The sequence below is a fragment of the Desmodus rotundus genome, chromosome 4, assembly GCF_022682495.2.
Source record: "Desmodus rotundus isolate HL8 chromosome 4, HLdesRot8A.1, whole genome shotgun sequence".
Taxonomy (NCBI): domain Eukaryota; kingdom Metazoa; phylum Chordata; class Mammalia; order Chiroptera; family Phyllostomidae; genus Desmodus; species Desmodus rotundus.
In genome coordinates this window covers 113,673,542-113,817,720 of record NC_071390.1, presented here as the reverse complement: position 1 = coordinate 113,817,720, position 144,179 = coordinate 113,673,542, and the positions used below count along the sequence as shown (strand labels likewise).

The 144,179-nt window shown below is 41.9% G+C and overlaps 1 protein-coding gene across 4 annotated transcripts; it reads right to left on the bottom strand.

Moving 5' to 3' along the window:
- Positions 1-23,203: 23,203 nt before the first annotated feature.
- On the bottom strand, positions 23,204-143,180 carry PRKCQ (protein kinase C theta). Of its 4 annotated transcripts, none has more exons than XM_045186301.2 (20): positions 142,968-143,180; positions 90,735-91,064; positions 89,758-89,884; positions 87,832-87,960; positions 86,458-86,657; positions 82,838-82,898; positions 75,318-75,480; positions 74,185-74,216; positions 74,006-74,091; positions 69,629-69,758; positions 66,126-66,235; positions 65,308-65,425; positions 63,418-63,578; positions 59,846-60,019; positions 41,620-41,711; positions 39,934-39,996; positions 38,678-38,816; positions 33,746-33,934; positions 25,399-25,527; positions 23,204-24,626 (listed from the first exon to the last, which is right to left on the bottom strand). In XM_045186301.2, exons 2-20 carry the CDS (start codon positions 90,750-90,752, stop codon positions 24,471-24,473), a joined length of 2,277 nt encoding a protein of 758 aa, XP_045042236.1. In that variant the 5' UTR covers positions 90,753-91,064; positions 142,968-143,180; the 3' UTR covers positions 23,204-24,470. The 4 variants fall into 4 exon arrangements, with proteins under 4 accessions (XP_045042236.1, XP_053779184.1, XP_053779183.1 ...); XM_053923209.1 differs by having other exon boundaries at positions 65,350-65,425; XM_053923208.1 differs by having other exon boundaries at positions 90,901-91,064.
- Positions 143,181-144,179: the final 999 nt, after the last annotated feature.

The following is a 144,179-nucleotide window of genomic DNA, read 5'->3' as shown; positions in this document are numbered from 1 at the left end:
TTGGAGTTTGATGCACTTTGATTTTTCTGGCAGTTCTGGTTGTTTTTTGTTTTTAAATTTGGTTGTTATCCTTCTTTTATTTTTGTGAGGAAGCAAAGTGTTCCTACCTATGCCTCCATCTTGACTATAACTTCCCATCTTGTCTAAAATGTTTCTGAAGCTCTCCTCATTTTTTTTTTTTTCTTTTTGCTGCTCTGCCTGGGGGTATTTTCTTACCTTGTCTTCCAAATCACTGATTTTATCCTCTGCTTCATCTAACCTACTGCTTATTCCTTCCAGTATATTATTTATTTCAGATATTGCATTCTTTATTTCTGACTGGTCCTTTTTTATGGTTTCTATGTCTTTGTTTTATCTTTTTGGTTTCTATGTCTTTTTTTCATGCTGTTGAATATCCTTATAATTGGTACTCTAAACTCTATCTGATAAATTGCTTGCTTCCATTTCATCTAGTTCTTTGTCTGGGGAATTCTCTTGTTCTTTCTTTTGGGGTCTGTTTCTTTGTCTTTCCATTTGCCTGTTTCTTTGTATTTGTTTCTGTGTATTAGGTAGATATGCAAAAACTCTGGTGTAGGCCTTGTCAGATGCTGCTTGTGACTGGCCCTGGACATCCTGTTTTGAGCTTATCAATGATCCACAGCTTCTGGCTCCCACTGCTAGGCCTGGGTGTGTGCAGAAAGAACCAAGCTGCACATCAAGGCCTACTTTTATCAGCACCAGCCCCGGGGGAGGGTGAGCTAAAATCTCAGAGCTCTGGGAGAGCTGCCTTAGTTGTTAAACTAATCAATGATATAGTCTCAAGCTCTACTTAGCAGCCTATTTTAAACTCTATAGGGTTGGGCAGAGTAATTCCTGCTGGAAGGGCCATTGCTTTCCCTCAGGCTGATGCCGGTTGAGAAAGATAGATCATGCAGTCTGGGGAATGACTCAGCATGGAGATCCTAGTGGCTCTTCCTTCAGCTGTCTCCCTAGAGCCACCAACTCCAGACTCCCCTCAACTCTCTCTAGTCCACTCTGTCCTCCCTTTGCTGGAGCCCAGGGCTGTAAACAAAATTTTGTGTATTAGCCCGTTCAGAGGTTCTCTGTGTCTCCAGCCTTCTGTCCTTCTCAGGCAGAAACCTGCTGCTTTTTACAGCTGGATATTATCTGGGTTCCTTTCCTGGCTCTGGTGCTGTAGGCTGAGGAGTCCAGCTTGGGATTTAGACCCCACACTTCTCAGGGGGACCCCTGTGGCCACTGAAATATCCCTCCAGAATTTCAGCTGCCACCTGTGGGAGCCCAGCCATCCCTGTTGCATCTCTGTACTCCCTATCAGTTACGTTGTGGTTAAGTGAATTCTTCTGTCTGTTCTTGGTTACAAGCCATTATGACCTTATTTTGATGATTCAGGAAACTTCAGGCTCTCCCAAAGCCTCCAGTTAATCTCTAGGAGTGGAGGAGAGTGGCCCGATTCAGGCCATGGATGCCTCAGGCAGGGGGGGCTCCAGGTTCTGCTGTGGCAGTGTATCAGGGTCTTAACAGTAGTTCTTCATACCACCAAATCTTTAGTGTTCAAATTCCCAATTACATATATCATTTTCGTTTGTACTTTTTACTTTTTTAACAAAACAGGATCCATATAAGGTCTATACACTGTGATTAATTGATGCTTAATAAGCTTCTTAAATCTATAGTTTTACCTCTCCCCTCTTTTTCCTTTCAATTTACTTATTGAAGAAAACCTTTGTCTTATAGAATTGCCCCCTTTGGATCTTACTTATTACATCACTAGAATGTACTTTGACATATTTTCTAAAAAGATTTTATTTATTTACTTTTAGAGAGAGGTAAAAGGGGAGGAAAGAGGGAAAGAAACATCCATGTGTGAGAGAAATTTCAATTGGTTGCACACACCCGACGGGGGATTGGGCCTGCAACCCAGGCATGTGCCTTGACCGTGAATTGAACTGGCAACCTTGTGCTTTGTGGGATGACACTCAACCAACTGTGGCATGCTGGGCAGGGCACTTTGACATATTATTCTGTGTTTTGTATTTTCTATAAATTAGTACTTGTACGTAGAGGCTTCACTAGATTCACATTCAGGTTTGATTTATTTATTTGACAAGACTGCTTTATAGACATTATTTTCGTCTTTCATGAGACAAATAAAATATTGTCTTTCTTTTGGATATGTTAAAAGCTGTTGGCATGTTCTTATACTGCCTTCTGGTTAATAACTTGAACAAGAATTTCTCCAGAAAGGAACTATCTGAACTGTAGGGTATAATTATGTTTAACTGCATTAGTCAATGCCTAACTCTTTTCCAAATCAGTTGTTCTAATGTAAATGGGCACCCGCAGTGGGGGAGAGTGCTTGCAGCTGCACTTCCTTGTTCAGCTTGTCTGTCTGCTGGATGTGAAGTGGTGTTTCACTGTGGTTTTTATTTTCTCAGTAATGAAGAGGGGCAAAAGGAAACTTAGTGTAAAAGTTTTATGTGACGAAGGACATTTCTCATCATCCAATCTGAGTTGGTTTAAAGAGGACATATGGAAGAAAGAATTACATCCAGATGTTTGTTGCTCTTTGTAACTTCATATAAGAGGACTTCATGTGGGTGTTCCCTCCCTACTCCTAAAGTTAGAGTATGTATTTCTTTTTCATTTTATATATGCTTTCTGGAATTTCTAATTGGAATTCTACTTCAACTATTCCTGAAAGGACTTGCAAACACGCAGTTTTGGTAACAGTAATAGATTTTCCTCCATTTAGGTTTAAGTGAGTAAACCTACAGAAGGTAGCATGGTGGAGATATTACGGCAAGAATGTTGATATACTGAAAAACTATCATTTTCATGAAATGGGAAAAACAAGATTAAGGTAGCAAACCAAGATGAACTTCCTTTGTTCATGCAATTACTCCAATGGCAAAATTACAAACCTTGTAATGTAGAAGGGTTAGTTCATTACACCTTTGGTGAAATGTGTTAAAAGGCTGGTTGATACCATGATAAACCAAAACTGAAGAGACCTAGTTTAATTTGGACTGTCCTCCCTTTGAAGAAGTCTGGCAGTAGCTCATTAGCTGGGTAGGAAAGGGTTGTGGGGACAGAAAGCAAGCCAGTCCTTTAACACTCTTGGAGTACTCGCTCCTCAATAAGTGTCTTCATTTATTGACTGGTTGAATTTGAGATGATTTGCAGTTTCTTCTTATGGAGGGGTATTTATGGGATTATTTAATATGTTACCAGCTTGTCAGGATATGCACTTTTAAACTGACATAAATCCTTAAGTAAATGAATAAAGCTCCTAAGTTGAAATTTCAAGCGCCAGAGATCACAGCTGGTTTGCTGTTCGGGACTCTTCACCACACTGGCTGAGGGAGGCTGACCTGAGAACACCTTTCGAAACCTTCCATGCCTGCTACCTCCTTGGGAGGAAATCTAGGGCAGAGGGTGGAGCTTTATTTCTAGGTCAGCAGCTGCCAAAACTGACCCCAAACAGCTTCATGAGCAGGGCTTTAAGTAGCAGTAGTGTTTGGAAATGCACAGGGGCATTTTTGGTTCTTTATAGTGGCCCAGGGATGATGGTAATGGGCTTTATTGGCATTTAGTGCTGGGTAAGAAGATGTAGGAAACTGTAATCGGGCAAAGGAGAGTTTAGTTATCTTGGAATTTACTTTAATATGTAAAAGAAATTCATTATCCTTAAATCTGTTTAAAAATTCAGTGCAATTTCAGTCAATGGGAGTTTTAAAAGTGAAATTTAAATTAAAGTTTATTGTAACAGTAAATGTGTAAAAATGGACAAGAAGTTTTTGAAAAAGAGAAATTGTCTTGCAAGATATCAAATTGCCTTATAAAATGACAGTAATCAAAACAGTTGGTTCTTGGTGGAAGAATAGATACATAGCTTGATAGGTCATAGTAGAGAATGCTCAAAGATAGGTATGGTAAAATATGACAAAGACATAACAAAGAATTTGAAATCAGTGGGGACAGGCCAATTTATTCATTCAGTAAGCAGTATTGAGTCACTTGGTTCCCATTTGAAAAATCAGTAAGGTTAGATCTCTACTGCACACCATACAATAAATAAATTCTAGAGTGGTCAGGTCAGTGCTTCTGACCAGTGTGCTTCTGCACGGGGGGAGTGTGAGTGGGTTGAAGTGGCTTGGGTTATTGATCTCTTCAACAGGCAGGCCGGCTAGGCACAACTGGGTGTTGTCAGAATTCCTAGGTGTATCGCTGTCTTTCAAAATCATTCATGAGCCCAATTGCTCATGTAGCTTGGTTTGCTGTAAAATGATGATAATTTTTTTATGTTTCAACAACTTTAAAAAGGTTAGGCTTACCTTAAAAAACAAAAACAAATGAAGTATAAATATTAAAACTTCTTATCAGTGTCAAGGATAAGGCAACCACCTACCCTGCATTCCTTGGGCCCTTCTGTTACAGTCTGTTCTTAAACCTAAATATTTTTAATCCTCAGGTAGATATGCACATGGGGAGATAAAAATTATGACACATACCACATACATAGTTAGGAAGCCTTGGATTAAATGTCTGAATGAAAATATATTTGAAATGTTTGGTATTCCACTTGGACCAAGATAGAGTCACAGGAGCTAGATTTACCCTCCTGAGTGAAACAACCTAAAACCAACAAAATAAATGAAATAACAGTTCTCAAGACATTGCACATCAGGTATGAATGGGAAGCAAATGAGGTGAACCTCAGGATTGTACCAGCTACGGCCTGGAGAAAGGTTCAAGGTCATGGTGAATGGAGGGGGAAGGCGCCTAAGCCAACTCTGGCAGTTTCCTTGAGTTGAGTAGATGGACCTAAGAGCCCTGAGAATCCAAGGCAGCTGGACTTCACAGGACAGTGTGTCAGAGCACAGAGAGAGGTCTCCTGAGATCGGGAGAGGATCCCACCTAAGTATTCCTTTAACTACTGTGCAGTGTATGCACGTAGGGCAACTGCTCATGGCGGGGCCGGAAACCAGAAAGGACAGGGGAGAACAGTGCCCCGAGCTCACAAAGAGCCTGAGGTAGTGCCTAGTTACAAAAGCCGGGGTGCAAAACCCCAGACTCCCCAAGGCAGTGGCTAAAGTACAAAGAGGGATCTCATCTCAGTAGTGCAGAAAAGCTAGTCTTAGGCTAAACATTTTTCTAGTCTTGTCTATCAGAGCTGAAAACGAGATTTGAAAGGATCAAACAGTTCCCAAGTAACTTGATCACAGCAGAGAACAAAGCTCAGATATTTTTAGGAGTACAAAAATATCTGGCATTCTCCAAAAGAAAAGTTTCAGTGTCTGGCACCCAATAAAAAACCTACCAGGCATACAAAGAAACAGGAAGATAAATCCCATCGTGAGGAGAAACAAAGTCACTTAATTAAAACTGATCCAGAAATGAATTAAAGGAAGTTAATAGGCAAGGACATTAAATGTATTATTATAACTGCATTCTATAAGTTTAACAAGCTAGAAGAAATATTGAACATGTTAAGTATAGACACAGAAGGTATTTTAAAAAATCAAATGAAACCTGTAGAGGTGGAAACTACAAAGTCTGAGATGAACACTACGTTGATCGGGCAGATTACATATTGCAGAAAAAAGACTAATAAACATGAAGAGGTAGCAGTAGAAACTATCCAAGGTAAAACCCTGAGAGAAGAGTGACCAAAGAAAAATAATAACAGGACGTCACGGTGAACTACTGGGTAACTTTAATTAACCAAATATATATGTAATTGGAGCTCCCAAAGCAAGGGAAGAGTGAGAAAAACATATTTAAAGACGCAACAGCCCCCAATTTGCCAGATATGATGAAGACTTCAAACCCAGCGATTCAACAGGCTCAGTGAATCCCATGCACAGAAAACATGAAGAAAACTGTACCAGGACATCTTATAACCAAACTTCTTAAAACCAGCGAGACAGGGAAATCTTAAACCCGAGAAAATACATATAGACCACATACTCAACATTTTCAAGAGAGTTTGGCTCATTTTGTTCGGACCCCTGGTTAAGCATGCCCTAATTTAGATCGAGAAGGTGAAGGTATGGGACAAGCCCACGAGGGAGGGGTAACAAATCATTCTGTAAACTCGAGGTTAAAGTTTGGTTACTGCTATCCACCCATATGCCATCCATAAAAGTCCCTCTACGGTGAGAGTCCCGGGCCCATGTGTTTCTATGAGTGGTTCTGGGATTGTGAGGTCACGGTATTGGTGGGGCTCCTTGGCTGGCCGTTGTCTAGCATTTTTCTTGCCTGAGAAAGGATGGGGTGCTTTCCCTCCCTGGAGCGCACCCACACCTTTCCCATCGTCCCCTCTCCTCCCCCCCACTCCCAGCACAAAAATAGAAAACACTGTATGAGTTCATAAGCTACTTGGCAAATATAACTCCCTGGGGAGTCAAACATTCACCATGATAAACCAATTTGAATTGTAGATATGGTTGACTGGACATACAATGAGCTCAAAAATACAAGATTGCTATTTTTGTTCAGTTACTTTAGTCCCAAACTCTGCTAGTAGAATCAACTTTCCTCTTGATAAATTCACCACCAGGAACACCAATGGTCAATTTATTCTTGGAGGAAATACAATTTTGGGGCACTAGAGGTCTCCACCTTACCATACAACACAGGACATACCCAGAAAAGCTTAAAAGAACCCTTTCCATTGTAACTATCAGTGGGTGTCTAGTGAGGGCGGCTAGGAGGGAGCGGGTGAAGGGGAGGGTGCTCTGTATGACAGAGGGAGCAGTTAGTGCAGCGGGGACTTTCTACTCTCCGATAGATGTCATCTGGTGATGTTTTGAAATACTGAGTAAATTTGAGTAGGCTTTGCTGGACTTAGATTTTCCACTTGTTTTTTAGACTTACATCTTTGGTTGGACACCTCAAGCTTCTTAAAGCCTACAACACTGGGAAAAAACCCAATACATACACGCTCATTACTACAAGTACTTGCAGAGAGATTCTCTTTCCCTTTGCATTTTAAACTGACTTTTCCCAAAGAACAACATTCCTGCTTTTAAGTTAATTACATGCCACCATTTGCATTCAAAGAACCTTTGGGTTTATTAAAAAAGAAAGGATGCACCTCTAAAATCTGTGAGGCAGAAGCTGACTTTGGGTATGAACAATTTTTAGGTCGATAAAATTTCTTGATATGTACTCGTCGCCAGAGGGAGCTGAGGAACTAGTGAGAGAGGACAGGGACACTTGGGCCGCTGTCCCGAGTAAGTCCCTGCACACTCCTTCCTATCAGAGATCAATCAGGCGCTTCTGATTCCTCAAGGAGACGAGAAGCAAAGCTAAGCCTGGTTGTTCCTTCTTGTTGCCATTTCTTCCCTCCCCTCTCTCCCGTGCTGTTGGGCCATTACTGCAAGGGGAAGGCAAGCCTGCCTGCTCCTCCTTACAGGATGCTCCCCAACCCTCACCCCATTCTTGGCACTTGATTCAGAAGCCATCGGTGCCTGTCCCATCCAAACGCTGGTGGCTACTTACAGGACCGCAGAGGTTCGAGGGAGTGTTGGTGACAGATTCCATTGTGATTAGAATTCGGAGCTCTAAATGCCTTTGACAACGTGGTTATATATTCTGTGCTTGATTAGCTCCAGCTCCTGGGGACTTCCTACCTCCAAGGGCTTCTATCTATCTATCTATCTATCTATCTATCTATCTATCTATCTATCATCTATCATCTCTTTCTCTCTTTCTTTACTTATGTATGTGTGTGTATATGAGGGGGACCCCCAAAACCCAGAACTTATTTATTAAAAATTGTGTATTTATTTTTACGTGTTTAAACTTCAGTCACCTTCAAAGCACTCTCCATTCGATGCAATGCACCTATGGAGATATTTTTCCACTGCTCAAAACAGGTTTGAACTGTTGCCTATCAGTGCTTCTGCCGTTTTTTTTTTGTTTCACCTGTTCCACATCAGCAAAACGTTTCCCTTTGAGGGCTTTTTTCAACTGGGGAAACAAAAAAGAGGTTGCTCAGGACGAGATCGGGTGAACAGGGAGGGTGCGGCCCAGGGGTCATGCCGTTTTTGTCAAAACCTGCTGAACCCTCAGCATGGTGTGGACAGGTGTGCTCATAAGTCACCCATCATGAAATGGGCAAACATGTTGGAAGAGTCTCCAAAAAAGAAACTCACTGAAGCTGAACACAGCCTCTCACAACAATGCCGGCTGGTACAGTGATACAGATGGGCTCCTAGAACACTCACCTAGCAGGGGAATCCTGTACCACAACGGGCCTGTCCTGCTGAGGATAATTCCAGGTTTGGGGGGTCCCCCCTTGTATATTAAATGTGTTTAAAGTAACAAATGCACATAGTTTTAAATGTTATTAGCTGTTTCAACTTAATATAACTCAATTAGATTTGTGTACTGTTCTTTCTTGATTTAAATTTTTTGAGGTTATTTTTTGCTTTTCTACTAATACATATGAAAATTTATTTTAACTACTCCCCTATACACTTACCTTCTACTTTCCCCACATTCTCCCAGTTAGGTTACAACTCTCAATTTGATTAATTTTATATTTACATAATTATGGCATTTGATTTTTGCTGATAGTGGATCTATTTACTATATTATGATTCTCTTTGCTTTTTAAAGATTTATTATGAATTTTTAAAAATGACAATGGACAGTCAATATCATCTTGTATTAGTTTCAGGTGTACAGCATGGCGGTTAGACTTTTATGTAATTTCCAAAGTGGTCCCCTGGTAAGTCTAGTACCCACCTGATACCATATGTGGTTATTACAATGTTGTTGACCATTGTCTTTGCCTTTTTGAACAAATTTTCATTTTATCTAGAATTAAACATTACCTCATTTAGTGATCAGCTTGGCGTTCTGTGTATCTATCACCAGTTCGCCCTCAAATCTCAGTCAGAACTGAAATCTCTTGTAATGCGTTTACATACACCAGGTATTCCTGTCTGTTTTATTTTTTTGTTTTTTGTTTTCCCTAAAGAGACCATTCTCTGTCATCCTGCTGTAGTCTGAACTGGTACTGGTAGCTCTCTAGGGCTACAGTACACCATAGCTACTGTTTTGCAACTTCTGTTATAATTATTCTGGGAATTCCTTTTGCTTCATTCACTCTTCAATTGGGCCCTCTGTTTCCAAGTTCCTGTATCGTTGTCTTTCTTGCTTAAGTTCCTGCCCCTCCACCTCCCTTCCCCCCACACTGTTCTTTGTGATCATGTCTTTATAATATCCCAGTTTCGTTTAGTGATGGAATTTTGTGTTCATTTGTTTTCTCTCAGCGCTGTGAGGACATTGTTCGATGTCTTACAGCTTTCATTGTTGCTGTGAATAGTCGTGTATCACTCTGCTCCCTATTCAACTGTATGTGGCCTCTTTTTTCTCTATGGAAGGGTTTTTGGATCAATTTTTCTCCCTCTCATTTCAAGTTATCAGTATTCTAAAATTACTTTATTATATACTTTGATGGAGATTTTTTTCCATTAATATTACTGGGCATCAAAATAATCTACTGAAACTCCTATTAAGTCTTTTTAAAACTCCTATTATGTGGACATTGAATCTTAGGAATGAGCGTTTAATTTGTTTATCTTTTTTTCTAACATTTTCTACCTCTCCTGTATATGTATTTTCTGAGAGATTTCTTTACTATTATTTTCTAAACTATTTTTAAATTTCTCTTATCAATTTTTAAAATTTCCCAAATGATTTTTTCTTATAAATGCATCCAGGCCTTTTTCACAAGCGTAATATGGAAGCAATATTTTCTTTTGTATCTCTGAAGATTATAATAATTGTTATTTTTATTTAGTTTTCTCCTATCCTCATATATTCTCTGATGTCTTTGTTTTCTCTCAGCCCCCCAGCCCCCCATTATTTTGGTTTCTGTCTTTTAGGCTAGATAGAGCTTTTCTTCAAGTGCTTGATGATTCTTAGTTATCTGTGTACATGTTGGAGAAAGACACTGAAATTATGACTGGGAATTTTCAGTGCTTGGATGGACTTACACATGAGTAGAACTCACTTAAGGGTAAAGAGACAGGAACCCAGCCTTTTCCATGAACTTCCCTAAATGGCTGGGTCTACTGGCCTTTTCTCGGGTTGACCAGTTTCCTCAGAAAGAAACCCTACAATCTACAGCTGTGGGAGAAATACTTATTCTGGAAATGAAGTAAGGGAAGGTGAGGGGGGTGCGGGGAGGTCCGCTCATTCAGCATATGGACTTTGATTTAATCTCTCACCTTTTCATACAACGACTTCACTCTACTCTCCATGGAGCGTCCTTGAGTCCAGATCTCAATGGAGCAAATCTCTCATTTGCAGTTGGCTGCTAGATTCAGCAGCATCTTGACTGAATGAGGAAGGTAACTCCGGAAGGTGTGACTGCTGCCTCTAAAAAGTTTCAGCCTTTACCCTCATTGTCGGCTCCACTTTCCACCATTGCCTTCTAGGATATTTCGCACGACTGACGCTTCTGTTTATTTCTGAGATTCTATGGCATAAATAAGCCTCAGGTTAATGATCTCTCTCTTTACTGGGCCAAGTCTCCTTCAGCGGCTTCCTAGCTCCCCAAATGTTGTTAACATCTCTCATTTCTGTTATCTCTTTTCTTGTTCATTTTTCCCTTTTAGGTAACATATCTTTAAAAAATTAAGTGAGGCTGGGAATGAAGTTGTTGAAATGCTGTGTGCAACGTGTTGTGTGTCTTATTCCTTCAGACAACACGATGGCTAGAAAGAATCTTGTTTTAGCTGAGAGACAGTTCACCTGTCTTTCTTATATTAATTATAGCTGCTATCACTTTTACTTGTGCTAGTGTTGTTTTCTCTAACTTCAAGCTAAATGAAAGAAGTGTAACTCCTCTTTCACATAATTCCTATATTTGTCCACAGGGCCAAAGCTTCTCTCTCTGCTCTGTTACGTCTTTTCTTCTCCAGGCCCAACAACTCCAGTTCTTTTGACAGTCCTGATGTGGCATAATTTGCTTTCCCTCCATCTTTTTGATAAACTGCCTCTCAACTAGCTTCAGTTCTTTGAGGTCCCTCTTAAAATGTAGCTCTTAACTGCTTTTCATAGCCTGATAATTTCGGGATATGGTATTATTGCCATTCCTAGGTTCTCTCCTTTACCCTTAGCCCACTACCAGGTCTTCCCTGGGGAAATAGAGGCCTTAGCGTGCAAGTCTGGAACTGAATAAATCTTACCAGTGGAAACAACACAGTATACCATCCTAGAGCATTCTTCAAACTGGGAGATTAGCAGTGTTATGAAGTTCTTGCTACATATTTGAAAGTTTTATGTGTACACACATATGTATGCATGCTATTGACCAAAATAACATGCATGTGTGCATGTATGCCCATATCCATACCCGTGTACATGATAGATAGTCACGCAGATGACTGCCTTCTAATCAAGTACTGCAGTGAGATCTCAGAGCTGCACTATCCAACATGGTAGCTACCAGACACATGCAACTGTTTGAATGTAAAGTACGGTAGTTAAATTTAGTTTCTCAGTCTTGGTCATATTTCCAGTATGCAATCGTCACAAGTGGCTATTGGCTGCCATTTTGTATAGCATAGAAAAATGTTCATTATTGAGGAAAGTTCTATTAGATATTGCTGAAATCCAGAGCTCGAGGGGCAGCTTGTTCACGACTGTGTCAGCACCAAGGGAATTGATTTGTCATGTGCTGTAAGGACGGAGCTGAGGTGCACGTAAGCTTTTATGACAAATGAAGGTCAAATGCAACAAGACACACAACTGGTTCTTCTTTGGTAGTTTCAATAGGGAAAGGCAATGGATGGACTGAGTCCTCCACCACACATGATCCTCTAACTCTGATTACAGTCAGAAGAGTTCGCACTGTGGTCTCCCAATGTTACTGTCACATAAAATCAATACTGTCAACTTTAATTTTATTATTTTTATAGTTTAATTCACACTAACTTTTACAAGTCATACTCTTTGCTTTTATAGCTGTATGAGAATAAGAGCAATAGGTAGAATATATATATATGGCTTGTTCATGTTTAAGTTAGATCCCTTCCTTTGGTGATCACATGGAATTATTTTTCCCATAACACTAACTTATTAGTAACAGTACTGATATAGTGGGCACCTGTTACACTCTAGGTGGTCTTCTAAGTGCTTCACCTGCATTATCTCATTCACTTCTCATAACTCCCCTATGAGGTGGCCACTGTTGTTGTCCTCATTCTAGAAATGAGGAGACTGAGGCACAGAGCGTTTAAGTGACTTCTCCGGGGTTATACATTAGGTAGTGGTGCAGCTGGGATGTGAATTGGCCCGTCTGACTCCAGAACCCATTTGCTCAGACATGATGCTCTTTTGCATACCTGTACAGTGACAAAGAGCACAGGCATTGGAATGAAACACCTCTTTTTTAAGACTCTGGGCAAGATATCTACCCTTCCCATATTATAAGATGGGGCAACTAGGCTGTCCTCACAGGGTTGTTCTGAGGAATAAGTGAAATAATCCACACAAAACATCTTACTTACAGTGTCTGGTTCTTGGCAACATTTTTCCATAAGGAAATCTTTCACTCTGCACTTGCCAGCTAGGGGCTGGCCCAATGACGACTTCAGTTAATGAAGTGAACACATTCTAATGATGTTTTTTTACCCAGTGTCCATAAGTAAAGTTAAATAAAGTTTTATTGGGACGCAGTTACAGTCATTCATTTACATATTGTCTATCATTTCTTCCCTGTTACAGCAGCAGAGTTGAGAAGTTGTGACTGAAACCACCTAGCCCACAAAGCCTAAAATATTTACCCTCTAGCCATTTACAGAAAACGTTTACTCACCCTGGTGTAGATGACTCTCTTTTCATCCCGTGGGGAAAGGTCCACTTTCCCTGGACATAATGCTGCCTGTGTGATTTTGGAACAAAGTCAGGGTTCTGTTAACAGAACCGGGGGGGGTGACAGCTATCAGTAGGCACACAACAGTGTAGGCTTATTGGGAGTGTTATTGTAGCTAACGGTGTCTCTGCTGCCAGATGGCGCACTTCCCTATCAGATCATTCTGTATACAATGATATATTTTATTGACAAAACTTCATCGGCAGTAGAAGTAATATAGAAAGCAGAGAACTGAGAGGCAGGAAATAGGTTTCCTGCTGGGGGCATTTGTTTCCTGTCTCCCTGGTGGGATATCACCCCCCCCTCCCAGGCAAGTCCCCCATGTGGGAGTTATTTCCACCCCTCTGAGGTGCTTTCCTGACTGTGAGTTGAGAGCTCTACAGAAACAGCCTTGGGGGTTGCCTACTCCATCCCCAAATGGGCTTTGGTTGTTTGGGCCTACTCTTAACTACCGTTGTTTTAAAAGACAAAATGAGGAGGGAAGCATTTCTGACCACTGGCAACTGGCATAGTCAGCAAAAGCCTTATGCAGGAGGCTGGAGCACCAGCGGGGCCTTGGAGTTGGGTTGGTTTGGGTTGTTTACCCCAAAAGATGCAGGAGGCGCTGCACCTCAGGCTGGGAGGAGAAAATGAGTCAAAGTTCTGGGATAGGAATATACATCAGGTTTGTAGGGGACAATGAGTCAACCAGTCTGATGCTAATAACTGCATGGTGTGTTTTGTAATAGTTGAGTTAGTTTCTCTCTCTCTCTCTCTTTGTCTCTCTCCACACACAAAGACACACGACACACTCAGGACTCTTGGGTCTCAGGGCTGCTGAGGATACAGGGAGAAACAAGGCAGTCAGCACTTGGCTGCATGGCGAACCCTCATGGAGAGTGGACGTGTGTCACTGAGGAAATAAATGCATCCAGCCACTGCAGTCCCCTGGCCAGCTTTCTGGCTGGGGAGTGCTCCCACCTCTGTCAGAACGGCTCCCTGAGTGAGTCAGAGGACCAAGACAGGACTGACTTGATGGTTGCCCACAGCACGACCTTCCCAGCTGCTCTGCAGTCCCTTTGGTAGTAACTGCAGGTCGTGAGAGCAGTTCTAGGTGTACTCGGAATTGTTAGCTCTTGGTCCCTATTCTAGTCGTTCCCCAGTGTGACTGCACTACCACTGCTTCTGCGGTTGCTGTCTACCTCCTGGCTGCTGCTGTTTTCTCTTCGGCTGCTTGTGGCCTCTGCTTGGATGACTTCTCTCTCTGTCAACCGTTTTGCCTCTTCCTAAAATTCCCCAAGAAAAGAATGTGATACCAAAGTTCAGTTCATCACTGTTGCACCAAGCACTCACTACCAGGCCTTCTCATCACCTAGACTCATATGTTGATAGATGATCATGGTTAGGTGCTTACCCATAGTCGAGTTCATTCATTCAACAGAATTATCGAGCACCTGCCAGGGTGGTAGGATTGGTGATAAAAGGCAGCTGCATCTGAAATCTCTCATGAATACTGTGGCACCAAGAGCAACATAGTCTTGGCTCCAATACATGGGTGTGTGTAAGCAAGCAGAATTCTTAGGGTAAATCAAAATGAAATAAAGGGTCTTTATTTTGCCAGTCTCCATTCAAACCTGTTCTGTGGGGTTAATTCTTCCAACCTTGGGATCTCATAGGTTTCAAGACTTTTTTTTTGTTATTTCCAGGTGATTGAAAATACCCTCAGGTTCTACTTTCCCCTCACATCTCATTTCAGCAACTTAAATGTTCGTTGTGATGGAGTAATTCAAAATCCATTTAGGGTAAGTCTTCTCCCTCCTGTTCAAGTAGGCTGCATTTTGTGGTCAGTTTCTTTGTGATTTCTCACTTCATGTTTTAGTCCTCTTTTCTGGCTTAGGAACCACAGTTTCTGCTCTCCTGCCCTTTCTCCTAAGCTGGGAGAGGAGAAGTAAAGAGTAAGGGATGGTGGGAGAAGTCTTCCTTGATTGCACTGTTGTGGATGGATTTTGGCATTTTCTAGGCCTGGTAGGTGATTAAAGGTGGTGCTTTCTCTTATAGGGGTCTTTGCTGGGTCCATCCCAGGCAGATGTTCTGAATACTGAGATCTCCGTTTGCACTTTTATACATACTCAAAGGCATCTCTCTTCTGGTTGATGGTGTATGACTTCTTCTTCTACACTTAAGCATTTGTGGGAAAAACCCTAGCAGAGCAGCACTGGGTGGTCTTGCTAACAGGCTCTGAGAAAGCCCTGGTAGCCTCTCTCGGGGGCCCACATCTTGTACACGGGAAGTACTCATGCCTCTTCCTTTGTCTGCATGTGCAGTGAGAGGTCCATCACAGCAGCCAAACTCTCCATCCACATCTTCCTGGAAAACACTGATCTTTCTTTCTCCTGTACCTTTGACTGGGCCCCAAGGAAAAGTTCTCATTTCTATGGGCAAGACTGAGTCTAGGTGGACATACAATGTGGGAGAATGTTGGGGGTGGTGGTGAGACAGCCAGGCTTCCATGAGACTGTCTACCTATACTGATTTCTTTAGAAATGGCGCAGTTAAAGCCAGGTGGAAACCTGAACCAGATGGGGCAGTTTAAAACTCTGTAAATTACAGGATAGAACAGTGTGGGGAGATGCAGCAGGAATACTGCAGTCTCGAATGAGGCAGGATCTGGTCAGGTCTCCACTGGGCCACTCTCTAGTGTGACCTTAGATAAGTCACCATCTCCTCGAGCCTCAATCTCCTCATCTATTAAGTAGGTATATTAATAAGCAATTTCAGAGGGTTCCTGTAAGAATAGAGTGATATGTGTAAGTCCTTTGTATACTCTAATATATGAAGGAAACATCAATATTGTTAGTCACCAACATATTTAGACAGGCAACATTTACTGAAAGCCAGCTATGAATTAAACATTATTTTGGGTATTGTTAGGGGGATACAAATTTGCATGTTACTATTTCTAAGAGCCAACTCTTAGAAATGTCTCCTGCTGGGATTCCCGGTGCTGGTGGGGGTTCCCGGGCAACGTGAGAATACTAGATTCCTGGGAACGGGCTGTGTAGGGACCCAGAAAGAGGGATTGGAGTGCGGGAGGGAAAGAGGGGGCTGGTGCAGGTCTGCCAAGGGTGGAATCAGTGAGTGTCTGTGTATGTGGAAAGTATTGCTCATCGACCTTTGCAGCTTCTCAGATTAGAATGAGAAAACATTCATGCTAAGAAGGGACCTTAGATATTATCTTTCCTGACCCCCTTATTTGGAGTCCCCCAAAGACTCAATCACTTGTTCAACGTTTCATGGTGAATGAGAAGCAGAGCCGTTTCAGAACGAAGGACTAGAAGATTTGTGATCCTCTACCCTAGCCTTTCTCTTCCCTCCGCTGTTCCCTGGGCCCTTGTCCATTCTCTTCCTCCTTCAAGTGGGTGCATTTGGTAGACATCCGTGTTCATTTTCATCTGGAGGAAGGGAAGGGGAAGCGTTGCCTTCCATGTAACTGGAGATCCATAGACTTGATATTGTTTTCAGGACAAGGTAACCTAACATCTGAATTGGTGCTTCTAAAGACAGGCACCTATTTCCACTGCATTTGACGAGGTTCTTAGTGATCGTTTCAGCGGCATCTCTTTAAAAAAAAAAAATCACAATAGCCTCAATCTAGTCATTATAAATCACGACACGTCTATCAGACTGTCAACTCGCCTTTATCATTGTCTTCAGGTAGCATGAGTCCTTAGCCCTTTGGCCCACTGCCATATTTTACTTTCCTCGTCAGGCTGCTCATGTCTAGAAGATCTCAGTTCACAAGCGTTTGTAGATTGCTCTTCATATAGGCAATTGTGGTGCCAAAAGTGCACAGAATATAAAGCAACTAGACAGAACAGTCTACCGTAAGTGTAGCTTGGTACTCATGTTTAATTTGAAGTTTGAGGTGGTGACTGTACCTGATTGTTCTTTCATTCTAATCACCTTTTCAGGTTTTGATCCGCCCCCCTGCCCCCGCCCCCGGCCCCACGGCAAAATTAACAGGGCTTTCTCCACCTGGTCTTTTCCTAGTCTGAGCTCAGACAAATTGCACACGGCTTCCCAACTCACTCCACCTTCCTGGCCCAGGCGGGAGCAGCAGGCACTAAACCAGGGATGAACAAATGCTCGCTAATGTCTTTTTTACTGTTCTGACATGAAGCTACAGGTAAATAATCTTTCCCCATACAGACTGGCCTGTTTCCTCCAGGTTGAGGGTCTGTTACTTGGTCTTGGCAAGTTGTTTCACCTTTAATTATTTCCCTCTTTGATTTATCATATTCAAGGCTGTTCTGATTTAGAAGTGCAATATTCTGGACCTTATTTTAAATAAGGTGAGGTTACTCACCAGCAGCAGGGGTGTAAGTGCTGTCATTCCTTCTGTGACACAGTGAGGGGAAGCCATAATATGATGCTACATCACCTGCATTTTATAACTTGCTCTGCTCTGCTCTCGAAGGAATTGCTTGTGCTCTCCTTGTCTGGCTCAGACGGAAGGGGAAGGCAAGGGGGTCTAGATGTTTTCTCATGGCTGCAGCCTCTGTAAGTAGACTGACTTGTGGAGATGACAGGGAAAGAAGCTCTGAGGAGGAGTGGGAGGAGCCCTGCAGCTGGACACATGCCTTCCCATGCTGCCTTGACCACTGAGCAGTGATGAAAAATAAAAGAAGGAGTTGGAAAGAGAGTGCTTATGGAATTTGAAGTCCCATGAGGGCAGTGATGATGGCTCTTTGTGTGGAGTGAAGGTGGGATGGGCTGAGAAGGTGGCATGTAGGTTCAGTAAAGGAATGTGGATATTGTAACATGGAGGCAGAGGGGCAATGGCCCCATGTGGAAAGAATATGTACAGTTTAGTTTCAAAAGAGAGCAAATTGGGAAAAGCATGCTGTTGGGATGACAGTTGAAGCTTTGTAGTTAGAGAGTTCTGGGTTCAGATCTGCCTTGGCTAATTACTAGCTGTGTGACTCTGGTCTGTAAAACAGGGCAGTGAAATGGGGATATCATTATAATTATAATGCTTAACTCATGGGGTTATTGAAAAAAATAACCTATCTATTTTCCTCTGGCACACGAGATGCTTGAAAGTGTTGGTTCTTTCCCAACTTCCTTTTCTAGACCAAAGTTCTGCTGTGGAAAGTTTGGAACCCTTACCTTGCTCTGAACTGTTGAGGAAGTCATAAAATGGGTCATGATAACCTCATATAAGGAGCTCAGAAATGGGCTACTCCCTCACTTACTCTCCAGCTGTGACTGCAGGGTTGTCACTTATCTTCCAGAAGCTTCTATTTCCTCTAAATTCAAACTGATGGACTTGTATAGTTGAGTATCCTCCAATTCTGAAATTTGATGAGGCATTCATTACCTTTATTATTTTAGGAGGCCATGGCCATCTGCCTTCATGGCTCCTTTCTGGGAAGATGTTAAAGATCAAGAGAAGGAAGTGAGGCCCAGCGGTCCAAGCTAGATGAGTTCCACCTGTGGAAATTAGAATCTGTGTAAAATGAACAAAATACCTTCAGCCCATTTAAAAAATAAGACTGTCATACACAGCTATAAGTAGGCTCTATAAGTACATATGAGTGTTTTAAATATGCTTTTGTCACAAAAGCTGTGACATGAATGAACAAAACCAGTATGGACACAAATTTATTCTCAGAGTTCCCACATATGTCTGAAGGGAAGGTATGTAAGATTTACAGTAACGTAAGATGTGGATGTCAGGAAAAAGTAGAGCTTACTATAAAAGAAATGGTGGGACTGTGACCCAGAGACTGAGTTTGTGAGCGTGAGATTAGAGGTTTTAAGGTCTTACCACTTTCCTGCTTCAGGAGAAACCTCAGCTTTCCTGAAAAGGCCAAGAATACCATGTTGACCAAAAATATAACGGACCTCAAGCCCATTCTAAAAATCAGTGTAACAAATGCAGGAAAATGTTGAAAACTAGTGGGAGGTCCTCTTTTGGCTGATTGGTCAGCCCAGGGGGAATTACATGGGGCTCGCCTATCTTTGCTTGCTGGGAGGAGTGGGTACTTTCTTTTACACTTCCCCTAGCGGTGGGAGTGGGGGCCTCTGCTGGGGCAGAGATGTTTCTGGACTCTCCTCATGCAGAGGTCTGGCCACTGCGGTCTTCCCCTCCAGGAATAGCAGGAAGCTCTTTGTGAACAGTTTGTCTGGACCACAGGGCTTCAGTTCAGACATGGGGAGGGGAGGCCAGGGGATGGGGAGCCAAGCGCTTGAACTTTAATTTGGCTCAGCTACTCTGTCACTCCATCTTCTTGGTCAGTGCTTTTCTGTTCTTAGACTCCTCCATCTGTGAAAGCTGAATCAGCCTTTCTGGCACTGACACCTCAGGGAACTCCTGGTGCAAAGGGCTTAGGAGAGGCCTGTGTTCCTTTATTCATTAAACAGAAACACACACAAAAGGAGCAGCCCTATGAAATGTGCATGTGGTAAGTTTAATATGTAAGGATTATTTATCTTATTGTATTCATATTTTCATTTTTTTAAATTAAAAAATTGCCAAGCTTCATTGAGGTATAATTAAAAAATTGTATATATTTAAGGTGTACAACTTGATGTTTTGATCTATGTATATGTTGTGAGATTTCACCACAATGAAACTAATGAATGAATCCATTCCCTCCCATATGTATCTTTTTCTTCTGCGGAGAGAACACTTAAGATATCCTCTCAGTAAATTTCAAGAATAAAATGCAGTATTGTTAATTGTAGTCACCACGCTGTACATAACTTATTTGTCTTGCATAATTTCAGCGTTGCACCCCTTAACCAGTATCTTCCCACGTCCTCTTCTTCTAAGCCCCTGGCAACTACCATTCTACTGTCTGCTTCTAGGGGAGTGGTTGTTTTAGATTCCATGTATGAGTGAGGTCATGCAGTATTCGTCTTTCTTTGGCTTATTTCACTTAGCATAATGTGCTCCAGATTTATCCATGTTGTTGTAAATGGTGGAATTTCCTTTTATTAGGAAGAATAATATTCCATTATATATACATACACACCATTCTTTCTTTAAGTATTTATCCATTTATGGGCAGTTAGGCTGTTTCCATATCTAAACCATTATGAACTATGCTGCAAAGAACATAGGGATGCATATATCATTCCAAATAGTGTTTTGGATTTCTCTGGATAAGTACCCAGAAATGGCATTGTTGGATTATATGGTAGTTCTATTTTTTTTTTTTTGAGGAACCTCCAAACTGTTTTTCATAATACCCGAACCAGTTAGTGTTCCCCCTACAAGTGCCTGGGGTTTCCTTTTTTTTACGTCCTCCTCACCAACGCTTGTTTCCTCACTTTCTGATACTGGCCACTCCAATGAGTACGAGGTGATGTCTCGTTGCTGATGTCCTCCTCAGATGAGTGATCTTATGTGCAGAAAACTGAGTGGATCTTCACTATAGAAAATACACTTTCAGGTTGGCAGAAAACTCTTTTGTTTGTATTAAATTTTTTTTTCATTTATGCCTCTGGTGCTTAAGCTTTGAGGATTTTGTTGTGCTTTGTTGGCATAATTTCAGTGGCTCTACTGTGCCTGTGGAATGACATTCAAACTTAATCCAAATATTTGCAGCGCTGGAAATCTGGCTCTAATGGACTTTTCTGTCTTTAGCCTTCTGTGCGCCCCCAGCCCATTGGTTTGCTCATGGTCTCCTGAAAGCCAAGCCCCGTGTGTGCAGCTTTTGCAGTAGTGTGAGGGGTTGGCCCCCTCCCCAGGGCGGCAGGACAAGAACGGCTGATTCTGACCACAGATGATTCCACATCTTGTCTTGAAGATAGAAGTGCATTTGCCTCAGTCAGAACTCAGAGCAAAGGGTGCTCTCCAGAAGGAGACTGCGAGATTAACCCCAGAGCTAGCTTCAGGGACCTGCTCAAGGAACACTGTCAGCACTTAAGAAAAACGGTTTTAGTCTGTGGGGGAAAAATACGTGGATAGAATCATCATGTTTCTGTCAGTCGCAGTTGGCAAACTTTGGCCGGTGTTTTGAGCAGCACACATCTTAGGTGGACTAGGGAGCAGAGAGGAGCATTTACAGAGTTCTCTGGGGGATCCTGAAGACAAGCCAGGTACTTGTAGTACGTAGTAGGGGCACAGTAAACGTTTGTTGAGTGATTTTCTGATTGGAGAGCAAAGAATTGTCTAATGAGTAATAGGCTGACTGAATGGCTTCCTGACCTCTTATTACAATGTTTTCAAAAAAAGCACAAGAGTGTGCCGTTGCCTAGAGTATTAGAGTTGTTTTTATTCAGGCTATCTTTAGGATCAGCTCTAACCTGATGACGTTTGCACAGGTTCTTTTTCCAAATAAGGTCACATTCGTAGGTACCAGGTGGACATATCTTGTGAGGGGCCACCAGTCAAACACTACCCGGTGCGTTCATTTATTGACTCATTCCCCCCCAAACTCTTTTGAGCACTAATATACAAAGGAATTGTGGGAAGTGTGAAGATGAACTGGGCAGATACCCTGCCCTCAGGGGTTTACAGCCTAGAAAGGAAAGCAGAGCATACCTTTTTATGGTTTGATAGGCAATAGTGGGGGCCACGAGAGAAGTACAGAGAAATACAATATGATGGGAGCTTAGAGCAGTGAGAGACAGATAAACCAGCTTGGGAGGGAGAACAGTAAGGAGAGGGGGTAACTAAGGCAGACCCATCAACTGAACTGGATCTGAGAGACAGGAAGACATTGAATGTGGGGTGATGGGGCATTCGAGGCAGGCAGACTAGCATCAGGGAGGCTGGAGGTGGGAAACGATGGGTGTGTATCAGCGATGCTAAGGAAGTCAGATTGCTAGGGGCACAGGTGAGTGGAAACGAGACACGAGAGGAAAAGGGAGAACGGTTGTCTGGGACAGAATGGGTGATCTTGGCTGGGTTTCAGCCAGAGAAGGTAACACAGGATTTTGAACATGAATGTGATGGGATAAAATCTTTGGTTTGTGAAGATAATGTTTTTATATTAAAGTAATAAAGATTATTTTAAGCTAAAGACATTTAAGATTCAACAGGTGCAAAAGAGGCCTTCTTGGAGCTTTTCTTATCTGACTAAAAACAAAATCATCAGTGAAATGAGGAGCACCATAAATGCCTTCTTTGGGACGGGTCTGTTCCCAGGAGTGAGACCCAGAGTAAATCTACTTCCTGTAAATCCTGTCTCCGGGGGAGTTTAACGGCCCCAAAGAGGACAAGATGAAAGGATCACTCAAACATCATCACAAACTACCTCCTGTTTGTTCTCCTGAAACTCATTTATCTTTCCTTAAGAAACCTATTTGTTCTTCTCATGGAAACCTTTCCTCTCCTTCCCCTTTTCATGCTCAGTTAGGTATTTCAGCCCCAGCTCTAACCAGCCCTTCGAGTGACCGTCACTGCGCACTCCCAGGCGTGTGTCCACCGCAGGTATAAATAAATCACTCTTCTCTCGCTGGTCTGTCTTCTGTCAGTTTAATTTGCAGGGCTGCAAGCACTTGATAAAAGAGGGCAGAGCAAAAGTTATTTTTACCTAAAAGTTTATAATATAGGTTGTACATATTAATTGAAATAGATAGAGAGACTTCAGATGAAAAGATTGATCCAGGCATGATTAGCAGGAAGGAAAGTAGAGATAAGTATGTGTTTTGGAGAGATTGCAGCAGCAGAATTGTAACGATTGTGTTAAAAAAGTGAGAGAGGGGATAGTCCCCCAGTCAGTGATGACTCTGAGGTTCTGAGCCTGGATGACAGGGCCTATGATGGTGTCATTAACAGGAATAGGAAATACACCAGAGGTAAAGATCATAAGAACATAGACTAGTTCATGGAGCCTGTTGGAAGCCTGGCAGAGAGGTTAGAACTAGAGATGTGGATTTGAGATAAACTGGACTGAGTGAGCCTTAAGGCAGGAGGTGGAAGGAGAGAACCCAGGGTAAGTGAAGGCAAGGAGGGGGGGGGTTGGAAGCAATTTGTGGCAGAGGGAGAAAAGGGGGCCTGCCAAGGGGGTAATCAGAGGTGGCAGGGTTGAAGGAGGAAGGTGCTGGGTCAGAGTGTCCTAGGAGGTAAGATCAAAGACAGGGTCTTTCCTGGTATAAAGAGCTGTAGAAAGGTAGATGAGGACCTAGAACATTCCACAAAGGCTGGCAAGAAGGTAATTCTTCAAGGAAGCAGTGGCAGGAGAGAGAGGCTGGAAGGCAGAGCTGAATTTGGGTATAGGAGAAGTAGAGGAGAATCTGTGTTGAACAGTCCTTCAAGAAATCTTGTGGTGAAGGGAGAGAGAAATAGAATACCAATAACTTAAGGGTTATCGGAGTTTTTCACCCACTTTGGGATTTTTATTGATTCCTAAAATTTAAAACATCAACTCAATGCTAGGTACATTTTGATAACCATGACAGAACCAAGTTTTTAGGTGGACAAGTAGGGAATTAAACTACTAAGAGGCATCTTTCTTTCTTTCTTTTATTCCATGTTTACATGTCCACTTCTTTGTCATTAAGTCACAACACTTTATCAAAATATACAAACAGCACAGATACTTAAAAATGTATAGCTAGAATTCTCATTAAATAAGATTGACTGCTACAATTAGCATGCACGGGTCTTTTATCTTGAATGATGCTTAAAGAGAGACTTACAAGTCATAGATTCACCAGTAAGGGTACAAAGGTTTGCTTTTTTTTTTTTTTCTCTTAGAAGAATTACACACTTAATTTATTTTCTTGTTATAATAAATGTGAGGACAGTAATGAGTGGCTGCCACTGTACTGAAATCATCTGAGAATGGATTGATGGGAAGGTTTTATTGGCAGGAGTACCATGATTCTATCTCTGTTGGACTCCAAATTTATTACCTGTGTGAACAAGATCCAGAGCAGGTGGGTATTAAAACCTACTCTACTCTACAGAGTAGAGCATTAAAACCTTCCATATCAGTGGCAGGAGCTCTTCCCACTCTCCAATTCCCTCTTTCCTGTGAATTCCATGGCTAATCAGAATGAATTGATCTGTAAAGCTCAAGTTACAAGCTATGTTTATTTGAAGGATTCCCATAAAAACTTATCCAGGGCTCCCCCCCCCCCACCATTTACACTTCCACAGATATACACAGAATAAAAGGGGTTAGTGGTTACTCGTCCGTAGCTGAATGAAATCCATTACTACACCAGGCAACATGCTGTTTCAGTCTTGAGAAGTTTGTTCTCACTTTGCTCCTCTAGTCAAATATTTCATTGATCAGCAGTTGGAGCACAAGTGTAGAGCCATAACTTAGAGCACAATTAAGTTTTCAAATCTTTCACAGTGCGAAGAACCATCTTTCAAGTAAATAACTATGGTTAGTAATGACCCAACTTCAAGAGTGGCTGTGAAAGATGACGAGAGAAACCCAAGGCGCTGGCTGTAGTGAAGTTGCATTGGTTTCTGCTACAGATACAGTCAGTGAGGAGCTGAAAGGCCTCAGCCTTTATCGTTGAGTGTTTCTTTCTTTTCCAAGTTGAAAAGGAACCCAAGTTGTGTCACCCGAACCAGGTCACAGAGAGAAGGCAAATTCCTTCCTGTGTCTGGACAGGGGATTCAGGACATCAGCTTCTCCATCCCTGGGTTAATGAAGGAAAAGTTTCTGAACATGTTCTGGTCCATGCTGTTGATCAGTGCTCTGTCGGCGAATGACAGCCGGGGCTTCTCGTTTAGGAATTCCTTGTCGAAATTGCTGCAGTCGTATGGTGATTTCTTGATCAGAGTTTAAGGGGGTAAAAAAAGGGAAGAAAATCAGCCACTGAATTAATTAATTATCTTACTTTTGTTACCGAGGCTATAATCTGTGTATGACAGAGTTGGTGTTTGCAGATAAACTAAACCAAATACGTGTGGTTTTTGTTGATCTCTAAGATCCTTACTCATCGATTTATCAATAGAATAATTAAATTCATACAAAGGAGTTTTATTGTAAACATGCAAATAGGATTTAATGTTTCTAGCTAACGTACATGAAGCAGGACTGATAACATTTGGAAAAGTGGTGAGCCCAAATTTGACCTGTGTCTTTTCAGTCTCCAGGGAACGATGGGTAGGTGGCAGGGACAGGGTGGGGGATGTCAGTGCAGGGTGGGAGCAGAAGGGTGGGGTTTTGCAGATTATATATATTCCTGTTCTTTTATCAACATCCTTCACTGCCATTGGCCCCTCCACCCACGTTAATTTTACTATTAAACATCTTGGACTGACTTCCAAGACAACACAGATTGGGACAAACTCTCCTCAAGCCACCTGGTCCACTTGGTGCCCCTGACAAAGAGAGAGAATGTAGAAACAAACACTTATTCATACATTCTGTTCAGTATGGTGTACAATTCAGCTTTCTAAGATTACCAAAAGTCATCCTTATATACAATGAGCACAACTGAGAGTCAGACCCTTCCCCTCCTCAAGGGGACAGGCAGGCAGTGTGGGAATAGAAGGAGAAATGGCTGGAAGCAAATGTCCCCATCCCTTGTCTCCTTACCACTTTAGGCCTGAAGGGTGGGTCAATCTCCTTTCTTTCGAGCTCTTCCCAATTGATCTCCCGAAACAAAGGGTGCTGGCGGATATCTCCTCTCACTCCCAGCCTCTTTTCAGGTTCTCTCACAAAGAGCTGAAAGGGAGCAGAAAGGCAGCAGTCACTTCTCTGGGGATGAGCCAGGTCGCCTCCCATGGAGGCTGCGTTTCTCCCCACAAAGAATTTGACCCCACAAAGAAAGTGGCTTTTTGCCACTTGCCTTTCTAACCCTAGTGTGCTACTTACCATCATCAACTGTTGACTCAAGTCAAACCGGTGGCTACACTCTCCCTCAAACAAGCCTTCTGTATGTTCTAGAGTCTGAGATTTTGCTTCATCACTCCCTAGAAATTCTGTTTTCTGAGTCGCATACACCAGGTTTGAAATCAGCTTGGCCCTGGGTTATTTATAGGACCTCTGGCCAGTGACGGGTAAGTCAGTTTCCTTACCTGCAACGTGGGTGAAGAGTCCTCTTCAGGGGGCCAGTCTGAGGGTTGGGTGAAATAACAGCACATACATACACAGACACTCACACATGTGTGCATAATTCCTGGTCTGTAAACCCCACAGACACAGAGTCAGTGATTTTTTATTGTTTGGCTGGTTGCCCATTAATCGAGTTTGATTTCTTACAAGGCTGTCCTCTTAGGGTTGCGGTCTCACTGTACAGGTATCATGTAAACTAGTTCCTGACAATCAGCTGTGAATAAGGCAAGTGATTATCGAGAATTACCCTTGAATCCTGCAGTTCTGCGGGACGAGTACTCATTCATCCTTCCCATCTCTGACCTGTGACATAGATGTTTTCCTCTCTGTCCCCTCTCCTGTTACTTTCCCCCAGGAGGTCAAAACAAACACTGGCCAGGACAGGAAAGAAACCTGGAAATTCATCAAACTTAAACAAAACATGTCAAAGGCATTAAGGAACAAGAGTCCAAACTTGAAATCTCGAAAAGTCACGGGTCCCTGAGTGTCTGGAATAGTCATCCCTCTCCCTCAGGTCAGCTAGGTGTTTGTTTATAAAGGAACTGCTAGTTGGAGGGTTTCATAAGGAGGCTGTGGGCCTTAGACAGAACCCCTGGTGAAATGCAGTATTTTCCATGAGGTTCTGGCAGAACTCGACCTCCATTCTCACCTAAATTGCAGGGCTGTCTTGCTTTTACCTCTTATAAGAATAGCCAGTCTGTGTGTTTTAAAATATGGCTTTACTTAGGTTGCCTTAGTACTTGAAAATCTTCAAAGGCTCTACTTTACCAAAAGGAAAAAAGATAAACAACATGCTGTAACAAAGTAGAGATTTCTTTCTTTCTTTTTAATCAGGAGAATCTTTTTAGAAGTCTAAGTGAAATGCTTCATGCAACCACCCCAGTATATGCAAGTGGTCAGTTATCAGCATGGTCCTAACTTCCACTCCCCTTGCCGTAGGATGGCCGCTGAGGTCTCTCAGTGGAAACTTGGAGTTCCAAAGCATCTCATTAGAAAACCACTGCACAGTGGAAATAACATGAGTCTGTGATCTAAGAGGCTTACTACCCACATGGCCTCGAGCAATTCTTCTGAATCTTTTTCCTTGTAAAATGCGGGGTGAGGCAGGGTGGTCGGGCTACCCTCCTGTGAGTCTGACGGCCTCTGAGCCCCCTGGGTGGGCGTTCCAGGCTCGCTGCCGTCAAATGCCAGCACTTGTCCTTCAATTCTTATTGTAACCCTCTCTGCTCTTGTCCAGACATGTCTGCTCTTGGAATATGCCACCTGCCTTTTCTACCTCTGTCCTTTGCTAGTGACATTTCTATCTTGCAGGAAGGTGTCTTTCCTCACATTCCGTTCCCACTTCCTTCTCTTCACCGTTAGATCCTGACACACCTTCCAGCGTTCGGCTACCACCTGTCTCCTTTGGGAAGCTTTCTTCGATCGCCTCACCTCCAGGTGAGCTCTCCCTTCTTTTCAAGTCATGTTCATTTTCATCAGGTTGATTAGAGTCAAACATTGGGTAGCTGCCTTAGCTCTATCATCCCGACTTTAAAAACAAGATTCTAAAACCAGATATTATCTCAGTTGTCAGCTGGGGAAACCGAAGCTCACAATAGCTAAGACACTTGCTCATAGGTCCGTCTAGTGATACAGCCAGAGTTATAAACAGCCCTTTCTTACTCCTGGTATGGGATTGTCCTCTGCGCTCCACAGCATGTGGGGTTACCCCTGTGTGTACATACACACATACGTACACATGGCTGTTTTTCCCTCTAGGAGTGAGCTCTGGAGGGCAGACACCATTTAGGTTTCTGTTTCTTACAGAATCTAGCAGCGTGCCACACACAAAGCAGATGGTCAATAAATGCTTATTGCGTAATTGAATGAGCTGTCTTTCCGTTTATATATTTCCAGATTACATGTCTTCAGTCCTCATCCTTTGTTAGCCTCTTGTGTGCAGCATGTAGAACAACATATACAAAAGGCCCAAAGTTCACAAACACATTTTTCTGTAGACTCAAACACCAGTATGAGTCACCAGATGGAAAAGCAGATTGATTTTTTAGAAGCAGAGGGAATAAGTGACTTGCCCCATATCTCTAGCCTTGAAATGATCATAATAAATTACTGAACTCCACTTCTTAAGGACATTTTGATGAAACAAGACGAGAGAGAAGATGTAAGTGCCTCAAGACTAGGCCCCCCCAAACTAGCTCATGTTGTTATAATTAAATGCTTCAGTGAATTAAGTTAGAAGTAACTGCTGGAGGCCAAGTGTGTCCTCACTAGGTTTTCCGTTAGATTTTTCTAGTAGCATGTGGCATTTGTATCAAGAGGATCATGAAAAAGAACCTCCTGAACCTGTTACATGTACCCATGAAATTAAAAAAGAAATTTTTTAAAAGATAAAATGTCTAATGAGAATCTAATATGACATCCAGTTTCGAGACTCCCGCTCCCTCTCCGGTCCTGAAGATGGCTGGTGCCCTCATGGAAGGTCGTTGGGTCTGTGGCAGGGAATTCGCACTGAGGCAATAAACGTTCATGAAGACAGACTTGCTTTTGTTCGTAAAAGTTGTCGGAAGGGTGGTTAACATTTCTAGGAAACAGCACCCTGCTTACATAAGTGGCCAGGATGTAGCTGGAGTTTGTTTAAATTTATTCAGTTGCCTAGGCAAGAAAGCAGTGCTGGGCTTCTGAGGATGGCCCCCCGGGCTTAGCACCTGTCACTGGATCTTCTCTCTCTTCATCCCCCCCCTCAGATATATCTTTCTACAAAAGGGAGAGGCATTTCTGTTTGCGATCATTCGTTTTCCATCATTTTCCAAACAAATGGACAGCGTCCTGGTGAATACTGGGGAAGAAAGGCACTTCTCTGGTAATCATCTGCTGCCCTGCAGCGTCCCAGCTGTAACTCCTGACGGAGGGCAGCCTCTCTGGGTGCGCAAACGGTTCACGCACCACATGCGTCCCTGTACTCTGAGGGCTAAAGGGGAGAGTCTGGTACAGACACTGCTGCTGTGACAGATGCTGCTTCATGCTGCTTTGTTCAGCTTTTCCAGGAGACCCGTTCCCCCTGGGTGTCACAACATTAGGTATAATTCCCTAGAGGAAGTTTCTCAGAAATATTACTTTTGACTTTTACAAAAAAGGAGCTCAAGGATGTGGGGGCTGTTGGATAAAAGTTATAGAGCAGTTGAGGAGCACAGATGAAACTAGGAGCCAGTATTATGGTCAGAAAATTGCATGATAGAGACTAACTTTTGTCAGCCTGCTTGTAAAACATGGGTGAGAGCTACTTTCCCTCCATGGAGCAAAGGCATGGGATTTTTATTGAGTTCTGTGAGACACCAAACTCTTACAGGGGTGTCCAACCTGTCGGTGTCTCTGGGCCACACTGGAAGATGGAGAGTTGTCTTGGGCGACACATTAAATACATTGAGACATGTAATCACAAAATAATTTCATAATGTTTTAAGTAAACTTACGATTTTGTGTTGGGCTGCATTCATAGCCATCCTGGGCTGCATGTCGCCCGTGGGCCGCAGGTTGGACACCCCTGGATTTAAAACCTCTTGTACCAATGAGTCTGTTTTCTCCCCTTCTTCATCCTTAATTGTCTTGGTTCCTGTTCTTTAACCACATTTATTTTCTACTCTAGCAGAAAATCTGTTTTCTGCTATTAAAACTCTGCAGAAGATTTTTTTTGGTATTTGCAGGTATTTAACCTTACATTTTCTTTTGTTTATAAACTTGTATTTTGAAATAATTATAATGTGTTAGTATGCTTGGGCTGCTATAACAAAATGCCACAGATGGGGTGGCTTAACCAACGGACATTTATTTCTCACAGTCCTGGAGGCTGGAAGTTCAAGATCAAGGTGCCAGCATAGTCAGTTTCTGGTAAGGACTCTCTTCTTGGCTTGTAGATGGCCATCTTCTTGCTGTGTGATCACATGGCCTTTCCTCGGTGCATGTCCTTGGAGGGAGAGATCTCTCTTCCTCCTTCTATAAGGGCATCAATACCATCCTGCAGGGCCCACGCCCATTACATCATCTACACCTAAGTACCTACCGGAGGCCTTCTTATCTCTGATAACCACCATATTTTAAATTTATTTTAATTAATTACTTTATTTTTAAATTTACTATCATTACCATTTTTTTAGATTTTAAAATTTTTGTTTATTTTTAGAGAGGGGGAAGGGAGGGAGAGAGGGAGAGAAACATCAGTGTGTATCATTGACTCTCATGTGCCCTCTACTGGGAACCCAGGCATGTGCCCTGACTGGGAATTGAACCTGTGAACCTTTGGTTCACAGGCTGGCACTCAATTCACTGAGCCACACCAGCCAGGGCTGATAACCATCATATTGAAGGATTAGGGCTTCAACCTATACATTCTGTGGGTTTCACATATACATATAGGTTCACAGGATGTTAAAATATACCACAGAGATGTCTGCACACCCTTTACCTAGTTCCCCTAACGCTTACATCTTGCATGATCATAGTACAATATCAGCACCGGGAAACTGGCATTGGCACAATATGGTACAGTGCATCTAGTTCTATGTCATTTTATCACGTGTTGAACTGGGTAACCACCACAACAAACAAGACACAGAACTGTCCTGTCAAAGATTTCCCTTGGGATAGCCCTTAATAGTCAGTCCCCTGCTCTCATTATCCCTAACCCCTGGCAACAGGAACCTGATTCCCATCTCCATAGTGTCATCCCTTCAAGGATGTTACAGGCGTGGACTCATACAGTCAGCACAATGCCCTTGACACCCATGCAAGTTATTCTGTACATCGAATAGTTCGTTCCTTTCTATTGCCAAGGGCCTAACTTCTGCTTAACTCCACCTGGCCGCAGTTACTCCTTCACCCTCACTGCTTGCCGAGAGCTCTCCCAGACCCCAAGGCGGAGCTGGGTTTGGGAAGCACAGCTGTTCAGCTTTGTGCAGCATTGGCAGGTGATGGAGGACCACAGCTATAGCTGCAGGGTCTCGAGACAGCCCAACATACTTTTGCTTAGTTCCCTTTTCTGATGTTGCTATTTGTTTATTTATTTTGGCTCAGGCCTTCTCAGTGCGGTCCTTGTGCTGTGGATTAAATTGTGTCCACTCCAAATTTGTTTGTTGGAGCCCTAACCACCAGTGTGAGTACTTAGAATAAGTAATTGAAGTTAAATGAAGACAAAAGGGTGGGGCCCACCCTCATAGGATTAGTGTTCTTTTAAGAGGAGACAGCAGAGAGTGCTCCGCTATTTCAGGACCCAGCGAGAAGGCAGACTTCAAGCTAGGAAGAAAGTCTTCCTTAGAAACCAACCCTTCTGGACCTTGATGGTGGCCTTGCAGCCCCCAGAACTGTGAGTGAATATGTAATGTTTTGTTGTTTAAGCACCCAGTCTGTAGTGTTTCGTTACATCAGCCAAGCCGACTAACACACTTCATTGTTAAGTGCTTCAAAAAGTCGAGTGAAAAATAAATGTAGCAACTGTAATAATGCTTGAACTTGCCTTTGTGTAAGGAAAATTGCTTACACTGTCATCCTGCTTTTATTTTTACTATTATCTTTTTAAAGTTGGTTAATTTTAAAATTAGCTTTCATTTATATGTGTTTTGTTCAGTCATTAAAAGTGAATTTAATTGACCCTTAATTTGGGGAGCTTTCTAAGTTTACTGCTGTTGGGGTCACAGTCAGAAAAAGTGAAGGCCGAGTTGGACTGGCTCAGACCTCCACACGCCAGCACCCGGACGGGGCTGTTCCTGGGGGCTTTGTCAGCACTTCAGGTCCCACATCTTGTTCCTCAGGGAGAGCCCCAGAGTGGCCCCAACATTTCAAATAACCCAGACAAGCTGTCAGTTGTGTGAGAGAGGTAGAAGTGTTTGCCCTTTAAATTTAATTCCCGGCAGTTCCTCGTGAGAAAAAAGATGGGTCTGGTAATCTTTGTGTAAGTTTGTATTTAAAATTCACTGATAGCTTCTAATGTTGAAAGAGTTTAGCTTATTTCCCTTTTCAATATAGGAAGAGGAAGGCTAAAATTTATTTCCCTAAATGATTTTTTTTTTTTTTTTTTTTAGCTAGCTGAGATCTGAGATGCCAGAAATCAAAACACTGTTTTGTTCAAAACACCTATATTCTTGGTCCAGTTCTTTTTCTTTTTAAGATTTGTATTTTTTCATTTTAGAGAGTGAGGAAGGGAGGGAGAAACAGAAGGACAGAAACATCAATCAGCTGCTTCATGAAGTCCCCAGCTGGGGACCTGGACCACAGCCCAGGCATGTGCCCTAACTGGGAATCGAACCTGAGACCTTTCAGTTCACAGGCCAGAGCCTAATTCACCAAAACATACCAGCCAGAGCTTGGTCCCTTCTTTTAGATTTGTTAGCCTCACACTGGAAGGGTTGTCTGATCCAGACAGTTGCTGGGATGGCTCAGTAAATGTACGTGGTTATTATTATTACATGTAATTAGCATGTCATATTATCATGATTTTTTTTCAGTTTTACAACTTGTTATAGTCAGACACTGTAGATGGTATCTTGTATCCTCAAAAAAGGTAAACTGGGACTCTGTCTACAGTCCAAGTCTTTAATGATGGCTTTCAGTGCCTCCTCTGTCTCCACATTGGTTTGCCCTGGGGGCTCCTGGTTTATGGCCAGTGGTTCTCAGAGCCAAGTTTACATCTGTAGCACTGCACACCAATTCTTCATTGATCCTGGGCTATCACAGACAGGCGTCTGGCCCCTGTGTTGGTGGTACATCTGGAGATTGCTGCTGAGATGGTGACGGCCTGTACTTTTCGAGTTTTAGGGTGAAAAGTGCATGAGTACTCCAGTGGACACAGGCAGCGGAGGTGGCAGGAGCGCTGGTCTGCCGGAGAGACTCTGCCTAGCAGGCAGCGAGCAGTGAGAGACCCCGAGTCCCAGTGGGATGGAGTGTTGCTGGATTAGGGGCTGGTGTGGGAGCGGGGCTGGGGAATGCATCGAGTAGCCTGTATCTCAAGGGCTTCAGCCAAAAATGTCCCCAGTGATAGGGATTTTCAAAAGCCCTGGTAAAATGCGACACCAAAGTCTTGGCTTTAATAACCTACCAAACTGAAAGAGCATGAAGCCACCCAGCCATATAAGAACAGTTCTTTTTCCTCATTAGCCCTCCATCCTCTCCCTGCTTTTAACCTGGTATGGGCTGAAATAGAAACTCCAGAGCTGGAGAGGAAGAGAACAAAGACACACACAGTATGACCATACTCCCTTCTCCAACAGTTAGCACAGTCAGCCATGAACTTGGCCGAGGGGGAGGGAGCAGAAGTCTTCGCTTCAGAGTTAATAGTGATGTGACGACTTATATCTTGGACTGAACAGTTTTAATTTGTCAACCGAGGTGGTGTTTTATGACTTAAGAGTGACAAGTGGTTTGTCTTTTACCTAAGAATGAGCAGAAAAGTCACGCATCCTGTCCGAGTTCTCAGCCGGGAGCAGGGGAGGTGAACTGGACTGAACAGATTTAATAGGGACTATGGGGAAACGAAAAGTTGAGTGTTAAGCCACAAATTGTGCTCGTTCAGTGGATTAATTACATCTCAAAGTGGAGCATCTAAGAGTCATGGAACTGGTTCTTTTGTAAATTATGCATACGAGGGCTTATTGCTACTAATGTTCATCACACTGGTGCCTCAGTTGAGGCAGAGAAAGTGAGCATTCCGTTTCCATTTGGTTCAATACAATTAACGCGTACTTTACCATGTATAAATCCGAGCTTAGACGTGAACGGCAACACTGATCAGAAAACCTAATGCTAACGCGATGAAGTAAGTCTCCTTGACTTCACTTCTTACCTTCACTAAAAGGTCCTTGGCCTCCTTCTCGAGCCATCGTGGGTAAAAGGGGCTGTCCATGCGGATGGAGTGGAAGAGCTCTTCTTCATCTTGCCCGTGAAAAGGCGACTGACCAATTAGCATTTCATAGAGGAGAACGCCGAAGGACCACCAGTCGACAGAATGGTTGTATTTCTGACCCAGCAAGATCTGTGTGACCAAAAGGCAGAGGCGTGATTAATAAAAATGAGGCTGATGGGTGAAAACCTTGCATGGGCTTCTCCAAGGCACTCAGTGAATGACTGACGGCAACGACAGCAGCATGTGGCTTGAACAGACTGCACCGAAAACAGAACCTTTTGAGAAGCTAAAGATTGGATACACACGAGTGGGCAATGCTAAAATTGAGGAACCATTTTTGAGTTTCTATTTCTACTTTTCCTGTGGCCTTAAACCAGGGGTGTCAAACTCACTTTCACCAGGGACCATATCAGTCCCATCATTGCCTTCAAAGGGCTGAATGTAATCTTAGGACTGTATAAATGTAACTACTCCTTCACAGTTAAGTGAGAGCCGGCACTGCTGCCGGGTAGAAACAAGGTGGAGGGCCGGATTAAGCCTGCGGGCCTGTGTTTGCCACCTGTGCCTTAAACGAAACAACACAACTGTGTGTGCGGTTAGCTTTCATTTCCCATCTGTGATGTGAGGGCTTGGGCAGCAGGTTCAGACCCTGAGAAAGCTGGTGTCTCTCCCGGCTCCCCAGTGCCTCCGAGGTGACCAACTAAACCAAACCCGGTGTTGTACTTCAACTGTCCCAAGTCTTTGCAAAGCTCCTGTAGGTAAGCAAGCATCCAGAGAGGTCATCTGAACAAGTGCATTCCCTAAATCCTCATAGTTCACAACTCTCAGACAGTCAAATCTTGTGACTGTGCCAGGAGACAGGCCAACATATCAATGTTTTGAGCAGAACCAGTGTGGTCTACTCTTAAGGAAGGTGGATTTATTTTAAAGTCTGGAATCCCATCTAATTTTTAGAAAGATTTCTACCCTTTTATCAGTCTACTTTCTGGCATAACGGGCTTTGTTCTTGGGCCATTCAGTGACTTCGTTTCTAACGTTGGATCACAGAGAGTGTACACGTTACTAAGCTCAGTGCTTTCATTCCAACAAACCATGCTGTACCTTCCCTGAAACAGTACACGGGCCCCTGACCGGTGTGGCTCAGTGGGTTGGGCATCAGCTCACAAATGAAAAGGTTGCCGGTCAGGGCACGTGCCTGGGTTGTGGGCCAGCTCCCTGGTTGGTGGCATGCGGCAGGCAACCGACTGATGTTTTTCTCCCTCCTCTCTTTTTTCCTCCCTTCCCCTCTCTCTAAAAAGAAATAAGTAAAATCTTAAAAAAAAAAAAAAGAACCATACATAGGATCCATCAGTGCATGAAAGGACAAACAGTGTGGTCTGTATATAAAGTAGAATATTATTCAGCTTTAAAAAGAAAGGAAATCCTGACACGATACAATGTGGGTGAACATTGAGGACACTGTGCTCAGTGAAGTAAGCCTGTAACAAACACAAGTGCCGTATGATTCCATTTATCTGTGGTACCTAGAGGGTGAATTTCACAGAGACAGAAAATGGAATGATGGTTTCTAGGGGCTGGGGACTTCGGGAGCCGTTGCTGAAGGAGTGTAGAGTTTCGGTTGCGCGAGAAGAAAAAGTTCAGGAGATTAGTTGCACAGCAATGTGAATGTAAATACCCCTGCTGATTGTGTACTCTTAGAAACGGTTAAGCTGGTCTATTTTAGAGTATGTATATTTTACCACAATTAAAATCAGTACATAGTAGGAACACAATTTTTTAAACGGAGAAGAGAAAATCCTTGTCTTTCATGACTGCTGCTGCCAGGATGATTTGAGAGCAAGCTGTTTTACTACCCAAAACAAAATGGAGATGGAATAATAATATCGAAGTACTAAATTTAAAAAGCCAGACTTGACCGACCCTCTTGGGGTCCTTTTCACGCTGCCGCTTAGGGCTTAGCTCGCCTGAGTGAGCACACAGAGAAACACACAGAAGTCACATGGCTGTAGTATTCCTCATCTGACATGGAATTTCCCTTTGGAATGGGCCTTTGGAATGAATGGTAGAACTGCCGCATTGAGGGCCTTAGGAGAGAGAAGTGACGCGACAGTTCTAGGCATCTCAGTATTTTCCAGGGAAGCCGTAGTCCTGATGCTGGTGAAGATTCTGATGCAACAGAATAATGAGCACAGTAGCCAGCTCTGGCCCCTGCCTGAGCCTAGGCCTGCCCTCGGGAGAGGAGCCAGGCTTGGAGTGAGGCTAAGGCTTGCTGTGAACGTGTCTCTAACATAAGACTTGCTAAACAAACAACAAAAGAGTTGTGAAGGCCACACAAAACTCTGCCGGTCTGCTTCTGCCTCAGTCCCTTATTGCGCAGTTTATCACTGGGTTGTGAGGATCCAGTAAAAAGTAGGAAAGACGAAGTGCTTTGCTGTATGGAGATGACAATATGTTGTATGATAAATATCTGTCTTGATTAACTGGTGCCCATTTGTGGAAACAAAGATCAAGTTGCAAACAGAATTTTTCAAGCTGCTGCTAACTTCTGGGATAAAAATGCTATCTACTAGCCTAACTCGATATTTGAAGGCTAAAGCTCACCTTAAAGTTTAGAAAAAAAATAAAGTTTGCCTTAAGGAATAATCTGAAAGATCCAGGGAGAATGATAAAGAAAATAAAGACGTACACAAATGCACTCGGTTCAGAAATTTGCCTTGAGTGGGGCCTGGCTCGCACGCAATTCCCAGGATGTGCCACAAGGGGGAGCCCAAAGCAACCAGAAACTGCTGGAGCATCACCTCTTTACGTGTAAACAACTTCATTTGGCAGGAAAATGAAAGGGAATTTGGAGGACAGGAGACAGCTGTGGTGGTAATTAAGTCATCTAAGCCTAGGTGATGTTAATAAAGAATTTTAGTCTTAAGTTAGGAGGAAGAAAAAAAGATTTATACTCAATTACATACTGCTAAAACAGAATGTCTGCAAATGCTTGCTGGTAGGGTTTTCCAGGCAGCATGTGTTTTATCTGTAAGAACCTCTGAGGCAGGTTCTGTTATCCCCAACAAGGGAAATGGTTGGACTTAGGGAGGTTACATGTCTTATTTAAGGTCTTGTGGTTAGTGTGTTAGAAATTATGTTCTGAAGCCTGGTCTTTGGTTATTTAATCTCATTATTTTAATGAATCATAAATATGTACTATTAATAAACATAACAAATTTAGTTATTTAAAACTATTTCATCTTCAGTTCAACCTGATTATACTCCTCTTTATGCATGTTTTATAACACACATACTATACTGGCAAAAACAGATGAGGTTCATATATAAAATAAGCGTATATATACTGGGGATGCTTTTTTAACATATAAGGAAGCAGGTCAAAATGTTTGAAAATATAAGGCGGTCCAAGATGGTGGCAGAGTAGGTAGAAGCTACACCAACCTCCTCCCAGGCCCAAACTGGATTTACAATGAAATTATAGAACAATCATCCCGAATAACCAACTGAAAACTAGGTGGAGAGAAGCCTTTAACCAAGGACCTCCAGAAGAAACCACACCACCACATCAGGACTGTAAGTAGGTCAGAATCACACACACACACACAAATGCTTGAAAACATATAAAGAGGACTGGCAGTCAGATGGCGATGGAGAGAAAAGCGGGTGAGAGGGTGTCACTGGGGTCCAGACAAGAGAGGCTGAGGGCCTGCAGTGAGGTGGCAGCAGTGAGGATGGGAAGGAATCGGAGAAGTCTGGGGGACTGAAGCAAAGGGCTTCCTTTTGAGCAGGACCCATGGCCCCAACCTCTGGGCCATGGACCAGTACCCGTCCATGGCCTGTTAGGAGCCAGGCCTTAGTGTGCCAAGCCCTGCACTCGGTCCTCGGATAGAAAGTGAATGAGATTACACTAATCTACATATGTGACAAAATGGTACAGAACTAACACGCCTTGTACCAATAACAATTTCCTGGTTTTGATTGTGCCACAGATGTAACCATTGGAACAAAGTAGGTGGAGGGTGTATGTGAGTGACATTTCTCTGCTATTTCTGCAACTTCTTGTGCATCTATGATTATTTCAAAATACAAAGTTATTCAAAAGGGAATAAGAAACAGCCCCTGATTTTACAGCGATCACCTAGTAGTGCAGGGAGTTCCAAAGACAAAATAACGATGACAACTGTTATGCCCCGGGAAGGGCGCCTGGTCAGGGTGTCCGATCTGCCTCAGTGGCAGCTGGGGTAACTCTGTAACACGGGGTGGGGGCGTGGATGGACGGATGCCTCCTGAGCAAATGCTGTTCTCCTGGGGGCTCTGAACATGAGAGCAATGTTCCCCCCCACCCCCTTTTTAAACTTTCCTACATTCTCTCATCTCAGGCTTGCAGTAGCATGTGGTGCAAGTATTGTCCTCAGTTCAGGGAAGAGGGACCACATCAGCGCGCTCAGCAGCCCCTCCACACTCGCATGGCGGCAGCTTAGAAACCACAGGACAGGTTTTCCTGGTCCCAAAATGACTGCCGGCCTTACGCAGGTGGTTACTTATGATCCTGTTCAGTGTCTACCTGGTCCTTCCCGGTTGTTTTCCCTGCTGGGTCTGAGCAGAGTGAAGATATCTTAAGGCTGGAGGGAGGGTGGGGGAGGGGAGGGGAGGAGCCATGATGGAAAGGCCACTCACCACTTAGAGAGAGGACCTAATTAGCATGAGTACTGTCCCCCATAAAACAAGAACAGCAGCCCCTATGTGCAGCCCCACTTATGAAATACTCAGAAAAACAGATTCAAATCCTGATCCAAAATACTTAAAATCTTCTGATCTTCAGGGAGAAGGAGCAGTGGGCTTGGGCTGGGAAGGGGCGCTGCGCATCCCTACCTCGGGGGCGATGTAGTCAGGGGTCCCGCAGAAAGTGTTTGTCTTGGCATCTCCTAACATGTTCTCCTTGCACATTCCAAAGTCCGCGATCTTGATATGTCCGTCTTTGTCTAACAGGATATTATCCAGCTTCAGGTCCCTGAAAAACAAAAGCAAAGCAAAATCTCACTTTAATAATTCCAGTTTTGCTAACACAGAATTGCCATCTGAGGGGCAGTCTCATCACTCTAAATAGGGTGGCCCTCACCTGGCTGCACCCCGGGGAACCAGGGATTCGTCCCTAAGTGAGTTGTCAACCTCCTCCGTGAGCACCGCAGCCCAGTAGTAACCAGCCCGATGGGCAGTTCCAGGGCTGGGTTACGCAGAGTTGCTGGCCTCAGCAGTGTGGGACATCACTTCACCTTATTGATGACTCCGGGTCAGGACTGTGAGCTCCGCCCCAGGAGAGTACGTGGTCCCCCTCCCCTGCATCCCCTCAGTTGTCTTGCATCCTCCCTTTAGGTCAGGCTCTCAACTGTCCCTTGTCTCTGCATTGCTGTCCTGGCCCAGCGGGACAGCCAGCCTCCCGTCTAGCTCCTTTCTTTTTTTATGTGTACTTCCCCCCTCATTCTGCAGTGAGTCAGAAACCAGGCAACTGAGCTCTTGAATATTTGTGTGTTAAAAAGTGCCAGTAACCACGTTTTGAGAAAAGAAATAAGGAGATTGAGGTACAATAGCTTTCATCTGAGAAGGAGTGAAACGGTGGCATACAATGGAGAGATTTTGGACAGAGATCCATTCACAACCGAGGATATGCGTGGTGTTTTGTGCACGTCCACAGGGTGTGGGCTCGCAGGTTTCCATCGGTGTGTTTGGGTGTTCGAGGGAGAGATCCCCTCCACGTACTCCCCCCCTCCCAAAGGAGAACATTCAATCAACATTTCTAGGCAGCCCAAAAGAAATACAGGCCCAGATGAGATGTGAGAGACATAACTGAGAAAGCAACAACACATCAAAGAGAAAGGCGAGTGTTGGAAGGGAATGAGAAAGACAGAGGGGAGAGGATGAATAAGAGTAAGGACTGGAATGCAGAAGAGAATAAAATCAGAACCTTATTGCTTTTGAGATTGGAATTTCTTACAAACCATCATCTGTGTTATCACTATGGGCAGGAAGCCTGGGTAAGAAACGAAGACACACCGGCCTTTCCGTGGCGCTGAAGTGCAAGGGTTACGTTAGCCGGACCAGGAGACACCGGTGTGAAAGGGAAACTGTACCTGTAGACAATGCCTTTGGAGTGGAGGAACTGCAGACCAAGAATGATTTCAGCGGCATAAAACCTGAGGGAAGGAAAGTCAGGGTTCACCGTGAGTGCATCAACAGAGCAAAATTAACCCCCCCTTTATCTAGTGAGTGCTCTGCGCAGCCCAGCGCTAAATGTACACACTCAACATTGTGCGTGCACAATCCCTCTGTGTGCACGTGCAGTTTTCTTCCAGCCGAACAGAAGGAAGGTGAGAATGAAGCAGAGCTGGCATCTGGAGTTAGTCCTGCCTGCAGCTAGTGCTTATTTTTATATTTTAAACTACAGTGCTCAAACTGTCACTTTTCCCCTAATAAAACATATGCAAACATTAAATGTAACGGCATAGTATAATAGTGTAGAACAATATATGTAGTATAACAGTATAGTAGTAAATAGTTTTCCCTTTTATTTTAAACTCTGCTTTGCAGCCCTTAGACCTGTGCGCAGGGCCATTCCAAACAGAATCGACTTGTTCGTGTGCAAGAAACGCAGCCTGAAAGCGGAGGGGAAAGGATGTGAGGCGATGGGAGGTGCTGCGGGCGCTCTCCATCTTCCAGGACAGACGCAAAGGAAATGAATGTGCACTAGCGCCGAGGGGAGTAGAGCTAGGGGTGAGGGAGAACTCCCTGAAGTGAGTTTGCTGCATCCCCTGGGAGGCCCTGAGGCTGCTACGCCTGTGTCTGAGGGCCTGCATGCCTTGCGGAGCTGGACAGGGGGTTGGACAGAGCAAAAGCTTTCTAGCAGAAAAATGCCTGACGGTTCCTCAGCTGTGGCTACCCCATAGGATTATCTCTGGGCAGTCTGCTGGTGGTTCCTGGAGGCCGTGAGATCAGCGGCGTGTGACCCACTGGATCTGACAGAACAGCCCCTGCAGCAGGGTTTCTGCTGGAGCTGGGCAACAAGCCGTCTTTGCGGCCCAGCTCAAACGTCACCACTCCAAGTGGTCATTGGGGGCGAGTGAAAGGTTATTGAAGAACTCAAGCCCGTGTGTGCCCAGCCTGCTTAAACGGGCCTGGTGGCCCCATTTTTTGGGTTGTTGCTGACTGTCACAGTGGATTTACCACTCAGGAAAGGGGCCACGGGGGCTGGGGGTGGGGCAAGAGTGGCTGCAGGTCCTCAGCTGCAGTCCCACCGGTGAATGCAGCCTGTTCCATTTCACCTGTGTTTAGAGTTGCCCAAGAAGGTGAAGATTTATTCTCAGACTAAGCGCCCCTCCTGGTGTCCTAATTCTCCTGCTCCAGAGCCACATGCTTTATGGCTTCACATTGACCTTCCCACTCAAGGCCACGGCTGAAGCTTCATCCTGTGACCACCTTTAAGATCTGTGCTCTACTTAACTGGTCTCTTTTGAAAGGGTAAACACTTTCTTCCATGCTCAGGTTGTTTAGAAGCCTGGGGCATGGGCATCTCTTTGAGAAATTAAAGAGTTGATTTCAAAGCACAGAGAAATTAAACAAAAGTGACAAGAATGTAAGATTCACAAACTGGGAACACAGTTGCCCCGTGCGATCATTCTCAGGGTTCCCTGGCCTGGGGAGCGAGGCGTGCTGGGTGCGGAAACAAAACCAGCCCAGGGAAAGCGCACTCTGTGGCCACAGTGGGGGCGCAGTAACTGCTGAGAGCGGCGGAAACCCCCACACCCTCAAAGGGCTCTTACGTTGCCCTGGAAAGGTCGAACTTGTGGCAGCTTTGGATGTGGTACATTAAGTCTCCTCCGTTGAGGTATTCCATCACAAAAAAGAGGTTTTCCTGGGGAAAACAAAAACAGTCCCAACCTTTAGCTTCCTTAAAAAATAAAGAACACAAGCATCACTTTTTATATGGATTTAGATGATTTCACAGGAACCAATTCTGTCTTGAGATCACTTATAAAAAAATTGTTAAAGTCCTTTCACTGATCTGCAGTATTTCTGATCCCTGCTCCCTGCCCCCCGCAACCCCCCCCTCCCCCGCCCCCAGCCTGGGAGCCTGTAGAATGCTCACTAGGATGCCCAGGGGTCAGGATTCAGCAGACGAGGCACTGTATGAGGGAGAGTCCAACTAGACTTGCCCACCCTCCCCCCCCCCCCCGCCCCCCGCCCCCAACTGGGACGGTATTGGGCGATTCGTGGGTGCTGGTTGTATACCTCTGAAATCGACAGTGTGTAGGATGGAAGAATAAACACAAATTGGGGCTCGACTCCAGGGGCAGGGTGAAAGCATCCGTTCACTCAACACTCAGTAAGTAGTTCTGAGCATAGTTTACGGGCATGGCCCTGTGGGAGAAATGAGCATGGAGTTGCTCACTGCCGCCTCATCCTCCACAGATGAGGAGACACAGTCCTGCATTCAGGGAGCTTGCAGTCCAGCGTAGCCTTATTTTTCTCCAGTGCAGGCTCTGCTTGTGGCAAGCCACAGCTTAAAAGTGTGTTGCCCCTAGCAGAGGGCTCCACGCATGCTATCAGAGCTGGGGCCCTGGGCTGGCAGCCGTGGAAGGCAAGGCTGAGGTCTGCAGGGTGTGGTCAGAGTTTCAGAGGTGGCTGCGATTCCAGTAAGCCTGAGCTCCTCCTATTACGTGTGACACTACGTCCTCAATAAGAACACCCGTAGCACTTTGAGTGCGCTGATTGTTCAGGGTCCCCATGAACCACAGAGTTAGTAATCCATAAAGTGTGGCATGTCTGTGCATAAATTTGCACCTGAAAACCTCACCTGGGTGACTTTTTAACAGAATTAACCTTTAAGTCTTGATGTGAAACCAGCTGTGGCCTTGGGCCACACCAGCTGCTGGCAGACCCGGCGCTCTGGTCTGACAGTGACAAACATTGCCTGTTACACATTCCACAAACCTAAGGAAACCCAGCACTGTGAGGATCATCTCAATAATTCAGGTAAAGGGAGGCGTCATTCTGCTTTGTCCAAGGTTGACCTTAGATGGGAGGTCACTGGAGCCCACTCTTCCTCTTGTGGACAGGCTGAGATTCTCTGCTGACCGAAGTCCATTGGTATCTCAAACGTGCTTTGAGAGCGATCTTTTGCTTCATCTGCACACACCTGCTTTCTCATGAGTACATCTTCCTCCAAGCTCTTGCCGTCATAAGTACCATACGAACAGCTTCTAACCTTTACCCCTCTACCCCAAACTGTGATGGCCAGTGTACACACAGTGCTGGGGTCTCCTAAGTACTCAAGAGAATGACAAGTATAAAAGCTCAGAGTGAGACCACTTAAAACAGTGCTCCTATGGAAGATTCCCTGTACCTGTTAGGATGTTTACAAATTCCTATAAAGTCTGAGATTTCAGGATTTATAAATTGTCGGCTTGGGCTTGGAGAAAGTGGGGAAGGCAACTCGAGGCCAAAGGCCAGCCCTCACCTGTGAACATCCCTGCACAGAGGTCCCATCAGTTCCCTTGCCCAGAGTGGACTGTCACCCGTGGTGGGGGATGGGGGGCCGAATTTCTGTAGTGAGAGAGTCTAAGAAATCACGGTGCTCAGTCAGTATTTACCACTGTGGGCTTTTCGAGAAGGCCACACTGATGTAGTGATTATTGATGAAATAGTAATGGAAATTTGTAGCCTGTTGGGTGCCACACTTAATCCTACTAAAAGATATTATGGCTCTACAATAAATCTTTAAAAACAATCTGTTCTAGTTCTTATCTTTACATTACACTGGGGGCACTGAAAAAAACCCCACTGGTTGTCTTTCGTTGTTTATGATGGCATTTTGCTTCAGTTTAAGCCTTTGGTTTGGGTGAATACCAGCTAACATACAGGCTTTTCAAAGGGGGATAAGGAATGTCCCTGCCTGGAAGTCCAGCTTGGGGGAGCAGGGAGGGGGACTTGTTATTCCCCAGAGGGTGCTGTTTTGAGGACCTTTGCCTTCTTCTAGGGGTCCTGATAGCTATTTGGAAGTCTCAAGGACCCACTCATCCAGGAACTGTTGGGTCCACCCAGTGAGATGGCTCTGTGATGAAATTAGCATGAACGAATGTTTAGTATAAACATACAAACCACGCAGTCCTGGGGGTTGGTTTTTGAGAATTGCATTTTGAAGGATGGGTAAACCCTTTCAAAGCTGAGTCCCAAATCCCCGTTATAAAAAGTAACTATGATCACAGTATCCTCAAACTTCCATAAATGGCTGGGAGGGGAGTGCTCAGAGCTGAAGGGGACCTGCCACTGACCTGGAACCCTGCAGGACCACCATCAAAAAGAAAACTCCGCCTACTGGGGAAACTCCCAGTTGGGCAGAGTAGGACCCAGCCCAGAAGAGCTCCATTCAGGATAATTGTGAAGGCCATGGCCTTTGCCCCCTACTTGGACCCAAATTCAGAGCTCCTCTACATGTGGCCTTGGAGAAGTTACTTATCCTCTCCTGAGCCTCAGATTCTTCACTTGTGAAATGGAGGCAATAATATTCCCACCTCTGGGGGTGTCGCTGAGTATTACAGGAGATGGTCTGTGTGCAGCACTGGCTCAGGGTTGGCACTCAGCACGCACATGATATCTGGTAGCTGTTGTAACCATAGGAAACAATGTAAAAGCCAGTCAAAAAAAAATACAAATAAAAACATACAGCAGCTCCTTCCAACAGAAAGGAACTGCACAGTCCAGGGACTTGGATCTCCTCGTCTGTTCTTTCGGTTCTGATCCTGCGCAGAGAGGAAAAGCAAGCAGGCTGGCGAGGGGGAGCATGGCCTCCTGAGCTTGTGACTGTCTCACTGGTGCAGCTGGCTCTTCTTTAGGCCTAGTGATCCTTTAACTGATGCCAATGATTCTTCTCAGGGAGTGAGAATTGACAATGCTGGTGTTGGGGGAAGGGGTGCCCTGGATGTAGAATTTGTCAACAGTGCTGGCGCAGCACTTGTGTTGTGGAGATTGTCATCTGTTGTGTCACTAACTAGCGGGTGACAGTCACACCACCCCTGGGCCTCAGTCCCACCCTCGGCAGAATGAAACATATCAGCAAGGTCCTCAGCTACATTCCTCTTTACTAACCTAAAGATTCCCTGATTTTCAACAATTATGTCTCACCTTTTCTTGGGGGAAGAGATGACATTAAACTATGACTATTGAGCATGTTATACGATTATGTAATGCTTCCCAAATGATAAAATAAGTATTGGAAAGAAGATGTTATGCTTACAAAATTCTTAAGAGAAATCTTTGTCTACAAACAATACATGTTTGAAGTAAAATTAAAGAAATAGTGACGAGTCTTCCCTTTGAGCTTTCCTCACAGGAGGGAAGCATTATGGCTGGGCTCATGGCCCACCGTAACACCCAGGGGTCAGAGGGCCTCCTCCCATTTAGTAGTCCCCTGGGTATGCTCATAGAGCTTGGCTATTGGTTGGGGGCCAATTCCTCTGTGCCCCAAGGGTCCCAGCTGCTTTAACACTTGAGTTAATCCCCATGGGCCAAGAGCTGGAAAGCAGAATGCGCGTTAGAACAAACTGTGGCTCAGCACTCTTTTGAGTAGACAACAGGAGTGACAGGAGAGTGACTTTTTGATTGGTCTGTATTTTGTTTCAGAATCTTGCATCTTGTGTTTTTAGAAAGAACTGCCAGCAGGCCTGCTGAAGAAGAGCATCATCTCTGATTTTGGAAAAGAATTGAAACACAGGAGTAGAGCTCAACCTTTAGGATCCTGGCTCCAGTCCAAGCACTCGGTGAGTTTTTTCACTTTGCCTACCTAGCAGCTCCTTGGGAAAGGGAATTTTAAAATAGGAGGGTTTCCTTACTTAGCCAGTTTCCTGCAGGAGGAAACACACCAGGGTTGTCGCAGCCTCTGCTGTCAACTCAAACGGACTGTCTGTAAAGTGAGCGTTCTGTGAAGCTTCATGCTCATCCCATTTGTGGTCTTCAGAGTGAGTTCTGTGAGTGCTCGTCTTCATCCACTGATCTTATTAATGAAACAGTCAAACACTGAGCATATTTCCATCCTGTCGGTGAAGCGAGTTTCAGTTAGGGTTTGATAGTACAGGTACTTCAGGGCCGCTGGAAGAAGTGATTCATTCAGTAGCATTGAAGAACCTCTGGCTAACGAGAACGCATTTGGTATAGCACTCAATCACATTTATCTGTCTGTCAGCTCTCCAGGTGACAGACACACCTGTGGCATGCAGCGGCTTTGTTTGGAGACTATAAAACGAGTAACAGCTTTGCGGTGATTTTCTGGCAACTGAAGGCAATAATCAATACTGATGTTCTGTAGATAAATGTGTATCTAAAGCTCTGTGGCAATATTTTTGGGAGCTTTTAAAAATGGTATGTATTATAGTCTTGCAAAATCATTTATATATACATACATATACATGCATACATATCTCTGTGTATATATGTGTGTGTGTGTATATGGAGAGAGGGAGAGAGAGGGAGAGAATGAGAGAGAGAACTTTCAAGAATTCGAAATAGTCTAGTGTTCTTGCAAAGAATTCTGTGTACAAAGTACTGAATTTTCCAGTTTCCACAAATATCTTCCATTGCTTAGTTGAAAAAACTGCATAACTGGCTCTTCTATGTTCTTATAAAAATATGAGATCACTTTAAGGAGAGTCTAAATTCCTTTGTATTCATTTTCTTTGGGAAATATTTACATGAAATTTTACTGTAAAAGTGATTTATGCTGGTAAAGTGAAGAAATGAAGGTAATCACTATATATAGTGATATATATAAGAATAGGATAATTTAATAGTTGCTAATCTAAAAACTGAAAAAATCATTTTTCATATAAGAGATGTACTAATTTCAGTGGTTTTCAAGGCCAAATAATTCTGGTCTGAATTGAACCAAGACATTGCCTTGGATTCTTTACCTTCGTGACTCTCAGTCTATTTACTTACGCAGTTGATGCTCTAAGTCTGAACTAGCATCAGAAGTAGAGGTGGGGCCCCCTTCATCAAGGTTTACATCTTTACTTCTACTTACTGTTCCCCCTAAAACAAGGTTTTAGTTGAGAATTACAACGTGTAAGTTGCCTTTTTGACATCCTCAGCACTGTGGTCGTGAGGACATGGAGGGGCTTCCTGTCTTGACATAGACACAGAGCTGGGGGCTGGGCCGCCCAAGCTGTGTGCTTGCAAGGGGCACCCGGGCACAGGGGGAGCGCGATCTGGCCAGCGTGCCTGGTGGACACGCCGGATGCTGGGCTCGGCCGAAGTCTCACTGGACACTTAGACACCTGCGTCAGCTTGGTCACGCCAGCACTCGGTTCCTTAGGTGTGTTTATAATTTAGAAGGCTGGAGCGGTTCTGAATCCGGAGAGCTTTATTTCTTTCTTGTATGTTGAGCTATAAATTACAACATCCTGGACAACAGGGTTATGACCTTTTCCATGAGGAATATACCATCAAATAAAGTTAACAGATAATCATATATGTACTTTTTATACCTAAATCTAGTGTGTGTGAGAGAGAGAGAGAGAGAGAGAGAGAGAGAGAGAGAGAGAGAGGCTCTCTATAGACCAGCAAACTCATTCATTGGGGCCTGTTTACATTTCTACTGTAAACTGTAATTAGTAAAATTCACTGCTTTCAATCAGTTCATTAGTACATCTCAGAAATAACGTGCCCAAGTTTCTAGAGGTTCGCACTTTTTTAGCAGGAATGCAGGCTCAGTTGATCTTTACTGGCTTAATTGTCCCACAGGGTCTTCCTGCATTAACAAACAAATTATTTCCCTTCATCACAGAAACACAAACAGGACTCCATTCTGTGAATTTCAAAGCTGTTTTCCCTGATATGGTTAGGTCTGTAATGAGAGGCAATACAGCAGTGAGGCCTATGGACTTTGCCACCAAGCTGCCTGGGTTTGGATCCTGGATCCCCTACATAACAGACGTTTGATCTTTGATGTGTTGCTTACCCCCTTAAAGGGGCCACCTCCTTTTCCTGATCTATAGAATGGGAATAAAATAGTGTCTACTTCATAAGGTTGCTGTGAAGATTAAATGCCCTAAAACGTGTACTATGCCAAGAGCATGGATTAGCACACAGTGAATGCTCTATAAATGTCAGCTGTTATTTTATGACTGTAGTTATTACATGTGAGATACATGCCATACATGTTGAGAGAGATATATTCATAAGCCCAGAGGAGTCTCAGGAATGGATTAAGTTTTAACATAAAAGACAGGTTTTAAGGAATATGATTTTGAGGTGAAAATGACCTACTCTACTGAAAACTTTAAAGTTACTAAATTGTTACTGCTACAGAGAAAAAAAGATGCAAAAAAAAAGGAGGAAAGAAAATACTAAAAAATCCAACTTCTGCATATCTTTGAATGCTGTAATTAGGAAAAACTTTCTTTTTAAAATAATACTATTGTGTACTTTCCAATTTTTAAAGGATGTTTTGATATGACTACTTTTATAATGAGGGAAAATAAGGAATTTTACTTAAAAATTTTAAGTGATTTTTCTACTACCTTATGTTTATGTGATACATATGCTCAGTATTTGCCAAGGGAATAGATTATTCTTGTTTGGATTTAGGCTACTGAAGAGCACATTCCCCTTTCAAAGCACAAGGAAGAGCTCGGGCCTTGCCGCACTTGGTCAGTACAGCGATTTCAAAGAGGTCTGGAGCAAGTCTGATTCACCGATAGATTCAAGTAAGCGTTGCTACTTGTAGTGCTGGCGTGGGGATTTGCATTAAGTGTTTGACGTCAAGTCAGGTGCTATCTTTTCCGGCTCTCCTAAGTTGAAATTGGCAGGCTTAATCATGAAGAAAGTAGAACCAGGCACGCGGTAGAAGAGTCATCTGGTTATGAATGTTTAAAATCACTTTTAATCAAAGTAATGCAATTGGAATAATTATCTCAAAAAAGAATCAAAACAACACGAAGATCTAAAAAAGGAAGTGTCATTAAAATAAAAATTTTTGTTTACAATATGAAAGAAAGATAATTAAATGCAGGGTTAAAGTGATAGATTTAACAGAACTGGTTGTATAGTTCTCACAGGGCTGTGTCTGCATATACAAATATTTAGAGAAGTTAAAAGTCTTAGGGCTGACAAAAGATATCAACATTTAAAACATAAGCTAGTTCCTTAAAAGAACATTTTGTGAATGAATATTCTAGAATTAGTAAAGGGGAAAATGTAAAGGTGGACTCAGCTTATTATTAATTTTTTAGAAGTTGTATGATTTAACTTCCACATTACTTTCCCCTTAGAATGATCACATTTCTTTTTAATAAGAGAACGAAACGAAAGAGCTTGGGAAATTATGTAGCAACAATGTCTATTCAGCATAGCTAACGATTGCCAAATGTGCGTGGATTATTGGATAAATGAGAACTTCATAGCACTAAAGAAATTAGCTAATGATTTTATCAAAACAATAACAATTATTTTTTTTAGGTTCTAGCTCTGCTAGGCCACTAACAATTAATTTTGAAAACACACAGAGAGCTTGGCAAATTTTATGCAAATGAGGTCAGGAATCATATTCCCTCTCCAGGAAAAGTAAGGTGGGAAAGGAGGGAAAGAATAATTATAGTCATATTTTGCTACAATATTTTTCTTCTAAGACTAGTAAATGAATATGGTAAATTTTATTCAAGAGAAGATTTGCAATGCCTGAAGAAGAAATAAAATTAGAATCAAAGTATTTATTACATCTTACAAAATATCTAAATATACCAGTACCCATTTAAGACTATCACATGTTAAGCATGTGTAAAAAATGCTGTAGCATCCAAGATTTTAGTATAATAATATGGAAATTGGAGCGTAGAATTCTTCTCTACTTTGGGACACACTCTATCACACCCAATGGAAAGTGTATCGTAAAGAACAAGGGGGAGTTGGCCCATATCTAAAAATTCCAAAATTAAATGAAATAATCCACGTACAGTATCTAGCCTAGTGCCTACACAGTAAGAACTCGTACACCCATGTTGACTTTTGTCACATGCGTTGTTATTCTATCACACAGGGAAGGGAAGCATTTAGTTGTATTATAGTCAGACCTCAAGGGTCACCCCAACACGTACAAGGTGTCTGGAGCAAGAATACAAATGCGTGCCCCACACCGTATGTCTAAAATTTTAAGTGTTATAAATTGACCTCATCAACTGTAAATTTAAATGTGTTCTATAGTCTCATATTTTTCTCTATATGTATAGGTGTTATGTGTGTGTTTTGTGTATATAATGAGGACTATACCTTAATAATAGTCAAGAAGGCCAGTGATAAATTTAGAATTCCTCCAAATCTTGCACCAGTTAAGTGGCTACTCTGGGAAAGTCCTTCTCCCCCACCCCCTCCACCCTCGCCTGCTGCACACACACACTAGAACCTAGGAGGGTGTCTGCACATGCTTGGAGCTATTTGGGAATGGAATTCTGGGGTCCCCAGAGGAATGGGGATAGTGGCTGAGGGGGGGCGGTACTCCTTGTTCCATGTGCCTGGAGGAAGGCCAGAGGGAGGGTTCTGAAGTAAGGGACTGGCAGAACCCCTTTTGCTTGGGTCTAAGATTTACGATGTGCAGTAGATAACTTTCCAGTTAAATGAGCTGTGAGTTGGAATTGGTGTTTACGCTCCTTGACATCTGAGCTTTGCTAATAGTTTTGGATGGACAGTACAATCTAGACAAGAGCACTGTGCTGCGGTCGGCCAGGCTGGTCTTTGGATCTCAGCTTCCTTAGGGTCACGATGAGGGGATCAGACTCCTTCTCAGGTTGAAAAAAATTCTACATCTATTGAGTCTGTCATAAGAAAAACAAATGATTGTAACAAATCAAATGAGAAGCTATGAGCAACCAAGACGTCCCCCAACAGGTGACTGGATAAACAAACCGCGGTACACCCAGACAATGGAACATTATTCGGCAATAAAAAGAAGAGAGCTCTGAAGCCCTGATGAGACAGGGAGGAAAGTTACATGCTTATTACTAAGTGACAGAAGCCAACCTGCAAAGGCTACAAATCATGAGTTCAACTATATGACATTCTGCAAAAAGCAAAATTATGGAGGAGTGAAAGGATCTGTGGTTGCCAGGGGTTTGAGGGAGGGAAGGATGAAGAGGCAGAGTGCGGAGAATTTTTAGGGCAATGAGAAACTACTGCGTGTGATGCTGTAACTGTGGCTACATGTAATACATTTGTTAGAACCTATAGAATATTCAATATAAAAAGTGAACAGTAATGTAAACCGTGGACTTTAGTGAATAATAGTGTATCGACATCGACTCATAGTTATAATAAATGTACCACACTTAGGCAAGATGTTAAAAATGGGGAAACTATGGGGCCTGGCAGAGGAAGGATATGTGGGAACTCTGTACTTTTCACTCAATTTTTCTAGTCTAAATCTGCTCTAAAAAATTCTCTATTAATTAAAAAAAAAACTAGTGGCAATAGGCTAGCCAATACAAGGTAATGCTAATGTACTTGACTGGAAAAAAAAATCTTTAGATTCTTTCTCAGGTGGAATTTATACAAATATCAATAAAATAATGACTAAAGAATATGCAGACTAATAAAGTTCTACTAAATTCTTATGTTTATTTGGCCTATAAAGGTAGAAATTTACACAAAGAAAATAGCATTGCAGGTTCTATTTGACATCTTTCTTGAAATGATGACTTCTAGAAACATGTTTTTAATTATCTTGGTTGACAGTGTCCACTTAAAATATTTGTAACTGTTCTTTTAGAAATAGGTTTTTTTTTTTTAAAGTAGTTTCATGGAGAATTACTGCTTATTTTATTTAAAGGATTTAAGAGCACACTCCCATTCTGGACAAATGCAAATGATGAAGTGGTTTAGAAGCCACACGGTAGGTTTTATTTCTTTGTCTTGAAGGCTGGTTTCGCCTTGCCAGTTTCCATCCCTGGGAAATTCCCATCACACACTTTCTCTTCAAACTTTGGCCCTTAGGTGGTACCTTGAAATTTCTGCTTCTGTTCTCTTACTGAATCTTTTTTGGAGTCCCTGTTGCTGACACTTCAAGCCTCTTTGGTGCCCCCAGGTTGTCAGCCCCATTCCTGCCCCCTCTCATTTCCAGCCCGAGGCAGCGTCCTACTTTATTGGGGTGATTGCCATCTCTGTGAGCAGCCTCAGATTGCCTCTCCGTCTAACTTAGTCTCCTCCTTTCTATTCTGTGTCAGAAGTGACAACTGTCCTTACCAGAGTTTGCTGTAGTCTTTATGCTAACCCCTTCCTCTTCCAGAATCTTTGTTCCTGAATTCCTCCCTGTTGTCTGGTTTCTTCCTCTGTCTCAAGCATTCCCCATTACTTTTAACCTGAAGACCCTGTGATCATAGAACACTTCCATCTTCTGAAACACACTTTCTGAAAGACGTCTGCCTAGCACCGAGTCTGCCCACCTGCCACACTCCTTATGCCTCTATCACCTGACATACGCCCTTGACCTCCTACTAAGATACTTCTTTCTGTTCCTCTTAAACGTGAACAATTGGCTTCCTCACTGCTCTCAACACTGTTCCCTCTTTTTTGAAATTCTTTCCTCTCCACTGACCCTATTCTGATGGTCCTCCCCTTATCTACCCAGGGGATCTTTCTGTTGCTTTTTTCCCCCTCTTGCTTCTTCCTCCTGCTTCTGAAGAGGAGGCTTCTCTTGGGTTTGGTGCTTGAGCCCCTTTATTCCAACTCTCCTCTGTTCCCAGAGTCCCACATTTGTCCCTTCCTCAGGGCGTGTGCCATGGCCCCTCAAATGCCGTGTGGTCGTGGTTTAATGTGGAACTTCTTTGAGAGGGCCCTATTTTAGGAGAAGTTACTGCTGGGAACCGTAAGTATTAAGTAGCCATGTGCTGCTTATCTTATTTTTCTCTCAGACTGCTGGCTGAGAAAAGGACATTGATGTGACAGAAGTTTTACTGTAGAGAGATGAGGAGATAAGAATGAGGTGGGGGTCAAGGCAGAGAGTTCAGAAACCGCAGTGGGCGCAGAACCTGGGAACTGGGGGTGACGGGGAACTGATGGGCTGAAGGACACAGAGAAGTTGCAGCGGGTGTGCCGAAGGTGGACATCCTCTCCTCCGCCTTTCTGGCCCCTGAGGGTTCTGGCAGATAGTCAGAGGGTTATAGTCAGCCAGCACAATTCACTACAGGGTGATTTCTTTTTCTTGTATTCCACCCTCCCCCTCAACCATTATCTAGCATTCTGTGAGGAAATGAATAAAAGGAAAAGAACAAAACATGCTTCTCGGTATCAAGGAAAGTATTATTTACATGGAGAAACCAAGTAGGTGCCTCTGAAAGTAGTCACATAAAAGGCCAAGCAGAACTGGAACAGAACCAGCTTTCTGGAACTTGTGAGCTGAGAAGCCTGAGGGGGGAGAGATAATGGTCATTAAATAGGATTTAGTGAATCTGAACAGTTATGAAGGAGACAGTCTCGGAGCAAGCTTTCAAAGGAGCGAGCAGATTCACCGATGACAGCAGGCACTTTCCTACGGTAACACTCTCGAAGGAGATGCAAAATGCTCTTATCATGAGGGGAGCTGGTGACAGTACTTTTGGGACTTTGAGAGAACAGCTGACAGAGAAATGAACTCACAGTGTGGTTCCGTGAGCCCTGCAGAAGCATTATAAAAGTCACATAAAGGTGAGAAAATATCCGGGAGCTTACAAAGCAGGTCTGCAGAAAGGGCGCAGCATTTCAGACTCACTAGGTAGCGCGTATAGTCAAAGGGTACTCGAGTATTTGCTCATTAATCGCCGATTATCTCCAGTATGTTGGGGAGGGGGGGTGCAACGTGAATTTACCATAAATCTGCTAATTTTTCTACGTTTACTGTAAATCGCACATCTGTCAGATCACACTTGAATTGCACAGAGAGGGTGTCTGCAGCGCCCGGAAGAGATGAAACAAGCGTTTCCAAGCGTTCTCACTACAGGAAACGGCAGGAGTGCTTTCAAGAAGGCCGGCCTGCCAGTCACTACCAATGCGGACGACACAGAACATTAACTCTTGTCTTAGTTCGTGGATAAGTGTTTTGGAGGATGTGGTTTGTGCGGTTTTTCTCTTTCTTTCTTTGCTAAAATTGTGATAATTGCCAGCGCTCCTAACTCAGCCATCGGAGGGTTTATGGATTAAAAAATGTTGCTGAGAGCTTCAGATGAGGCCGTGTCTGAATAAAATGCTGGAAAGTAAAAACCTCCTGGCAATCTTAGATGGCTTTTTTTTTTTTTTTTGCTTTCAAGTCATGGAAATATCAGAATGACATACTTTTTAAGACTGCTTTGTTGAGTTTTTCTTTTATTTCAAATAATAATAAAAATCTTGCAGTTAGTATGGCACTTTCTTCATGAAGGATTCAAAGTTCTCTGCAAGTGCTATCTTTTTTTTAACTTAATCTTTTTTGAGGCCCCAAGAGGACAAGGTTACAAAGAAATGTTAGGTAACTTGTTGAAAGTCATACAAAGTGTCAGTCATAAATTCGTAACCTGAAACCATAAACAGAGGGAGCCCATGGGGAGGTCGCCCAGAGTCAAGCTTTCTGTGTTCTATAAATGGAAAGTGAAACTCAATCTTCCTTTGTCATATTAGAGAAATTTCAAAGTAATACTAAGAAGGCTCAACTGCTTCACAATGGGAGTGTGGAAGTCAAGGGCAGTGGTATCAATGTGAATTAACACTGAAGTCCTGACTGCTGATACTGCGCTGGGCAGTCTGCTAATGGGGACCCACAAAACCACCGCGCCTTCCGCGCAGCCCGCGGAGGGACTCGGAGGTGTTCGCATCCCCTAAAACTTCTTTTAGGTGTGAACCTGTAACACTTCTTAACTTGCTTGTAGACAGACTGTAGTACAGAGAGACCTTTCAAAGGACACACAAAGGCAGGCCACAGTTCCCTTTTAATTTCTAAGGAAATTATTTCAAAACGAAATGAGACAACACAGATGGTGTTCTCACAGTGTTGGAGGCTTCTCTCCTTTCCAAACTAATTTTGGAACCAAACTCTTATTTTTCCATAGTGTTATCAGAGATAAATCAGAGAGGCTTTAATTAATTGATACTTGATTTAATTATTCTAATACTTTAATTAATTAATACTTGAATTAATTACTTAAAAACTTGTATTAATTTATTTAGAGAGAGAGGAAGGGAGGGAGAAAGAGTGAGAGAGAAACATTGATGTGAGAGAGAAACAGTGATCAGTTGCCTCTCATATGTGCCCTGATGGGGTGGGTGTGGGGGTGGGGAACTGAACCCACAACCCAGGCAGGTGCCCTGACTGGGAATTGAACCAGTGACCTTTTACTTTGTTGGACGACACCCAACCAAATGAGCCACACTGGACAGGGCTAGATACTTCAATTATTGATCTTTCTTTTACTCTAGCATAATTAGAAAGAGAGGGAAATTCTTTCTCTCAGTGTTTCGTCTTTTCTGTAGGTCAACATTGAGTTACTACAGTGATGACATGTCACTAAGATACTTATAGGCTCTGAATACATAGGAGGCCAAGAGCTGGACACAGAGACACATGGTAAAATTGGAACACTGCCCCCAGTTACCAGGTGAATGGTTTTAGGCAAAGTCCATTATTCTTAGCCTCAGTTTTCTCATGAGTAAGATAGGAATAATCATATCAACTTCATTGGAGCTAACATAGTTAACTTAATATATTAAAGTTCCTAGTAAACTATCTGGCACAAAGTAGGCCCTCAATAAATGTAGGCTTTTAAAGTCATATTTTTCTGTATTTAAAAATATATGTTGGAGCAGAGATAGCTGGTTGGCTACCTTTCCTTCTTAGTAAAAAATTTTATTCTGGATGCAAAGTGCCCAGCTGAAAGACAAAGTTTTCTAGCTTTCCCTGGAGCTATAGAAAAGTCAGAGATATGTGGGCAGAAGTTTTTTGTGGGCCTTACGGAAAAGTGATTTAATAAAGGAAAGAGAGCTGGCATGGTCTTCTTTTATTCTCTCCCTCTGCCTCCTGCTTCCTGACTAGAATGTGGTTGTGAGGGCTGGGCTCCCGCAGCCATTATAGACTGAGGAGTCCCCTTGAGGATGGAAGCCCAGTGATGGGGATGATGGAAGAGGGAGCAGACTGTGCCTGGGTCTCTGATGAGTGAGACCATGGAACTGTCATACCTGCTCTGAACCACACCTCACTCCCTTTATATGAAGAGACAAACGCTTCCATCTCATTTAAGTCATTGTTATGATCTGTCCTCATTACTAGCAGCCAATGCAACTTCTAACTGACACACATTATTTCCCATTTAGACAATTCTGAAACTGGGTGACAGCTTCTAATACAGTTTTTAAAGTAATTTTGTAGAGAAAAGCAATAGTGCATCTAATTATTTGTGGTATCTTAAAAATAAATAAAGCAGAAAATTGTTTTTCTAAGTTAGGTAGGACTTGAAAAATTTATTTACTAATTAGAATTAGGAAAAGGAAATAGTTTTGCAATTTAATCCCTGTACAATTTTCTAGACTTACCTCTTTTGGGAAAAAATACAGAACTTAGAAAGAGTAGGTCCTCAGGAAGAATTTGTTGAATTCATTTAAAAGTGACATTCCAAAATAATTTGTGAAATATATTTTCAAGGTTTTATGAAGAATTTGTTTCTAATGATTTTTACTTTGTGAGTACAGTTCCGAATGTATGACAATTATTCTTTTTGTGGACTTTCTCTATTTCTACTTTTTAAAAAATGTAAATAATGGAAAATAGGTATTGAACATAAGTTTTAAAATCCACTATGCATGTGAGATTTCACTGGCATACATACTGACTTTGGTATTAAGAGGGACTGTGCAATTCAAAACATATGGGCTTTCATGTGCGACAGAAAATAAAATGTGAAAAAACAATAAATGTTGGTACAAAATAAAGAAAAGAATAAAAAGCCACTCCTCCTCCTGCTCGGACAGCAACCTCCGTCGCCCTGATCTGTGCTAGACTCTGACGCCAGCGCGTCATGCCACAGCCTGGATGAAGCACAACGTTACCTCAATCTGGCACTGAGAAAACGAATTAATTTCAAAGATTCTTTCCTTTTGAGCCTTATTCAGGTTCAGATTCAACCGACACTGTCTTGCCCACGTACGCCCCAAGCACTGTGCCTTCACACATGGTTCGTGGCTTCCACCCCTCAGCCCTTCTGGGTGGGGATTCCTAAGCTCTACCCGGTGCTGGGGAGGAAGAGCCCCGGAGTCCTGCCGACAGGTGGTTGAGCTGAGACTAACGTTCTTCGGAAGCCCAGTGCATAGCTAGTTTCACTCTTTGTAGCTTCCTAGATGACTTTACCATATTCTCACACTTCAGTAGGTCAAATGTCCCTCACCTATGAACTTTAAAAGCCTTTAATGATTTAACGCACAGATCCTGACAAATTACAAGGGAATCTTCTTCTCAGAATCTCCTGAATAATCTGACATTCAACAGGTAGGCTCTTTGGAGGTGGAAAACAAATAAATACTTTTTCCCAAACCACAGTTCCCTAGAAAAGTAAATAGTCATTTGTCTTACCTAATGTCTTCACTGGTATGCAAAGCTGACTGTCCCCTCAAAGAGGCCACTTTCAAAATGTTCCTGGAGCCAATCATCATTCATATCAGTTGTTGCTTTATACACTCGCCTGTGGTGTTCAATTGGCTATTTTGTTGGGCATGCAAGATCCGAATAATAAATCAGCACATCTTAACAGCAACTCAAGGTCCTTCAGAAAGTGTGATGCAAGCTTCCCACCCCCATCCTTCTAAAATGACTCAATGCCTTGAAATCTAAGTCACGAGCCAGTCATGTTTGACATTCGTGCACATTCCCTGCCACTTTTTCTCCTGCACTGACTTCCCTGCTCTAGAAAAGCACTCCCACCGTGTGGAACCCACAAGCACCTGTGGTGGTGGGGAAAGAAGTCAGCAAGCTGAGCCCTGTGAGATGAGCAGAGAAGGGAATATTGACAGCTACGTTCTAACTAAGTGAGGCTGATAACAGCCTTCCCCACACGGTATGAAGATAATCATACAAACAAACAAACAAACAAAAAACATCCCGGGGGGGAAGACACCAAGCCCCACGGACTACATAATGCCCTAGAAGTCTGGTCTGAAGTGTATTAGCATTTATACAAGCCTTGAAAGAGGAAAAGTGAGATAGTAAACAGTGCCAGGGTGCCCAGCAAACCCAGAACGGAGACTGGGAGAGCATGGCCGAGTTCCGCACTTTGCCTTTCGGTAACATGTCTACACCATCTCAGACCAATGGATGGATATTTGTGTTCTCCAGGAGGAAATTTCTAGTGGGACATCTCTCTCACTCATTCTCAGAAATTCCAAACTGCTCCCTGCTCCAGAAAATAAGCCAGCTTTCTGTTAAGCAGCTTCTCATGCTCCCTTCCTTCCTTTATGCTTTCCCTCCTGTAGCCCCCCACACCCACTGCCCCAAAGTCTTCCTGCCTATTCAAATTCCAGTTTCCAGGGTTCCAGCTCTGGTGCTTAGAGTCTGCATTCTGCAATGTAACATTAGTCACACCGTCAGAAGTAGCACTCTTGCCTCTTTCTTTCTTTAGGGTGAAATTGTCCAATTTTTCAAGGCCGAAACCATATTATACATTCCCATATCCTCCACAGTGCTTTGAACACAGTATATTTTAGTGAGTGCTCCTTCAGGGTCTAGTTTCTCTTTATTTTAGCTATGTGTATTTATTCACTTATTCTTTCACTAAGCAGGTTGAGTACCTACCTACTGGGGAAGAAAGCCCTAGTTGCCGTCTACATTTCCTGATCGATTCCCAGTTTCCCAGCTAGTACTTTCTGTGCTGGAGGCATCTGAGAGGCCCTTGTCCTCATGGCTACGCTAAGGCAGTACATCATCATCAAGGCTTGAAATAGAAGGAGAGAAAAACTTCATTTTGTTTGGACCTTAACCACATGGTCCCGCACAGGTCTATTATTCTAGGTTATGTATGATGGGGACGGGGGAAGGAGAGTAGAAAAATGAAGAGAAAAATAGAGCTTGTGCATGAGATCAGCAAGGAGAAGGATGTTCACTTTGGTGTTATTTAAATCAGAACAAAAAGCTAGAAATGTTCTAATTAGGTAAATCATGCTCTAGAAGACTATCCACAGATGTGAGGAGATGTATAAATAGAGTGTTAAAAACATGAGTTACAGAACAGTTGATATGTGCAATAGGTTGCTATTTTTATTTTTAAAAATTCACTGGGGGAAAAAATCTAGAATGAGAAGCTTCAAAGTATGAATGGTGAATATGCCCAAGGGGTAGGATTATAAATGATTTTCTTCTTTAAGTGTGTAAGTATTTTCCAAATTTTCTAAAAATGATCCTGGATAACTTTTGAGTCAGGAAAAAAGTAATTAATTTTTTTCAAGGAAAAACGAGACCCAGACGAGAATATTCCCAGAGCAGGAGAGAGTCCTGACCAAATAGCCCCTCCCTCAAGTGCTCAAGCCCGGGCTCCTTGGCACAGCCCCCGGCACAGACGTCCGCTCTGCTGGCCTCAGGGAGGCAGACAGCAGCACATGTGCCTTCCAATCTCTTTTCCAACTTCTGTCTCTTCAAACAGATGTATGTAGGTGAACGGACAAGTGTCACATTTTTTTTCTCTTCACAAGGTACTGCTTTGTCAAACATGTCACAAAACCGCTACAAATCCTAGTTGTTATATAAGTTAAACCAAATTCTAAAAATGCAAGCAAACAGACAAACAAACCCAGAAGCAAAGCCCTTTCCCAACTGACTACAATAAAAAATTCCAAGTAATATCTTAATGATATTTGGAGGAGAAGAAACTTGTGTGGGTGAATGAAAGGTGGACTGGACGGTAAAGATGAAACATACAGAGACCGTGCCCCGCATCTCACAACGAAGTGCCACCGGGCACTGTGCTGGGACAGGCACGTTTACTAGGGGCAGGCAGACCGGGGTTGTCTGTGCAGAAGCCATACCTTGGTCTGGAACGTACAGAACATGTGTGTTAGGAACGGGTGCTCCCAGGCCAAGGAGAGAACCCTCTTCTCCACCATCGTGCACTCAACATCGTCGTCCATCAAAACCACGTCTTTCTTTAGGGCTTTTATTGCAAAAAATTGATTTGTTTTCTTGAACTCTGCTAGGAAGACCTAGAAGGAAGGGGAAGAAGTAATTTTGTTTTAGAATTTTGGATTCACACTCATTAAAGAAGGGACAAGTCCGAGGGAGATGTGAAAGGAAGCTTCCTTCTCAACCCTCTTTGTCCCCTTTATACAGAGAAAATCGAGTGCTTCCTGGCTGAGGATGCCCCCCAACAGTTTCATACTTTCTTTGTGCCTTTCCGGCAGTTTCCCCAAACGAGTGTGCAGTTGCATGGGTTATTCTCAGTCCCTGAGAAACTCTGTTTATAAAAGTCTTCCCTGTCTGCCCAGGGTCCTGAGTGTATCGACAGAAGCAGCCGCAAGAAGCAGAGACGCGGCCCTGACTGTAATTGAAACCTCACTGCCAATGAGCACAGAACCTTCTCCAAGTTTTACCCAGTTTTTCAGGGCAAAAAAAGAACCTTTGAGGAAGAGAGCTCTCCTGACTTGCTTACAGAACACACACCATTGCCCTGGCTGGGGGGCTCAGTTGGTTGGAGAGTCATCCTGTATATCAAAAGGTTGTGGGCTTGATCGCTCCCTGGTCAGGGCATGTGTGGGAGGCAACTGATCCATATTTCGTTCTCATTGGTATTTCTCTCTCTCTCGCTCTCCCTTCCCGTCTCTCTAAAATCAATAAACATATCCCTGGGTAAGGATTTAAAAAAAGGGGGGGAAGAATGCACACCATCTTAACTAATGGCACAGACACTATTCAGTTTCAAGACCTACTATGTGTCGGGCATTCTGCTTTGTGCTTTCCATGTGCTACGTCATTTTATTATCTTTTAATTCTTAGCTGAGAATACTCTTCAAGACAGATAGGAATAATTAAAAAAAAGTGGGTTCAAAGAAAAACTTAAGTTTCTCAAATTCAAAATGCAGCTACTCAGTGGAAAATCTAACTCCAAAGTTTACTTTTTTCTCTTGATTTCATGAATCTCACATGAAAGGACACCAGATGGCACCTAACAGAGAATTTCTACAACTTTCGTCTTTGCAAATGATGCGGCAACAGACGACAGGCAGCTGCGAGGACGTGGCATTTGGAGAAGAAAACTGCAGCTCAGGTCTCAGTTTACAGACCTTTCCTAGCTGTGGGGATGTGGGCAAACCGGTTAGCCTCTCTGGGCTTCGATGTGGTCACAGGTAAGAGAGGACTGCCACCGCGTTCTCTCACTCACAGGGCCACTGGAACGTCCAATGGGAACTACAAAATGCTCTCTAAATGACGGTTACTAAGAATACTTGTCCTTTGTTTCTTTTACTGATTTTCAGGGATTCTTGAAGTCGGTGGTGCTAAACCAGTAGTGAAAGTGCATGTCTATGTGTAAAATAATACAGCGCAGGTCCATGGCTATGAGGCAGGTGGCTTGATAGAGAGTAAAGAGCTTAGATGCAAATGCAGGCAGATGAATAAGGTGTACAGCCTCAGAAAATATGCCATTTGTTCTCTTGGGCCCGAAAGTAGATACAGAACAAGAATATAAGGCCACCATTTTAGTGAGGAGCCATACTCTCTATGGAGAGCAAAAAGCAAGAGGAACAGTTTGGGAGTATTCTGTTTTGTGAGTGAAGGAAGTGGGTTGTCCCGTGGCTTTGGTGCTTCGTCCTCCTGTCCATGGGCCCCACAGTGCCGTCCTCTCAGAGTGTAGGGACCAGTGCCGATGGCCAGGCACACAGCAGAGGACACCCGAAGCTCTCACTTGTCCTGGATATTTACTAAGGCTTATAGGTTTAACTTAATGTCTTTCTTATTAACCATGTTCCAGTGAAGCAATACACATAGGAATAAAGAAAGGTAAACATTTCATTAACAATTAAAATTACTCTTTTGGTAACTGCTTCTTTCAATAAAACATCCCGAAGCCAGCCATAAAGTAAGGAGCTGAAAAGGTAATTTCCATCTCTATAATGTGCTTTCAATTTTTGGTAACAGGTTATGATTGTACATTAATTGATGCTAAATTACAGTGAAGCCTGGCTATAAAATTCCCTATTACACTCAGATTAATGCCAAATGGGCCTTCTGTGGTTCACATTATTGTGGAAATGGACTGAATGAATTAATGGATATCAGCTACAGTTTGCGGGGCAGAGTAAATGTTGTCAAGGGTGAAGCGCTGCTGTTTAAGTCCAAACTCCAATTACAGCATGATGGCATTAAGCTGTGACAGTAATCAGTTGCATTTTAGTTTGTTTATCATTAAATAAACTGGGTAAGCTTTCCAGCCAAAGTCTGGTGAGCAGGTGCTGAGCATAATGCTGGCTTTGAACACACGTATTCATGGAACAGTAGTCTCTGGTTAAAACTTTCACAGGTGTTGCATCCAAGAATACAGAACAACTGAGAGTGCCATTCACACATTAGATATCCTTGACATTGGAGGTAACCTAAAATCCTATGTTCTGTTTTATTCCTCTGTACAGGCGCTGGTTTGCAAATATTCTCCTATCACTGGTAATTGATTGTAATCTCTTAAATTATGCCTTCTTCCTCTCCTTGTCTGCTGTGACTGGCAGAGACAGCCTACAGCTGGGGTGTGCAGCAGGAAGAATTTAGAGGAGGGACTTTCTCCATGAAGCTTTTCTCAGGACTCTCAAGCTACAGCCGTGTTATGGGCTGAATTGTGTCCCTTCCAAAAAACTCATACATTGCTTTCCTAACCCCTATGACCTCAGAATGTCATTGTATTTAGAGACAGGGTCATTACAGAGGTGGTTAACTTAAAAGGAGGTAGCTGAATTGGGCCCTAATCCAGTATGACTGGTGTCCTTATAAGAAGAGGGGATTAGACACACAGAAATGACCACAAGAGGATACAAGGAGAAGAGGCACCTATAGGCCAAGGAGAGAGGCCTTAGGAGAAACTACCCTGCTGACCCCTTGATCTGGGATTTCAGCCCCCAGAACTGTGAGAAACTGTTCAAGCAGCCCCGTGTGTGGTATTTTGTTACATAGTCCTCGCCGACTAATATAAGGCTGGGACATTTGCAAAAGAAAAAGAATCACATAAGGAGTCAAACAACACTCCAGGTTTGACGAAGGGGGCAAAACGACGACCACGGCAAAACACTAACCAAACAAAAACCTGGTGTGGAATAGGAACTGGCTGAAGCACTTCCTTATTTCTGAGGCGTCCAAAGACATCAAACTCACAAGCTTGAGGGATGGACACCTTCGAAGCAAAATGGCTTGGGAACAGTGATTCCCAGGAAGCAGAGGCTGCTATTGCTTAGAGCCCCTGGGTCTCTGCCTATTCAGACATCTGAACCCTGTCAGAAAATGCTCAGACCGCGCACTCTGCGCACCCACCCACAGTTCTGGTCCCAGAGTAGTTCTGCTGACCAGGGGCCCTGCTCTTCCATTTCTGGAATTTGGTGTAGGGTTCCATATGGTATCATACCTTGCCAAAACTTCCTTTCCCCAACATTTTGTGCAAGATAAAATCCTCGATTTTTAGTTTCATGTGTAGAGACGGTCTTTCTACGTTCAGTTCGGGTTCTGGACGATGGCACATTTTCTCCATCTCATCCAAGGGAGACTCCCAGGAGATTCCCTGGGGCTCTGTGAATGGCAACCAGTGGTTAAAAGGAAACAGGTAACAATGGAGGGTCATTCTAGCTACTCCCCACTTCCCAGTTCCAGGTCCATCTGTAATAATGCAGAGAGGGTTTCCTGCTGTGCCTGAGCAGCCCCTCCTGCCTGTGAGCCTCGTCAGTACACAGACTGGGACTCTTTATCCAACAGATTAGGGAATGTTTTAAATTGAGAAACAATCCAATCCGCAAAAGCCCATATATAAGTGCTCACACAGATGAGCACTTTTAGTACATGTCAAATCAAGGACAAATATGGATTTTTAACCAAATTCAAGAACCAATGATTCTCCGTTGCTTATGTGGCTCACAGGCACAGTGGCATCAATCTCTATGACTTCCCAGGGGAGGGAAGAGAAAATGGATAGTAGACCGTTAAAGATCTGAATTTCATCCCTTGTCAAAGTCTTCATGCCAACATGCTGCCTACTTTGGTCATCTCTGAGTCACGGTCTGCTTTTCTGCCTGGACACCCTTCCCAAATCTAATACAAACCTTTCTTGAAAAAGTTTTAAGTCGATTTATTTCTCACCCCATGTCAGAGGAGGTATAGAAAAACATTTTTGGAGTCTTTTCTCCTCCCTTGTATATCATTTTTCTTTTCTTTTCTTTTTTTATTATATCTGACATATCACATTATGTTAATTTCAGATGTACAGTGTGTTGATTTGATACATATTGTGATATGACTACCATTGTAGCGATGGTGCCACTATCACGTCACATAATTATTCTTTTTTTTGTGGTTGGAATACTGATATTTATTTTTCTATCTCTAGGTTTATCTTTCATGTTTCCCCTAAACCCAAGGAAAATAAGTATGTTATAACGTATGCTGAAACTTCAGGTTTCAGAGTCAAGTGGTCATAGCCTCCCATGACCGACCTTCAAACAGAAGGCTGGATAAACTTGCATCGTGTCTTAAGTGCTGAGGACTTTGGACACTGTTCTTCCTGCCCTTTCTCCTCTTGCACTGTCTCAAAGGTGCAGAATACGACGGTTCTGTGGTATTCCCACCACTGAGCTTTATGGTGGATTTATTTCTGTAAAGCCATTTAACTGTAACAGGAAGAAACATTCTAAAATTCTAAGGAAAACTTTACAGTTATTTTTTCCAGACCTATCCCATTTTCTCCCCCACTCGCAAACCTCCCACCCTCTTAAAAAGGTTTCCTAATGGGGCGTGTTTTGGTTTCACTTCTAAGAAGTAGGAGCCTAACAGTTAGTGGTTAGATCTATAATCTTTTTTAATTGAAATTGTTGAGGTGACATGGGTTCACAAACTATACAGGGTTCAAGCATGCAACTCAACATCATTTGTGCACGGCAATGTGCACCTATCACCCCAAACATGTCTCTTTCCATCCCATTTCCCACCCCGCCTTTGCCCATCTCCACCTACCCCCCATTCCACCTTCCCTCTGCTATCACCACACCATTGTCTGTGTGTGTACGTGTCTTGTATACATCCCCTCAGCTTCTTTTATCCAGCCCACCCCCAACAGCTGTTAGTCTGTTCCATATATCCATGCCTCTGTTTCTATTTTGTCCTCAGCTTACTTTAGGTCTGTAATCTTTAAATAGAAAAGAATCATCTATCAGACCAGGAAAACGGAGAAGTTATATACAGAAGACTCAGGTTAAGGTTAATCAGGGTAAACTACTGACATTGACTCTATGGGGATCAGGGTAGCTACCTCGTTTCCCCGATGCCAGTACATATGGCAGCCTTGCTTCACCTTTTATGGAGCATGGGGGACCAATTTCAACTGGACCTTCTCTGAAGATCTGTTCAGTATCTCTTAAGCAGCGAGCCTAGATTACAAACAAAGAGTCAGACCACCCACCACTGATGTGACAGCTCAGCCGGTGATGTCCTGAGGGATGAAAACCATTTAAGATTCCTAAATGTGTACGATAAGCAAAGCTCTTTCCCTCAGCACTCTGGATTTTATACTCTGTGAGAGTCTGTCTATTGGATTTTATGCACCAGCAGAACCTATTCACTTTCCTCATATTTTTCTGGGGGCTAACTGCTTTCTCTCACGCTATGCATAGTATTCTGTTGCAAATAAGAATGAAGGTCAAGTCCTAAAGAGGGTTTGTTCTTGAGTATGCAAATTCGGCATGCTAGTCAACCAAAAGGCACAAGCTGCCCTGCACTCAGTGGTCTGAGGGCATTCTAGGGATGGTTCTAACATATAAGGGTTTGCCCCACGCTATTAAATAGCCCTAGTTTGTGTAAAAAGCTGGCAGTGAATCTTCAAAAATTTTAAGGAATTTATTTGTTTCTGTCCCTGGTCATTCTATGAATTTAAGATCTTATAAAGATCCAAACAATACAAATGCATTAAATAAATATCTCAAAGGGAAGGGCATGGACACGAAGATGAAAGGGGAAGGGCAAGGGCTCAGAAAGAGACTCCATGGTGTCTCACACACTTGCTGCCAGTCAAAGAGCAAAGGGTCGGGAGTAATCCCTGTTGAGTTGAAATGGCAGGAACTTGTCACCTACCTGCTGAGTGCTTTCAATCATCGCCAGTGCTTCAGCCATTAGCTTCTGGTTTATGCCGCATAGGTTGGCCACCTTTGTCTGGCATCGGTGATGTACGTTCATGCCACATGCTGGAAGGAGGACAGTGACACCATGAGCTAGAGCAACAGAACCTACTGCCATGGACGTTGCACATGACCCTCTTTAGGTACGTGCATACTGGAGGAACAACGGGCAAGCCCGTGCCATATTCCCAGCAGAAAGAGACACTGAATACAAATAAATTAGGGCAGTGCTTTCATGATGCCACTGGGCGTCCACCTCCCCTTCCTGAAACAGACAGTCACAGACCAGGTGCTCCTCGTGTGATGCTGGGAAGTGATCCCCACTAAAGATGCAACCAGAGCTGTGTCCATAGGGGAGGACGTCTGCTGTCAGGATGCATTTAGACTGTGCCATTGCTGAGAGAGGAAAATTGATGAGGCTCTCACTGGTGGTAACGTGCAACGCAGGAACTGTGGATTGTTCGTGCTCACCCTAGACCAGAGCCCGCGCATCCCCTTCCCCACACAGGCTGCAAAGAGCTTCTCTGCCCTCTAGGCTGCAGCCCAGGGTTCCACCTCAGTCTGCAGAACTGCAAGTGAGATGGTGGGGGTGGTCTCTGTGTGCTTATGACTTGGGGTGGGGAGAGGGAAAGCGGCTGGGAGGGTTGGGCTGGCTGAGCTAACCCCCCCCCCCCCCCCACATAGGTGTCTAGCTCTGACAGCCATGATCTTGCAGGGGTTTTCTGCTTCATTAGTCCTGAAGATCTGCCCTCCACTTACTGTGGCCATGGGAGCCTCCTTGGTTGGGGGTGTGCATGCCTGTGTGTCTGTGTGAAGACAACTATTGTATCATGTTGTTGGCTTTAGAAAATTAAAATTCTGCTTGTAAAACATCACCATTAAAATGAAAAAAAGGTTCAAAAAGATTTCCAAATCCTAGCTGAAAGAATTCTGATCTCAAGTCCTTCTTGATTTTATAAAGGTATATCAATAGGGGTTGTTAAAATGGAATTAGGCAGGAGAACCTATCAAATCATGCAGTTTTAATCTTATGATTAGCCCACTTGTATGCAAAAAAACTTAGCACAGTGATTGGCATCAAATAGATGTTCACTAATTACAACTTTTCTTTCATCTTCATTATATGTTATAATGAAATGTGTATTGAAATATCTAGATGAAACTTTAGCAGCCTTCACCTCTCATTTTAACTGACCCTCTCTCTTCCTCAGGTAGTTTATAACAAAACACAAGAAAAAGGGTTTTCTGTGTAAACAAGTATACAGCTATTACTTGTCCCAGTATAAATGCACAAATGTCATAAAAACCCACTTGCAGTGCAATGTTTAATAAAGATGCTGTTTGCAAAGGCTGCTGCCCTTCTGAATTCTGCAACCTTAGCACAGGGGGTTGGGGAGTTTTACTTTGTTCCTTAAAATTGTAGCCAGATGTAAGCTTGTCCCTGACACAGGGTTGTGAAGAAAGGCCCCACTCCCACTACGACAATGTCATGAGTCTTTGCTACTAACCTCTTAGGTGATAACTCGATCTCTGTGAGGGCAAACAGTTTCTTTTGGTGACTATTTTCATGGGAAGTATAATGGAGAGAGAACTTAGGCAGGAACGAATGGAGGGAGGCCCTACTTAGGAAGGGGGCTTTTAAGAAAGCAAGATACAGAGACTATGCAGCGAAGACAAGGGAGAAAGAGATGTAGGGTAGGGAGTAGGAGGTGACGGAGGTGAGGGCATGAGGAGTGACAGCAGGGACTTTGGGGTGTTGGCAGCTAGAACAGAGAATGACACACCTGGGGGGAGAAGAGGGAAGGGAGGAAGGGGGAGGGGAGAGGGGGAGAGAAGAGAGGGATGGGGGACTACTTGAAGTGCAGGAGGTGGGGCCGTGGGGTCAGGAATGGAATGGAGGAGAAAGAATGCTGGAAAAGGACAGAACAAAGCAGTCATGTGAGCCGTGAAATAATGCCAAGAATCCTTGTGGAAGTTCTAAGCTCAGAGTGTAATCACACTCTGGGACCGGCTTGGCCTGGGTGGGTGGGGCCACTGGCTCTGGGGAAAGGAAATGGAACTGTGAGGCCTCACAGGAGCAGGAGGCCTCACGGGAGCAGAAGGCCATCAGATGGGGCTTTGAATATTCACGTCTGGTTTGTACAATTAGAATATCTGAAGTTACTTCTTGCCTGTGAACTTGTAAAGCTAATTCTGATCAATGCCAGACCCTCCCATGCATCTCGAACAGGCGTGGAGAAGAAAGTATACAGCAGTACTTGCGGGCTACGGAGGACTGTTCAAGTACATTTTGACTACAGGTGGGTCTCGTCTTCAGGAATGATTAAAAACCTGCACCCCACTGCCTCCGTTAAGAGGTCATTCCAGGCTCACCAGACATGTAAACACAGTTGGGATGAGCAGGGGGGACGATGCTGAAGGTGATCTTCCACCTAAAGTCAGCATCGCTGTCACTTAAAAGACAAGATGTGCATTAGCCAGTGACAGAAAATAAAATAGGGCTGCCGGGAAAAGTGGCTTCTATGTTTAATAATTCAAAATAGAAAGGTGTCTGCCGCAGCAGGAACCCTCCGTTGTGAAGACATCTGGGCCCCATCCCCGCCCTCTCCCCCACTCAAAAGGCAGAAGAGCTTCGTCATTCTTACTAGAATGTTTTCCTTCCTACCCTCTCAACTTGGTGTAATAGCATCTCAGTTTCTAAAGGTTATTATTGCCTTGGCAACTTGGAGTTTTGCAGCAAGAAAGCCCTTTTGGCTTTTTCTCAGGGTCGGTCTGACAAACTTGACCAGTGAAGGCTGCCGGCTCTGGCTCTGGCGGCCTTTGAGGAAACATCAGAGTCAGAGCTGGACTTGGCCTCTCCCCGGGCGTTTTGAGTTCGCAGCTCGCTTTGGTGATAGACTCTGTCCCGCTCACATCATGGAGCTCTTCTGTGTAGGACCTGCCATCAGCCTAGCAGATGCACCGTGTTTGCTCCTTGATGGGGCCACAGCAAGTTTCTCACTTGCTGATACAAAGGAGGGGCTGGGGCACAGCTGATGCTGGCAGAGTCAGGGGCCAGGCCCAGGGAGACGGCAGGTCAGGTCGAAGGAAGTGGTCAGTCAGAGGAAAAGTGCTGCCTTCATTTCTCCCTAGGACCAGGCGCAACAACAGAAGGCAATGGGGCCTGGAGCCTTGACGCGTAACCTGAGTGACTTTGTACTTATCTGGGTTCAGGATTAGGGTGTTTGTGTTTGTGTGTGTGTGTGTGTGTGTGTGTGTGTGTGTGTGTGTGTGTAAGATAGAACAGCAGTGGCTTATTGTTTCGGGCATTTCTCAGTCCCCATCCTGGGGCTCCTCCAGGGTGCTGGGAGAGGTCAGCCCTCCACACCCTGCTGCCCTCCCTCACGCTCTCCGTTAAAGCTGTGCACCCTCCTCCAGGAGGTGTTCTGTCGGGGTTCACACTCACTTCCCACCACTCACCGTCACACTTCAGTCCTTGCCTGGCCAGGCCCCACAGCAGGGTCCCGCAGTGCTCACAGAAGGTGGGGCTTTTGTAATTGTAGACTTTAAATCTATGCGGCATGTCAATCTTGAACCTCTCCTTGTGGAACTGAAAGAAGAGACTGCGTGACGCCCCCAGCTTTATATGTCTTAACAGATACTTCAGCATAACGAGCAGAATAGTAACAACATTGGAACAACGTGCATTTTAAACCACGATTTTCACTTGTCAAACTTTACAGTCACGTCCAAAGAACTCAGACAGCCATTGGCTCTTTCGGGGTAAGGGGCAAGAGCGCGATATACACATATCAAGTAACCCGCTGAAGGCTGAGGCAGTCCCACAGTGGGGCTAACATTTCAGGAAGAGCGGACGAGGATTATTTATTTAAATGGGAGCCAAGAAACCTTGCACTTCCCTTCCTATTTTAATATAAATATTTTCTTGACTCAACCCAGAACTAGCGCTTTAACCTTTGGAAGGTGTTACATAAGGACGCCTCTAGAGGACTCAAGGCCACGGGGAGTGAGTATTAGAGCCTAGCCCGTGAAGCACTTCGCACCTGTTGACATGAACCGGGGAGGCCGGGCGTGGGTGGTGGTTCTGCCAGGTGCTGTGGACACATATGGCACGTGTATTCTCTTTTACACATGGGATATTTCATGTAATCTTCAAAATATCCCACTTGAAGAAGCCTCTATTAGTATTCTCATTTGACAGATGCGGTGATTAAGCACAGAGGGGGCAAGACACTTGTCTAGGTCACACAGCCGGTGGGTTGCGGTAGCTGTAGCCTGGCTGTCAGAATCAGAGCCTGTCCTCTTTCACTCTTACCCTTCTCTCCCTCAACATGAATGTATGATTTAGGGGATGGGGGAGGGAAGACGAGAGAGGGATGCTGGTGGTAGATATTCGTATGGCAGATTTCCTTTTTTTCACAATTTTCCAGAGTTTATTTCCTTTCCTTTAGTCAAACTTATCTCACGAGCAACAACAAGAAAATCAGGCAGTTTGAATCCTGACAAGAATACCAGCATCCTTGTGCAGTATAAAAAGTTTTATGTACTTAAGACTTATAATCTCTGCCTAAATTTTTAATTAAACAATTCATTTGGGAGCATACACAGTAATGAAACCTTATTCATTAAAGTAATGTAGCTAATGTCCCCGCTTCGGCCACTGGTCAGCACTGGGTCTTTCCCGTGGCTGTCTAGACATGCCGCAAAGTCGCCCAGCACTTACGCTAGCCATTTTCAACCAAGAAAAAATAACTTTCAGAACTCATTTTGTATAATCATTTCCATGTAAATAGGAACAATTAATGTCCAAGTCCAGGCTAAGGCTTCCACTTTAAATCACAAACTGCCCGAATGGTGCAAGATACATCTGGGAAAGACTGCAGATCGGTACTGTCCAGCATGACAGTCACTCAGCCGCGAGGGGCAAATGACCATGTGCAAGGTGGTGAGAAGGTGTGCTGTAAGTGTAAGATGCACACCGACTTTGCAGAGTTTCTACGCAAAAAAGTAAGATATCACATTAGTGTTTTATGCTGATTACGTATTAAAATGATAATGGGCCGATTGGGTTAAATGAAATATAATGTTAAGAGAAATCTTGCCTGTTGCTTTTTACTTTATTTAATGCAGCTACTTGGAAATTTAAAATTATACTGTGGCCTTCATTCTATTTCAGTTGGACATTAGCCTTTGGGGTTAACAGTCATGCTAACAGTGTGTGATTCTCCACAGAAGCTGGGGCATCAAGTAAAGCGAGCAGGAGGGTGGGTTGGGAGGTAGCAATTTGATTTAAGCAAACAACAGCATTGGTCTGGGAGAGTGAGGTCTGAATTTTAGCCCCAACTTTGCTACTTAACAGGCAGTTGAGCATAGATATACTACTTTAACCTCTTTGAGCCTTAGCAGAGTCACTTTAATAAAAGATTACCCTTTTCTGGCTCTAAATTTTAAAAGAAATTCTACTCTGGAAAAACTCAGTCAATTTGCTTTCTCTGTACCTGCCCCTTTGCTGCCTGAAATCACATACCCGGGCAGGTTGACACCCTCAAATTCAAAGGGACTTCCAACTGTGCTTGGCAGTCCTACTGCTTCTTCCTACTCCCTTGCTTTCCCATGTCTAAGGACAATCATTTCAAGATCCTCCTGCTCAAAGCCAGTTGTTGTCTTCTCTTCTTCCTTCCTGCAATCCTCAGACTCCACTGAGGATGTAAGTTGTCTGAGAGAAACTCTCTTATCTGTCCACCCCCAAAGCTACAAACCTACTTTAATCTACAGCCATCTTCTCCTCCCTTCCTGATGCAATTGATGAAATGTGCATCTGTCCATCACAGACCCACCTCCACATCCTTAGAACATGTGGACTTTTTCCCCTCTTGCCAAGGCTGACTGCTCTGGTTATTCCTGTCTCCAGCTTCATCCACCCGTCATTGCTCCCTAGCTATGGGACTATTTCCACCCCTTGAGTCTCACCTCCTTCCAGCTAGCGTTTTACTTCAACGATCTCCAGCACAGTTAATCTTCATGATAATATTAATACATGGGTTGTTTCCATGTTACCATCTTCCAGTGCTGGCCAGTGAGAGCAGCACCTTTATAAATCCTCTGAAATTTCTCTGATCAAGGCCTCCAAAGATCTCCACGTGGCCCTCACTTTTTTCAGCATCTCAGCTGCACTGAACTAAGCCCTGCCCTTTCGTACACTCTCAGTATATGAAGAGCCCTCTCTGAACCCTTGTTCTCAGTCTCTTTCATAGCTTCTTCTCTTCTACCTAACATCCAATTTTAGATTATTTTGGGATCAGTATGTTGACCCTGTACTCCTTTCTCTCTATACTCACTAGGTAATCTCTCTGGCAGCTCCAAATTCTACCCCAATGACAGTAACTTTCAAATATATAGATTTGGTCCATTGGCTCTTTGCATTCCAAGCTCATAGAAAATTGCCTATTTGATACTTCCACTTGGATGTCCTTAGGCTCCTCAGACTGGCCTTGTCCAAAACTGAAATATTAATTTCTCCCTTCAGATCTCTCCTTCCAGTCTTACCCACATTCTTAAGATTCTGTTATCTACGCCCCGCTCAAGACAGGAACTCAGCCATCACCGCTCTCTTTTGATTTCCACATCTTGTCCATTGGCAAACAGTCACTTGGAACATCGAAATCACCTAAAAAATCTGCTTGCTTACTTTGCTCCATCTCTACTGTCAGCACACTTCTGCCCTGGTGGGACTCCATCCTCTGATTTTTACTTTTGCATCTCAGCCCACCATTTTCCCTACCGGCAGTCACAAAGTGGGCTTCACATTGCAAGTCAAATAAAATCCAACCTCTTTTCCAGGATCTAAAGACCCCCTCCCAGTCTAGGTCCCACCACGTTCCCCAGCTTCATGTTTCCATTCTTGCCCATGCTGTTCCAGTCACATGGTCTCATTTCAGTTCCTAGAACATGCTGATTCTTTCCTCCCAGGGAGCCTGTCAGTCTGTCTAGGGGCTCCTTCCTCCCGCTGTCCACGCAGCTGGCTCCTGTCACCCTTCAGCTCTTAGCTAAAGTGCCCCCTCCCTCGGGAGAGTCCCTGACCTTCAGTCTAAGTGAGCCACTCTGTTATTCTCCATCATTTCACCTTGTTGGCTATTTTTATAGTATCTAATTAATATAAATGGAAACTATGCATAGTCCCTTGTTAATGTCTGCTTCCCCAGCTTTATGTTAAAGTCCATAAAGGCAGGGCCACATCTGTTTTGTACTCTGCTATGTACAGAGTACATACATGTATTATATACCCAATAAATAATACTTGCTGAATGAGGAAGGGAATGGTGGGAGAAGGCTGCCTGACTTTCTAGCTCAGCTTCCCTTCCGCATGCAGTAAAATCTAACCTGTCCTCAAACTATATACCTCAAGTTCATTCTGAAAGAAATATTTGCCCTTAATATAAGAATTATACATCTATCATCATCTTTTTCTAACCTTGTAAATGATTATATCTGTATTTTACTATCATTTGCCTCTACTCTTTAACTGCCACCTCTAGCTATAGATACCACAGGAGTTGTTCTAATGTAATTGATCAAAACTATGCTTTCTGGCCACTTTCTATTATGTGTCTCTGGAAGAGGCAGAGCCACTAAAATTCTTATTGTGCTTTTTTAAAATTCACCCCCTAGTCATGGGTCTCAGTAACAATTATTGAGGAGGGAGGGGGTTTAGGGAGATTACCAATAAGCTTAAGGGTTCAAGTTCAGGTGTTATTAAAAAGAACTAGTGGGCTGTAAAGTCGAATGTCAGGATACAGTCATCCTATTTCAGACAAAGAGCAGAATCTAAATACTTACCATGGTTTCTCGGCTATTGACAGCTGATCCTGTGCACTTGGCTATGACTTTATCGATACACTTCTTGTGAATTGCTGCATTACATTCTGAAAATAAATGATCGCAGCTTCAGATGTTCAGAAGTTAAGGAACCAGTAAAAAGGAACGATAGTAATACAACAGAAATCTTTCTTACTTACGTCGACACTGGTAGCCCTGTTTGTTCAGACCCCTGCAATAAAGCACAGATTTGATTTATGTGGATATTCAAACCGATACCAGCAGCACCAGCATCTGAAAGATGATGAGATCTCATGGCTTCCTACCATCACAGAACACTTTCTCATTAGCAGCCCTGGTCTATCGTTTGCCAAGAGTGTTAACATGTGTTTTTTTTTTTTTTTACATTGCTTTGTTAAGAGTCTGATGATAAAATAAATGAGCTATCATTAATTGCTCTCTCATTGGTGTATTTTCCAAACAAACACTTAGAGGTTAAAATGCCTGATTGAAAATGCATCACTACTTCCTAGTAGCAAATTTCCATGTCCTACACTTAAAAATTCATTGTCTCACTAAGCTCAATATAGATCAGCAAAGACATCTGAATAACATTTCATTTCCTCTTTCTGAGTATCATTCCTGAGTAACATTCACTATGAGAAAGGGAGGAGGAGCTTCAGGTCATCAGATGAAAACAGGGTGATAGAAATCCACCAAAAGTTTCTTTGCCCTTGGATACCTGGTTAAGCTGGGGTTGTGCATTAATGGATTCTGCAGTCGTTCAGAGGGAAGAACACCCCTTTAGGAGGAAAGCAGCCTGAGACTGGAGATAGGAGTTGTTTCGAGTCTCCACTCTATCATAGCCTTTGCTATGTGGCTACTGAGGATTGAACCAATCTCTGTTCAAGGGCTGTTAAAACACCCAAGAGCATTGTAAACATCTAAACTCATTAGCTCCAATGGGAAAATTGCCTGTTGTAGACATTAGTGCCAGCACAGTTAAGCTGTCGATGTGGTGGGAGTTTCAGTTGTAAAACTGTGCTTACAATAAGGATATCTACCTCCTCTGTCCCTCCCCTCTTGCCCCAGCAGTCTCCCATTTAATCAGAAACCCAAGTCCTGGGAACTAACTACAAGAGCCACGTTACGAAATCTTTCATAGAATCACACACTTTAAGTCTTCTCGATCCAGGTGAGGTCACTGAAAACTCTCATGTAGTATTTATTTTGGCATGTTCCCCTAAGGTGTGGCATGTTGGGCCTGGTGGGTTGATAGGACACAACAAAATGCATAACCTAAAGCTGGGAGTGAAATGCCAAATTACCATACCAGACAAACTCATGGCAGACGGAGCAAAACGTGGGTTGTGGAAAAAAGGTGGCGGTGAACTCATGGCACTTGACATGATGGACTTTGGCCTGTTTGATGGCTCCTCGACGGTGGTGCAAAGCAAAGAAGCCTTCAGTCTCAAATTCACTCATGTCCTTTGCGTCTGCAGAAGATGATAGGGGACAAAGTGAAGTTCTGTGATATGGTTGTCACAGCTGGATGGGGAAGGCGATGAAGTGGGGAAGGGGCAGAGATGAACAAGGAATTAGACAAGTGTTGAGACCAGTAAAATCTCAAGTACTCATTAAGGCTGGTGCAGGCTAGGCCTTTTTTCTTTAATTCTTTAATATGTATTTATCATAGGATATATTATTACAGGATTGAAACAGGTTGAATTATTGGCTCAATCCTTCACTGTTCTTTGTGCTGAGTAACTATCTTTCAATTTTTAAAACCAGAGGTCAGAACTTGCAAGGTATTTATCAACCTTTCCTATTCACTGTCAATGATGAGTCAGCCAGAGAAGTCAGGAAGTGGTAAATACTTTTCTGCCTGTAATTCTAGAGAATAATGTGGCTACTGACAGCAACTTGTAAATGGCATTTTTTTTTTAGGTCCCAAGATGCTTTACATCTGGTGATAGAGTACAGTACACTGGAGGGAGCTGGACAGACTTGTGTGTGAGGGCAAAAGAACCTGGGGAATTATTTATGTTCTGGTTCCTGATGTCCACGGTAATCAAACACACCAGCTACAGACTATACTGGTCAATGTGGAAAGGGTTGGAAATTAAGAGATCACTACAGTTTTTTAAATGTCTAGGTAATCCTGGATGTTACCTAGTCATCTATATTAAATCATCACATTCGTAATTCTTCAGTTTACCCTGGGCTCTGGGTATTGGTGAGGGTACTTTAGGGGGTCACTGTCCGCAGTGCCCTATGCCCTGATGACATCTTCCCAAAAGGCTGGTAGAATTTTGAGAATACCAGTAATTCCCTGGCTACAGCCCAAGCCCAAAGAAAACACATAGCAAGGCAGTTGTGGTTAAACATCTTGATAGAAACTATAACATGCAAGAGAGAACAATACAGTAAACAAGAAAAAATAACAAAAATAATCATCATCACTAAAATGAGGATAATGAATTTAATGATCATAACTTCTAGAATTATAATTTTACATACTTGAAGATTCTTAGATTACATCTTCTATCACTTTTATTTTTATAAATACAAAAAATTGATGTTTATCTAGAGTAAGGGGCTCACATTTCACAAATATGAAGAGTTAACAATATTTAAATGAATTACTTCCATTCTGGCTGAGCAGCAGCAGAGGTTTGACAGCACACTTGAGGCAAAGGTCCCCGCTCAGGCACTTTATTTTCCATATGTCTAGTAGTGGCCCAGCCAGAAGCACGATGATAGGCAGCAGTGGGGCTGTGTAGATGGAGGCTTCTCCCCCAGGAATCCAGCCAAGTCCCAGGACACATTTTAGAACGAAGGACATCTCTACAGTGGTCCATAGGTTTGTTTCATAGCAACTCCAGACTTCCAGATAAAGAGCATCCCCAATAACCATTAAAGAGTTCCACAGATGGGGGTATGATACTGCCTAATACTTTAAGGTTAGGCAATTTAGGTCTTTTCATTTGGAACTGGGCTGGAAACACATTAGGCTTGGTGAATGAGGGGTTAAATTCAGGGTCACTGAGGCAACCGCCTTCTTCCCTGAGTTCTGGTGTAAGTGTGGAGATCTATTTACAACCTATGACTGGTGTAGTAGGACATTTGTCCTTCAGATCTGACTCATTTCTACTTTGGTCTGGATGCATTGATGTGAAATAAAATAAAGTTACTTTTAAGTTCATGAGATGAATTATTTTGGAAACCTACACTGTGTTACTATAAAAATTATATGTATGTAGATATATTCTGTGCATGAGACTATAATACTGTAAATTTTTTTTACAGTCAGAAAGTGCTAGAAATGAATTTATTCCCTTGTTCCTTCTTGTGATATCATTTATTCTCTATTTCAGTCATTACAAGAAAGTAAATTTATAAAAACTCAGAATTTCTTGAATGCTTCTGGTATTTACTATGTTTATTTTTGAAGCAATTTGCTCTTCCATTTATTTACTGGCTTCGAGAAGCTCATTGATTTTTATATCTTTGGTTATTTGTTTTATATTTTTTACTTTAATCTATCACTTGTTTGTAGTCAGTTCAACCACAAACATTTCCCAGGCAGCTCTGAGAAAATTGCTATGCTGAATGTCCTAAAGAAATATAAAATATTATTCATAACCTTTGAAAGTGGCTAGCAGTCAAGTCTGGAAGACAGGCACTCACACAAAGAACAGTATATATTTAGGTGGTAGAAAAAGGAATTACAAAAAAAGACCACAAAGAGACACCTAAAAAATTAAGAGTTAAACTTGAATAATATCACATTGGCTAGCCAAGAAAGAATGGTTTCTTCAGCATTGAGTTATATAGACGTGTCAAGGGAATGAAGGCTAAGAAACAGGAATTTGCTTTGAGGATTCATACTCTTGGAGAAAGCCATTTAGCAGATTGGTTGAAATATAAGCTGGTCTCTTAGGGTTCAAGAATTGACAAAGTAGTGAAGAAACAGGAACTAATAAATATAAACTACTTTTTCAAGAAATGTGTCAGGGAAGGAGAGGAAAGAAAAACTCATGGAGGTAAAAAGGTAAAAAAGAAAAAAGGTCTTTTTGAAAATAGGGGGAGATGGTTTATGTCTTTGCAATGAATTAGAAACCAAAGAGAGAAGGAAAAGTTGAAGATGCTGGAGAGGAAGTATGATTGATGGTACAGAGCTGCTAAGAATTAGATGCAGGAGACCAAGAATGGGAAGGTCTTTCTCTCAGGCAGAAAAGCAGGAAGAGAATGCAGGAAGAAGCAACTGTATTCTAAGTGCAGAGACAGACAGAAGACAAAGTCTCTTCCAATTATATGGCGAGGGGTTGACCAACCTCCAAGAGTGAGAAGAATAAGGTGCCCTCAGAATCCAAGGAGTAGGGGAATGTTTGAATTGCCATTGTATGGGAATCAAGAGAAAATAAAAGGAACTTTTAAATGCCAGGGTGAGTCCAACTGAACAGTTCAACAAACATTCATTAAGTGCCTCCTATGTACCTAGCATGCAACCTGGTATTGGAGTTAAAGAAACAAGTAAGATTAGTTCAAACATTGATTTCCTGCAAGGAATTTAGAGTCCAGAAGGAAAGTAGTAAATGTGAGAACAGAAATATTCACAGGATGCTGTGGACCATGAAGGTGAGGAAACTACATCAGCTAAGGCAGGTAGAGTAGGTGGAGATGAGAAAAACAGGAAAATTGGGATAAGGAAGGTACTAGCAGAGATGACTTCTGAGCTGAGTTCTGAGGGATAAATAACTCCTATTAACATGTGGGAGAGGTATGGTGGGGAAAAGCAAAAAAGTATTCTCTCTAGATGGAAAGGAATGAGCAAGGGTACAGAGATTAGGTATCCTGGGGTGTGCATATCGCCAGGGTGCAGTAGGAAGCAGAAAACATCAGTGGCCACATCCAGAAGATGTAGAAGTATCACATCAGTTTGAACATTTTTCCTGTAGGTAATTTACAACAACAAAAGGCAGTAGGCAGGGACAGGGGCAGAGAGGAACAGAGGCATGGCATGTTCGGAATGGACTTTTACATACTTTATTCTGGGAACCACGTAGAGTGAGTGGGGTTTGGCAAGAAATAACGATGATATAAGCAGGGGATATAATTGAAAAATACTAAATAGACAACATGGGCAGAAACCGTTGATGGATTAATCTGGGAGGTTAAAGGATGAAGAGGCTATACAAATTACTTCCAGGTCTCAGGGTGGATAAAGCAATAATTAACCAAGACAATGAGGACAAAATAAATAGGTAACTGATAAAAATGGTGCAAAGGCACACAGTAGGAGAGGGGGAATGCACAGTTTGGAGATCAGGACAGCTTCGGAAGAAGAGGGTACTCATAAGAGCAGAGTACTTAGTGGCAAGGCCTTATGAGAGACTCCAGGCTAGGCTAGGAGTTAATGTTACAAGTGGCTAACAAATGAGTGTGAAAAAGAAATGAGATTAGGATACATTCTAGTGCATACTGGGTGGGAGAGAGGACAGAATTGACAGGAGAGTAGGATGAGCTCCAAGAGAAAGAGGTCTGACTCTGAGCCCTTACTGGGGTGGAGAATTCCATGTGAAGACCTGCAGGGTGATTGTAGGTAATTGAATGGATAAAGAACAGTGTAGGAAGGTGTAAAAATATGAAGTGGGCATATCAGATGGTGATGGTGAACACTTAAGCTCCCCAGAGTGATGGTAGGAAAGCAGAGGAAGAAGAGAAAAAGTGATTCCAGTGCTTTTTAAAGGAGTAGGGATTTTAAAAGATAAAGAATAGACTGAGCTGTATGTGGGGAGTGATGAGCCATTTAATTGCCTACAGAGTAGAAAAGAATTGAGGCTTCCATTAAAGAGGGCTGCAGGGGACATGATGTCATCTTAATTGTTATCCAAGATTAAATTCTTTACTCCCTTCATTTGTCTACTCTTCCCATATCCCCCACTTCTACCATTCCTATGATCATTTTCCTAGTCTGTTTTAAGAGATGTCACCAACAGTTTTTCCTTAACTCAACTTGCATTTTTAAATGCAAGACTTATAAAAGCACCTTACCTAAGTACTTATAATGGGCATACCCTTCCATCTACACTGCCAAGAACTCTTACTCTTATCTTATTTTCTTTTGGACTCTTTCTTTTATTTTATTCCTATAACCACATGCGTAGACCAGCATCTCACCACCTCTCCATTGCAAAAATGAATTTTATAGCCTCTCTCTATATCCAGTCTATTTCCTTTCCCAAACTCACCACACATTCCATCACAAGCAATTTCCTCGAAACACCGCTTTCATCATATCATGTCCTGCTTGAGAATGCAACTATGACTCTTTGTTGGTGACTTCTCAAAGTGTACATACTCCTCTTGCCTGGCTTCCAAGCCCTCCAAGATCTGTCTTTGATTCTTCATCCTTATTTTAGCAGGGGCCCACTGATCTACCTACACCAATCTTCTCATAGTCCTTTGTCCAATTATATTTTTGCTCAAGCCTACATTTTTTTTTCCTCCCAGAGGCTCTCTTTCTTCTTTGCAAACTCAACTCAGCCTATCCTTCTGAATTTTCTGGAATGAAGGTGACTCTTTGGTTAATCAGCATTTATATGGTTTAGGATTTAATTCTCTAACTGTTTAATCTGTACCACCTCTCCAATTTGGTTTTAAGATCCCTGAGTAAGAACTCATGTTTGGGTTTTCTGAATCCTTCAGAAATGCAGAAACATAAACATTCTTAAAATTGAATGAAATCCTATAGTTCTCATCATCAATAAGGAATTTTATACTTGAGTTATTCCATAATATTGCTTGTTAAAAATTAAGGGTTTTGATATATAAAAAATTAGTGATGGAGTTTCAATTTTCAGCTACTATAAAAATTTTTAAATACTATAAAGTTTTATTCTTAAAAAATACTTCTTAGGTTTGTGTAATTATTGTTTGTGAAATATGATTGCTTTTGATCCACCTGAATTTGCTTTTTCATTCTAAGACAAAATTTAAGTTCCACAGTAATGGGATAAGTATCCATGGAGTTATTTTTCAAAAGCAGTGTTCTTTAAGCCATTTACCAAAAATACTTGCATTCTGATGGATGCCTTTCTTCAATTTACATTGGGCCATGTTTTGAACTAATGGGAGAAGTATACTTCATTTTACTCAAGGAGTTAAACAGTACTGGTAGTATCCTTTAGTCCAGTACTTTCACTTTTTATGCAAGCCCAGTTATTTAGCCTCCCTACCCTCACTCATTTCGCCGATTCAAAAATAGTGCAATGACTTTTGCTATATATCTAGAGCCTCCAGACATAAAAGAAGAAAAGTCCAGATCTCTTTAGGACTTTTTTTTACAGAAAGGTTTACTATGGAAAATTCCAAATATATAAAAGTTGTGCAAACTAATTTCCCAGTACCTATCATCCAGCTTCAACAATTTCCAGTCCATGGCCACTCTTCTAACTCACCCATCCACTGCCCGCCCCCTGCACCAATGGGTTATTTCAAACAAATCCCTAGTATTATTTTATCTATAAACATTTTAGCATGTGTCTTAAAGATAAGGACCCTTTAAAAATATAACCACCAATATCATCACACTTAAAAAATTAACAATGTCTCAATATCATCAAATATATGGTGAGTGTTCAGTTTTACATGATTGTCCTTTTTAGTTTTTTAAACATATGATATTTATCATATATATTTTTCCACTACCATTTAGTCCCTTAATACCCTACTCCCCTCAGCAACCCCACACTATTGTCCATGTCCATGAGTCCTTTTTCCTTTTTGCTCAATCCCTCCACTCCTTAACCTCCCCCCTACCACTAGCTGTCATCTGCTCTCTATCTATGAGTTTGTCTCTGTTTTGCTTGTTAGTTCAGTTTGTTCATTAGATTCCACATATGAGTGAAATCATATGGTATTTGTCTTTCTCTGACTGGCTTATTCACTTAGCATAATGTTCTCCAGGTTTTTATTTTCCAAGGTATTATTTGAATCTGGGCCCAAAGGAATTGTACATGTAAAGCAAAACCCCAGCACCATAAACTAAACTGTAAACTGTAAACTAAAACTTGTTTCTTGGTAGTAAAACTAATTTAGAAAATAATTAAATCAGTTTATTATCAGCCAGCTTACATATCCATTCTGAGGTTTAGGATTTTATGAGTAGTAGCATTTGATTTGTCTGAATAGCACTTTGACCACAGAATATAAATGCAACAGAAGGAACTGAGAGGCCGTCACAGGCCCCACGCAACACTCAGCTGTAAGTTCCGTGACCAATGTCTGTGTTACATGGAACTGAAACTCTTTAGCAATGCATTTTCCTTCCTTGTTCCTAAACAGATTGAGGACTGACTTGAAGCCATTAATATTTTGCCACTAGGGTTATGGAAAATATTTATTGGTTCTTATATTTATTTTGTATTCTACTATAATGTGATAGCTTGTTATATCACATCATTTACACACAGACAATGTGTGTAAACATTGTCTTATTTAAACATAAGACAATGCTTACGTTTAATGCTTATGTCTATTTAAACAAGCTTTTGAATTTACATTACATTGCCAAACTAATATAGAGATTGACTATAAAAGCACTGGGCATGCGAGTCCACACAATTAAAAAAATTACTGCTGTAAATGATTAATATTTTTATGTTTCTCTAACCCAGATAGTGTATTGTCAACTACTGTTTGAGCACCACTGGAAATTTTAAGAACATTCCTTGGGCTTCCTTTTTCTCCTGATTCTTTTCTATGCTTTGTGAAACTCCAATAAATTCAACAAGAGAAGAAGGGACATGCCCTCCTCACCCCCCAAAAGGAAGAAGAAATGTCACTTGCCACTCATTTCCAGGAAGTATCTTGCATTCATTAGCATTCGGCCTTGAGGTTTCAGCTCTAACTGGTTGGGAGAAGGAAAGGAATACCAATCAGAATGTGAAACAAGTGCTGAGGTTAATGACATCATAACTGGTGAATTTCGTGATGGCAGTTTCCCAAAGTAGAATCCAAGCATTGCTCCCTTTCATCTTACAATTCCATATTATCATAATATCTCAGCATCTGTGTGTATAGCTTTTCTTTTATTAAGATGCCTCAGCAACTCATTAATCTTACCCGGAGAGCAAAACTTCCATAAGGAAGAAACAAAATTCCCAAACAGATTCTATTTGACTTTCTTGTCCGCATTGCTGCTTATCTGAAGAACTGTCAAGGGGCGGGGTCAGACCTTATACATGACAGTAGAGTCGCAGACACTGGGACTAGCTCACGTGGGCCACAAGTAGGCCTTTGGAAGGAAAGATGAACCCTTTATCGAATATGCCTCCACACGCGTGACTAGGCTAATCAGGGTACTAAATGGGAATGGCCTTTTTCTTCCACAGGAGAGATTATTTTTTTTCCCTCAGGGAAAGTGCTGGATAATCTAAGGGAAATTTTAATTCAATTGGTCCAAGAAAGGATTAAAATAATATATTTCAGTGCCATTATGTAGAAGGGATCAGAACAAAGTGAGATTTTAAAGGGGTGATGCAGGATATCTCGTGATAGGACATAATGGAAAAATGTGAAATCCAAGATAACCTGACCACTATTGCTAATATACCAAACCATAGCACTGTATTGTCAATGTGCCAAAAAGAATGTGAGAGTGAGGTAAAGGTCATTATTGATAACTACATCCACGAGCTAACCAGAATAACTGAGAAATAATAAGAAGTGTCCAGTTGAACCCGGGATTGAATATGAATCATGGCTAAATAATTCACTGGCTGTGTGACCTTGTGCAAGTCACTAAAACCTTCAAAGATCTCTGAAACACTGACATAGGATACGTAACCTCATAGCATCACTATTGTTAGAATTTTATGATGAACTAAGTCTGGACTGCTTGGTCAACTATAAATTCTCAGGCAAGCTTAAATAGATTAATGAAAAGAAGTGCTTTTGACACGGAGTATACACACTATTGTTCTCTGGTTTGTGGAATACATAACAAAGGCGGACACACAGGTGCAACTGGAAGAGCAGGAGAGGGGCTCACTCCCCGACGAAGTGGAGGGGATTGGTACCAGATGACCGAGTTATCAGTAGTCAGGACATAGTGGTGATGGAGGAAATTAAACCTGTTAGCTGCTGGCAAGACAGTATCCATAGGAAGTCACAAGCCATCGTGTCTGTGAGAGTGACTAGGAAGTGACCGCACGAATGCTAAAAACCTCGGGAAAGCAGGAGGCAGGCCTCCATAGGGTGTTTAAAAATTGGATGATGGTATCTGTGGAGGTGAAAGGCAGCTTTGGGAAAATAAGTTTTTTGAAATGAGAAATATATTTTAAGAAAGCAGATTTAAATAGAAGGATGGGAAAAATATAAGTCCAAAGCAACCTGTTGTCCCTTAAACACTATAAATAAAAGTCAACTAAGAAGTAACCTTTTTTTAAAAAAAGCTGGAAAATGTAAAAGAAGTTGCTAGTTAAATAAGGATCTGAAGGCCACGAAGGGTTATGTCTAAATAATCATAGATTGCAAAAAAAAAAAAAAAGTGAAGAGTCTGATAAAAGTCAGAAAAAAATCTAGGCAAGAAGTTAAATGCAACTTTGATATATATATATTTATATATATATATATATATATAAATATATAAATATATAAACAACCTGTTTATCAGTGAAGCTTAACAAAAGAATTTAAAAATTAGTCATCCTTTCATTATTTGAGAAGGAAATCAAATAACACACTACTTTTAAAAATTAGGGATTGGTGACGTTTTTTTTAATGAGACAGAAAGCAGAAAGTAAATGGAAAGGGTTGAAAACCGGGGAAGGCTTTTTCTAGTTAATTTCTGCCTCATGCCGCACTGCTTTAGGCCCAGCTACAGCTTCACTCCCTCACTTACCTGGTCTGCCTAAATCCTTTAATACCACGTTACACACCTGTGGCATTATTTTCCTTTTTCCAATAAGTTTACCTCTTCCTACTTGCCTAACTAGCTGCCCAGGAGGAGTCTGGTTTCCACGATTCTTCCCCCAAGCTGAACTCAGAGATACTCATTAGATACATTTAAGCATGGGAACCACTTTGTTTTTTAAAATTTTATTATTATTATTATTATTATTTGAAGCTTATGAATAAGTTAAATTCTTTTTTTTAATTTTTAAGTTTATTTTTTATTTTTTTGTTCAGTTACAATTGTCTGCATTTTCTCCCCATCCCTCCACCCCCCCCAGCCAGTCCCACCTGCCTCCCCCACCTCTACCCTCCCCCTTAATTTTGTCCTTGTGTCCTTTATAGTAGCTCCTATAGACCCCTCTCCCCACTATCCCCTCCCCACTTCCCTCTGGTTATTGTTAGATTGTTCTTAATTTCAATGTCTCTGGTTATATTTTGTTTGCTTTTTTCTTGTTGATTATGTTCTAGTTAAAGGTGAGATCATATGGTATTTGTCCCTCACCGCCTTAAAAATCTTGTTATGTGCTTATCTTTAAAGATTACTTTAGTGACACAAACAAGGATATATACCATATATATAAATATACACCTTCCTAAAAAGTACTGAATTATTTTGAGGTCAAAAAAAGAAATAAAACTGACACCAAATCTAACTTTTAGGCTTATATCATTCCCATTTTGAAAACTGTGACTTGAAAATCTTTTGGGTGGAGTTATTAAAAATCTGAATTATAGGAAATAAGAAGCAGAAAGGTAAGATTCTCTCCTTTTGTGTAAATGATGCGAACATTTGAGAACACTGTCTGGGTTTCATATTATTCAAAAACAGTTTTTACTGGTACATAAATACTTTTATTTTGTGGGCTCCAGAAATTTTCAGTAGAATGTTTATGCTTTCATATTTTATTCTTCCCTTTAACATTTCTAAACATTTGCTACCAAAACAGTTATAACCTAAGTTTTCAAAAACTTGATGTAGTAACATGGATTGTGTATGATGTACTTTGTAGTAGAAAGTAAGCTAAGTGAAAACATTAGGTAAAAAAATTTATAGGGATTGGCAAAGTATGGAGAAGACCAAACATTAAATAGATGTTTGCTTAATCCTCTCACTTCTATCATCTTATCTATCTTATAAGATATCAAGATATCTATGTATTACCTTGATAAATAGACAACAGTTATGTTCCCAAGATAGGGGACATTGGTGGTATTTCTGAGCTTACTTTTACTTATAAATCAATAACACTTGTTCATAGCCTGACACCTTCTTCACTTTACACAGGAATAAAAGGGATTTGAATATGTCAATATGTTCTACAGTCCACAATGAATAATCATGGTCATTATCAAGTCACCAATGAGTAAATGGTAGGGAGTCTGTCTACCCAAGACTGGTGTATAATTATTTTAGGATGACATTGAAGTTTTGAGCTAGCCTTTACCTAATATGGTACTTATCACTTAATGGTACATGCAGTTTAAACAAAGCTCACAGCTCAGATATTTACCCATATTTCTGTCTTCCCATTGTTCTTTCTGCATCTCTCGGCCAGGGAGTAGAGCTCGACGGTGGTTTCAGAAATGAGGTCCACATTTTTGCCCTTTACAATGATCTGCATTACTCTTCCCTTGTTGATATGGGCATCAAAAGTGCTGTCCCAGGGCGGGTACATGGTTGGCTTTTTCTGGATGTACATCTGTCCGTTCTCTAGGAACAGAAAGATACGGTCTCGTTACTCCTTTAGCCAGCTCTGGGACAAAATTCAGTTCAACTCAGCAGTGGCACTCATTCCACCTGCTCTCTAGGATATGTAATTCTGTTGGGGAGACAAAAATAACACATAAGACAATTAGAGACAATATAGGACAGAATGATACACTTCCAAGTTCTACATGCAAGGTAATGTATTGAAATGTAAAAGTCAATCTGGATGATTTAGGCAACAAAAATCTGACAATGCCTTGGACTGACTATGTGCTTTTCCTCTTCAACAGTCAGTTGCTTCACTTTTGAGTATGAATACCTAAGCAAATAAACAGAACTCAGGGACTAAGCCTAGTATATTTGGTAGGGCAGAGTGACTTAAACCCCATTCTTTATGGTAAGAGGCAAAACCTGTAAAACATAATGAACCATTATTTCCTTCTCTAATTCTCAAATGAGGATACATTTTACATGAGCTGTGCATCAGGCACCCTAAGCAAAAACTGACAAGTAACTCAGAGAGGTGGTGGCTTTCCTCCGTGGAGTGAGCCGGTGCAGTGGGCTGTAGACCTGCAGTGAGGAGGGAAGGCCAGTGGGAGTCCTGAAAATGGTTGTAATGAGGACCATGGTCAGGATGACGAAGTTTAAGAGAAACCTCCCCGGAGCCACCAGGTGACTGGGAGAGTTTACCAGAGGGGGTTTAAGCGGTGGTGTCATATATTTCATCCAGATTGAAGTTCGGTTAATAGTTGTTCTTTAATCACTTCAGAAGCAGAAAACTGCAGCTGTATTCGAGTGTTTGTTCCTTGTGATGATAAGCACAGGAAGTGGCAGATTTAGCAATTCAGAGATGTTGATTAAACAAAAGGTAAAATCCATTTAAAGCCTGGAAACAAAGCAGTTCTGACTGCCGATGGCCCTTTCTCTCCAACGCACAATGCTAAAATGGAACAGGAATTTAGCATTGGCTAAATTATTATTTGGGAGGAATACAAGGATTTGAACAAATGGAAACTTCAAATTTTAGATAAACCTGGCTATTAAAGGTATAAACTGATAATGATGATAAGAGTAGAACAGGAAGGGGAAGATTTTTTATTGCTGTTTAAAAGAAACTGAAGAGGAGGCTGGACTTAAGAACAGCAAAGGCAATGTTAACGATCCAGTAACATTTTACCTCCATGAACCTGGAGCCCCTCCTTCTCATAGCTCCTTTCCACGATGACCTTTATCCATGCCTGACAAAGAGCAGAAGTTCCAATGGCAGGGCATTTTTCATAATTTTGTTCACTAGGTTTGTAATTACCTAAAAAAAGGGCCAGAACTCAGGATCCTGTCTATTTATGGTGAGTTTCATCATTTTTTCAAAGGCTCCCAGACCCATAGCACTGGGTCGCATCTGTCCCTGCTCTGTTCTGTTGACTCATCACGGAAAAGGCAGGAAGTGTGTTTACATTCTATAGAAGTAATACTTGAATGATAATGTTCAAGGTGATTTCTTTTCAGAACAAAACCAAAACAAAATCAAAAACAAAAACCTCCACACTCCACAGGCTAACCTTTTGGAAAAACAAAGTTGTCCTCTTTTCTGACAAGGTCTTGATCCACAGGGCTGATTAGACCAAGTTCAAAGGCCAAAAAGAGAAGAAATAAAAAAAAAAAGCTCTCTAGAGGCAAATGTCAGGGAGACCTGTAGTTGTAAAAAGAACTGGGATCCAAGAGACCCATTAAGTCCAAAGCAGCTTTGAAAAACTCAGACATTTTACACTTCAAAGATTTCTGTGACATTTGAAAGGTTTTAGATTGGGAGCAAGTGCTGGTCTCACTTTTAACTTAACAGGAAAGAAATCTGGTCAGAAGGGAAATCAGGATGATTCAGAAGGTCTCAGCTTTGACACAGTCACAGTGGCAGGAAGGACAAAGTCAACCAGGATGCCGAGTCTTTTAAGGGAGGGAAAAGCTAAGACAGGAGTGCTGGAAAGCCCAGGATCCTGAGCTGGCAACATCTAGCTAGCTGAAGTTCTCACCTGCGAAATCAGGTTCCCCTTGCACCGGTAAATGTCACCCCTTTAGAGGCCTTTGTAGGACTGCCCTGTATAAAATAGTATACGTCTCTGTCCCCAGTCCTTCTCTCTCCCCTTTCCTCTGCTTTGTTTTTCTTCACTTCACACTGCTTACCACAGTATGTTGTTGTTTACTGCCTGTTGTCCTCTGCTAAAAGACAAGCACTTTTTCGGTCCCAGTGCACAGTCGGAGCCCCATAAATACTTTTTATGTAAATTGTTCCTATTGCCACTGCAAATCTGCACAAGGTAACCATACTGCTCTACAAAGTGTCTGCTGAAACAAGAAGTGTACGGAGGGAAGTAGGGAAGGTGGTAGGACTGAGAAAACCTTGCGGCAGTGAGAAGGAGCACGGAAGCCAGCTGAATTGACCATGGAGAGATTCCAGACAGAAGGGGATTATTTTATTTGAATGACCTAAATCCACAAAAGGAATTTTGGAAGACCGTCACACTTCCTCACCGAGAACTGCCTGTACGCATTTAACTTTGACAAAGCATTGACTATTATTTTCCCCATCTGGGGGCACAGTAAACACAAAATTTCAAGTTTTCTGAAATTTGGATTCTAATGGCTAATTAAATATTCTTTGTAACATTCATCAAAGCTTAGCCCAAAGAACAGTGACCAGTCTTTAGAGCTAATCCTGAGACTGTGAAGATGTAATCTATAATCATTGAGAGCAACCAGGCTTGACAATATGGGTCCCATGTTCTACTTTAGCTCCCTAGATTTTTTTCCCCTTAACTCCTCACATAAAGTCCTCAAACCCATTTCTCCTTTCCTTTGCTCCTTTTGTTTTTGTGGAAAAAAGGTCCAGTGAACTAGAACATAAGGCAGGAGACCTGGGTCTAGTTCAGAGGTGATCACCAAGCCCGTATGCTCTTGACAAAGTCTTGGCTTCCCTGGGCATCAGTTTACTGGACTGTAAAATTAGGGTGAATCAGAAGACCTTGAAGACTCCCACCAGTCTTTACTTTGTAGTTCATAGCAGGATCTCCCTCCACCGCCCCCTCCTGGAGGACCCATTCAAGCTTACCTGACTCAACATATTCTTTGACCAGCACAGCACAGTAAGGGTTAACGGCCTCTCCTTGACATGGCTGGCAGGACCCACAGTCAAAGTTGGACAAACCAATTCGAAGAAATGGTGACATGGTGGCTCCCTGTAAAGTGACAAAAGACAAATTCTGTTTGAGGGGCTATAAAATATATTGTTTCTGGTGTTCCATCTCCACTTAACCAGTGCTTTATTGCCGACAGACACAGCTTCAAATGGTTTATCCATTCAAACAAATGCTTTCACTTCCCCTTCTGCAAAGTACGTTATTGGGCTCACCCCAAACCACAGATAGACTTGCCGAGGAAGGAGGCTTTTTGGAAGTCTGCGTTTATTCGACTTCTTCAGTTAGAATTGTAATTCCACTCTTAATTTAATGTAGTTACGTTTAATAGTTGCAGAGAGAGGCAAACATTTCCCAATGTTTTATTTCTTTGATTATTCAAGTAGGTACTCAGGAAACAACGAACAATAATAAGAAAATGAGTTTATAAAGAGTGAGTCTATTTTAGTCACACCAGTTAAATATGACACCACAACATTCTTGCATGGGCTATTTATGTGTGTGGTAGAATTGGCTCTGGGCATTTAGCAGCTGATCCCTATTTACTTCAGACATTTCAAAAAGGTTGCTTTCTTCACAGTCAAATATATGTGTGAACATGTATACATACATACATATAAAATAAGCCTTTGAACATCATGAGCTACTTAAAAAGCCCCCAAATCACTGACCACCATAAAAGAGTGCTTTATTGTGTAAGGATAAAGTACTTCACAAAAGCCAATTAACTAATAATTATGCTTGCCTAGGGATATAGGTGAAGAGTCATAGTCTTGGCCACACATTTTAGGATTTTAGTCTGAATCTACATGGGCTGTGTTCCTTTCCTTGCTTGCTCTGGCCACAATTTTCTCAAGTAAACATCCCTTTTTTTTTTTTTAAATAAACCTACTTTTCCATGAGGTTCCATTACTTTGAAACTATCATCTGGTATTCAGTGAAAAAGTTACTTCTTTGCTTCTTCTGGGTTCTTGAATTGTTTTCTCCTCCTGAATTTTTCTGAACTTTCTTAAGTAGGTCAAAGATAACAAGAACAAAGCCTGAGCTGTCTCTTCTACCTTTTATAAAGGAAGAAAACTACTCAGAGTAATAGGAATCCAGATGTGAGAATCAAGGACGTCACTGGAAATCTTGGGTCCAGAATCCTGGATCTGGCAGACTTGTAAAAGTTCCTCAGCCTCTGGAATGCTGGCCGTCTTTGGATCTTTTGGGTGTTCTGAACCTAGGGAGAGACAAATAAAGGGCTCTTGACAACTGCTGTTAGTTTTAGGGATTTTTTAAATATATATTTTTAATACTCGAGGATATGTTCATTGATTATAGGGAGAGAGGAAGGAGGGGAGAGAAAGAGAGAGGAGAGAAAGACATCTGTGTGAGACAGAAACATCGATGTGAGGGAGAAACATTGATTGGTTGCCTCCTATATGTGCCTGGACCAGGGACTGAAACCCACAGCCTAAGTATGTGACCTGACCTGGAATCGAACCCGTAACCTTTTGGTGTATGGGATGATGCTCCAACCAACTGAAGCCACCTGACCAGCAGGATGACTTCCAGATTTGTCTTTAGGGGCCCCCTTCACTCTCTGAATTTAGAATTCTTGGGCAGGAGCTGGGCTAATAACTGAGAATTCTCTGGAGAAAACTTCTTAGAGACTCTCTTTTCCTGGGTCACATGAATTTTTTGGATAAATCAGTATTAGTAAGCAGAAAAAATCACTAGAAACTGTTCTCATTAGAGAATATTTACCATGGGTGAACTCTTTGAAGATTTCCTCAATACAAGTAAAGATAAGTAAGAAATTCTTATTTGAGTCTGGAGGGATCATTTACTCATGAAGCCTGTGTTGCAAGCACTGTGACCTTTAGTGAGGGATGTGTCATTCTGCTATTTCCGGGCTAGGTTCAGCAGCTCAACACGCACCTGGGAAAATCTGGGAATAGAAAGAAACCTCTAGGGTAACCAGGGTTCCTATGTATGGAAGAAAGATGTAGCGAACCCCTCCCACAGGGCTTCTTAGGCATCAGCTGGCCCCCTACTTAGTCAGATTCCAGATTCATTTGCCATTTACCAGATTCGCTTGCCCCGTCCACTCAGCCACCGGCAGTTGACAGTTCATCTAATACGTGCACTTGTGTGAGAGCCAGGCCACTGCCTCTTTCTAAAGGTCTAGTCCCAGTGACCTGCTCTGACATTTTGACATCTAGAAAACAGAATCGCCACTCGTGTGCTTAACCTCACACATCGTTTAATAAAGCCTCAAGCTCAGGGGTGTGTTTTTTAAGGCCAAAGTTTGCATTTTGTTTTTGAGCTACTTAGAACTTTTTCTTCTCCTGTAACAACAAAGAGATCCTTATGAGAAATGAAGAAAACACACAAAATTGGAATGTCTCCTCACAGTTCCACCAATAAAAGCAAACTGCTGTTACTGTTTGGGGGTATTTTTATAGTCTTTTAAAATTAACAGGTTTTGTGTTTTTTATTTTGCATGCTGTGCTCATAGGTATGTATGTAATTATATTTGGCTTTTTAACTTAACATTTTACCGTAAAAATTGTCTGTTACTGCATGAATTTTGTTAGCACCCTTTTAATTCTTGCATGGCATTCCATGGAGAGACAGCGCATTTAGACTGTTTCTCACTGCTCCACGCTAGACATACGCTGGGCTAAGCATTTTTTTACAACTTAAAAAAGATTAGGAATATTGCATCAGACTAGATCACTAGAGTATTGTAATATTACTAGATTGAATGATATTACTATTTGTAAGGCCTTGTACATTTAAAGAAAACAAGGAAACATAAAGTGAAAGACCTAACAGAGACAATATCGGTCATAAGTATGACAGAAAATGAGTTAGCTTCATTCTAACATCACAAGCATATGCAAATTTGTATACATGCTACCTGTGACCCAAGTGAGTAATGGTAATAACACAAACTGTACAAAATACAGAAGACATAGTTGCGAGTAATTGCATGGAAAAGTGTTCAGCCTTGTGAGCAATTTAAGAAATGAAAAATAAAACAAGATACTATATAATTACATTTATATGATGTTCTTGAAAAGACAAAATGATACGGAGAAAAAATATCGGTGGTTATCATTTGGGTAGGGGACTGGGTTTGGCTCTAAAGGGATAGCATGGGCAAGATTTTAGGGAAGATTGAACTATTCTGTAGCCTGAGTGTGGTAATACTCACAGAAGTCTAAACTTAAGTTCACAGAATTATACATCAAAAACAAAAGTCAGTTTTGCCATATGACAATTTAAAAAACCAAATAAAAAATATGCTTTTGGCATTTCAAGGCATGGATGATAAGTCCAAAGATCATATAGATAAAATACAAAGAATGTACATTGGGAAACTGCAAATTCACATAATAAAATACTAATTTCAATCCTAAAGTAGTCAAGAGTAGCCTCCTCAATTTACTAAAGGGAAATAAAGCCTTAAAGATGAATAAAACAACTTATACTCTGCAGTATTTCAGCTCTTTTGAAAATTTACATTTCAGTGCAAATGGCTAAGAATAAAATAACATTAGAATTTGATAATGCATTTCTTTAAAGATATATTAATATTCAATTCTTAATTTAAACTGCAATAATGAAAATGAAAATATTTAAGATATAAAAAATCATAATTAAAAAACCCTTTCCTGAGGGTATGTTTATTGATTAGACAGAGAGAGAGAGAGAGAGAGAGAGAGAGAGGGAGAGAGACATAGATGTGAGAGAGAAACATGGACCAGTTGCCTCCTGTACATGCCCTGACCAAGGATCGAACCCACAACCTAGATATGTGCCCTGACCGGGGATTGAGCCCACAACCATTTGGTACACGGGACAATGCTCCAACCAACTGAGCCATCTGGCCAGGACAAAAACAATAATATTTTTTCTTTACCTGCATAATTAGAAAGTATTTTGGAAATGTTCTTACCTAATGCTGGCAAGGACAACATGAATCATACACTTTTATACAGTGGGGTTTGGAGTGTAAATTTCCACCACCCTTTTGAGCACATACCACATGTGTGTGTCTGTGTATAGCTCAAGAGCCAAGAAGATGTGCAATAAGCCCCAAAGGAAGAAACTAACATGAAAGCTTTTGTGAACTGGCTTCTTGTGCTCAGAGCTGATGGTAAGAGAGGAAGGGGATTTCCCCGGGTGCTAAAATAGAAAGGAGAATTGTTTGTGTACAAAATACATGCAGGGGAATAGGATCGATCAGGCTGTCCTCCCCCAGTTTTTCTGTGAGTGTAAATTTCATAAATCACCTCTTTACTTGCCATTCAGGGTGGTTTCACCCTTTACAACAGACAGCGTGTGTATAAGACTGGCCAGGCTATACCTGAGCCCAGGGGCTGGGTCGCTCTGCAGACCTCTCCTCTGAGCAGTAAAACCACACATTCAGTTCCCTCCTGGACAGCTCCTGGGGGCCCTCCCAAGGGAACTCATTGTCCCCCCTTTTAAGTCTGCCCTTTATTTTGCTAGCTCAGTGACTAAGTACCAAGACCTTCAGCTTAGCCCTCTGTTCAGATGTCACCCTTTCCCTCATGTACCACAAGCAAATTGCTTGTCTCCTTCCCTACCTCCTTCCCCTGCTTCCCTGTTGCCTAAGTTCAATTCTGCATCCTCTTTGGTTTGACTCCTCCCAGCAGCTTACCCTGGGTCTCCCTATGCAGTCCCGGGCACCTCTCATTCCTGGTCAGACCTCCATGCTGCAGCCTGAGGGACCTTCCTCTGGACTGGGCAGAACTACTGCCATTTCTCCAACTGCCATGCTGTTCCATAGCTCTAGGCTTTTAGTAATGTAATACTGCTCCCTCTTCCTGGAGTGCCCTCTGATTTCACTCCATCCTCTATCCTCCCCCCTGCCACTTCGTCACCTTTCAAGTTCCTGCTCCATTTCTACCTCCTCTTTGAAGTCATTCTTCCTTCTGCCTCCATCATCGTCCCTCCAACACATCTTGGTGGAATTTACCTGGCCTTCCGGGCTCCCAGGGGTGCCTGGGTACACTGTGAGACAGCACCTGTCAAATTTATTTACCTCACCTCTGCCATTTCCAAAGTCTGAGTGTGATAAATCCTGTCACTCCCATTTTCCATCTTTGTCTCCCTTCAGTCCCCAAGTTTGTGGGATGTAGCAGAGCCCCGCCGGGATTTCTCCTATTCAATCCTTGGGTACCACATGTACTTGGAAGAGAGCTGTGACTCGAACTACAGAAGTCCCTCTAGTTTTATCTGCATTCCATCTAGCAAACTGCCTCCCCATAGAGTGCACGTGGGTGCCTTACTTCCCTAGACCCTCGCTGTGATAAAGGGCTTTTCTCTGTTATCAGATTTCTTTGGACATTTCCATCAGCTTTGTGGGGTGCGGTGTTCACATGGCCGTATTTCCCTGTAACACTTTACTATATTTATTGGGTCATGTTGGTCCTCCCCCTCACCTCCCAAACACACACACAAGTCTGTGAGCTCTAAGAGCAGGGACCATGTCTTAATCACGTATGAACCCTCCAGGGCTGATCCCTCTGTCTCATATGTAGCCTATGCTCAATGCATTTTTGTTAAGGAACTTAATTTTCAAAAGTGACATTTTACATAATCTCTTAATCTTTATGCATTTCTTTTACCTGCAGGGGTACACTACGGTCCAGTTAGGTGGCAGGCAGTTACAGAGAAAGTCAATACAAAGGAAGAGTCCCCTGCATTGTTACAGGCGGAGAATCGATGCCATTACCAGCTCAGCTGCAGGAGTTATTTAACCACTCTAAGCCTGTGTTCATTTGGGAAATGGTGGTAATACTATTACTCGTCTCAAAGGGCTATGAGGATGAAATGCATAAATACATGGAGGTGCTTAGAATGAGACTGGCGTATTGTAAACTCTCAAAAAGCGGTAGTTATTATTATTATTATTATTGCAACTCTGACCTATTTTCTAATGGACTTTATTGACTTTACTAGTTGTATCAAAAAAGGGCAGGAAGGACGGAAAGCATATTTGGCCTGAATGATGGGACCACCCTCCGTACTCTGCCCCTGAGCTCCCGCAAACCCCATGTATCTCTCCTATAGCACATATTTCCCTCTCATAGAGTCTACTCGTGCCGGCACTTACAATGATGAACTATCAGTGTGTCCATGCAGTCTGCTGTGCTTTTGCTGTCCCAGCTGTGAAATACCATTACAATATGTCCTTTAAATTTGTAGAGAATCTTTACTTAACGTTTTCACCTTTAAGGGTGATCTCATCCATCTGTAACAAGTAGCTATGATTCAGGTGGATGTTCAAGCGTAATTGCTCAGAGGCATGTTTAAGGTCATGCAAGATTAAGTACTGAACTGAGAACTCCGGGCAATTGATTCCCTGGGCGCTGACTCACCTATTTACCTAGACTGACTCATCTGCCACAATTCAAACCTGCCAACCGCTTTCACGGTGAGGTTTAGGATCACCATCACGTAACAATAGGTGGTGGGGGAAGATCCCATAGAAACAGAAAGCAGTGGAGCGCTATGTACTCTCATCAGCTAAAAGAGGTCCAGGCATCTCTTCCTCTGCAGCAAATGAAATAAGAATGAGTGTACTTCTTTATTTAAAAAAAAATCCGGGCAGCACTTGAATTGCTGTAATTTAGCTGGAGACGCCTTGGTGACAGAGGGAGAGTCTCACAGAAATACCAAAACCCTCTAACATGAAGCAGTGAGAATACAAAAGAATCAATAGTAACCTTGGAAATGAGAAAAAAAAAAAGCATTCAGTGGTTTCCAAGTGCATCAGTTCAGCTAAAATAAAATATTTTGGTACTCTGTTATGGCAGCTCGAGCTGACTAATACAACACACCTCCTTGCCCACCTAAAAAATAGTGTAGAATAAAACAAATATTGAAATATAGAAAATAAAGCACCTGGGATGACATTATTAGTATTGTGACATTAATTTTAATGTGACATGATACTAGTCCCACTGAAGCATAGCTCTGATCAAACCAAGTGTACAAATACTCAGGAAGACTGCCCCAGTTCTCACTGAATTAAATCCTGACGTCTCAACCTGTAATTTAAAAGCCTCCACGTGTTGGCTCCATCTTGCCCTCCCCACACAGCACTACTGACTGGTAGCCTATCTCCACTTCTCTGTTTGCCGAGTACACCCGACTGCCCGCCTCAGTGGCCCTGTCTTCACACCACTCCTTCTGCTGGAATGCTCTGTCCATCTCCAGTCGTGCACAACCGCAGGCCCGCAGTCTTCCCATCTTACAGGGACCTCGCTCATGTGCTGCCTCATCCAGAAATTCTTTCCTGCTCCCCCTGGCAAGAGGGGCGATTTATCTGATGGATGTGTTTTAGAAGAATAAACAGTGCCTGCCCTGCCCAGCCCCCTCCTCTTTTCTGGGGGGTCTGCTGATTTCAGAGAGTATGTTTTTCCACTCCTCTCTGCCAGGCCATGAGCATGGTGGGGCCCATCTGCCTCAGTCCTGGCCATTGTCCAGCACTGCCTAGGACAGTGTGAACAGTGACCAACCTATTTGCTTAAACACTTTGGTCACAGCCACCAATCTAGCCTTTATTACTTGTCAAGTTAGCATTTTCTTCTCCGTCTTCCTGACTCCCAATCTGTCTCTCCATTGGTTTTAAGCACAAGCATAGGTCCCCTTATTAGGTCCCCTACAATTCACAACAATTTGCAAAGAGCTTTAGGAAGCTGATAGTATTCAATTTTCTCACCAATCCCACTAGGTAGTATAATAGCCTCATCCCATAGATAAGACACAGAGAGAGTGGGTAAGCAGCTCCCAGAAGGTCATACAGCTGGGACTGGTAGCACCTGGGTTCCAGCCTTGGTTGCTAAGTGTCCCACCCAAACTAGTCAATTATTTCTTGTTAGAAAAGGCCTTTAAGGTCAGGCCAGAGGGGAAGTGAAAGCATGGAGATTTCCCCATAGATTATTTCCATCTGCTCAAACACTTCCTAACTAGAAAGGGCCTGTTACAACTCTCGGCACAGGCTGTCTCAGCACCCTCCCTGCTGACTGTGTACTTGCTTAATTACCTGAGGTACTAACTTGACGTTTCTCTTTGTCAGTACCTGTGGTTTAATAATCTTTCTCCCCCACGACTCTAATCTGAAGAGTTCAAAACAGAGTACTATAAACAGGGTACTATAAACAGAGTTGAAGTTTCTTGGAATAACTCAAGCTCTCTTTGGGAAGTGAGTTCAACACTGCTGACCTTGGTAATTTTCCCAGGTTGCCATCAGGGTGTGCTCTCTCACCTCTGTGCCCTCTCCATTCATGCCATTACCGGTGGCTGAAGGACATCTGCGTGGATTTCTGTGAACAGGGTCTAGAATGAAACCGGCTGTTCATGCAAGGTTGGAGCAAATCAGTCTCTTTGGAACTGTTTTCTAACTATAGTTACAGTAATCACAGGCAGCACTGAGATGCTGCCTCATATAGGTAGCAAATTTAATTTCTGGTTCTGTTCATTGCATCAAAATTTACTTTTTTTTTTTAAAGATTTTATTTATTTTTAGACAGTGTGGAAGAGAGGGAAAAAGAAGGAGAGAAACATCAATGAGCAAGAGAAACATCGATTAGTTGCCTCTTGCACACCCCCAAATGGGGTCCTGGCCTGCAACCCAGGCATGTGCCTTGACCAAGAATAGAACTTGTGACCCCTTGGTTTTCAGGAAAATGCCCAACCCACTAATCCACACCAATCAGGGCAAAATTTACTCTTAAAAGACAATCTTTACCATACACAGATAGGAAAAAAAATGGAAAAGAAAAACAACTATATGAAGGGAAGGATGTGTTAATTAGCTTGGTTGTCATGACTATTTAACAATGCAGACATAGATCAAATCATCAAGTTGTATACCTTAAACATACTCAGTTTTTAATTGGCAATTATATCTCACTGAAGTCAGGGGAAAAAGAGACAGTTTTCTCTGTGACTCTACCGTCTTATCAACCCAGTAGGTCTAATCAGACAGTATGCATTGTAATCTTCCTCATACACCAGAGGAAGAGTTCTCCTCCTGCCAGTTAGGTGCTCAGAGAGAAGCACACCCCCTGAACCAGGGATGCCAAATCAGAGCCAGGGCCCAGGGTGCCCTGGTCACAGGGCACCTTGAGAAGGTAAAGAGGACATACCTGGGCACTTGGTCCATTATCCTTTGGTCTTTACATGGCCATGTGCAAAGAGGCTTGGGGACACAGGATCTGGAGGACACGTGGACGAGCTCACAGATAGGTAAATAAGACTACTCTGGTATGAAAGGCAGATTTTACCAACTGCATAGTCTTAGGCAAGTGACCTAATTTCTCTGTGACTGTGTGTCTGTATCTGCAACCTGGGGAAAATAATAGACCCATTTCATAGAGTTGTTATGAGGACTAAATGAATTAATTCATGGGAAATGCTTACAACAGTGTTTGGTGAAAAGGTAGCTATTGTTATCACATAGGACTTTCTGAAAGTATCCTTAGAAATTTTCCATGATGAAAATTAGTTACTGATGATGGTAACTTAGTGGATTATGTGACATGGCCTAGAATACACAGAAAGTACTGGCTACGTATATGAAGCAACACACGCACCTGTTTTTTGCCATTGTTCCATAAGCATTTCTAAACCTACCTACTCTGTATAAAGCACTGTACTGGGTACAAAAACGTGACATGGTCCCTGTGCTCTGCAAGCGCAGGGGCCTCAGAATGTGGTAGACCAGTCCTGTCTAGAAGTGATTAGAGAAGGAGGGTTGGGGAGCGCGGGTCCCACTTTCTTGCCCTCTTATCCTGCAGATAAGGTGACGTGGCCAATTAAGGCGGATGGACTTGCAATAGCGTCAGAGAAAACAAGAAATGGCGAAGTGGGCTGTCACCCCTGGGTATACAGTAACAAAACACCCCTGTCCTCCCAGCACCACTCTGACACCACACCCCACTTCCTCCTGAGGGCGTGTGACACTTTTCAAAGAAAATACAGTATTTAGTAGTATCACCACAGCAAGCGGAAATAGCAATGTTTGGTCCATAGATGAACTAATAATTTTGTACCAAATAGTACACACAGAATCCTCCCTGTTTTTGCCACAACAGCCAGTGCTGGCCTGGGTACTGCTCATCACATGAAGAGTGCTGTAGATGGGGGGACAGGGTGACCAGGGATGAGGACCAGGAGAAGGAAAAGGAAGAGACAGAGTGAGGGTCCACCAATCTAGGGTAGACAGGTGAGTGTAGGTGGAGAGGAGCCTCCCACATCTTTTTGCACACAGCAATATCCCCAACTGGAAAATGAGTCAGTTGTAAAAGTATGTCTGTAATTGGAGCTTAGGATCCATGGGAACTGTGATATTAGATACTATTTAGGTTCCAAGATTAGACCATTAACTATTATTCTGTTAATTCAGAATGAATTTATAAAACTGAGCACCCTTTGTTGTTCTAGCTCAGCAATTTTCAAACCTCTGTGCCACAAGAATTTTTAAAACATGCAATACCTGACTATTTAGTCAGGGCACTGACCTCTTTTCTCTTAGTTTATCAAATTAAAAAATGATAACAGCCAACACAACAGCTGTTCAGTGTGAATGAATAAAAATTACACCTACTCTGTCAGATTGGCAAGAAATATATTTTTTGGTGTACAGAATTTTAGTAATTATTTTATGTGCACTATGAAATGAAAAAGGTTGAACATGGCTTATGAGAGCCTCTGTTTTTCTTCCCGAGACAGTTTAGATATACTGTGGGTTTAGTAGCCCATTTTAAGTCTAATTCCTCAATTTAAAAACCACGAATGATTGTGATCCTCAGGAAAACTAGTTTTACTGCATGAGAAGAGAACATCTGTATTCTTGGGCACAGCTGCAGTGGAGACCTCCAAGATGGGAACCTACTAGCTGAGCTCCTGAAGGGCCAGTAGTACCAGCATCAGCTGGGAACTCTTTAGAAAGGCAAATCCTCCATCCCCACCCAGACTCACTGTGTGAGAAACCAAGGGGCGGGGCTCAGTACTCTGAGTTTCTATTTATTTATTTATTTATTTATTTTTATTTTTCAATTACAATTGACATATAATATTAATTTTAGGTATACAACTTAGTGATTAGACATTTATATACCTTATAAAGTGATCACCCCACTAAGTCTAGAGGCCATCTGACACCATTCATAGTTATTACTGTATTATTGACTGTATATTCTATGCTGCATACTATCAGCAGCCTGAGTTTTAACAGACCCTCCCCAAAACTCACGGCACCCTGAAGTTTGAGAAGCATGGTGCTCGAGTCAAGTGCACATGGCCAGGCCTATGTCTTTTTCACCTTCATTTGCTCAGCATCTAGCAAAGTTCCCGGCACTTGCTTCTCATTCAGGGTGACCTTGCCTCCAGGGGACATTTGGCAATGCCTGGAGGCATCTGTGGTTTTCGCAAATGGACAGAGAGGGTGCCACCGGCACATAGTAGGTTGGAGCCAGCAGTACTGCCCCACAACCTGCAATGCACAGGGCGGCTTCCTGCAACAAATATTGCCAATAGTGCCGAGGCTGAAAAACCTTGTTTTGAATAAATATATGAAATGCAGCGATGCCAAGAGAATTCCCTTATCCATTCCTCGCTGTCTGTCATCACTTGCTCCCAGTTAGAGAATTCTAGCCCCACAATGAGAAGGGAACAGGGTGACTTGGAAAAACGTGTCTCTCTCTTTTCCATACTCTCTTCTCATTTGGGGCCATGAGTGGCGCAGTAAATGATATAAAATATGCACAATAAGTGTCTTTTGAGTTATTTATTTATTTATTACTGAATCTATTGGGGTGACATTGGTTAATAAAATTAGATGGGTTTCCAGTGTACAATTCTATAATACGAGTATATTGTACTCATATTGTGTGTTCACCACCCCAAGTCAAGTTTCCTTCCATCACCATTTTTTTTTCTGCCTCTAGAGCCCTTGATATTAACCAAACCTTTATTTTGACTCAATATTACTCCATATAACTCATTCTCTCTATATGTCAAAAAAAAACAACAAAAATTAATACAAGGTGATAATGGCACAGGAATAGTTAGTTCCTACAAATAAAACAGGTAATCCAGAAATATCTTTTAACATAGAAAAGCTAAAGCTATAAAAGGATAAAATTATAAAATATTATAGGACAAAGATTTCTCATAAATGATATCAGAAAACCTATTCAGCATTATTTTAAAAGTCAGTTTAAATTCAGTTTTACAACATCCACCAGGGTAAAAACTAGAAGGAAAAAGCCCTTAAAAGAGGATTAAGAAAAATTAGAAAAAAATGCACAGATTTGGATATGTAAAGATGTTAAATGGCTGCACGTTTCTAAAAACTCATTTTAAAAAGGTATACAATAGTCTGGGAAAATGGTCAAAATATGGCAGATAAATCTTATTAAAAACCCATATAAATTCGCAGAAATTTCAAAAGACATTAAATTCCTAACAGAGAAATGAGCAAAAAAAAAGTACAACTTATAAACAAATTTGTGAAATAAATGTTCAGTCTAACTATATTAAAAGAAATGGAGGACACAGAGGGCCAAGAGACATATGAAAGGATGCTCAGCATCACTAGCCATCAGAGAGATGCAAGTTAAAACCACAATGAGATACCACCTCACACCTGTCAGAATGGCCATCATAACCAAATTGACAACGAACGAGTGTTGGAGAGGTTGTAGAGAAAAGGGAACCCTAGTGCACTGTTGGTGGGAATGCAGACTGGTGCACCCACTGTGGAAAACAGTATGGAATTTCCTCAAAAAACTAAAAATGGAACTGTCTTTTGATCCAGCAATTCCACTGCTGGGATTATACCCTAAGAACCTGAAACACCAATTCAATAGAACCTGTGCACCCCAATGTTCACAGCAGTGTTATTTACAATAGCCAAGAGCTGGAAACAGCCTAAGTGCCCATCAGTAAATGAGTGGATCAAAAAACTGTTACACAGTGGAATACTATGCAGCAGAAAGAAAGAAGGAACTCCTATGTTTTGTGACAGCATGGATGGAACAGGAGAGCATTATGCTAAGTGAAATAAGGAGGTGAAAGACAAATACCATATGATCTCATCTATAAGAAAAACCAAATGAACAAAACAAACAAACGAGCAAACAGAATCAGGGGTATGGAAAAAAACGAACAGACCAACAGTGACTAAAGGGGAGAGGGGGGATAAGAGAGGAAAGAAGTCTAGTCAAGGAACATGTATAAAGGACCTCTGGACATGGACAACAGGATGAGGATTGTCCTTGGGAGTGGGGGGTGGGCAGGGCAGGGGAGAGCAATGGAGGAAAATTGGGACAACTATAATAGAACAACAATAATAAAAAAGAATTCAAAATTACAAAAAAAGCATCTCTCTTCTTTTTTTTTGATGATACTCTTATTGGTGGAATGGACAAAATTAAGCTGGTATTCTTACATAGAGTGTTGATAGAAAGCAATTTACCAACATATACCAAACACCATTAAAATATTCATGTCCCTTTACCCAATGATCCCATGTCTGAGAATCTATTCTACAGATATCCAAAAACACGAAAAAATTATGTGAATAAGATAGTTGCTGAAATATTATTTATAATAGAAACAAACAAACAAATAATGAAAGAAAAGCAACCCACTTTTCAGAACAGGGAATAGTTAATTAATTTATGGAAAAATTACTTACTAGAACATTATGCACTTTAAAAATAATTATGAAACCAGTAACATAGAAAACCGTATGTTATAATATCTAGTTGTACAGGTAGAAATGTAGAGATTTTAAGTTGTTTTAGGGCATGGAATCGAGTCACTATTTTCTCTAATTTCTAAATTTATTCTGGATTTAAAAAGGCCCAAGTTCCAATCCCAGCTGCATCACTTCACCCACCAATCAGTGTGACCTCGGCTAAGTTACATCATCTCTCTATGCCTCAGTCCTCCCAACACCATTTATCGCCCTCTACCCTCTTCTGCCTCCCGCTACTACCCCTTCCCTCTGGTGATCACCATACTGTTGTCTGTGTCTATGAGGTTTCTTTGGTGCAGTGCATATAATTTTTATGTGGTAGAAGTAGAATATGAAAATTTCTGTGACAATGTTTATTTTAAGCCAGTTTAATAATCATTTGTATACATTTTTATTCTTATTTAACTTTACTTTCTCATATTTCAATCAAAGCTTGAATATACAAGAAAACATTTGATCCACAAACACATATTAACATGTAAATTGAAATTTTATTTTATTTTATATCATCAAAAACATTTATGACCTGTTTGGAATTAATTTTTATGTTATTCTTACAAAAACTAATTGTCCTGAGTAATTTTTATATTTTTGTCTCTAAATGGAAAACCAGAGAGCCATTTTTAGGCTATAACTTGTAAATCCTGCTTTGCAAATGACACATGTTGCAAATGGCCTCCTGCTTATGAGTATGGCCTGTGAAATTACATAGCCTGGGTTCAAATGCAGCTATTATTCACTAACTGTGTGATATCGAGCAGATTGTGCACCTTGCTTGTGCCTCAGTTTTCTCAGCTGTACGATCAGGAGATAGTAGTAACATCTTTCAGAGAGTTGTTTTTGCTTAATCCCTTCACCTTTTTCACCCAGCCCCACAACCACCCTCCCCTCTGACAGTTGTCAGTCTGTTCTCTGTATCTATGAGTCTGTTTCTATCTCGCTTGTTAGTTTATGTGGCTCATTAGAGTCCACATATGCGTGAAATCATATGGTACTTGTCTTTCTCAGACTGGCTTATTTCACTTAAGTAATACTCTCCAGGTCCACCCGTGCTGTTGCAAAAGGTCTAAGATTTCCTTCTTTTTATGGCTGAGTAGTATTCCATTGTGTAAATGTACCACCGCTTTTTTATTTACTCATCTGTGGATGGGCACTTGGGCTGCATTCAAATCTTGGCTACTATAAATAATGCTGCAGTGAACATAGGGTTGCATATGTTCTCTTGAATTAGTGTTTAGGATTACTTTGGATACATTCCCAGAGCTAGAATTGCTGGGTCATAAGGCAGTTGCATCTTTAATTTTTTGAGGTAATTCCATCCTGCTTTCCACAGTGGCTGCAGCAATTTACATTCCCAGCAGCAGTGCACAAGTGTTCCCTTTTCTCCACACCCTCACCAACTTGTTTGTTGACCTATTGATGATAGCTATTTAGATAGGTGTGAGGTGATATCTTATTATGGTCTTAATGGACATTTTTTTTGATAATTAGTGATATTGAGTATATTTGCATCTGTCTTTTGGCCATCTGTATGTCTTTGGAGAAGTGTCTATTCAGCTCCTTTGACCATTTTTTAATTAGGTTGTTTTTTGGTGTTGAGTTTTATAAGTTCTTTATAAATTTTGGATATTAACCCCATATCAGATGTATCTGTGAATGTGTTCTCCCATTCTGTGGGTTGTCTTTCATTCTGTTGATGGTTTCCTTTGCTGTGTAAAACCTTTTTAGTTTGATATAGTACCATTTGTCTATTTTTTCTTTTGTTTCCCTTGCCCAAGAACATATATCAGAAAAAATATTGCTATAAGAAGTGTTCAAGATTTTGCTGCCTATGTTTTCTTCCAGGATTTTTGTGGTTTTGTGTCTAACATATAAGTAATCCATTTTGAGTTTACTCTTGTGTATGGTGTAAGAAGGCAGTCTAGTTTCATTTTTCTTTTTTGGCATGTATCTGTCCAATTTTCCCAACAACATTTTTTGAATAGACTATATTTACCCTTGTATGTTCTTTCCTCCTTTGTCAAATATTAATTGACCATAAAGGTATGGGTTTATTTTTGGGGTCTCTGTATTGCTTATGATCTATATGTCTATTTTTATGCCAGTACCATGCTGTTTGATTATTGTGGACTTGAAGTATATTTTGATATCAGGTACTGAGATTCCTCCAACTTTGTTTTTCTTTCTCAAGATTGCTGTGGCCATTTGGGGGCTTTGTGGTTCCATATAAATTTTTGGAATTTTCGTTCTAGTTCTGTGAAATACACCACTGGTATCTTGTAGGAATTCCATTGAACCAATAGATTGCTTTGGGTAGTATGGATATTTTAATGATATTAATTCTTCCCATGCACAAACACAGTATATGCTTCCACTTATTTGTATATTCTTCAATTTCTTTCTTCAATGTCTTCTAAATTTCCCAGTACAGGTCTTTAACATCTGTGGTTAAATTTATTCCTAGGTATTTTATTTAATTTTTTGAGGCAATTATAAATGGGTTTGTTTTTATAGTTTCTCTTTCGGATAGTTCATTATTGGTGTATACAAATGCAATTGATTTCTGGATATTTATTTTGTATCCTGCTACTTTACTGAATTAATTGATCAGTTCTAGCAGGGTTTTTTTTTGTGGAATCTTTGGGTTCTCTATATCATGATATCTGAAAATAATGACAGTTTTGCTTCTTCACTTCCAGTTTGGAAAATGCTTTTAGTTTTTGCCCATTGAGTATGATGTTGGCTGTGTGTTCATCATATATGGCCTTTATTACAATGAAGTATGTTCTTTCTATTCCCACTTTGCTGAGAGTTTTTATCATGAATGGGTGCTGGATTTTATCAAATGCTTTTTCTGCTTCTACTGATATGATCATGTGGTTTCTTTATCCTTCATTTTGTTTATTTGGAATATCACATTTACTGATTTGTTGATATTGTACCAACCTTACCAACATTATATCCCTGAACTAAATCCCACTTGATCATGGAGTATGAATTTTTCTTTAAACCCTCACCCAAGGACATGCTGATTGAGTTTAGAGAGGGGAATAGAGGGAAAAGAGAGGGAGAGAAATATTGATGTGAGAGGGAAACATTGATTGGTTGCCTTTCATACACGTCCTGACTGGGGACCAAACCTGCAACCTTGGCAGGTAATCTGACCAAGAATCAAATTCACAACCTTTTGGTGTGCAGGACAACACCCAACCAAATGAGCCACACTGGCTAGGGCTGATTGTTTCAATGTATTGCTGGATCCAGTTTGCTAACATTTTGTTGAGGATTTTAGCATCTGTGTTCATCAGGGATATTGACCTATAATTTTCTTTCTTTGTAGTGCCTTTATCTGGTTTTGGAATTAAGATAATGCTGGCCTTGTTAAATGAGCTTGGGAGTCTTCCCTCCACTTGGATATTTATAAATAGTTTGAGAAAGGTGTTATTTCTCTTTGAATGTTTGGTAAAATGCAACTGTGAAGTCATCTGGCCCAGAACTTTTGTTTGTTGGGATTTTTTTGATTATTGCTTCAATTTCACTAGGTATAATCTGTCTATTCAGATTTTCTGAGTTTTCCTGATTCAGTTTTGGAAGATTATATGTTTCTAGGAATTTATCTATTTCACCCAGGTTGTCCAACTTGTGGAAATATAGTTTGTTTGTAATACTTTCTTACAATCCTTTGTATTTCTTTGGCGTCAGTTACTTCTCCTCTTTCATTTCTGATTTTATTTATTTAGGTCCTCTCTCTTTTTGTGTGTGATGAGTCTGGTTAAAGGTTTATCAATCTTATTGACCTTTTCAAAGAACAGGGTCTTGGTTTCACCAGTCTTTTGTATTTTTTTTTGACTCATTTATTTCTGCTCTGAACTTTATTATTTCTTTCCTTCTACTCACTTTGGGTTTTGTTTGTACTCTTTTTCTAGTTCCTTTATGTGCAAAATTAGATTGTTTATTTGGGATTTTTCTTGTTTCTTAACATAGGCCTGTAATGCTATGAACTTCCCTCTTAGGACTGCTTTCACTATGTCCCATATATTTTTGGGCTGTTGTGTTCTCATTTTTATTTCTTTCTTGATTTCATTGTTAACACATTCATTGTTAAATAACATGCTATTTAGCCTCCATGTCTCTGTGTGCTTTTCAGTTTTTTTTTTCTTGTGATTGACTCCTGTTTTATACCACTATGGTAAGAGAGGATGTTTGATATGATTTTAATCTTCTTAAATTCATTGAGACTTGTTTTGTGTCCTAACATGTGATCTGTGCTAGAAAATGTTCCTTGTGTGCTTGAAAAGAATGTATATTGTACTGCTTTGGGATGAAATGCTCTGAAATCCTTCTGATCCAGTGTTTCGATTAAGGCTTCTGTTTCCTTGTTCATTTTCTGTGTGGAAGATATATCCATTGATGTTAATGGGATGTTAAAATCCCCTACTATGACTGTTTCAGCATCAATCTCTCCTTTTATGTCCATCAGATTTGCTCTATATATTTAGGTGCTCTTACGTTGGGTGTGTAAATGTTTGCAAGGGTTATATTCTTTTTTTGGATTGTTCCCTTTATCATTATGTAGTGTCCTTCCTTGTCTCTTATTATAGCCTTAGTTTTAAAGTCTATTTTGTCTGATATAAGTATTAGTACCTTGCCTTTTAAAAAATTTCCATTTGCATTAAGTATCATTTTTCATTCCTTTACCTTTAATTTGTGTGTATCTTTTGTTCTGAGGTGGGTCTCTTGTAGTTATCATACATATGGGTCTTGTTTTCTTATTCATTCAGCTACCTCTGTCTTTTGATTGGAGCATTTAAGCTATTTACATTTAAAGTGATTATTATTAGGTACTTATTTATTGTCATTTTATTCTTTTAATATGTTCTTCTTCTCCTTCTTCAAGACCCATTAACATTTCTTGTAATACTGGTTTGGTGGTAACAAACTCCTTTAGCGTTTTCTTGTCTGGGAAGCTCTTTATTTCTCCCTCAATTTTAAATGATAGCCTTTCTGGGTAAAGTAGTCTTGATCATAGGTCCTTGGTTTTTATCACTTTGAATATTGACATCTTCATGCCAATTACTTCTGGCAAGAAATGGTTCTGTTGAGAAATCAGCTGATAGTCTATGGGAGCTCCTGTAGGAAACTGTCTTTCTCTTGCTGCTTTTAACGTTCTCTCTTTTCTTTAACCTTTGCCATTTTCATAATGATGTGTGTTGGTGTGGGCCTGTTTGGGTCCAGCTTTGGACTCTCAGTAGTTCCTGGACTTGTGTGTCTTTTTCTTTACCAGGTTAGGGAAGTTTTCAGTTATTATTTCTTCAAATAAGTTCTCGATTCCTTGCTCACTCTCTTCTCCTTCTGGTACCACAATGATGTGGATGTTGTTATGCTTCATGTTATCTCAAAGGTCCTTTAAATTATCCTCATTTTTTAAATTCTTTTTTCTTTTTGATGCTCTGTTTGGGTGTTTTCTGGTACCTTATCTTCCAAATTACTGATTCAGTCCTCTGCTTCATCCAACCTACTGTTTATTTGTTCTAGTGTATTGTGCATTTCAGGTGTTTTATTCTTCATTTCTGACTGATTCTTTTTTATGGCTTCTGTGCTCTTTTTCATGCTCTTGTAATTCTCACTAAGTTCCTTAAACATCCCTATAACACTCTCTCTTTTTTTTAACTCTGTATCTGATAAATTGCTTGCCCCCATTTTATTTCACTCTTTTTCTGGAGAACAGCAGAGATTTCTCCTCTTCTTTCATTTGGGATATATTTCCTTGTATCCTCCCCATTCTGGCTTCCTTTTGTGTTTGTTTCTATGTATTAGGATGATCTGCTTGACTTCCCAGTCTTGATAGTGGGCCTTATGTAGTAGGTATCCCATGGGTTCCAGTTATGCAGTCTCATTAATCAAGTGAGCTAGGAGCTCCAGGAATATCCTTCATGTGGGTTAGGTGGGCCTTCCTGTTGTAATTGAGTCTTAACTGCTATCGCCCATTTGTGTGTGGGGTTGACCCTCAGGCTGGCTGACTGTGAGGATCATCCCCTACCATAGTGTACGAATTGCTGTTCAGGTGCTTACCACAGGAAGTTGAATTTGGCTCAACAGAGTCTGGTGCCTGCTGAGATCTTCCTTTGGATATGCTGCTTGTGAAGCTTATTGGATCCTGCACTGGTGTTGTCTGAAGCTGACCACTAGGTGTGTTGGTTCTGCAGCATCTTTGGAGGGATTCTGGTTTAGGCCAATGTCAGACACTGCCTGTGACTTTTCCTGGACAACCTGTTTGGAGCTACAAAGTGATCCACAGTTTGTGGTTGCCTCTTCTGGGCTTGGGTGTACATGGGAAGAACCAAGCTGTGCACCAAGACTGGTGTTTATCAGCACCCAAGGCACCCTGGCGTCCACCTCTGCCTGCCTTCATGTGACAGCTGCCTGTTAGGCTCAGTCCCTGAAAGAGCCTCTGGCAGAACTCAAGTTGCATGAGGCAGGTTCTCGTGAGTCACCAGGTAGGGGTGAACGGTCACCAGATCAATATAGGTTCAAACTCCGTGCCAGTGTTGGGTCTGAGGCCATTCAGCAAATGTCCCAGGGTATACCAAACCTAACTTCCATCTGCTGGGTGCTTGCACACTTTTGTGGTGGGGAAGGTCTCAGAAAATCATCAGGATGTGGTGAGCAGAGTTTATCAGGCCCAAACAGATGAAAAATTGGCTTTGTGAAGGGAGCGCTATGCAACGGTCTTCAGTGCGATGGGAAAATGACCCTCATCCTATTGCCACACAACTCAGTCTCTCCTAGATTCTGCTAGGAGGCCAATCTTAGCAGGTGGGGCCCCTGGGATCAGGAGGATGGGGATAGAGGACTTTGTGTGATATGGAGGTGCTAGTCAGGCTGGAGAGAAGGTGGATGGAATCCCCCATCCCAGAGCCACACAACTCAGTCAGTCCCAGATCATTCCCAGACCTCAGCATGGCAGAACCATCAGGATTCAGGAGGGTGGGGTCACCAGGAGCTCGGAGAGTGGGGCTAGAGATCTCCTGTGAGGTGGAGGTGCCAATTTCATGGGAAAGTGCGGGGAATGGTCCCTGCCCCAAAGCCACACAACTCAGCCACTGAGTCTGTCCAGACCTCTACTCCCCAGTCCAGGCAGCTGACTCCTCAGCAGGGAGCAAGCTTTGCAGGTTGGGGCAAGAGAGAGCCCAAAGGGTGGGGCTATTGTTTTCTCCCAGGCTGATGCCAAATGGAGGGGAGTGCTCCACCCAAGAAAGATGGCATATGAATTGTGGGAGAGGGACTCAGCACTGGGATCCTGGTAGCTGTCCCTTCTGCTCTCTCCCCAGAACCACAAATCCTAGTCTCTTTTCACATGACTCTAGCCTGCTCTGTCCTCTCTCCATCAGGTCCTAGGGTGAGTGGCTGCAAATGTGATTTTGTGCATTGTCCCTTTTAGAGGGAGCATGTATGTCTAGCTGACTGCTACCTCTTTAGCAGACAGAATCCTTACTGATTTTCATAGCTAGATGTTATATTGGTGCCTATTTCCTGCTCTGGTGCTCTGGGCCGAGGAGCTTGGCTGGGGGTTGACAACTCATGCTCTTCAGTCCTTTGCAGCTGAGATATCCCTCCGGATTCTCAGCTGCTGCCCATGGCAACAGGGCCAGCCCTTTTTTGCATCTTCACACTTCCTACCAGTCTTTATGTGGCTTCTTCTATAAATCTTTGGTTATGTTATTTCTCTTCAGCTAGTCTTCCATTGGTTATTCAGACTGCTTGCTGTCTATTTTAGTTCACAATAAGTGTTTTTTTATTAAGTAAATGGATAATCAATTATGAATGAATAAATTAGTGAACCAGTTAGTTGATCTGTTCTTTCTTTTGTTTTCGAAAGCAGAAAGGACTCTTAGTGAATAAGTGGTCTGTACTCTCACATAGCCCATAGGCAAATTGAGGCTTAGAGAAGTTAAGGCAGGTAGTCAAAGTTATCTATCCAATTAGTGGCAGAATATTACTAGGGCCCAGGTCTCCTAGGTCCTTATTCATTCATCTCTCCACTGTGCCTAAATTTTACCATTGTGGCTTTCACTCAGTGTGATTTGAACAAATGCACAGAATATCAGTACTGCTTACTCTGAAGACTTTTTAAACCACCAGATGTTAGGCCCTTGCCCCACTCAGACTTAATATTCATGAAGTATACTATTTTTGCTTATTTTGAGGGGTGTATCAGCCTCAAATGCAGTAGCCAGGCATTTATTTAGTGAAAGAACCTAACCAAATGCTCACTATTCATGTACCAAAGTGGGCTTTTCTGTATTCCCCATATACTCATACAATGTGAAGAGATTTAGAACTTTGCTTCTTCAAAGAAAAGTATGGTAAAAACAAAAAAAGAACTTATATACATGACCCTTGGACATGAACTAAGGGGTGGGGGGCAGGTTGCCAAAGGGAATGGGGATTACAGGGTGGAGGGAGGTGAGAGGGGAAAAACTGAGACAACTGTAATAGCATAATCAATAAAATGTATTTTTTAAAAAATAAAAATAAAATGATAAAAAATTAGAAAAAAAAACTTGGTAATGGGATCTGTCTCTTGCAAATGCCAAGTTTTGATTTTGCTTGTTGAGTTTTTAGTGAGTTATTAAGATTATTTTGTGAGTTTTCTGAATGATAGAGAATTATCTTCATTGCAAACTAGAATTTCACTATTTTACTATAAAAAGTTCTTCTCTCCCTCCGCCTCCTCACTCTCTCCCTCCTCCCCTCCTACAGACTGACCAGCCAATTCTCCTCATGCTGCTCACAGGGGGGAAAGAGAACATGGATGGCAATGGCAACCAAATGGGCATTCTCAATGTCCCGTTCCCTCCCGACAACTGACAGCACAAAACAAACCGAACCATCTTCTGGGCACACATATTTTCCTGAGGTTTAAGAATTTGAAATTTAAATTCGTTTGCCCAGTGTAAGAACTTTGGGAGAGAAAGCAGAAGGAAATGCACAGTGTACCTAGCACCTCTGTCCTGCACTTGGGCTGCCAGAACAAAGAAACTGAACTCTGGGGACACAATCTCTTCCTCCTGAAACACAACAAAAACCTGCAATACCTTCGAAACACCTGCCCCTCATCCTCAATTTCTCCCAGCCTACAGGCTCAGAGATAAGTGAGACTGGTCCTCTCTGCGGGCATTTGTGAATGGCTGTGGGGAAGGTGGACATTCTTTTTCTTTCCTACTTTTGTGTGTTTTTTAAAACTAACATTTCATTGTGTTCTAAAAAGATTTGATAACAATAATCTAGTTTGTTAATCTGTACTTCATTTTACCTCTTAGGGAAATAAATGAGAATGAGGAATGACAAAATCTGACATTTATTCAAGGTGCTTTCACATATGTTTCCTTCATGTTAATGCCACAGTCTTGTGACATTTCCAAGTCGTTAGTCTTACTGTATTTTACAGATAGAGAAACAGGTTCAGGGAGGAGAGGACATTTGTCCAAGGTCACACAACTAATTACAGTGGAGTAGGGACTGGAACTCAAGTGCCACAGATGCTAGCCTGAGAGTTCTCTGCTATAAATGAGGTTTTTACCTTTCTTAGAGTCTGTTCAGAAAGCACACACAGGTCTTTCATCTCCTATAAGCTAAGTTCTGTTCTGTTAGTAATTGTTTTTAATTATATCTGACTGAGTGAGTTATGTTGACATCTTTGTTGAGAAATCTTTGGGTTCCCACTGAGTTCTCTGCAGCTGGTCTTGATTGCAGAGATGATGATTAAAAGGTATTATTCATCTAACATTTCTCTAGGGCTCTCAAAGGACACTTTCACTGTAGCTGCTCCCCACAATAATTGAAGCCACACTTCTTGTCTGGGCGAACCTGGGTCAGGGAGGGCAGCATTAGTACTGCCTTTTTCTGCTTCCTCCTCCGCAGTGGGTGCCACCCCTCCCCCACACTTCCTCCTCTGAGCCTTCTGCGCTCAGCGCTTCTGCCCTAGTGATGGAACGGGAATAAAAAGACAAGGGACAGAAACAGAACATCTGGCCTTCAGGCAAGTAGGAAGGAAGCAGGGGTTTTGCTTCCCTGCCCCACAGCTTTCCCCCGTAGGGAGGAACGTGAGCATGGTCTCCAGGAGCAGTGAGAATGAGACTCAGGCTCCTGCCAGCTTCCCCCAGGATCTCTCATCTGAGATTCTGAAACACCTCTCATCTGAGGTTCTGAAGAAGGAGTAGCTCCTCTACACTGAAGGCCCAGGTGCTGTGCTCTGGTGTCCAACTACTGGGGCTGCTGTGACTGGGGTCCAGGGGCAGGTGACTTTGGGGGCAGCCGGAAATGGTATGCAAGTCTGGACCAACTGACTGCAACCAATTCCAGTTATTTTCTTGCTGGGCTTCTGGTAAGCTAAGGAAGCAGGGCTGGTTTCCAATTGGAGGTAGAAGGCATTCTAATTGGAGTGACCTCTTAGTAGGGAGAGAAGAAACATGTTATAGGAGTTGTTCCATTGGAAAATGCTAAATATAGTTCTAATTGTTTAGAGACTCTTTTCCTGTACTGAAATTTATCTCCCTGGATATCATTTCCCCCATTGATCCTGGTTCTGTCCGCAAGGTTACTCTCAATAAGTTGAATAAGTGTACAGCCTCTGCCACAGGAGAGCCTTTTCAAGGGCAGCTGACATGCTTCTCTGCCTTTTCTTCCAGGTAGTAAATACCCTCAGTTCCTTTAGTTATCTTTTCTTTGTCAGAGTTTCTAGGTACCTGGTCTTGATCACCTTTGCAGGGACACAATGACATTTTTCAAAGTATCTGAGTTTCTTGTCTTGGCCAGGTGATTCAGTTGGTTGGAGCATCATCCCATACACCGATAGGTGGTGGGTTTGACCTATTTAAGGGGTCCGTATGGGAGGCAACTGATGTTTCTCTCTCACATCAGTGTTTCTCTCTCTCTCTCCCCCCTTCCTCTCTTTCTAAAATCAATAAACATATCCTTGGATGAGGATTAAAAAAAAGTATTTGAGTCTCTACTTTCCATTCATTTGGGTATATACCTAGGAGTGGAATTGCTGGATGACACGTAATTCTATGTTTAAGTTTTTGAGGGGCCATAATGCTGTTTTCCACAGCAACTGGACATTGTACATCCCTATCACCTATGCTTTTGTTGTTATTGCCAGGATAATTTGCTCACATTTAATAAAGTTCTTATTATGGTAAAATATATATAAAATTTACCATCCTAAATACGTTCACAATGTGCAAATATCACCACCACCCATCTCCAGAACCTTTTGTTTTTGCAAATAAACTCTGTGTCCATTAAGCAATGTCTCCCTCCTGTCCTCTTCCAAGCCCCTGGCAGCCACCATTCAACTTTTTGTCTCTAAGAAGTTTACCAGTCTAGGTATCTCACTTAAGTGGAATCACACATTTGTCGTTTGGTGTATGGCTTATTTTTACCTAATGTTGTAAAAGTTCATCCATACTGTAGCATCTATCAGAATTACATTCCTTTTTATGGCCAAATAACTTTCCACTGTAGTATGGACATACTTTGTTTACCATCCATCGGGGGATGGTAGCTTAGGTTGTTTCCACCTGTTGGCTATTCTGAATGATGCTGCTATGAACATTGGCGTACAAATATCTGAGTCTCTGCTCTCAATTCTTTTGGGTGTATACCAAGGAGTGGAATTGCTGGATTATACGATAATTCTGTTTAACTTTTTGAGGGGCCATCATACAGTTTTCCATAGCAACTGTACCATTTTTCCTTCCTACCAGTAATGCACGAGGGGCCCAATTTCTCCATAACACTTATTTTCTGTCTTTCTGCTAGTTGCATCCTAATATTAGGGTGTGAAGTGTATCCCATTATTGTTTTGAGTTGCATTTTCTTAATGACTAGTGACACTGAACAACTTTTTATGTGTTAGGATGTGCTTTTAAAATATGTCTGGAATAATCAATAATCTCCAGATATTGTCAGATCAACAGAGGATAGTGTTCTGTGATCCTCTGAAGATCCATCAATGCAGGCTATGAATAAACTGACTTTTGTGGAAGCTACATTCTCCTGTTACCTCATACGGGAAGTCTTAACTAAAACTCCTGAATCCTCTTCATTAGAATGTTCTAAAGCCATATTTTCCTGCCCTTGACTAGTTAGGTTGTTGGACCTAAATGAAGGCTTTTAACAACGTTAGTTCTCAGATTGGTGTTGGCCTACCTTTCCTGTCATGTGATCATTTTGACTCAGCCTTCTCTGGACCCTTCCAGTTTTGTGTGGTCAGCTGTCAGTTTGGCCTGACTTCTAAGTCTTCACTTAGGACATTTAGTTCTACAAATGCTCATGACTAGGGCAGATCAAGTACAGCCTCTTATGACCTGCCACTAAAGATCTCTCTTTCTAGAATTTGAAGTGAATTAGTTATTCATGTCACCAGCTCGTTATTTTTTATGTTTTTAAAAATATTGTATTTATTTTTAGACATAGGGGAAGGGTGGGAGAAAGAGAGGTAGAGAAACATCAATGTGTGGTTGCTTCTCATGCAGCCCCTACTGGGGACCTGGCCTGCAACCCAGGCCTGTGCCCTGACCGGGAATCAAACTGGGGACCCTGTGGTTTGCAGGCCTGCGCTCCATCCACTGAGCCACCCCAGCCAGGGCCATTTTTTGTTTTTAATAGAACTGTAGTTCTAAATATTTTATTGAGATTAAAAATGCTCTCTCACTAGTATTTCATTAGTCTGGTAACTATAGAGAAATGGAAATTAGGTGAGTTTGGTATGAATCCTAGCAAGCCTATGCCAAATCCTGCTGATGACTACTTTTTATCTTTTTTTTAAACAACTATATAAAAATTTCCTGCTATATTACAAGTCTATTTCTCTCTTTTCAGTGAAGATTGGAAAACTGCTACTTTGGGCTCTTTTCAATTATCCCTGTTATATTGATGCTACATAGTAAACTCACCTCTAGCCCTCCTCTTCTCCATATGAAGTAATATCTACTATTAGCTCTTTTCTCCAAAATTAATTCATATTCAAAGTTCAAATGATTTCCCTAAACTCTCTAGATAGTATCTGGTTTCTGTGTAATGATTTCCCCAAACTCTCTAGATAGTATCTGGTTTCTGTGTGAACTTACTAAAATCCCGAGCCTGTGGACATTTCTGCCCTGTTAACTTTAAGGCCCAGGAAAGCAGCCACATCTTTTCAACATGCCCCTCGATCCTGTGGCAGAGGCAGGAGCCGGGCTGTGCACGGTTCTAACTGTGGTCTTTTCTTGTGTCCTCACTAAGAAGGAGGAGGGGAGGGCCACTCAAAGTTCAAGGAGGAACTGGGTAAACTTGGGAAAATTTGGGCAAATTATTTCACCTCTGTGGGTCTCATCTTCGTTGCCTATACAATGAGGGGGTAGAGGCTGTCTGTTAATCTCTGCTGTCTGTTTTAGTCCTGACACCCTATGGTGCATGATGGCTGCCGGGCTTGCTAGTTGCGCTCACCATTTTGCTGACAACAATGCATTTGCAGACAGAAAGCTGCTGTCTTGGAGAAATAGCCTCACATCCTGATATCATGGGAATAACATAGCAATGGTCTGTTCAATAATAATATTCACACAATGAATACTCATTCAGCACAGGTTATCGGTATTTTACCCTGGAACCCTCGCATTTTAGTGGAAGCAGTGAAACATGACTACAGCAGCACTGGTCGAAGCCCTGGGATGTGAATAACCCGGCGTGTACAGTTGCAGAGCTCGCCGTTCTCACTCGGAGACCAGAGCAGAATTCAGCATCTGGACTGGCAGTACACTCTGCCGCCCCTCTTGTGTTGTCAGGTTGTAGCACGTGGGGCAAATACTGGGAAGTCAGATCAGCTTAACATTGAATGTGATGATGACGTTCACTCACCTGATCTGTGCTTCACATTCCTTATCTAAAAAGAATGGAGGTCGTAAAGGCTACCTACATCATTCATATATATATATATATATATATGTATATATATATATGAATTCATAAGGTGTAAGGTATTTCAAAGTCAAGTTCATATTGTTTTCATTGTTTCCGCTGAACAAACTAAAATAAAGCTTTCTTTTTTCTGCTTGGGTTCAGAAAATCTCAAAGCTAGAGTGAAACCCCACTACCACCGCGTCCTTTCCCTACCTAGAGTTCCTTCTGCGGGGCTCTGAGAAGTCAGGTGCTAGGAAGTCAACTCTCCCTCCCAGGGAGAGCACAGCCCTTTAAGCGCCTGGCAGGGAGGCAGCCAGCTCCTGCCACCGTCCTTTGAAGTTGTTCCTTAGCCCAGCAGTTCCCCCATTTCTGTGTGCTCAGTACTTGGTAAGCGCACATCCTGCTGTGTTTACTTTTAAAAAGAAAAGAAGAAAAAGTCACATGGGTGGAGCCCACGCATCTGAAGTACAGTCAGCGTGGCACATGCTTCCTTACACTTTCTGCTGAGCCTACTCTGGTTTCTTTCTCTCTCCAAATGGAGGAGAAAAAACGAAAAGGGGAAGGAGGCTGGTGGGAAAAGGTGAGAGAGGAAAAAGTAAGTACTAGGTCTGTCATGACTAAACTTACCAAATTCATTCTCAGAATAAGAGTTCATATATCATCTTAAAGCCAACAGCAACTTCTGCCACCCTTAGCTATTAGAGAGAAACTAACCGCTATTTTGTGGTTACATTAGAAAAGCAAACACACACCTCCAGACACTTAAACACTGTCATTGATGATGAAATGAGCTCACCTCTAACAGTGATCTTGTTTGACTTATGCTTTGTGTAGGCAGTTGTCAGGACTGGAAACCACAGAGCGTTATGGGAAGGGAAGGAGTCATCTCTAGCCCCCTTAATACTCAGAGGGTTACACATTTTTTCAGATAGTTTGCATGTAGCTTCTAAGGAGTTTGCCATTTTCCCCTCAGGTAAGTAAAATTGATTATATCATTTATCTTACTGTGGTAAATTGGAAACGTCATTAATTCAGTCTACCGCTCATCCCTGATTAATTTGGAATTTCACAAGGAAGTGATAGATTGAAATTCGTCTTTGGGAAACATATTTTGGTGAGGGTTTTGCGAAGTTCTCTACCATGGCTATTTCAAGTCTTAAGGGGATGTGTTTAAATGTGTAGGTTGCTGATACTTAACATGGAAATGCAAGGTAGAAATATGATTAGCTACTATTGATTGAACACTACATTGCTTTATACCCATCTTTAAAATAAAAACACCCACAGTAGCTCTGCAAGGTAGAAATTGTCATCCCCCCTTGAAGAATCTAGGCAAAAAAGTTAAATATCTAATGCAAGGATTCATAGCTAAAAAGGAAAGGATTCAGCATTTGATATCCTTTCCACTACAAGACAGCCAGTTTCTATTTTTAAAGGTGGGTGTTCCTACACAACCTATTTTTAACCATTTAAATTACTTTATATACCATCAAATTAATCAAACATAATTAAACAATGTGACTTTCCAAAATTTCACTAACTTATAATTTGTTTGAAATACAAAGAAGTCACAATATTCTGTGTTTTGGGACAAAGGCAAGACAGTAAAAATATCAGTGCCCCTTTAAGTTTTATTTTATTGTTTTGTGCAGGAGTGGTGGAAAGATCTGAGGTACTTTTGCATCCCACACTTCCCCTGCCAGGGGGTCTAGCTTGTATTTGTCTGCAAAGCAACTGGTGCCTAATTGCTAAGCCATTCGGTCCCCTGGGAAAGCCCTGTGTGACTCTTACAGACGAGATCCTGGAAAGGAAAGGATGGTATGATATTTCTTTGTATAGTATTATGTTTTGCTTTTTCTTTATTTTTCAACAAACCCCCAATGGTGGAGAACCTACACATTATTTTGCTTTCTGGGTTTAGTATACCATAAATAAAATATTCCTTTATTTTCCAATCAGTTACAGGGTTGGCCTCGCTGAGATTTGTAGTGTATGTTTCTAAGACATTCAGAAGCCTGCTTTGAATGGAAGATGACACATTTACTTTCAGCAGTTCGGGAAAGCGGTGTTGTTTTCGGTGCCTAATAAATATCCACAAAATTCCACCAGTCTATCTTGTCCTAAGAGATAATAAAATAAATAGACTTGACATTATTTTCTACATAATGAAACTATGCTAATTACTTTCTCGATTTAGATAGGCAAGATTCACTTCATAGAATGTAGTGTTTCAAGAATCACTTGGCTTTTCTCCCTGAGCACACTCCCACTACACTCTTTCCTGTCAAAGAAAAAAAGAAATTCTCAAGCTAAATAATGTATGCATTAAATTACCGTCTTTGGGGTAGCTATAGAGAGAGAGGTTGGGAAAAGCAATGTTTTAAGAATCAAAAAGAGTGTGAAGTAGTTTTTTTACAGAAATTTTACCAATGGGGAAAACTGATCTGATAGAAGTTAAACTGTCACAGAGTCAGTTTTGAGTTTAAGTCCTGCCACTTTACATCCATTCCGGCAAGTTCATGGGCGGTTTTATGTTTCCACTAAAATCAACATCACTCAAGGTTCTTCATCAGATTTGCCTCTTTAGGGACCAAGTTGCGCTGTCAACTGAAGTACCGATTTACCCATTTTAACAATGCAGTGACCACAGAATATATTGGTAACAGCAAGGAGCACGACTATAATTTACTTCACAGCGATTAGCTCTAATTAATTTAGGCCAAAGGACGATTACAAATTAAGATAAATGAAAACTGGGACTTTACTTGTGGTTTGATTCAGCCCTCAGTATCTGAATTTATTAGGTAACTGTTCAACCTCCTCTCTTACCTAAGCTATTAGAGATCCATTTGTTTAATGGATTATATCAACTTTGTTTTCCTGAGTGACGGGGGTTTGCTATTATTTCACTTACGTTATTAATCTATGGAGGGAGGGAGTATTGGGAATTGTGAAACAGATGATGGCTTTTATAATGCTGGGAACCTGGGAGCAGATCTCTAATTTACTAAATAAGGATATTTTTCAGTTCAATTAACCATAATACTTATGGCAAACTCACTAGTGTGCAAATCAGGAACTAGGGAAATGAGAAAGGCATATTTCTTGCATGTGGTCTTTATGAAGGTCAGGATTTAGACAGGGAAGTAAGAGAACCCGAATTTGTATCTATCATGGCATCATTTTTCACAGCCTAAAGTCCTCACAGCAGCTTACAGAGGGAGCAACTGAGGTCTACAAGGTTCGAGTGGAGTGGTATTCAGCACCCCAAAAGGAACAAAATTCTGACACATGCTATAACATGGGTGCACCTCGTGGACCTTATACTGAGTGAAATCAGCCAGTCATGAAAGGACAAATACTATATGATTCCACTTACGGGCGGGTCTGAGGATACTCAGCTTCATAGACATGGCGAGTAGAATACACAGTGGTTACCGGGGGTTGTTGAGGGGGAAGGGGAGTTATTGTTTAGTGGGCACAGAGCTTCTGTTTGGGAAGATGAAAAAGTTCTGGAGACGGATGGTGGTGATTGAAGCAAAATGGTGTGAATGTACTTAATGCCACTGAACTGTACACTTAAAAATGGTTAAGATGGTACATTTTATGCTATATATATTTTCCCACAATTGAAAAAAGGGTTTAAGAAAATTGTCCAAGGGCATACTGCTGGTGAGTGGAGTGAGAATCGAGCTCGGAGATGTCTAACATCAAATACCAGGCATTACTGTTATGCTGTTGTACAAGTCCTGATGTTTATTGTTTTTGTTACCTGCTACCTATTTTTATGTATCAACTAATAGTAGACCCATTAAAAACAAAAGGTCAGTAGAAATGGGGTAGCAGTGTGAACAAGGCAGGGGAGTGAGAACTGCCTCACCCTTTCTCCATTGGGTACCTCCATAGGCACTTATCTGAAGAAGTGCCTCTTCAGATAAAGCAAAATGGGGCTGTTGGGAGGAAATATGGGGCTTGATACAAGGAATCTAAGTGAAGCTTTGGGAAACCAGAGGAATAGTGGCTCTGAGAAGGCATTCTTACCACATTCGGTTCAGCTACATCTTGAACATCATACTGATCCATCCATTTTTCTATTCATTTATTCACTCACTCACTCACATTTATTGAATGCCAGCTATATGCAAAGCTTACTTGCAGGCATGCATAAGCAGCCATCTGTACTGATCCTGTCTCCCTAAGGCCTAAATTCTAGTTGGGGAGATCAAATACCTCTGAAAAGTTAAGAAGCAATACAGAGGACTAGGACTAGTGAGTAATGGACAATAGGTTGTATACAAAATTGGTGTACCAGGTCCTCCAGGCAGGAGGGATCCAAGTGACAGCAAGGAAGTTGGAAATCTCTAGGTGAGAAAATACCATGTTCTAGCTATTAGTTTTTTTACTTATGAAAAAAATATAAAATTTACTCTCTCAACCATTTTTAAGTGTAGAGTTCTGAGTTGTTAAGTATATTCACGTTGTTGTGCAGACTTCAGAACTTTTCATTATGCAAGACTGAAACTCTATACCCATTAAACAACAATGTCCCATTTTTTGCCTCCCTGTAGCCCCTGGTAACCCCTATTCTATTTTCTCCTTCTATGAATATGACAGCTTTTGATAGCATGTAACTGTGATCAACCAGTATTTATTTGTCTTTTTGTGTGTGTGTGACTGGCTTATTTCACTCAGCATAATGTCGTCGAGATTCATTCATGTTATAGCATATGTCAGAATTCTATTTTTAAAGCTGAATAATATTCCATTGTGTGTATATTCCACATTTTGTTTATCCATTCATCTATCAGTGGTTATGTGGGTTGTTTTTACCTATTGGCAATTGTAGACAATGCTGCTATGAAGATAGATATGAAATACCTCTTTGAGACATTGCTTTCTTTCCTATTTTATTGAATTTTATGGGTTATATTTGTCAGTAAAATTGTATAATTTTCAAGTGTACAATTCTACAATACATCATCTGCATGTTACCTTCTCCCCCCTGCCCCTCCCTCCCCTCTGGTAGTCACCATCCTGTTGTAAGACACTGTTTGCAATTCTTTTGGATGTGTATCCACTACTGGGACCGTTAGATCAGACCATAATTCTATTTTTACTTTTCTTTTGAGGAGTTTCCATATTGTTTGCCATAGTGGCTACACCATTTTACATTCCCAACGCTGGTGTACAAGGGTTCCAATTTCTCCACATCCTCAACAAAAGTTATTTTGTTTTTTGATGGCAGTCATCCTGAAGGGTATGAGGTCAATGTGATATTCATGTGATATTAATTTGCATTTTTCTAATGGTTAGTGATGTGGAACATCTTTTTATATATTTCTTGGCCATCTGTATATTATCTTTGGAGAAATTATTAAAATTAAAAAATTAAAATGTTTTAAGTTGAGAACTTAAGAAATTTTTTTGTTTGTTGTTGAGTTCTACATAGATATTAGTTTTTAAATTGTATTACAAAACATTTTAAGTATACAAAACCATAAATAACTTAATGGGCACATTTATACCAATAGTCCAATCTAAAAAAACCCCAAAACACCTAACCCATATATTTGAAGTTGCCACTGTCCTCCCGCTGAGTTCACTCCCTTTCAGACGCCCAGTACCACCAGCAGAATTCCTGTCCAGACTTTCGAGTTATTATTCCCACCATTTTCATACACGATATGTATATATATACACACACACACACTTTAGTGGTTTTAAAACTCAGTACAAAAATTGCTTATATTCTTCCACAACTGCATTTATCATGTTTGTGAGATTCATTCTTTTTCATACATGTAATCGCACTTCATTCATTGCTCTATAGCACTGGTTCTCAAACTTTTTGGTTTCAGGGTTCCTTTCCTTTCTTAAAAATTATTGAGGATGTTGAAGGGCTTTGGTTTATATGGATTAAATCTATCAACATTTGCCATATCAGAAAAAACACATAAAATTTTAAAAACAATTATTTATTAACTAAAAAATAGTAAAAACCTAATATATGTAATACCATATTTTCTGATAAATAATATTTTTCAAAGCAAAAGAATTAATGAGAAAAGTACACTGTTTTACATTTTTGCAAATCTTTTTAATATCTGACTTAACAGAAGACGGCTGGCTTCTCCTTACCTCTTTCTGCTCTCAGTCTGTTGCTGTTCTACTATGCGGTCTCTGCAAAACTCCAGTGTACAGAATGAGAGTGAAAAGACAAAGAAGGGCTTCATTGTACCATGGAATTAGTTTTGACCTGAGAACTCTCTTAGTCTTGAGGCTCTCCAGGGTCCCTTGGACTCTAATTTGAGAACTGCTCCTTGGTATTTCATTGAAATACATATATTACAATCTTTATCTGTTCTTTTGTTGATGTTCTTATTTTTTCTTTTATAAACCATGCTGTTAAGAACATTCTTGTATATTTCTCCTTGGGCACACATTTGAGAGTTTCTTTAGAATCCGTGTAAAGTGGGTTTTGGTGTATACATGTCTTCGCTTTCGTACGTATTGCCAAATTGCTCTCTAAAATTTAAGATCTGTAAAAGTGCCAATAAATATTTTTGAGCATCTAAAACTTAACTCAAGCTATCTTTGGGAGACAGGAAATGTGATTATAATTTTTAAAGCTGCACTATAACTAACAGCATGGAATTGCATCTTGTGTGGAGAAAGGTCTCCCAAACAAAAGGATGATGTGATTAGCCATGGAAGTGGCAAAAGCCAGAGCCCCAGCGACAGCATCTGACAGAGCTCATTCAAGTATTTCTAGGGAAAGAACACACCCATCTCCCTCCCCATCCTCTTACGTGCCATGTCAACCACCTGTTCTGCTGCGTGACCTTAGGCAATTACTTCACCTTTCTGGTCTAACGTTCTCCTCTGTAAACTGTTAATATCTCAAGATTATGTGGATTAAAACACACTATCTTCAAAAAGATATAGTCTGGTCAGGATACAAGACTCACACACAAAGCAACAAAGTCAGCCGGTGCTAAAGTCCACACTGGTTTCTGAAGGAATCACTACCCTGAAGAAAGAAAACTGCAGAGCAGTTGCTTTAGGAGAGCGATGGGGCTTGGAGCTGGGAATTAATGGGCACTGGAGTGGATGAGGGGGATAAGGTTGGGGAAGGGAGCAGTATGAAAAATGGTGCCCTGTTTTGATAGCTTGGTCTGCAATGTGCGGAGGGCAGTGGGAAATGCTGTGGCTGCTGACATTTCTAGCTAGAGTTCTCCATTTGGAAGGCAGCTGGTGAGGCCAGATGCACTGTATTTTGCTCTAGGAAGAGGCACATTTCACTCATCTCCAGGAATTTTGTCAGCTCTTTCCCCAGAAAATGAAAATGAAAGTTGTGTTTAGTCACAGAAAATGAAAAGGGAAGTTGTATTTAGAAGCTGATTATAGTATCAGACATTTCTTCCAGTAAGTCTCTTACTATAATTTACTCTTATTGGGAAAAAATTGTTTCCATTAAAAATAACCGAGTCCAATCCTATAATGACTCATTTGAATCCCCTCATGAGAAGTAGGGATCTGTTCATGGCACCTTTAACTGGCATGAAAGCAGAGTGGTTATTGTTTGCATAGCTTAGTTGTAAAACCTCTCGTCTTTCTAAATGGCACACATGCGAGATATTTTTAGGAATTTCTATTTCAGACAATATGAATTCACATGAATAAAGCAATGCTTTGAAACAGAGGCTAAACAGAAAAATATTTACCGAACTGTAATTCTGTGCCATCACAGGATGGGGGACAGCTATCCATTGATATGTATGTATATATTTTATTTATTTTTTAAAAAAGATTTAATTTACTTATTTTAAGAGAGAGGGGAAGGGAAGGAGAAAGAGAGGGAGAGAAACATCAATGTGTGGTTGCCTGTCGTGCGCTCTCTACTGGGGACCTGGCCTGCAACCCAGGCATATGCCCTGACTAGGAATTGAACTGGCCACCCTTTGGTTTGCAGGCCAGCACTCAACCCACTGAGCCACACGCCAGCCAGGGCTATGTATACATATTTTAAATAAGGGGTTTCAAAGGCTGCCACTAATTTGAATTATTTTAAGGGTAATAATGCAATATACCAATTTTATAACATTATATTAATGTTTTATAAGTAGATACCATAGGGTGGATTAAAAAAATAGAGTCTGGTTAAGAATGACCTTTTCATCTATAGAACATTATGGTCAGCATTATTACCTTCTCACTATTCCCTTTGTTCTTATTTAATGGGTCATGTTTTAAAAGGAACAAATGATAAGAGGTATCTAGGAGAGCCAAGTGTACTGATGATGCCATTGTTGTTGCTTCTCCTGCAGGTGTGGCTTTATCACCTTTCCTTCCACCTCCTCTGCCTTTTGGTGTCTGCAGCCCACCACTCTGTGGATCTGGCTCTCTCAGAGGGCAATGATGATGCCAATTTCCAGATCCACTGGCCCATTCTTGGTCTTCTTCCTTGCTGACTCCCCTTCTTCCCTCCTGCTGTCCTTCCATCTCTTTAGTCACTCTTCAGTCTAGTCTTTTGATTCAGCTTTCTTTACCTAAATAAATATGGGATATGTCCAGGTTTTGACTTGACTCCTTTCTGGCCAATCTCATCCACGCTGATGGCTTCGGCTACCCTCTACTTAGTGACAGCTTCAACAAGTACATTTTCTTGACCTACAGTTGCACTTCCATTAGTTCTACATTTCCAACTACTCATCAGACCTCTCCAAGTGGTGTTCCACCAGTTCCTCAAGCACAACCGAAACAAACGTGAATTCTACCTTTTCCTCAATGCCCATGCCTGTCTTCTTTTTCCTGCCTTGATCAATGGAGTTACCAGCACTGAGTCTTCTGAGCTATGAATATTGGAATCAGCTGGGAGTACTCCTTTATTTTCCTCCCTTACATCCAGTTATACAAAAAGTCCTGTAGATTTTATCTGGTTATTTCTTTTGTATTGCTCCCTAATCTTCAGTCTTTCAGCCTGGGAACTTCAGATATCTTCTCTAGCCCATTACAATGAATTTCTAATTAGTATAGATACCCTTGCCTTTGCATGCTGCCTATTTCTCCTCCACATTACCCATAAGAGCTGTCTTTTTATACCTCCTCCATGTTGGAAAAAGATGAAACACTTTCTTTTTGTGTAAAGTATGAAGTCCAGACTCAAAAGCCACGTGATCTCTTTGTTATGGACAAACTTCAAAACTTTAAGGAAACTCAATTGTGACTGATGATATAGTTTAATCAAGGCATTAAAAAAAGTGTTTGATTTCTTTAAATGTGTCCTTCTCAGTAGTCTTAAATTTGTTTAAAAGAACCTTAAGCAAAACAAATCTTCCCTCACACAACTGTAAAGATGAAAACAGACATCTAATGCTAATGAAAAAAAAAAAAGCTTCGTAAACACATGGAGGAGATATATGCAGAAACCCACAACTGATTTAATTTGCAAAACCACAGCTTTAGCTCGACTAAAGTAAAGATGACTTAGATAAAATACAACCAGAAAACTTAGATAACAGATATGGGGTAAATAACTGAAGCTGATGGTTTAACAAGCAAACATTATGGGTATAGTACGAAGGTCTAGGAAATTGCTTTGGACTAGGAAGCTGGTGGATCGACTCCACAGAGCTCTTGGGAGCATAATGTTCGGAGGGGAATCCCTGCCTGCTGGAATAGTGACCCCTATTGCACCATGTTCCTTTCACTCGGGGGGATAGGGTCACCTTAATATAGGAGGAGAAATAAGATTTTTAGGTTGAAGTCGAATTTTTGAGGTTGATATGGAAGAACACTGGAGTTTATTAAGGTTATTTTAGAGCCAGGGTCCAATACTGGATGCCAAGAGGCTTTCAGTATGGTTTTGACTCTGCCACCAACCAGCTGTGATTCCCTGAACATCCAGCTCGGCAACTCTGAGCCCCAGATTCCTTCTACACATTTCAGCAACAGGCAATAGATAATTAAGGATTATTTTTTTAAAAAGGTATAGGTTCTCATTACTAGTAGGAATCATCATAGTCAATGGTCAGATTCCATATATCTAGCAACAGATGTTTACTGAGCACCCACTAAGTGCCAGGCACATACTAGCAAAGGAACACAGTGGTGAAAAAGGAACCATGAGCCCAGGCCTCATCCTCAAGGAGGATTGGAGAAGATCATGGAAGGAGAAAATATGCCTTTTCTGTATCTCCCGATGACTTGTCTGCACTTTTTTTTTTTTTTTGGAACCATGATTTTGTGGAAGTGAGTACATATCAGATATTTTCCCTCTTCCTCGCTCTCCATAAAAAGAGAGACAATAGTAATGTAAGCACAAGCTAGGTTCCAGAAATCTGTCTTTAGTTCTTCACTTCCTTTGTTGCTGTTTTACAGCAGTTGCCATGATCTAAAGCATCTTATTTATGTGCTGTCTACTTTCTTTATTGTCTTTAACCTCCAAAAGAAAATAGGTTTCGTGCAGGCTGGGACACTGGCCTTCTTTTATCTCCTGTACTTATAACCCTCAGATCAATTATTACCAATGACCAATTAAGTGCTTGATCAATAAATATTTGTTGACTGAATCAATCTTGGCCTTTCCCTTCTCCACAAAATTTTCTATTTTTTGTAAGTTACTGATTAAGCCACTCTAACACGTGAAGGAAATTTTAGTAGTGCTTGCATTTTTAAGAGGATCTGTGTTCCTTAAACTTCTGCTTGGCAGAATTTCAGGCACTAGAATAAAGTGCAGTAAGAACTTTCTGGCAGTGTTATGGAGGGTATTTTGAGATCAGGTGGGAAGTAGCATTCCAAAGGTGGCCACCCTTTGATTTGCCGGGAAGTCTACTCCAAGACAAGAAAATGCCCCCGTAATGCTCTGGTTTTTCCCAGCTTCTTTCCTGCCGCTATGGCTGAGTCCATACCTCCTGTCTAAGTGCTGGCCACGGGGCAGCTCCCATCAGGGGTCCACAAGGGACAGAAGGGTAAGGTTAAAATGGGAGCTACACAAATGTAGATACTTTCTTTCTGCCCCCGAGCCAATGAGTCATGGATGTTCTGTGCCATATTTTTCTATTTATCCATTTTCAGGGCTAATGTTTATATATTCAATAAACTGGTCAATCTCTGAAAATTGTCCATTTGCTCAAATATTAGGCATCTGTTATATTTCTGGTGTTATTTTGCAAACCAACCAAAAATAATAATGTACAGGTTTCTTAAGATTTAAAAAATTATTCTTTGGAAAACATTGGTAAAAGAGATGTTTTCTTGACTAAGGATATCTCTTTGAACTTTTTGGAATCTTGTGCTTCAGAAGCTTGTCAAATAATAATCATGAATAAATGAGTGACATAAAAAGGATCAGAAACTTAATGCAAAACTTGTTAGTGATTCACAGATATGAGAAAATACTAACTAAAAAGCAAATTATAAAGTTATATCAGGCATATACTGAAAAACAATTTATCTCACAGTGTAACAACATGCAACTTTTCTAATTTCCAGAACCACCCCACAAAGTTGAAGTTCAAACTTCAAAGCCGTCACTAAAGAACGTTAATCTGGCTGCATTTCTCACTCATTTTTAATTAAGCAAACTTTCTTCTTTAGCAGCTCTTTGCAACTTACAGCAGGCTGTATATGTGTGTGTGTGTGTCCATGTATGATAGAATTTGTCATTTTTAATCTGTTTAGTGTATTGTCAAACACAATATTAAACACATAAAAGAACTGAGGAGAAAAAAGAATAACTATGTAAGAGGAAAGCTTATGGAGGGTGTCATGAGAGTTTAAGATTGAGATTAATAAAACATCAGGTGAATAAATTAGGATTCTAAAATATGTTTTTCAAGGTTACTTAAAATGTATTTTTCTTTTACAGTATTGTAGGTTTGGGGTATAGCTGGCAGAAAGAAAATACAGCACAATGAACCTGGTGTCTGACCTTCCTGGAAAGGAAAAACGCAGGCAGGGAAGAAGCAGGGATCAAGTAGATGTTCAAGGTTAAGGAAGAAAGGAAGACCAGGCAAACGAGCGTGGCTGACTGTGGGTCTCATCTATGTGCTTCTGCCCCCATGGGAGGGAACTTGGGAGTGAGCCGTCAGTGATGGGAGCCGGAGGGAAGCTCTGTGGCAGTCTCCTTCTCCCTCAGCAGTTTACACTGAAGGCAGAGGCTTTGAGAGTTCATGCAGCTTTCTAGCCTTTTACAAACATCTCCCTAAATGCCTGGAAGAATTTACAAGCTGCCTGACGTACAGAGATCCACCCTCTAGGGCCAGTGGCAAATGCCTGGGAAGGATCTAGGAAAGATAGACTTGAGGTATGAAGCTGAACCCAAGTGAGTATTTTCTCTGTTACTAAAATGAGTAATATATTGCACAGCAAAACAAGGAAATATACCCAAAACAGTAATTGAGATAGAAAGAGGGAAGGAAGTGTCAAAACTCACTTCTCAGAATTAATACCAATGTCAGGTAGTATTTTTTAAAAAATGAGTCAGTAGATACAGTATATAGCCAAATTCAAGTTTGGTAGAGAGTGTTCAGAACATGGGCTATGGCATCACCCTGCCGGTGTTGACACTCCAGCCCTGTCACTTTGTTTAGCAGCAACGTCAGTGTGACTCTGAACAAGCTACCTCAGTAAAGAAGCTTTACTGAAGCTACTCTACGTCATTTGTAAAATGAGGACAATAAGAAGAGCTACCCAAAATGAGTTAATGGAGGTAAAGTTATCAGAACAGTAGCTGGTATACAGAAAAAACCCACTATCAGTCATAATTAGTAGTACTTCATTTATACACTCACTAGAGTCATGTTTGCTTCTACTATTTAGCAGAAAAACATATTTTCTCATGACGATCACTCCCTTTTTAGTTTTGCTGTGAAAAGAAGGCTATGGGCTCTTCGAAGGTGGGTGCTCCTTGCTGGTGCTCAGCTACCACCCCCTGTCCCCAGTCACACCATGTCCCCTATACCTCGTCACTAGTCAAGTGCATCACAGTCAGTTTCGCTTTCATGCCATTCAGTCAGTTTGGATCAGGAGTGAAGAGCAACATCTGGGATTTAGGAAGCATGCTCCATGGTTTTCCCCAGGAACATCAGGTTCCCTTCACTTTGCCCAGCTTCTCTCCTGCCCTCCCGGGTGGGGCAGTCAGTCACCTGTGGAGAGCCACCCAGTGTCTGGGGGAGGGAGGTTCTGTCTTGGTTGGATTCTGGGTGGCCCACCTTGTAACTGCCCCTGGTCAGGGGTGCCCCGTCTCTGTGGCAGGGTCTGATCTGAGGCAGTCCTATCTTCTCACTGATTCTTTTTCCTTAACCACAACACACACTTTCTCTCTCATCTAATTGAATGTTCTATTTGACTCGCTGTGCTTCTTCCTTGTCATGTGTTTATCTAGCGCAGCCCCTTTCTGCATTTTTGCAGCTTCGCACCCACCGCTTTAGTTCCCTCACGCTGTTTGAACTCCTCGGCCCTGGCCCTCCTCTTCCTCACACTAGCCTTCTTCTTGTTTGGAGTTCTCCAGTCTTTTCCCCAGGCACTCTGTCATCTGTCTGTACTAAAATGACCTTTAAGAAATATTTACGATCCCTTGTGTGTGGGATTCTGCTCCAGGGAAGGGCAGATTAGAGAGAATGAGACGCAGGTCCCTGCTCTTGAGGAGCTCGTGATGTGGTCCTGACGAGAAAGGGCAGTGTTAGCACTACCGAGATGGCTTCCTGTACAGGATGCCACGGCTCATGGGGGAGGACGTCTTAATACACTGGGGGCTGGAGGGGTGGGCTTCACAAAGGAGGTGATGCCTGTGGGGTCAGCAAAGTGAGGATGGGAAAAAGTGGGTCTCAAGCCCCTGGTCCCACATGGAGCCATGCTAACCAAGAGTAGGGAAGAACTGCGAGGGGCTCAGGGCCTCCTGAGATGGGAGGCTGGAGAGGCAGACAAGGGACCAGCTGGGAGGGCCCAGCAAGCCATGTGAAGGGTCTGGGTTTTATTCTGTAGGTGGTACGGAACAACCAAAGAGTTCTCAAAGTAGAGAGTGGCAGTGAGATTTTTGTCTTAGCCAGCCCTTATGACAGCAGAGTGAAGAGTGGGTGAAAGGGTGAGACTAGAGGCTCTGTTTCTGCAGAACACACACTTGAGGTCACCTTATGACCTGTTATCATATCAACAGCCTGAATATTTGTGCTAGACTGTGTTTCCAAAGGTGGCCACAGCAGCATCTGCCATTGCCCACTCTTCTTCAAGGCCACTCAGCTGCGCCCCTCTGAAGGGTGCCGTCTACTGCCCTCCTCGTGGGCCTCGCTGGCCAATGACATGTTTTGGCCAGTAGATTATGACAGCAGTGATGCTCTGTGACTTCCTAGTTTGGGCCTTAAGAGATCTGAGCTTTTGCCTTTGTGTGTGTGGAACTCTCAAAAAGATGCCTGAGGTAGCCATATAGACAGAGGATACTTGGGGTGGTCCCAGTCTTCTAGCTATACCTGCCCAGCACCATATACGTCAGTGGCCCCATCTCAGATCTGACCGCAACCTTGAGAGATCCAAGGTGACACTGTGAGGAACAGAGTCAGCCCCACTTCCTGACCCACAGAGTCATGACCAAATAAACTGGTGTCATTTTTAAGTCCCTAAGCTTCGGGTTGGTTTGTTACATGGTGATTCATATGCAAAGCAATACTCTGAGTCAAATAAATGCATGTCAAATAAATAATAAAACGCAGCCTTGACAATGTCAGGGCAACAGCATTGCTTCACCGTCAACATGTGTTCGGTTGTACTTCATCCTTCATTATTTATTAGCAAATCTCATTTTGAGCCTATGTCACACCTCACTGATTAGCACTTAAGTTTTTAAGAAAGGGGTTCCTAGAAAACGTAATCCTGTGATTCCGTCTGGCAAAAGGCTAAGAAAATGTGGTGCGTGGATTAACATTCCCTGGAGTTCAGTGTGAACTTTCCCGTTGGTAGTTTTAAGACAAACATCCACGCAAATACATGTTTCACTTTTTGGAGCTGCAGAACATTTCCTGACTCTTCACAGTTTGTTTTCTCTGCTGTCCGGCTAAGTGTCTCCAGATAGAACAGTACTTGAAGTGTGATCTCTCTGTAGGCCTAGCTTTTGTAACCCAAAGCCCAGGCTATTTTTTCATGAGAAAGTACCTACAATATTGTTCAGGAGAAAATGGATGTTTAACATATTTAAATAAACATATATTCTCTCTGCTCTGAATATTTCTAGTCTCTTCTTGAGAGAAGGGGCTTTTCTTCCTTTCATTACTATTGAAATAATAACTCAAATATGTTGTGTGTTGGCGTTTCTCTCTACCAGCTCCACTGATGGGAAACTTTTAACAGGTGAGTTTTGCTTCATGAATTTCTAAAATTATGTGCTAATTTATGTTTAGCAATATTGACATTTTTTGTCAAGTAAGTGGTATTTATTTGACTTTAATAAGTGACAAAAAGCGTTTTCCTGTTGCTCAGATGCCTTACTAAGTGCCTCTACTCCCAGATCTCAAGTGTACTATAAACATTAACAAATCTCCACGCTCAGACCTAGGGAAGAGTCCCAGGAGCAAAATCCTACTTTTTATTGGAATGGAGGAATGAAGGTTAAAGAACCTTGTGCTGTGCCTTTGGCAAATACTTAAGCTGCCTCTGCCCCACAACCTGGAATTATGCAAGTTATTTCTGACTGGATTATTTCATCAACATTTAAAGGATTTTATAAAACTCTCTAGGATTAGCTCAGTTGTGTGTAAGGGGCAGAGTAATTCAAGTTCCTCTTAAGAAAGTGTTTATATGGCTATTCTTAATAACACCCATTCTGTACAGCCTGAATATATCCTGAAAAAATAAACCATACCAATTTCTTTTTCTTTTTGAATGACTAATGCAGAAGAGTTGAGACAGTTCCCAATCCCAGAAGAGAGAAGATTCCATCTGGCTGTTATTCTCCATTATCTTATCTTTCAGAAACAAAGTTCACTGAGGAAACAAGTTGTTTGGAGAACCAGCATTTTGAGAAAACTTGGTTGTTATAGAATTCCTTGTATTACCCTCACCAACAGCACAGCAGAGGAAACATAATTTGTTGTTATTGTATGAAATTTGTTTTTGCAAAATCAAGACATTGTAGTTGAATGATTTCAGTGTTTGGGTGACTGCACTTCAGTTTATTGGTGAGGAGTTACCCATTCCGGTATTAATTATATTTTCTACTCTATATGGGCTATTCACCAACACTTGTGAAGGTATTGCCTGAAATCCTTAAAATTTATCCGGTACTGCACCTACCCAGGGACATGTAGATACCAAAAGAACACCTGAAAAATAGCTACAAAATGGTAGGATCAGGAGTTTGCCCTCATCCAACTCACTCATACTGTGGTCAATACGGCAAATCTGGAGTGAGAACCTTGGTCTCCTGGCTCCAATTTCAGTGACCTTTCTTTCCACCTTCACTGTTGTTTGGCTCTGAAGGCCGGGCATGGCCCTCGAAGGGCAGGGCATAGGCAGGGGAATGATGCCACACGATCCTACAGCCTCTCTCCAGTCTCTTCTACTGAAAGGGACAATCTATTCTGGATCCTTAGTACCTTTGTGGGCCAACTCCCGTATTTCCTTGGTTACTGTAGGGAAATTGCAGAGCAGTGAGGGGGAGAGACTAGCACCATAGAACCTGGGAGGGGAAGAAACATCAGATGATAAAGTGTAGAGACTGACTAAACCGACGTCAACACACCAGAGAGCGACTGTGTAGTTGGCTCTATGAACCACTCTCAGATCCCTAAGACTCACCTTGAGAATATGGACAAAAATTGGAATGCTTAGGGCTCTTAATATGAATAATTAGGCCTGAAAAATGGACATTGTACTCAGAATCTGTTGTGTTGGTGGCTGGAGGAAAATCAAATATATCCCTTGGCTCTGAGAGGCTTCATGAGCTCCCTTAAGTCTGCAGTCTGAGCTCTGCGCCAAGAGTTAAAGAAAGGGAAGGAAACAGAACACCTGGCATGTGTCCTTAGGGTAGCTTGTTTAGGACATAATTGAATTAAAATATCATTATTAAGCTTCACTTATGAGCTGGAGAGAAACCTCAGGTCCTCAGAGACATACAAAAGCCAAAAAGGGAAGTAATCACATGACAAGCTACATGGAAAACATGTAACACAGAGGACACCTTTTGTTTTTGGCTAATTGCTAAAAGGGACTCTGGTTGAGAAGAGGTCTTCATGAACAAAGGGGCAAGTACACTGAGGATTTAGGGGGCCACCTAGTTTTCTTATTTGCTAAAGCAAAACAGGATGCTTTGGATGGAGACCCCTCAGGGGCTGGAATGCAGAGGATGTAATTTGCAGGCAAAGGGGAAGTAATGATTTGGTGGCCCTTACCTGAGCCTATGTTGACACTCCCCTGGAGGGACGGGTCACAGTGGAACTCACAGTTCATTTCCTCCGAAACACATGGAGTGTCATTCATGGAGTAAAGCACACTCGGAAAACTCAGAAATCCCATAGGGTTATGTGGGTTTTTCTGGTACAAGCCGGAAACCCAAGCTCTCGTGTTTGCTCTGGCTTTCTTGATAGGATACCACACTCGTGTTCATTTTATTGTATTATTGCTGGGATTTACTTTTAATCTCCTTTAAAAGATTAGGTTTTCCCCCCTTTTATTTCATATTTTATTTCCCCCCTTGAAGTGAGTCCCTAAATAATTTATTACTCTTTATATTAAAAATATTTTTCTTTGAGTGCTTTTAATTATTTTATCTCTGGCATGCTTTTATCATCCAAATTCTTGAATTTAGTCTTCCACTTTTTACCTTTTCTACTCTTACATGCTTTAACGAGTTTTAAGATAATTATAGTTTTGTCCTAAAGAATTTGTTCTTGAAGTCGTTAGATATTTCATTAAAACATTTTTACCTCTTTTATGCTTTTATATTTTATTTTTATTAAAATAACTAATTTTAATACAATTATATAATTAATTTCTCAGTATATCTACATTTAATGTGTACCTTTTACCTAATTTTTTTTTTGCTTGTATGATACTTCAAATTATTTTAATATTCCCTTTTATTTTCTGATCATTTTAGTTTAGTATTTTTTCCTTTTACTCCTAGCGTTACAATGGTGAGCTTTATGAAGTGAGAAACTAAGGATGGTAGAGGGAGAAAATCACACCACAGGCAGGGGGAGAAAGAGTTTCTCCCTTGTAGCAAGTTGCCTGTTAGCATTTAAAAATGATTCCCATTTCCTTCAGTTTTGACTTTCTAGTAGAGCTTATTTAGATAATTCTAGAGAGAACCACAGGTAAAAACTGCCCAGGATGATAATGATTCCACTTGTACAGACATTTAAATGTCTTGATTGAGATTCTTTTCTCCTATAGCACTCAGTTCTTTAGATATTACAGGTTCTAAAATGTATGGCTTATTTAATTATTCTACTAATACTTACTGAGCACCTACTATGTGTCAGCCTTGGTGCTAGATGCTAGGGATTCAACAAAGAATAAAGGAGAATGTGCCCTCTGCTCTCATGGAGTTTATAATCTACTGAGGAAGTCTACACGTAAACAAATGACGGCAGTCTATTCTAAGTGTACAGGTAGCGAACAGTTATTGATTGGTTACTGTATGTCACACATGGTGTAAGCACTTTAAATAGATGATCCCATAGGTGCTTTAAGAATATGTGGGAAGAAACAAATCCTAATTTGGAGGATCAGGAAATGCTTTCCAGAGGAAGACATCTAAACTGGGGAATGAAGATTTTAGGAATTAGCCAAAGGAAGGAGAAGTTTAGAGGTTGGTGAGGCAGGGGATGCAAGGAGCTGCCAAGGAGCAGACTTGGAGGAGCGTGATATGTGTGGTGCTGGACAGATGAGGCTGGAGAAGATGGGGCAGTGTAGATTAAATAGAACCTCCCAATTCATGTTACGGAGTCTGGGTTTCATACCAAGTGTCTTGGATAGCCATTGGAGAACTTAAAGCAAGGAAGTGACATGCTCAGACCTGAGATCTAGAAAGATCCTTTCAGCTTCAGCATGGAGAACAATCCATAGTAACAGAGACCAGTTAGGAGGTTCTAGTAGTGATCTAGAATAGAACCAGTTGTGGCCTGTAAACAGAGCAGAGGCATAGGGGCAGGTGGAATAGGTAGGTATTCAGGGGGTAAAACCAATAGAACTTGGTCTGGGGTAAGCCTGAAGGTGAGACATTCAGGGAAAAACATTCAGATTTCTGGTTATGCAAGAAAAGATGATGCCAGTGCCAGAAACTGGGAAAAGTGACAAGGCAAATTTATAGAAAGAGGAAGGAGGAAGGCGATACGTTCAGTTTGGTACATTGTGCTACTGGATGTGCCCATCAACTACCTGTAGAACAGGATAAGTATGACTTTGGATAGGTAATGTTTCGGTTGTGGTCAGAGAGGACATGGCTGTTGAGGTCATGAGGAATGAGGTTGCCCATGACATGAGAAAAATTGAGGAATGTTAACCTTCCAGGGGACAGAAAGGAGAGGATGAACTTGCAAAGGAGAAGAGAGGAAGAAAGGAGAACAGGAAGACAGAGTAAATGGAAACATTCCTCCAAGAATGCAGTTGTGCTCAGTACTGAGTGGGCTACAGAGATGTCAGGTAAGAGGGGGCAGAATTTAGCAAGAATTAGCTATAAAGAGTGTGAGTGCAATACCTTCCTAGAGGCAACAGGGGCAAAGCTAGAGGTCTGTGGCCAAGACATTTGGAGTGAAAGAACAGAGCAGCAGGTGGAGAGGTAAATTGAAGGAGTTTGGCTGTGAAGAGGAGGAAAGAGAGAAGGAAGTAGCTAGAGGGAGGCACAGAAAGATGGTCTGTTTCTTCCAAGGAGGAAGGGATTTAAGCATGTTTAATGCAGTGAGAAAGGGGCCAGTAATGAGGGAGAAAAGGAAAATATACTGTGTTTTGCTGCATAAAATGAACACTTTTTTGCCCAAATTTTTGAGGGACAAATAAAGAGGCACATTATACATGGGTATAATGATTACGTACAATGGGTATAATAATGGGTATAATCTGTGTATAATGTGCACAAAAACGTGGGTGCACACTATACATGGCAAGATATGGTAGGTGAGAGAGGAGATAATCGTAGAGATTCCTGAGAATGAAGAAGACATGGATTCCAGAGCACCACCAAAAGATGAACATCAGACAGGAAGTGAGGCTTTTTTTTAATTGTAAAAGAAGGGAAGGTGGACTCAGATTAAGCTAAGATTTGTAGCCCTGTGATCATTTACTCAAGGGTTAGGCTGTTCTCATCTGGAAAACTTCCATTTTCAGTGAAGCAGGAAGCAAGGCAAAGTGCTGTGAGTGAAGGGGGTGGTGGTGGCAGGGGAAGGTCTGAAACAGCTGCTGTGGAAAGTGCAAGAGGGCTGACCTGGGAAAGTCTGAGAGCCTGGCTGGAGTTGGAAATCGTGGAATTCGAGCACTGTGAATTTGCATAGTTCCTAATACATTTTTGTGGTAGAACTCATCAGTCCCTGTATAGACACTGAAAAGAATAGGCTGTTGGATTCAGCTCTGGTCCTGGGACCCCAGCTTCAGAGAGGAAAGCACATCATCTCCCAATGTTTGTATTTTCCCAGCAGCATGGGGAAAGTTTCGGGGGAGGAAAGAGTGGTCCTTTTCATCTTTGTCAACTTCTGTTTGAATCATCCCTGGTCTGTATATAATCAGTACTATTTCTTCTTAACCAATCATTTCTAAACCATGTAGGTAGGGGCCACCTACCAAGAGGGGCCTTTTGTTTATCTTTTAGGAGCCCTCCTGCGCATGGTTTTCCTAGTCCTTCAGGGAACGCTTGAGTAGTAAGTACTCCAATGATTCTGTACTAGAGAAAAGTATGTAAGCACAAGGTGAGATAGGAAAAAGCAATGAATTCAGGAGTATCATCAGCCTGGAGACCCCTGACATCAGGCATCAAATGATCTGGTAAAGAGTTCATTGGTTACCATGTCACACCCATTGGGACGGCCACTATTACAGAAACGGAAAATAACAAGTGTCGGTAAGGATGAAACCAAAACCTTTGCCCACGGTTGGTGGGCATGTAAAATGGTATAGCTCCTGTAGAAAATAGGATGATGGTTCCTCAAAAAATTAAACATAGAATTACCATTTAATCCAGCAATTCCATTTCTGGGTATATAGCCAAAAGAATGTAAACTAGAGACGTGAAGAGATATTTGTACACACGTGCTCATAGCAGCGTTATTCACAACAACCCAAATGTGGAAGCAACCCAAGTGTCCGTCAACAGATGAATGGCTGAACAAAATGTGGCCTATACATACAATGGATGGTAATTCAGCCTTAAAAAGGAAGGAAATTGTGACTTACGCTACATTATGAACCTTGAGGAATCTTGGAGATATTATGCTAACTGAAATAACCCAGCCACAAAAAGACAATTACTGTATGATTCAACTTATATGAAGTATCAAAAGTAGTAAGATTCATAGAGACAGAAAGTAGAAGGACGGTTTCCAGGAGCTGGGGGCAGTGGGGAATCGGGAGTTATTGTTTAAGGGGAACAGAGTTTCAGTTTTGCATGGGTGGACGGTGGTGCTGGTTGGACAACAATGTGTACAGGGTGGGGCAAAGTAGGTTTACAGTTGTGAGCACGCAAAACAGAGTTTATTCTTGCATTATTATTTATTGTATTATTTTCCATTCAAACAGCTGTAAACTTATTTTGGCCCACCTTGTGTTTAGTGCCAATGCACTGTATACTTAAATGCTATGTATATTTCACTACAATTTTTAAAAAGTTAATTGGTAGGCTGTCCAGCTCTGTGGTTTATAGCAAGTGCTTGGTGGTCAGATAAACCTCACGCTACCGCTTCTCAGCGATAAGAGCTGGATAAGTGATTTAGCCTGCCTGAGCCTCAATTTCCTCATCTGTGAAATTAGGATGATGGTGGTAATAATAGTATCTAATTTACAAAAGCTTTGCAGACCTGCTTGGTGTGGCTCAGTGTACTGAGAGCCAGCCTGCGAACTGGAGGGTTGCTGGTTCGATTCCCAGTCAGGGCACATGCCTGGGTTGCAGGCCAGGGCTCTGGTGCACATGAGAGGCAACCACACATTGATGTTTCTCTCCCTCTCTTTCTCCCTCCCTTCCCCTCTGTCTAAAAATAAATAAATAAAATCTTAAAAGAAAATCTGTTATAAAAGTTGTACAAAGATTAAATGAGAGTAATGTTTGTGAAATATAAATAAAGTTGGGAGTGTAATATCTATGACATAAATTATAAGTAATAATGACTTGATAAAAGTGTTTTATTGCTTTTGTTGGCTCTATTATTATCATCAATATTATTAGCTTAATTGAAAGTTAACGTGAACCTCTACCAACCTGTGAAAGTATGTGCTGCCAAAATCAGTGCCTTTAAATATCTGCTAGTTTAATCCCAGAGAAGAAATCTGCAGCTCTGGGCTTGGGATGAGCTCTCCCTAATTCCTGAAACCTCTGACTCTCATTTTGCCCCGAGGATATTTTTAGATGACAGGAAAATGTGAATTTGTGTATAAATGCCTGACATATTAAAATGAAGAAAGATGTTTCCGTTCCTGAAGGAAATGCCTTTTAATTCACCTTTCTGCCTCAACACCGTGTTTTTCTACGAGCTTTTCATGATTTCTACCTTAACAGCTAGAACAGGTAGGAAAAAGCACAGTGAGGTGCCTTGCTGCTTGGAAAGGAGGTGACTGAAGTTTCAGAGTAATGGACAGACACAGGAAGAAGGCGTTCAATGCTGTGCGCGTCATCACCGCACTGACTTCTCTGCTTTAGATGACAGATGGGACTCGGGGCAATGAAATTACACCAATACAGAATCACATGGTACATCTGTGCTCTCTGGGGTTTTTCATTACATGACAACTTTGTATTTTAAATTATTTCTGGAAATTATTTGAAAAAAGAAATAAAAGATTGAACCCTATGAAAAGGAAATCACCGGAAATCCAATACACCCTTATTAACAGCTGCATTAGATTAATATAACAGCAATAGTTTCAGGCCAAACAACATAATCGGTAAGTCTAAAACATGAAATGCATGAATAAAGAGAGTACTAATTCTAATTCCCATTTTAAGGGTTGGCAAATGTCCTATCATTAAGTACTGCATTATAAGGAGATTTGTGGAGCTTTACTCTGAACGCCAGCCACAGATTTGTACCGTAAACCCACACTCTCAAAAGAAAATCCTGGACCCAATGCACAGGAAATTTTAGATGAAACACCAAATTCATTATAGAAAAGAACTCCATCTTTTCCACAAAAGAGAGAAACTATGTTACAATTTAATGAAGGTCTTTATAGAAATGGCCAAAGACAAAGGCTATTCAAGGGAGTCTCCAGTACCTGCCATGAACACGAGAAATCAAATATTAGTGTTGATGGGGGTCACTGAGGTTATAAGCAAGACTGAGCTGTGAATAATTAAGCAATGTCCCTGCGTACCTGAAAGAGAAGAGAGACATCAGCAAAAGGAATCAAAGTTCCAGTAGTTGACCTGTGTATCTTCCAAGTGGACTCAACAAGGGGTTGTAGCGAGGTGGAGCTGTAGGAAAGGAGGTAGAGAGGTGGGCCCCAGAGCTCCTCGCCATCCTGAGCCACCATAGTACAAGGCAGTGGCAGAAGTGAATATGACAAAGCGGAGGATGGTGACAAGACTCCTCCCTGGAAGTTTACAAAAAAATCACAGGAGGCTGAAACAAAGGCTAGTGATGTGGGACAGGTTACTCTTGAAATCAGAAATAAAAGTCGATGAGTGCAAACAAGACAAAACAACAGAACTTAGTTTAGATTTAATCATTAAGCTGGATGAGTTTCACACCTGAGGCTTTGAAGGTTTTAGAAGCTCTTTCAAGGCTGCATTTTTAAGTATATGTATGTTCAAATTTTTGAACAAAACAAAACAAAATAAATATATGTACATTCAATCAGCAGAAGAAAGAGAGAACAAGATCACTCTGAGGCAGACACCTGCCTCAAACAATGGCCCTGATCTGGGAGGGATTTTAAACAGCTGTGCATAAACTTCAAAAGTAATTTGCAATCAAATTAGTAAATGTCACCCTCCTTTGCAGAGACACAGCATTTTTAGAAGACACCAAGCATCTGCGGGTGAGCCTGCCATTTTATGAGTTGCCAACGACGGTAAGTTAGGGGGAAAATGAAGACAGTGATTCACAAGGTCAGGGTGTGTGCTGGGAGTGGGGGCACCCAGGACCTTGAAAATAGGGCTTGTCTGTGAAACATCTCGTCCAGGAGAGGACCAGTGGTGATCACAGCTCTTGAAAACAATTTGAGGGGGGCAACGCCCAGTAGAGCTGCCAGACTCATGTCCGAAAAGGGCACTGGCCCTCGCAGGACCCACACACTCCCCAGGGGTGGTGGCTCTCACCACTGACAGGTAGGAGCGGTGCACGCCCATTCTTTTCTCCATGTCCCCACCCCTCCTTCTCCCCATGCCATTACTGAGTCATCTTTTATTATCAACTTTGAGCAGGAGAACCCTCAAGGACAAGGCAGCTTGGTGACACTCACCTTGCAGGAACAACCAGAATCCCCCAGGACCTAAGCCAGCCTTTGGGTCTCTATTCACGCCCATGGCAGTGCCCATGCCTTTAGCATAAACAATCCATCTCATGTTGATAATTGGGGCTCTTAAAAATCCGGTAAAATAAAGACATTTAACTCTACTTTCTATACATGTGACCCTCAAAGCTGAAAAACATGCAACTCTCCCTCTCCCTCAATGTTACAGGATTAAGTACCAGATGGGTTTTGTTTTGGGGTTTTTTTTTTTTGATCTCTCAGAAACCCACCTCACCCTACCCCAGGCCCTTGAAAAGGAACTTGGTTCGTTTAGAAGAGTGTTGGTAGCCCTTCCTGCCGCTCTAGCAAATAACATTCCAAGAAAACAAGTTCTCTGTGACAGGTTGCCATCTGTATCAAACATCTTTCCTTATAAATATTTGCCAAGAATATAAAACTTTCCACCTTCTTCCCTTCCTTCCTCCTAACTTCCTTAGTTTAGGTGAGAGTTAAAAAAACCAAGAAAGAAGGAAGAGGCGCCCCCAGCCCTGGTGGCCTCCTGGCGGCCAAGGTCCGCAGCAGCCTGTGCAACCCGCACGCAAGAGACCCCGGGAAACAAGTGACCCAAAGTTTGCTGCACTTGTGTCTCTTTTCGATTTCTCTGTCACCCCGCTCCCCGCTCCTGGAACATGTCACTACGGGAGCTGGGTAGACCGTAGTCGGTGGACCGCGGTCTTGGACCCGTGCAGACAGACCCCCTTCCCTCCGCAGCCGGCGAGGAGCGGGCACGCAGGGACCTACCTGCTGGATGGGCCGCTGGGTCCGAGCACGGCTGTGGTTCGCAGCGGCGCGGGCACTGGCAGGACCCGGGCGGTGGATGCGCCCGCAGGCGGAGCCTGCCAGGGGGCGCTCGTCACCCCACGCCCGGACCACCGGAGCGCCGGGGACACCGGCCCGGGCAGGAACCAGCGCCCAGTGCACAGCACTGCCGGTGCCTCCTCTCCTCTCGCTCTGCTCGCCCCGCCCTCTGGCCTCGCTGCTCACTGGTGCTTCTCGCCTCACTGCTTCACTGCCTCACTGCGGCGAGCAGGGGACAGGGATGGGACACCCTTGGGGTGCGATGCTCTGGGAGGGCTAAGGTAGGGGTGCTGAGCACCATCAAAGACTGAGTGCGAGGAAAGTGGGGGGGGGGCTAGCCAAACTGAAAAGCGAAAATAATCCTTCAGTGGGAAAGATCAAGGTCACCCGGTGTAAAGAACTCCATCTGTTTTCTCTGTTTTTACACTAGAAAGGACTTGTGAACATTGTCGTTTTACAATTACTTGCCTGAGGCGGTTTGCGCACAATTCTGTGCCTCGGGTAGTCTTTTCTCGGTTGTGTCTGACCTAGGACTTTGATTTTCTATCTGCACACTGTTGTTTTAGTTATAATGTCCAAAGGTGCCTTCTCTAAACCTGACAGCCCTTGAAGTTGCAATGTCATCTTAAGACTTTTGGGCCTCAGTGATGCTAACGACGATAGGATGAGGATAAGTGGAATGGGTTTTCCTATATTTATAGAATTCTTTTTTTAAAATTCAAATTAGAAATTATATGTGTGGTTACAAACACTATTACAGAGCTATTTATTCCCTCTCAATTATGACACTAAATGATTAAAATGTGCTTTGTTAAGGCTTTTGTTGCTTTAACAAACAAAGACCAGATTAGTCTGAGAAATAAAACAGAAGTCTTTTTAAAAAATATTTTTGAGAGAAAGAGAGAGAGATGAAAAAGGTAGGGGGAAAAAAGCCAAGCCTTGGATCAGCAGACTTTTGATCATGGGAGGATAGAGTGCTGCTAGTTTCAAACTTTTAATTTAAAGATGAAAAACCGAGACCCAGGGGGGTTTGGTGACTTGATTAATTCACATTGTTGCCTGTGCTGGGAAGCTGGATATGGTGACAATCCCTTAATCTATATGAACTCAGAAAAATGAACACACATACCTTTTAGGGATAAAAATGTATTTCAT

Bases quoted from the DNA above. Each gene is read 5' to 3' on its own strand.
- PRKCQ (XM_045186301.2), bottom strand. The intron at 74,217-75,317 runs GTATGGTAATTT...GCTTTATTGCAG, and splicing joins GTCTGCCATGAGTTTGTCTG to GGGTCTGAACAAACAGGGCT. The intron at 25,528-33,745 runs GTAAGAAGTGAA...GCTCCCTTTCAG, and splicing joins CCAAGGACCTTTTAGTGAAG to CTCTTTGTGAGAGAACCTGA.